The sequence below is a fragment of the Larimichthys crocea genome, chromosome IX (assembly GCF_000972845.2).
Source record: "Larimichthys crocea isolate SSNF chromosome IX, L_crocea_2.0, whole genome shotgun sequence".
NCBI lineage: Eukaryota > Metazoa > Chordata > Actinopteri > Sciaenidae > Larimichthys > Larimichthys crocea.
This window is the reverse complement of record NC_040019.1, coordinates 3,370,448-3,492,343: the sequence shown is the minus strand read 5'-3', so window position 1 is coordinate 3,492,343 and position 121,896 is coordinate 3,370,448. Positions and strand designations below refer to the sequence as shown.

The 121,896-nt window shown below is 41.1% G+C and overlaps 1 protein-coding gene across 1 annotated transcript; it reads left to right on the top strand.

Annotated features, from left to right (window-relative positions):
- Positions 1-254: 254 nt before the first annotated feature.
- On the top strand, positions 255-105,472 carry lamc3 (laminin, gamma 3). Its single transcript, XM_019269141.2, has 28 exons — positions 255-864; positions 8,539-8,843; positions 25,990-26,120; positions 28,156-28,322; positions 41,822-42,010; positions 43,034-43,151; positions 47,790-47,888; positions 48,734-48,870; positions 49,688-49,807; positions 58,910-59,108; positions 69,794-69,903; positions 72,242-72,469; positions 84,510-84,698; positions 85,017-85,262; positions 86,303-86,456; positions 86,543-86,685; positions 86,843-87,021; positions 89,479-89,659; positions 91,227-91,471; positions 92,511-92,587; positions 92,912-93,046; positions 96,569-96,788; positions 97,274-97,420; positions 98,563-98,665; positions 99,525-99,727; positions 100,021-100,161; positions 100,277-100,376; positions 100,907-105,472. Exons 1-28 carry the CDS (start codon positions 492-494, stop codon positions 101,167-101,169), a joined length of 4,902 nt encoding a protein of 1,633 aa, XP_019124686.1. The 5' UTR covers positions 255-491; the 3' UTR covers positions 101,170-105,472.
- The last annotated feature ends 16,424 nt before the right edge of the window (positions 105,473-121,896 follow it).

The window sequence follows — 121,896 nt, the reverse complement described above, 5'->3', positions numbered from 1 at the left end:
TTGTGTGTTCCCGTAAGTGGTGAATGCAGGTGCTTGGGTACTCACTATCTCAATGCCCAGAGGTGTAACAACCTCACTGCTGCATTATTTAAAGATGTTATAGAAAGTGTTTTTTTTCTGTCAAATGAGAATATTTTGCCCAAGTTTACATCTGTAGCTAAAGGTGCTGCTGTTTTCTTGTTGGCCAGCAGGTGGAGAAGTTTTCATGGACTTCTTCTTCTACCCTCCTGCTCACACCCCTGCCCCTCCTCTGCCTCTCTCATGCTGCCCCTGATTAGAGGAATTTCTGCACAAACTTCCTTCCACTCCACAGAGGGTGAACATATGTTGCAGACTTAACAGAGAGAGTCATACAAAGCTGGACTACTTTTTTTGTTCTTGGATTGCTTCTCTCAAGTCAGGGTCTTCATGCATTTGGGTCTTTGCATCAGGTTATATGAATGTGGAAGTTTGTTTGTGAACTTTGAAGATAATTGTAACCACTTGTAGACATGGATACTTCCTTTGCTGTGACCATCCTACTCTCTCTTCATCTGCACTGCCACCTCCTTGTCTGGGCAGCAATGGACTCCTGCTATGATGATGAGGGCACCCCAAGCACATGCATGCCCAGGTTTGAGAACCTGGCTTTCAATCGTACTGCGGTGGCATCAAATGTGTGCGGCTCCCCACCTGAGGACTACTGCATGCAGACTGGCTCAACACGCTCGTGCCACTACTGTGACGCATCAGACCCAGACCTACACCACAATGCTAGCCTCCTGACAGACTTCCACAGGAGCGAGGAGAACACATGGTGGCAGAGCCAGTCCATGTATTATGGTATCCAGCACCCCAATTCTGTCAACCTCACCCTCCACCTGGGTAAGAGCACAGCAGCACATCCTCAGTTCAGTCTGACCCCTAGAATTCTTTGGTTTGACCCTCAGAATTCTTTGGTTTGACTTTCCTCAACTTGTAGTAGTGTGGAGAGGGCGGTTGAGGGATTTAGGTCAAGTAGGTACTATATGTGCTCAGGTCTTCTATCTTCCTATAATGTTTTGTAAAGTATCTATCCAAGAGTTTGAAAGATTTTCGTGTGCACTGCATTTCCTGTATCCTGGAGCAGAATATCAGCAATAGATTAAATGCAGATGTTTCTTGTGTGTTAAGAGTCATTTCATAGTTAGTTTTCCTCACACCAGTCGAGTCTGAGGAGTTTTTCACATAGCTTTTTTTGTGCAACACAATTTTTATGTTGTGTACAGGCAGTTGAATGATGGGGAAACATGTAATACAAAACAGCTGTGCTTAACAACACATGATTTGTGTTATTCAGTCGTGGCTCTGAACTGTCTTAATAAAAAACACTTTGGCTCAGACAAGGCTTAGACTTGGAGTGTTTGTGAGCATGTAGCCACAAGGGTATGTCTGAGAATTTGGTGGGATTTAAAGTGGATGAGAAGGGCACGTCGTTGCATCTGACATGCCTAGATAGCAAATGAGTGATGGCCCAGTGTTGGCCCACATTTGCTTTTATTCAGCCCACATACGGCGGTGGAGTTTTTACGTGATGAACCCATCCAAACCTGACTGCACTGTGACAGTACAGTCACAATTCAATGTGATGAGGCTTCTTTTTAGCGTATGATTCAGGCCAGAGTGACTAGACTGCAACCATGACATATCATAGAAACATGTCTTCAGCATGATTTGGGACTACTACAGGTTACAAATCAACCTTTTGTATAAGCAATTTAGCAGAAAATCCACATTTCAAATTATATCACATTATAAATTCAACATTTGCTAAAGGCTCAACCCAATGCTAATTTCAGCAAGCATTAAATATACTGTACAGCTGACTGTAAAGGTAATAAGCAGCTGATAACCTGCAGAAAAGCCCCAAGTTTGGCAGGAATGAGACTTTGATAAGAAAAGGAGGGCCAACTGAAGTTAGCCAGGCATTTACATAAAATGCATTTGAAATTCAAAAGATATACTTACTTTTCAGGAAGGTAACTTCCATTAACCCCCCAGCCAGTCATTTTTGCATAGTCAAGGACTTGGTCAGCAGGTCTACTGTCACTTGAAACTATGCTAATTTTCTATTGATGAAGTGTTCACAAAGCTTTTGGAGAGAAATTTCTCATAAACGCATTTAAGCTTTTAATTAAGCTTTAACTGGACTTTTTTTTTTTTTTTAATGTGGTCAGACGCCTTTAATTAACATAGTTCCTGTCAAAACCAAATTGTAACCAGAAAATTACATCTAAAGAACAATTAACTTGTGTTGGCTGGATTGTTTAAACCAGCAATATATTCCAGGGAACTCTGCAACTACTAGAGTAGTGGAAAGAAATGGGCGAGAACTATTATTGCAATGGATTAATAGATACAATGTATACGATGGAAAGCACAATTGCACTGTCGAGTGAAATTAAGATTTGAATAATGATGCAAGTGAGTGAGTAAGGAGAGTATAATGATTTGGGGAAAAAGAAGTGGCTTCTTAATTGGAATATATTATGGCATTTCGTTAAATGAGCCAAACTCTTAAAGACACTTGTTCGCACAAATTGCGTGAACATAATGTTTCTCCGGCATGAAGTGGATTCTCTGACAGTAGTTCAATTTGAACACTTGAAAATCTTGACTAACAATTACTTACATACAAGTAAAACATCTGGCTCAGCTATCATATGGTTGGGATGAGGATGATTCAGCCTGGGTGAAAGCTTGGTTGAAGATAAGATCATCTGATCTGTGTTGGACTTGGCGTTGAACGTGGGTTTAAACAGTTTAACAGCCATCCACCACTTTCACCATGCTGCATTATTTCTATGTCGGTAATACAAGTCTTTAGGATTACCTCCTTCACGCAGTCTTTTCCTTTGAGGAAATACACTTAACTCACATTTTGCACACTCTGTACATATTTGCATTTGCATTCATTTCACAAAACTTTATGAGACCAACTTGAGCCATTAGCATCATTATCCCATTACCATGCTGCGGAAAACTGCTGAAATAAGTAACAGAGCACATTTGTCACTTTAACTGAATTAAATTGTGGCGATTAATGTTACAATGCATTAATACAATTCTGTCTATGAAATTACCTTTCCCACTTCCATTTATTTGCTGAGCTGCGTTTGTGTGTCTGGTACAGAAGGTCTTAAAATAGGGCTTCCACAGGAATTTGAGAATTTGAAGAATATTGCTCAGGGCCTCCTTTTATTATTAAGCTCCATAATTCAAAATAAATACTAATGAAAATTAATATTTTTTTTGGGCAGAGGACATTTAATAAATTGAATTTAGTCTCAGTTTAAACCCGGGGGTTGGAAACAACATTTCCTATGTTATTTAATCAGTCCTCTCCTTGGTTGTGCTCTCCTCTGGCTCTACAAATAACAAACAGCATGTCCACATAGTGAATATATTACCAAATCAGGAGAAGTCACCAGTGCCTTTCCCATAATGTGCAATGTCAGGTTACAAACAAAGAGTCAGCAAACCTAAAACAAATTGACCTACGCAGACAGAAATTACTCTTTAATTCTAAAGGACAAGTTGGACATTTTGAGAATGATACTTTTTGGCCTTTCTGTTACATTAGAGGAACAATACCACTCTCATATTCGGCTTATGAAGCTGGAGCCAAGAGATTGTTATTTTAGCTTAGAATAAAAGCACATACATAACAATTAACATAACATCTCATTTGTTTAATATGTTAGAGTGTTTAGAATCTTGCCGTCAACATACGGTTAACCGTCTAAGATTCCAGGAAATCACTGCCTTCGCCTATGAAGTAGCCTTTTTCCGTCCAGATTCAACAAACGTAATCAATCTTCTGATCTACATCTTGACAAGCGAACACTGAAAAATGAATTGAACTCTGCAAAAAAGCATCGCAGTAGTGAAAATAAACTTCCAGAGAGTTGATGCTTGCTAAATACTGCAGGTGATCCATCACAGTGAGGATGGGATTGTGTGGTAACAAATGTTGGTTGATAACAAACTGCTGACACGACGCGTTCAAGTTCTGGATGAAAAGGAAACCAAAGGAAAACACAAAGTTCTTTAATTGACGACTCAAAATCTCCCCATAAGCCTGAATGTTTCCCTAGGGTACAATTGTGATCTATCCAGATCACCATTAGAGTAGACTCCACCCTTCGTTGCTCTGTACAGGATAAGTGGATAAAATTGTGTGCATGGACGGATATTCATAAACTCTGTGGACTCTCTGGAGCTACGACTGGTAGTGAATTTTCCCTGTGTGGGATCAATAGTCTATCTTATCTCTCTTTATCTTATCTAACAAGACAAAGTTCATGGGAAATTTCAGGCTTGAGTGATAAATTAGTTTGATTGACAGCTTGTCTTATTGGGAGCAAAGATCTGTTTTGTCAATGAAATGCAAGCTGAACGGATTTCGAAGTTGCCACTAGGGATATAGATACGATTAAAGATACCCTTAAACATCCAATAACTGTTTTATTGGCTGCTATACTGACATAGCACTTCATCAGTTCTATGAAAAGCTGCTTTGCACATCAAGTCAAAGTCACCTCCTCCAGATCCTGCTATTCTTTGGTATGTTCAAACAGTCAAAGCCGAGAGATGTTGAAAACAAGTCTGGGTGTGAAGCTGAGCCAATTATGGAAGAAACCAATTGATCAGAAATAACTTGCAGGGCTAGTAGGCATGGAGGTTGCCAAACCCTGTTTTCTGTTGAGTATGAGGGTGTTTCCTCTCTAGATCTTCTCTTGGCTTCTTATTTTCACCACCACATTATGATAAACTTGTTACTTAACACTTCCAGTAGACACAGACAATTAATATAATACATGCATTTGGAGTTTGTTGTATCTGTATTTCTATCTCTGGTCACCTGGTGAATGTAGATCAGAGATTCACTCTATTTTGAGCTCTAATTTTGGTCTCCACCATCTCCTTTATGAAACATCTGGTTCTTTAGCAGCTAAATGCTACTACATCATGTTAACCAGCCAGTTACTAACTATGGAAAGTGGTGAGGGTGAACCAAAACATTAAAGTTTAAAGGGAAAATATGAACAATGAGGTTAAAAATGCTATAAAGATCAGTAGCTTTGGATAATTTAGAGTTAGGTGATTCTTTGTGTGTTTGCCACTATGAGGATTTTGATCCACTGGTATTAAATAATAAATATTGATTACAGTCACTATAACCAAGACTATACTTTTTGAACTTCCAGCAGTCAGTCAGTGAAGATTAGAAGCCTTCTTGAGAGTTTTCCTCCTCCTTCTCTGTGGGTGGAGAGTGGGTGCCCCCCATCAAAAAGCTCTTCTTCAAAGGAACTAGAGACGGGGACAAAATGATGACAGAAGTTGAAAATGTCAGAGCTTTGACCGTACAGGAACTGTTATATCACGTGCACTGACGGCAAGAAGTGCCTCTGTCAAATGGAGACTATTGATTTCCAATAGCAAGTAGATGTCTGGCTGTGTTTTGAGGCTTTGTTGTTTTTAATCTCTGGCTATTTCTTTTCCTTGGGAATTGTGCCAATGCTGCTGCTGCTGCTGCTGCAAAGGTATGTTGTGTTGTCTGGAGGGTTTGTTATTCTTCAAACAAACCCAACACCCACAAGTCTGTCTCCATCACTGAATTGACCTTTGCCCTCTTTCTGCACATCTCCATAACATGTGTTTTCTATATCGGATACCTTTGGATAATTCTAGAAGTTTTAAAAAAGAAGAATAATTGTGTTTTCATAAGACAGAATTTTATGTAACTCAATATCTAAATTTTGTATGTGTGGCATGCCTTTGTTCCATATGAAAGCTCTGTGATCCATCTGGGTTACCAGTGGGAGGTGTCCTCGACATTACTGTTTTCTTTTGCCTCTCCAAACAAAACAAGCTCTCTCTGAAGGGAATACAGGCAAATGCTGGGATGATAAACACAGCAGTAGGACGTAGGGACACATACTGCAGCCAGGTCAGAGTGGGTCTGTGGAAGAGTAGAAAGAAACGGGGAAGTCGGGCTGCTTTGTGGGGAGTAAACAAAACATAATGAGGAAGACGAAGGGGGGGAAGAAGAAAAAGAAAATGCTGGGTGGTTTGCTGGTTAAGGAATTGGGGTCAGGTTTTTCCCACAAAGACTCGAGAAACACACACGTACACGTTCTAAGAGCGCACATTGATGTCTGCAGCTGGTTCTCATTCAGTGCAAGACAAACAACATCCTGTCTCAGATGTAAAACAATTCTAAAAGTCTGCAACAGTTGGCATGACGCTCTCACAGCCAGATTGTTGCCACAATTCTCTCCCCTCGATTCTGTTTTATTTGTGAACTTTGAGACGCAGCACGATTAGAAAATAAATCCACTCAGCCGTGTGTTTGCTCATCACAAAAATCTCAGCTTGGAGTAAACAGATTGCAAATATTGAGTCTACAGTACTTGCTGGTGAGTTTAGTCTCAGTCTGTCTCGGTCTGGGGCAGCTGTGTTAAGTTGACACTAATGATTCAGAACAGGTCAGACTGGAATTTCTGCAGCACCAAGCGTTTCCTCTTGAAGTAGTACAAATAGTTTTGTTGTGTTTGTGTACAACATGAGCAGCTGTGGTTTGACTTGTGATGCCACTGGATCAGTAAAGCCACCCCAGGCTTTTTAACTGGGTTAATTTTATAGTGCTAAAAAAACCTGTGTTTCAGCAAACAAACTGAGCTGTGAAAATAAATGTGCGAATCCCATCAGAGGGTGGATTTTCTGTATAGATAGATGCTTCTGTGCTCGGTTAAAATCTTAATAGCTAAAATACAAGCTCTTTCCTGAAAGAGGATGCATCACGTATCATTACACATTATACATAAAAACATACAAATACCCTTTGCAATTAGTCTGCGTTTCATCACAGGGGATATCCAGCTAATGTTTCATCTTCTGCCTCTTTTTATGTTTTTGCCTCAGTCCCCACAGGGCTGAGCTCACCTCATGCAGCGACTAAATGAAAGCTAAATGATCTTGGTTCTCCTAAAGGAAAGATACCATTAGAGATTGCCGCAGAGACAAGAGACTGAGATGCCGAGTTCTGACTTGGCAGAGAAAAGCAACAGATGTCATTATGGCTGTACCAGTGGATGGCATCCCTCTATGAGTGTGCAGAGCGGCTGAGACTTTAGTATCTAATGATGTAGAAAAAAATCCCCACGAGTGCAATGAAGAAGCCTGTTAAGAGAGTTTCTCCATATTACTTCGCACTCTCGGTCTCAATATGACTTCATTTTTGTGTCTGTCCAGTTAATCCCCAGTAAAGCTGCACCAACGTTTGGCAGATTCTCAAAGTGCGTTCATATTCAGGAAATATAAGTCTCTAAGATTATTGCTTGAAGTGTCCACGCTGGGTAAACAATGGGAGGAAATGACACCACTCGAGCAGAATGAAACGCATTGATTATCTGTTTGCTTTGAGATCAACAATATCAGCTTTCCCGTAAAAACAGCTATGTCGCAAATTAATAACTTCCCCCGGTATAATAACTTCCAGTTTTTCACTCGGGAAGCACTGTGAAGAAAAACACTTATAATTTAAGCCATCTGAGCCGAAAAAGATGCCAAAACGCATTCTTTTCTAAGTTTTTCCTATCATTTAATTAAACATGTACCTGGGAGACTCATTCCTCCTCTTATTATGCACTTCCAAAAATTACTTTTCAGACATTTCTTCTGTTTCAACGCAACACCAATTACAATGAAACCCAGTCGGATCTGTTAAATCCCCCAACACCAACTCAAATGGAAATCTGGGTATATCTCCTCGTTTGTTTCGGCTCTTCCAGGCGCAGACACTGTGCTCTGAAACACGTTTTTTTTCCTTTTTCTTTTTCACAGATTGAAGTCAAATCACTGCTTTAGGGGAGATATAAACCTATGAAAAGTCTTACATCTCTTTCCATCTGTTTCGCTCCATGACCCCCAAAATGGTTGATGCGCCACTAAAACGTCGCATCAATACAGTCAATGATATGTTTAATTATATGCCGTACTCATATCCCATGATACTCATTAGTGCATTGCGTGTTTGATCAATCACTTTTCTATTGATCTGTTGCTTTCCTGTCGCACCTCAAATGTTGCATCAGAATATATTTTAACCAGACAGTTCAGCAATGCTGCCACTTTCCTCCCTTCTGTGAGTTGGCTTATTCTGTCCTACAGTTAATATAATATGTCTCTTTCCCTTTGACCTATGTTTCACTTCTGGGGCCTATTATGATCTGGATAATGAGAAAATAATCCTGGGTATTCTTCTGCTCCTGCAGGAATGACATTCATTTACCCTGCTTGGGAAATTAAGCTGATCCCCCATTGTTTTCCTTCTTTCTATAATGCAATTATGTCAGAGTTTTTTTCTCTTTGCTCCTGGGCTCTAAACTATAACCCCACAGTATTTGTCTCTTACATAACCAGTCCTGATCTATCTGTGTTGCTACAATAGATCTAGTTCTAACAGTAATTCTTTCAATTATTCCATTTAAAGCTAATCATATCTATTTTCCACAGGGAAGGCTTTCGAGATAACCTATATACGATTGAAATTCTACACCAGCCGGCCGGAGAGCTTCGCCATCTACAAGCGCACAGAACAGGATGGGCCCTGGTTGCCTTACCAATATTACAGCGCCTCTTGTAAGAAGACCTACGGGAAGGATTCTAAGGGTTACATTCGCCCAGGAGATGATGAGAGGACTGCTCTGTGTACAGATGAGTTCAGTGATATCTCCCCCCTTACTGGCGGAAACGTGGCTTTTTCCACCCTGGAGGGACGACCCAGTGCATACAACTTTGACCAAAGCGTGGTGTTGCAGGTGAGGCCACATTTTATTGTGTATTTTCTATATATTATGGCACTATTTCCATCTGTCACATCATGTGTAAGCCTACTGTGACCTCACCCAGTGTTTTGTGGACAACTATTAGATCAAGAGAGTGTGTGGAGCTGGTGGGTGATGTACTGCGAGTTGAGCCGTGCTTGGCTTTGACCATAGACAGTAGAAAACATGGAAGTAATATCCATGACATCACCCATAGGTTGAAGAAGAGGCGTTGTGAGGCTCACAGTGGCATGGCTCTCTGCTGCCTCCTGGCTCTACCAAATAATGACATGGAGCGTGGGTGGAGTTAAGGCGGACTGAATGAAAGCTGTCAAAAAAGCGGCCACACTCTTAATTATGCATAATTTTAAACCTTAGTATAATTTGCACAGGTGAGTTTTTATAAAAATTCACCCTCAGTACAGTCGTCATGAACGGGGAAATTAGCTATAAACTATTAATTAACATGTTCATTTCTGCTGTGAAGTTGGGCATTTTAATATGTTAACTTTAATTTGTTCTGTAGCCAGCCTCAAGTGGCCAATTTTGGGCTTTTTGTCACTTTGGCATTGGCTTCATTTCACAGCCACGGAGGCTGCCACTTGGTTTTGACAGGAAAATATGGCAACCTGCCTGGTCCCAAACGTTCTCAGATTAAAGACATTTCCACTTTGGCTTCACCTGGAAGCTCTAACTATATACTGCCAACAGTTAGATTTTACAGGTTGACTGTAAAAAATAAAAAAAAATCTGTTACCAACCTATTAAACCTTGAGGACCTATTAAAAATTGAAGATGCAGATGTTTTTTGTTGATTAAATAAACCATATACTTTACTTATGTTTTAATACTTTTTAAATACACTAGTTTGACCTTCAGAAAAAAAAAAGATTATTGCTTTCCTTTATTGCTTAACAGCTGCTGGCCAACGGTGCCACCTCAAGCTCACCTCATCGACCACTTTTCAGTCAACAAACAAACGCACCATAGCTATACATGTGTACACGCATGCCTTCAAGCCTTGTTGAAAGCATGCTGAAGGGATCCTAATGTTATGTTTAGCTCTGATTAACACTGATGAAGCTATGAGAGGGCTGAGCTGAATTAATGGCAGCCTCTCGAGGAGGAGTCTGGGAGGGATGGGCACAGTAAAAACAAAGCACTTAATGCAGCTTTTTCCTTTTCTTTTACAGAGTATGCATCTATCCATGCATGTGCTCTACATCACTACTTTAGTGTATTACTTCTCTTATTATTTATTACTGGGGAGCTGTGTGTGTGTGTGTGTGTGTGTGTGTGTGTGTGTGTGTGTGTGTGTGTGTGTGTCTAGATCAATGGCTGTATCTGCCATAAGGGGAAACTGTATGCAGCAGTATTTCCAGGTCTCAGCATTGCTTATTCTAACTTGTAATGGACCAAAGTATACAGTAAAAATAACCTTGTCACAACAAATTTGGCTAGTTAATTAGAGCAGAGGTCCTACAGGACCATCTGCTGAAGGAAGATATATCATAGTGATACATACAGTAACAATACCTCCATTTCTAAGCCGAAGAAACACATGTATGCGTGGGTAGAAATAGATCAGGATATGAAATTAAGATTGCCCAACTTTGAAGAGAAGTTGTATCGGAAGCAGGAAAAAATCGCTATCCAGATCGGTAATATAACTCAATCAGTCGCAGAAATTTACATCTGAGACAGTCGCTGATATTTGATTTTCTTTGGCTCAACCCTAAACATGAAGTGAATTTTCAGAGCCAGCATACGAAATCAATGGAAAATTTGCCTGGGGCAGCACAAAATGTTTCGAATACATCTCTTCAGTAACATACGTAGACGAGAGAAGCAGACAGAAAGAAGTGGAGTTGATGGGGAGTTTTGAGAGCGGAGGCTGAACATAAACACATGGGCACAGGCCCACAAACACAGTTGGTGTGTCCCTTGTTAGCTAGTTCATAGTTAAGATGGTGCATTACCCATTTGGGTTGAATAAACCCAAATGATCCAGTGGTGTGTAAATGATGCCAGTTGCTTTCTGTTTAAAGACACATTGGCATCATCGACGTCATCCAAGCAAGTATCCTAGAAATGAAGTGTACAGACATACTGCTGTGTAATACCATTTGAAGGAGAGGTCATCACTACCTGGATTATGTTGTTGTTGGAAACTGTAACCTTCTTGTGCCTCAATAACAACCCATAGGGATGTGGTTAGGGTGGATGTTGAGCATATGTGCTGGGCTTTGACACCAGAAACTGGGGTTTGCATCCCAAATCGTCCATGTGATTAGATTTAGACAACAAAGGCACCTTAGTAAGATCGTGGTTTAAGTTAAATACTAAAGAGTTAAAGAGGAGAAGTTTAATAAAGTGCTTTACGTGCTTAAACATAACCATAGAACACAGCTACGAGTGGACATTGTATTGTCATTATATTCTGGTAATATGATCTGTGTTACCATTTTCATACATTAATCTAAAACATTTCCTCACTATGTTTATAAAATATGCAATTCACTTCATTATGTTTCTGCAAATGTATTTGCCTTTGCAAATAAGTATAACTGCATAACAATGTAAATGAGCCCGGCAGGAGAGATATGAGTCTAATTTATTGTTTCTTAGTAAAAGTCACACCGCCACCACCTCCAGGATGTGATTCACAGGATGTGGCTAACTTATACAAGGCTCCCACTAGTGTTTTCATTTTACTTATTTCCACTGTCCCTGCCACTATGTGCATCTTCCTGTTTTTATTCCTACTCTACAACAATAATAGCACAAAAAAAATAAAAATCCTGTCATTGTGGTGGACATACATGTTCAACAATAAACTCCAGGGACTATATGCTGCAAAGATCCAAGTCCACAGTCAGTGCCCTTCCTGCCATGAGCAAAATGCTCCTCAAGACAACGATAATGATAACATGTTCTTCTGTCTGACCTTTCTCCTGAAATGTGAAGAAAAAGTGCAGAAATAGGTCTGACAATGCAAACCTACCACCTCTGTAAAGGAAGCTGTCCTCCTCCACATCATTAAATAAGAAGAGTAAGGGTGTCTTTATGTGCAGGATATGCAGTGTAACCCTAGATAACCATAACCAACTCCAAAAGAGGAGCCATCTTCCAAAATTTAATAAAGTAACAATGAAGGAATTTTTGAAGGATGTGTGTTGCTCAGCCTGTCAGCATATTTGCAGTTTATTGTATAGAACTGTTATGAATCAATTTAAATGTGATTTAGCTATAGCACGGCCAAATCCCAGTATATCCCTCAGCACGCTCTTGATGTTTTTTGAAATTCATCTGTGAAATATTTTGTGTTTCAAATCTCTGAATGCAACCGGCAAAAGCGCCGAAGCAAACTGGAGCTCTGGACTCTGAATAGAGAAATTGCCTTTTGTCTTCTAACAATGGTTGTATTTGAATAATTCCTGTATTCATGCCCTTAAACAAATTATATTTGCTTTGTGAATAAAAGCTGTTATATATAGAGAGAGATTAGGTTTAAACAGAATTGTGGCACGCACAGAGTACCTCAGCTGAGTCTGATAGATTATGACTGATGAGGATGATTAATTGGTGCTCTTAACCCCCCTTGAGATGCATGATTTTAAAAGCAAAACAGTGTGATAGAAGACACCCTTAGGGCTACATATGGTATCTCTGCCCGCACCCCCTACCCACCCTAATGTACACATGCTTTCTGTGCCGGATACTGTCTCCCCATAAAACTTCCCCTCTCATCAAACACGCCGCTTTGAAAGCGTGACATCTCTGCAACCTCCCACCGAGTAGAAAGAAGCTTGCTTTTCCTCAAGAGCAATCCCATTTTTAAACTGGGGAAAAGATGGAGGACAGACAGAAAAGCGGTGACGCTACATCAGCTCTCAAGTGTACGCTTAGCTGCACGCAAGCAGCGCGATAAGGATGATTTCCCTTCATCTCTGCTATGTGAGGTCCCCTTTGCGTCTTATAACAGGTCAGAATAGAAGTGTGCATTTCATTTTTTATTGGATTAGCATTAGTGTTGGCTATGGATTGGGCAAAATTGTGTGGCAGTAAGGCGACATATAGCTGCATGAAAGAAGAATCTTCACACAGGATTTGGCTCCTAAAATGAAAGTCCAGAAATTCTGCTCCTGTGGTGTGTCTTGCTAAGAACAAAGAAAGGAGAGTGGATAATAAAAACATACTTTTCTGTGCTGTAGCAATAGCCACTTAACCCACAGTAAAAAAAAATATCTCTCTGAAAGTTTCCCCAAGCACAAAGACCTGGTAGTTCTACTTTTTTATTATTTATTTTTTTACATGAGAGCAGTTTTAAAGTGCTTACAAGAAAAGGGAAAAGGTAGCTGCAGCCTGGTTTTCCAGTTCAGAGATTATTTAACTGTCCTTTTCTGATTAATCCCTTCATACTAGCCTTCTACCACTGTGCTATTTCAGCCTCTCTATCTATCTGTTATGTAATTCTGGACTCTGGCAGGCCCGGCACAATAGCAACTTGGAGTCTAGGTTTGTAGGACATACAGAGGGGTTGAGCTTGGTCTCCTAAAAAGTGAGCATTGTGTTTTCAGTTGGAAATACATGCATGAAGAGAGCAAGAACTACTCCTCACCACCAAAGGATTATGTGGGATTTAGGAATTAAGGAACTAAGGATTATATGAAGGAAGCATGAGTAGAAATAGGTAGCCTGACAGTGGTCAGGGTTGGTGGACACTTGCCTTAATCTCCAGTGACCAGGGTTCAGTTACAAGTCATGGAAGAAAAATGATTTTTAGCTTACTTTTTTCTCAATTTGAACATTTTATTTAGACATAAATCTTGCCTGAACCTCAACGAAATAGTCTAATAATCCCAACTTCAACTCGAGTTGTTCTAGTTGCTCCACTCTTTCTTTGTTTTTCTACCTTTCCATCAGCAAAATGTTGAATTTTTTGATTCTGTTACACCAATTCAGTAGAGTTGGCACTGAACTCTCAAGTTTCCACTGAATTCATCCATTCTGAACACTTGAAGGTTTAAAACAAGTGGATGGCATTTTGGTTTTAGGTATGTTGAGCTATAGTGACATGTTATTTATAGTAACATGCTAAACATACCTGCTAAACATCAGCATGTTGAGATTTTAATGGCGAGTATGTTGCACCCAGAACATTATTCAACAGGGATACTGTTCAGGTTGACCCCAACACTGAACTTTGACTGGAAGGTTGGATTAAATGTTGTGTTTGTGGGCCAACTCTTCTAGAAATCTACAATAACATACTCTATATTGTACCAAAACATTTTTATCCAGTTAAAATCATGTTTGTGTTCTGATTTGAGTCACACAAAAAGTTAACCATGAAGGTTAAATGATTTCTACAATATTTCTTTATCATCTTAACATCTGTTGAACCTTTGATATTCTTCAGATTGGAGTTTCCAGTTGATTGAAACACACCACTTGTTGTGTTCCAGCAAATAAGCAGAGTTCTTCTAATAAACACCCTTAAGTCTCAGTCTAGTGAACTGGCTTTGATTTTTACCCTTCAAAAGGACTCTTCTTCTGTCAGTTTGTTTATCTAGGAGAGTTTGATTCCCAGATGTGTCCGTCCACAGCTCCAGCTTGTCCCTGTCTCTCCTTGTCAGGTCAACGGATTCGCAGCTTTCACGCCGAACGGGGAATTGCAACAGGTGCTTTTGATTTTGGTTTCTGTTCCTCGGTAAACATCTCTGCGATCACTCCTGCTGTTCTGTGTATGTGGAACCACTGTGATCAGCTGGATGGAAAAATCAATCAATTAATGCGTTAGTCAGTGTGTGGGAAAAAGCTCAACAGTGCTCAGTCTTGTTAAAAAAAAAAAAACTAGTTTTGCATGTACGTGTCTGCAGCTAATTTGATCCTATCGTATAGGTGGTAGTTCTTGAAAAGACTTACTTTTGCATTAAACATCATACATTAGTATCTCTCCTGGGACTTGAAATCTTTCCTGAAGTGAAATATAAAATATTATTACGTAAATTACTACCATAAAGTGTTGAATAATTTATTCTCCGCGTATAGAGTAATTAAGATCACTATCAAAAGTCCCCTTCAGATTGCATATATTCAAATGTGAAAACTGCTGTTACACATAAAATAATTATGTAGAGAGAAAAAATTAATTTAATTTTTGAACATCAGAGACCGCATGAGTGCACGAGTCCTCGATGTGTCTACTGCATCAGATTTAATTACCACTGAAGTAGCCTAGAGAATAATATTAATATTTCTGTTTGTTATTGTTGATTGCACATTATTATTGCTCTACTGACTGTCGTTATGGAAACTTAAGGTAGCAATGCAAAAATGCATTTAACTCACAACATAATTAGACAAATGTTGCTTCAACTAAAACAAAAATTGTATCTTTATTTGATGAATGAATTGCTGTTGTGACTGGTGTGAGCAGGACGGGACCCGAGGGCTCAAATGCAGACGTTGGATGTAGATATGATGCAGATAAATGATTCATTGCGTTCCCCCACACTGAAATCCTTTTCTTCCCGGTGGTCTAAAACTGTGCAGTGTAGCATGAAATTATTTTAAAATCCGAAAGTGGCATTAAGGGTTCATTTCAACCCAACATGAGTCGGTAACTGTCGGAGCAGTGGAAAGATTAAACCAAGATGGTTTTGGTGAGTTTTATTTTGTTGTCCGTCGACTTTGAATGAAGTGTGTTTAACCAAACTAAATGAAGTGTTTATTGATTTTTCTTTTTTTTTATTCACATGGCACCACTCCTGCCAGTTTATTTTAAAAGCTCTAAGCTGTTTAATCGTTCCATATCGTCACACTTTTAACACAAACCACCGCACGCGAATGCATGAATGGGCCTCTGCTCTGAAGAACAGCCTTCACTACACAATATAGCCTACCACTGCATTCAGAATGAACCGCCGTGAACTTGAATTTGCTTTGATTAGCAGCTGTGAGACAATATTCCCCTCTTTCATTTTATCCTGACCTGTAACACTTCTACATATCTTGGTGAAGGTAACACAAAAGCAGTGTGATGAGTAACACACAGAGAACGTGGCATTGTAAAGTAGCTTATTACTTTGTATTACATTCTGCAGTATAAGTTAAGTATCTGTGGGGCTGATGAGGGAAATTGGACATAGGGAGCAGGAGAGGTACAGTAAGTGCAGAGGAGATGATATGAGGTGTTTAGTTGGGTGAGGTGGAAAGGAAGTGAAGTCCAATGACTCTGACTAATCTGTTGGATTAGTTTAGGGCCTGCAAAGTAGAAATGTGGCTGGATGAGAGAGAAGGAAAGCGGAAGTTGTTGTCTCTGCAGGTGTGCAACCTTTGTTTCAACAACTTAAGGCTTAAATTGCTCCTGTTGATTGCAATTAGTGTACAAAGACAAGCCGAGTCTTTTTTTTTTCTCCTTTACCTCACAAAGTGTTAAAGACAGCATGACAAGTCTCTCATAATAACAGGGAATATTGTAATTTCTCATTAACCTTTTAAGACATTTTGGTGTTTCTATTTTCATGCCGTGACAATGTAAAGAAAGACAGAGTGGGTGATCAGTATAGAACCTACATTAAAAACCTGACTACTAATGGTGTTGCTGGCTGTATTTCAGTATGCTTTGGATGACATCGACCCACTGATTATAAAGCTGTGGGGAATCAATATTAGCCAAGAATACATAGATTGGGTGGCAAATCTCTCAACAGACCTGCCAAGCACCCTCTCTCCTTCACTCCACCTCTCTCTCTCTCTCTCTCTGCCTTCCTCTTAAACAACAAGATGAGAAAGACCCGTAATTGACTGTGATCTGCGTCCCATTAGAATAAAAGGCGGATCAATTGCACCATTTCTTTCATTAAATCTCTCATTCCCCCTCCGTTTTAAAGGTTGATGGGACGGATGGGTGTAGTGAGCAAAGGCAAAAAAACACATCAGCTATCCTCTTTGATGCAAAAAAAAAGCCAGTGGAATGCAAGAGACTTCTTTTTTTCCACATAGTGAATCATCAAAATAAAAGATGGTGGGAGGCATACTCCGTCTTTGATGGTGACATAGCGGTTCCCGCTTGAGCTACAAATACTAGAAAAATAAGAATAGGCAACTCAATACGAGGGGCGTGGTTGAGGGCAGCACTCAAAATAAAATAATTCCCACAACAGCAGAGTTTATTGAATACATATGAGGGATGTAAAATGGAAGAGGAGAGGGCAAGAGGGAGGGAAAATCTAAAAAAGATACTTTTCTTAGTGTAAATGTGAATGTTTTATTTGACTATAATGAGAACTGTTTTGTGTATACAGATATTAGAAACAAACAATAAGATAATATCTGTAAATAACATTTAGCCTCAGCTGTACATTGCGTTTAGTGCAAATTAGCATAGTAAATTGGTAAATAGTGCTTGCTTGTCAGCATTGTCATTGTCGACATCAGCTCAAGTCGGACGTCGATAGTTACAAGTGGGTGATTTCCAACTTCTGATCTAAATCCCGTCACATCTGCTCACGAAAGCATGGATACCCCCAACAAACTGATGTTTGTATGGAAAGTCTCTGAACCGCAAAAGCATGCGCAAGTTCGCAAAAATGTCATTCAAGCACAAAATAACTGAATGAAAAAAAAAACTACAAAGTTGTTATGTTACGTATCACATCAAAAAATATATGTATAGCAAACATTTGGTGAAAAACGTATCGTTCGATGTTTGCGTTTGTCATATTTCTGATCTTCTATTGATCCGAGTTTCCTGATTTGTTTGAGGTTATTTCTTTTGTACAATGGTTTGAGGCATTAGCTTCACATAGCTATCATCACCGTGGTCTCTGTTGGATAGATATCCAAGAAAACATATCATGATACTTAAATTATGTTACGTTTTCAAAGTGTTTGCCCACAAAGTGCACATCTGTTGTCGTCTGTGACTCTGGCAATCCTGCATAATAGCACATTGGCAGCATTCACCCCTGAAGTCATCAGATCATTCATTCAGAAGCCTCTTCATTAAGTCAAACCTTGTATGAATATGATTACATGATTACATTACATACATATGCTGGCTGAATGGGAGGTTTTTGCACAGCTAATATGTGATATGGCTTTTCATTTGTTGCTGTTATTAGCTGACCTTTTCTCGTGTCATATTCAGGGTAAAAGAGCTGGAGAACACTCAGTAATACGCTGCAGTTAGGTGTCTTGGATTTAACTCTTTAATTAAATCAAATTCAAACCCTGAAGATTTCAGGAAGACAAGAGGGAAAAACTGTAATCACCGATTAGCCTCAATGACTACACAACCATTAAAGAAGCCCCAGCTTCTGAATTTGTGAATGCCAAAGCTCAGGCAGAATGTGTTTTTCATAAAGTTGATATAATCAGACTAAAATGCCCCAAGCACTTACTGCTCAGCTTTTTTTCAGCACTGTTTGTACTAATATTGCATTTCTATAGACATGAGCAGTGATCCAGCTAATGCAGTAAAATCAAACCCTGCGGGTACAAAAGAGGCCATAGTATAACATATTCTGTCCGTCTGACCGACACTGTGTTTTTACGCTAAACCATCACAACTGTGGTGTCTCGCTGGTAGTGGACCCAAAAATGCAGAGGAGCAGAGTTTGCCAAATAAGCAGCCGTTTATTAGACCACGGGAAAAAGGGGCAGGGGGGTGTCACGGGCGCCAGGAAGGCAGCAGGGGCAGGGGAGCTCACGGGGGGAGCTTGAGCCGGGGACGAGGTAGGGAGAGGCCGTCGAGGGGTTTAGGCTGGGGCGGACTGGTGCAGAAGCCTGGTGGTGAGGAGGGCGAAGAGCTGGAGACAGAAATAAAAGTCAATACTCAGATAAATCTCAGTTTACAAAGTCTTATGAGGAGCCTAGTTGATCTACCACGACGCGGTGACAATCTGGCAGCAGCATGCAGGAGGCCAGCCTCTAAATACTGCTCGAGATGATGATCAGCTTCAGGTGTGTGCAGACAGCTCCACAGCACCACACCCATCCCTGTAATGAGAGCACCTGGAGCCCAACCCCCAGCCTAGACACCACAACAACACTTCAATCAATCACAGTTGGAATCAGTCATTCCAGTACTACTAGTAGGGCTTGAATTGTCCACTAGTGCTATGAATAAGTTAAAATAAATAGTTCTAGTACAACTCAAAATGTGTCCTAGTAGCACTGCTAAAGCCTAAAACTGCCACTAGTACAACTAGTAGGTTCATATAAACCTTACAAGTAGTACAAGTAAGACCCAAAATGTCTACTACTACTATGAGTGGGCTCAAAAAGACCTTTCTAGTATTGCTAGGGCTCATAATGTCTACTGTAAGTGCTAGTAAGACCCCAAATGCCCACTAGTATTACTTATTATATGCTAATGAGGAGGTGGGGAAAGTGTGGATTGAGGCTTCCAATTGGATCTCCAGTTTGAAATGCAACATGTCAACCAATGAAAACTCAGGATTTTGGTTCCCCCCTCCCCTTACTAGTACTACTACTTAGACCCAAAGTGTTCAATAGTGCTTCTAGTAAGATCAAAATGATTTTACTAGTAGTAGAAGTGGGGTTTAAAATATCTACTAGTCTTCGTCTTCTCCCGCTCATCCGAAATCAGGTCGTGGTCAGCTTCAGCAAGGAAGCCACTTCGTCCAGCTCTTCTGGGAACCCTGAGGCGTTCCCAGAAGAGCTGAGAGACATAGTCCCTCCAGCGTGTCCTGGGTCCTCCCCGGGGCCGCCTCCGGGAGGGACGTGCCTGGAACACCTCACCAGGGAGGCGTCCAGGAGGCATCCTCACGAGATGCCCGAGCAACCTCAGCTGGTTCCTCTTGATGCGGAGTAGCAGCGGTTCTACTCTGAGCTTCCCGCGTATTCGTGATTCTTTCGGTCACTACCCATAATATCTACTAGTAAGACACTAAATGTCCACTAGGACCTTGTATTTCTACTTACCTTCCTACCATTAGTACAATAGGTTCATAAAACTTCCTAGTAGGGTCCACAATTTCCTGTACTGCACTGCCAAAGTGCATCCTAGTAGAAGAAATTAGTGTTTGACATTTAAGGATCTGCAAGAAATCCTCAAACGGCTTTCCATATTGATGTGTAGTTATACATACAATGCATTAAATCTGCATTGCATACAAAGCCAATTCTCTAAAAAATAATGCCTCAGCAGCAGATAAGAGTGTGGGCAGATCACTTAAGGACATTGTAATCATAGAAATCACGTTCAGAAATTGGCTTTTCATGTAGGGATGTGACGGTTGGACATTTGTGTCAGGGGTTAAAACCACACTCTCTCAGCAGAGCATAAAATCATCCCCGTTCGTCTCCGCGATGTGTCAGTGTGCCATTCTCTCTGCATATGGCTCATACAGGGGCCATGCATATTTCATGAGGCTTAAAACAGGAATTGCATCCTGCCTGTTTTATTAGCATTTTAATCCCTTTGCAGATTCGCCGCCCGTGCCTCAGTCTGAGCAGTGCGTAGTCTCAGTGTAGACGCTTCACACGCTTCATCTGCTGCTTTTAAAAGACGTCTCGCTGTCATATTGGGAGGTCAAAGATAAATTACATAAAAAAACAAACAAAAAAACAACAACTTGTGACACTTAAAGGTGTAGGTGTTTTTGTCATGTATATGTCACCTGCATAAATATAGTTTCCTGTGCGATACCAGCGATCTAACGTGTTTTGTTTTCATTGCCAAATGATTTTTATTCGCTATAAACAACACTCACCTTGTAACACACAAATTTAGATGTGTGTTTTTTTTCTCTAAAGTAATGGCTTACTTCAAAACGGGGGACTCTGTTGTCAAGTTTGTAAAGCTCTCTTTTTTTCAATAATCACGCAGAAGATGAAAGCTGCTGCGTGAATTCAAATTTAATTTGTTCAGTCATCCATTAAAACGGTTTGTCTGTCTCCCCGGCCACCAGTCCATCCTCTCTCTCTCTCTCTCTCTCTCTCTCTCCCCCTCTCTTATAAAGCTGTGTGGCAAATTGAAGCTCGAGCATTGAATGACAATGAGTAAAAGGGGGAAAATACATATTGAGGGCACAGTGAACTTAAGCAATTAAATTAAAAAGTTATTAAGTTTCGAATGAGGGACACCGCTCTCTCTTTCCCGTCACTGCCTATAGCCGGAGGCTTTCAGAAAGAGGGGAGAGGGGGTTGAAGGGAAGAAGACAGACGTGTAGAGGAAAAAAAAAAAAAGAGGTAGAGACAGACAGACAGACGTGGGGGGGTAAAGAGACAAGAGAGATTTTAGAGGTGAGGGTGAAGAAGGTTATAAGCCCCGAAGCTGTGATGTCCTCTGTTTGATATTGTCTAAAAAAAGTTGCTGTGCGCGGTCTGATACACGTCTGTGAGCATGTGCAGCTGCTCATTTGATCATTAGAGCGTTATTGTCTTAAGCAAAGGACTGGCTCATTGCCACTCTATAGCCTATCCCTAAGTCAGCATCATTGTAGCACCGTGAGCCCAAATTCCATGGGAGTGAGAATCAAAGTTAATTAAGCTTTTGCTGCGGTTTGCACAAATAATAAGTAATGGGCTGACTACTAATTAACCCTAAGAAACTGCTTCCTTTCAGTGCAGTAAGTGATATTTGGAACTATGTCTGCTTTTCCTTACACAATTAGCACTGTTCCACCAAGCATAACTAATAACTCTTCCATATGATAATGGTCTTGTACTCTATGATGAATGGAAGAGACTATTTTCTTTGCTTTGGTGGGTAAGGATTTCCAAATGCTAACAACGCATTTAAAACATTTTATTTTATTTTGTGTGTGTGTGTGTGTGTGTGTGTGTGTGTGTGAGTGAGCTGGGAGGAGGATGTTGGAAATAATAGTAATGCAGTACTAGTGTTCGGAATGGCCCCTTATTAGAGGAGGTGTGAATTATTTCAACATTAATGACCATCATTTTGTGCTAATCATATATTTAATAATTTAACAAAAGGGCAGGTCGTGTCTGCTCGACTTTTAATCACATAAAAAATGTCAAAATTATTCCCTGTAAAAAAAAAAAAAGAACGTGCAGAATCACACGTGGAATTGACTAAATGATGTGCATGTTCATGTTAAACATACTTTGCACATGTGGGACATGTGCATTTGAGACATTTTATGTGGTATCATGTGTTAAGGTCATGTCAATTCCCATGTGAAACTCATTACATATGAAATCCTTGAGATGAAATTTGAAACTCATGGGCTTATATAAGATGTAAGCACACCAAAATCCAGAACATATATGAATTAAACATGATAAACCCATGAACATGTAACTAATAATATATAAATTCCAAGCTGGTGTGTGTACGATACATAATGTCTTTATTAAATGCCCTGTGTTTATGTATGTATGTATGTACCCCGCCTCTCACCTGAAGTCAGCTGGGATAGGCTCCAGCATCACCATAACCTTGATGAGGATAAGCGGTTACAGATAATGGATGAATGGATGGATGGCATCCTCCATGAGAGAATAACTGATGATTAACTCCATCATGTGATCACGTTATCACACGTTGATGTGTGAAGAAAATATATGAAATTCCCATGGTGTTTTTTTTTCTCTGCTTCAAGAAAAACAGAGCGCACTTGCAACACATTCACAGAGTTTTATGTTATTCATATCCAGCTAATGCAAGGTTACACCTGTAATTTAATAAAAAATGAACCTGTGAAGAAATATTGACACAATTCTCTCAGTGTGCAATTATATACTTGTTTCTTGTTTTCAGAATGCTGCAGAGCACTCGTATATCTCAACAACATTCGGATGGATTGTCATGAAATATAAATATCTCCACATCTATCTAAACAGTTCTGCACATGCATGTTTCCCCCTAAGAATGAAATGTAACAGCTTTGGTGATTTGAGTTTGTGCAGTACGTCGGCTTATACTAAATACTGGAAAACTTTAAGAAGATATTTATTATGAGAATCTAAGCATGCTAATGTTGGAGTACAGCCTCACCGAGCAGGTAGTTTGTCTGTCGGCTCTAAGTCTTGTTTCTATAACTAAAAAGAAGTGACTCAAGCGTTTTAAGTCAGCTGGCATTAATATTTAAGATGCAAACTCATGATAAAGAAATCCATGACTCACACACAGAAGATGAACATGAAGACATTTTGGAAGCATGTTGCATATAGCATATAATATAAATTCTCCATCCCCTGTGTATTCTTTGCATTTGTTCTGAGTACCATCATTCATTTTGTCTATTTCCCTTTTCATTTTCTCAACCTTACTGCCCCTCATTTTACCTTAATTTGTTACCTTGCAGTTCCCAAATCTTAAACTCAGAGTTCTTCTCATAAACTGTGGATGAAAATCATGCCATGTCCAGATAGTGTAAAACAAAATGAAGAATGAGCATCCTCTTTTCCCTGGCAACTGCAGTGCATCAGGGTCATTCAGTGTTGTCCAAACCCCATTAGCCAGCAGAGCCATATAGGGGCAAAGTCGATAAGCAAGGGCCGGAACAATAGCATGGCAGCCAAATGCACTCAATTCTGTAACAGTGTAGTTACGTTTACTGCAAAATAACAGCTATATACCTTAGCAGCTCCTCAATAAGCTGCTAAGGCACAGAACTGTCTGGAAATCCTGAAGTGCACTCCAGCAGGCAGGAGAGTGCAGGAGAAAAAATAAAGAGACGAGGTACCGGGTAAAGTAAGAGGGCATTTTAGGTAAGAACACTGAGTAACAACTGCAGTCCAGATTTTATTGAAAGGAAACTACAAATTGGCCTAATTAGAATTAAAAGGGGTCTTTAGAAAGACCTGTTAATTAGAGATTTTTACACCCTGTGACACTGAGTGGACACGAAACTCCACTGTGAATAGTCTTCTTATTAGAATTTACTGATAAAGCTCACCCGCATGCGGCACCAAAGTCCAGTAGTCATGCTGACACCATCCACACAAGGGTTAAACCAATCAGGAACACATGTGTAACATATTCACACCAGATGTTCCAATAAAGGGCTGTGACCTCTTGACACTCCAGAAGTATGTCTCTTGAAACTGCAGGCGTAGACCACGCAGGTGGTCTGAATCCGAAGACTCTTTCCTTTGAAATGGTGGGGGCGGTGGGCATACTGACAGAACAAGAAAGCCCCTAAGAAGCAGCTCTTTTAAAGATTAGAACATAGTTCTCAACTTTTACTGCAGTGCTGCTCAGGCTATTTTAAGCCGAGAGAGAGAGAGATCACGTTTGGTACCAGTGAAGAGAGAGCCTCAGAGGATTCACTGGTGTCATTTCTTGCTACTAACCAATTACGCCTCTTTCTTCACATGCTGAACAAAGACTAATGCTTTTAAATGGTAACTATTATGAAGATGAAGAAATGAAAATGTTGCTCCCGCTTGAGATAGACAGCCTAATCCATGAAAGTAGACTGTCTTCGAAATGCTATCATTTCATGATGATGCAGTTGTCAGCGGGGACTGTTTGGAAAATGTTCTGTATTCTTGTGTTCTCTTATGCTCTGAGACGAGTTGTCAGAATAGGCTGCCAAAACTTTTTCATTGACAGGAACCATGAATTCCAGGTTTGTCTTCACTTATTTCTCATCCAGAACGGACATTTATGTTTATTTCAATGTTGAAGCATCACTCAGCGCCCAAATTATTTTCACAACGGTTCGGTTTGATGTTAACAACTCTAACTTTTAGGAAGGATTTGTTTGTCTGCTACTTGGAAGGTAAGTCTAAATCAATAGTCTACAGCCATGTTATGCAGCCCATCTAAATGCTAATGTCTACAGGTTAACATGCTCACAATGACAACACTAACATCCTGATGCTGTGGGTATTAGTATGTTAACAATTGCTAATTAGCAGTAAACACATAGTAGTAACGCTGAGGCTGATGAGAATGTCAACATAGTTTTTTTTTTTTTTACCTGGAGGTGGCGCTAGATGAAAAGTCAGGGGAGCACCAAAGTCATTTCAATTTATTCTGAAGGAGACATGCAATCCATCCGACCAACCACTATTGAGACATTTCACTCAAACCTGGTGGAAGAGGAAAAAGTCAGGAGATCACTAAAATCATTAGGATACATCCTGTGGGCTCTGGGGATGTGTGTACCAAATTTCATGGAAATTCATCCAACATATTTCACTAAAAGTCAAAAATGTCAACATGCTGGTGGCACTAGACAGCAAGTCTGGGGATGATCTTCTAGGTAGCATGAACGTCTATAGAAAATGGCATCTAGACCTGCGCCTGTAGCACGATAAAGATAAGGTATGGTGAGTTCAGTGCTATTTGATGGGCGTGCTATCTGTATCACTGTAGAAAAATATGTAAACTCGTGACATATGTTTTCAGTCTAGTCCCATCCGCTCTGATCTCCTTCTCTCCCATTGCCACACTTCAAAGACACCTCTTGGGAAAAGCTTCAAAACGTACAACATTACAGGCTTCTTCAGGACTGCCACAGAGTCCCAGCCAAGAAACAGACTGAAAGTTTCTCTGCAGCTATTTGTTTAAAAGTTGGTTGTGTTCACAGGTACAAGATTACTCATGTCATTTGTTCTCCCTTTACCTGGCCCCACTTTTATCTTCCAGCCCCACCATTGCACTTTCAGTTTGCTTTTCCTCTGTTCGTGTTCTCCCGCTTCTACTTTCTTCTTCCACGCTTCATCCTGTCTTTACTTTTGCAGTGGGCTCAAACAGAGGAGCTTAAATCATATCAAGGATGGGAGCTTTACCACATCACATCCATTATAGCGATGTAGTGCCGCGGTGTTGTCTCTTTTTTTCATGTTTTTTGTCTCCGTTAACCCCCTTCTTTCTTCACCCGTCTTTCTGCCATTAACTCAATTTCCTACACCATCCTCATTATCTCCCCATTACATCTTCTCTCCCCTTCCGTAACACCATCACCCCTGTCTCCTTCCCTTGATCCGCCAACTCTCCTTTCCAACATCTTTTCTTTGCTCTGTCTAACATATCCTCCTTTCTCATACCACCCTAAACTACTAAGGTTTGCTTCCTTGTTCCTCCAGTAGTGGCAGCAGCCAACCATACCACGCCCTTTCATTCTTTTTTGAAGTGGGTGACCTAGAAAGGTGTTTTTAAATTTTTTCTATCTTTCTTCTCTTCCAGGAATGGGTGACAGCCACTGACCTCCTCATCTCTCTGGACAGGCTTAACACCTTTGGAGACGAGTTCTTCAAGGACGCTAAAGTGTTGCGCTCGTACTTCTATGCCATCTCTGATTTCTCCGTGGGTGGCAGGTAAGAGACGCCATTCAGGACTACGTCAAACACTGGCGAATCCAAAAATACAAGTCACTTTAGAGGTTAACTTAGCTTTGTTCTGTGGAACCGTTAAACCAAAAGGAAACTCAAAAGCTTTGTGTATTTTCTTTGTCTGATGGTGTATTTGGATTTCCAGCTTCCAGATATCGCAAACATAATGCAACACAAACCCTGCCTCCCACAATATAAATCCTAATTGTCTCCATGTTTTGGAGGAAACACAATTGTTGCCTCAGGAGGTAGGGGTGGGTGGTTTGGCATACAAAGCATGGATTTTGCCACCAAAGCCTGAGGTTCCTGTCCTTTATCTCACATACTGGAAGCAATATGCTCATAAAATAAATGGTTAAGGTCAAGGAAAGGTCATTGTTTTGGTTAAATATTGAAAATTCAGCATGTGTTTCTTCCCACAACCTTTAACCAATGCCTCAGTGACCATTCGGTATAAACATTTTTGATTTGCAATGAACAGATCTGCAGATATTCTTTAAATATAACCTGTAAAGATAGAATTAACATAGTCTTAGCGGTGTAGCAACATTTTCCTTTAAAATGAAAGTGACTACACAAATGTGCACGTCAACATAACTGTTGGAAGTTCTGCATGGACATGGACATGGACATAGTGTGTGTGCAAAGCTATTAAAACCTTATCCTGGACATGTGTTTTGCAAAACTGCATTAAAAAAAAAAAAAACTCCTGTCAAGTTCCCATCGAATGAGAATGAACCAAGATAATCATCCATCCTCCTTCCAGTTCTTTTGGTTTATTACTCAAAGTAATGAGAGAGGACATAGCGCCAAGGACCAGGCTGCACCTTGGCGCCGCAGATAGAAGTGAACGATTAAGTAGTTGAGATGAAGCCTTCAGAAAGAATATAAATTTGATCTGACACCTGTCATAAACACTTAGGATCACTGCCGCGGCATAACAAATTACCCACCAATGCCACAACACTTGGGGAAGAGACCCACGTGACAACATGTTAGCCTTGTACCAGTGCTTTCTGTGCACATGGCTTTTACACTTCGGTGCTACACCACACCAAGTCACCCGGTCCCACTTACAGATGCTATAAACGTCTGCTCCGGAAATAAATGTGTCAGAATTTTGGTCACAACAATCCACATGTGTGAAAAAATGCAGTTTATGCACTTTTTCAATCTGAGGACTGAACATATTGCACATCACTTTTTGAGCTGCCCATATGCTGCCTGTACAGTTCAGGTGATCCTACTCATAACATATTCAGTTAGAATTATCACAGAGCGACTCAGGTCTAAGTCTAGCAGAGTGGATTGGAAGCACTTTGGAGTCACTAGGTTGTTGTTGTCTCAGCGACAACGGAAATAACTCGTTCCGAGCCTCAGGCAAGCATACGTCTGGATGCGGGACAGCTGGCTAAATTTGACAGAGCCTGCCACTCAGTGACAAGTCCCTGTCCCCTATCACAGCCACTCGACAAAACCCGACGACACTGCCAGGAAATATTACACACAGCAAGGCGTAGCTGCCACCGTGCTTTAGACGAACTGATATGCTTTCCAGACGCGAAGGGGAAAGAAAATTAGCAGATATTAACTGTCTTGTTGTGAAAATTGATTTAATAAATCATATTTATCTCATGCTTACTGACCTATCATTTGTAAAGGTTATACAGCATACACTAAATTGAAGATGGTGTGCACACAAAAAGATATAAAGTAAGATCGCTTGCATGTAGGTACACACAAACAGTGTGAGCGTATAAGCGCTGAGTGCACAGTTGAATAGTGCAGCTGCTGAAAAGGGATGAAAACCCTACCTCTTCTCCTGGCCATGTTTATGCCCGTGAAGGATAATGAGAAGTGACAACTCTTTAAAACACCTTCCTACTTTCAACTCTCCCCTGCCTTCTACTCCATTCACAGCGTGCATAAGTATGTCTGCACTTGAGTCAGCAAGGAACAGCAAAGTTTGTGTGTGTGTGTGTGTGTCTTTTACATAACTTTCTGTCTGTGTTCCCCTCAGATGTAAGTGTAACGGTCACGCCAGCGAGTGCTTTGAGGGCGAACACGGTGGCCTGGTCTGTGCCTGCGAGCATCACACAGTGGGAGATGACTGCCAGAGATGTCACCCCTTTTACCAGGATAGACCTTGGTCAAGGGCCTCTGGGGACTCTGCCAACGAGTGTTTAAGTGAGTACCTTGCTTCTGGTCCGCTGGGCACAGCCTGCTGAAAAATCCACAGGGCAGTATTAAATTCAAGTGACAAACTCAAGCTTGTCAAAGGTCCCCCCGTAAACTCCGTCAAATGAACCTTACATCAATCTCCAATAGCTCTTGAAATTTTGATTTCCTCACGTGCGGCTTTGGCTTTCGCTGTGCGACTGAGCAGATACAGTCCGTCACTTTGAGAAAAAAAAGATTACAGTGACAATCAGCATGGAAATCAAGTTCTTTGATTCTCATTATGCTGTAATTTGAATGGCATTTGTTATGTTGAACCCAGCTTCATACAGCATTTGATTATTCTTGCTTGAAACCTGATAACGGAGACATGGTGGCAGGAAGAGAAACAGTAATGACATTCCATGACTGCATTACAGCACATAATGATTTAAGTCTACTGTATGAGCATTGGCGTGGAAAGATGTATGTCTATTTAAATCGGCTTCTGTTTCATATGGATATTTGTATGTGTGAATATACACACATTGTTAGTATGCACATATGTTTGCCGGCATCCCCCGTAGCTTCAGAGCTTCTGCATTATGAATTAGTGCGAGTATTATCAGGTTTGGCTTATCGCACTGTTCACTTTTTTCTGAATGCTGTCGAGGATGAATTGTAATTGGCTGAGGGATAGAAACCATAAAGGAGAGAGGCTCACAAATTATATTTGTTTTTGTTTTTTTTGCTGAATTCTATTAAGCAGAAAGCTTGTTTTAATTACTCTTACTCATGCTACCAAGCAGATGGCGTCTTAAATAGAGTACTGCGCCCAACTTAATCAATGCAGTATATTAATAAATAAACACGCCATATAAAAGAGACGCTGGATGTGGAAGCATAATAATGAATGCTCGGTGTAATTGCACATCTCTATCTGGCAAAAAAAAAAAAAAAACATCATCTAGCCTCAGTTTGCGCCAACAACCTTTAATATTCCCTTGTCAGACCACTGTAATATTCTTCCCGTGTTTGGGCAAAACATTTTGACAAAGGACAGAGTTTCGTCTGCCGGTGATTATTATCAGCACATATTTGCATTGAATAAATTAAAAACGCTCACTATAGCAAGCGGTAAAGTGTAAACAAAATGAATACGTTATAAATAATTAATGTGCGGAGCTTAGAAATGAAGTTGTTTTTGTGTAAGATCATAATTATTGATTTATTATGATAAAACGTCGATCACAACATGAAGGGGGGAAATCTGTGTGATTTTTGCATTATTCATGTTTCTAAACAGTTCATGAAGAAGTCCATTCACATAAATGTTCAAACAAATAACCCTAAAAGAAACATGAATAATCATTGTATCCAGTGATGATTGGTTGAGAAAAATCAATTTGATTTGGCTTTTTATGTCGGGCAAAATAAAAAACTGCACACAGTGTGTACGTGATGTTATTCTATCCATGTTTGTTACTACCAAGAGGTGAAACAATGTCAGAATGATCCCGTCTCTCACCTTGCTAGTTACGGGAGAGATGTCTTCATGCTAACAATAACATGCTCAGATGTCAAAGGTCTGAGGTGTGCAACATTTGTGAGCTTGAGAAGGCCGAGACCCTTACAGTAGTTATACCTGATATCATGTTCGGGGGGAGCAGCAGCAGCAGATTTGCAGCGTGAGACTGGTTCGGCTGCATGTAATTTTAGACTACTCTGAAATAAGGTGGAAGGGATGAGGAACATTTTCAGAATATACCGTATAAAGCCGCCCTAATCGAATCGAGGGAACATGATCTTTGGCTTTGCAGGAACTGGGAGAAAAATGAAAGTCATGTATGGCATTATTTTCAGAGCGTGCCTTCTTTTGCTGAACTTCAATACATTTGATATGTGTGCTGTTAATTGTTGATGTATTTGCTTGTTTGCCTTTAGTGCATGTGACTACCACTGCTGGAGGAAGTGTGCGTACATGGAGTGATGTGCATGTTTTGTTAGGATTAGTTGTAGAATATTAGTGTTGTGGAGAAATTGCTGAAGTCAAAAGGTCAATGGTGAGGTCAGGAAAAAGGAAAATGTTCAGGAGCCTCTGATGTCTGACGCTGTATTATTTATTGACACTTGATCAAGGAGAATTAGAGACACTCTCAAAGTTCATCAGAAGTGCCTGAGTCGGTCTCACATTCTGCCAAACTTGTGCTGGTGGATCGCTTTAAACCCAAAGATCACGCCCCAGAATTAGTCAAAGAGAACGTCTTTACCCATGGAGGTGTTATTGTCAGCATATTCTAGTCTGGAGACACAGATGTCTGTTAACGCAGATTGGAACGTCAACGGGAAGCTATCTATCATGTCTAGGAGGCTAACATTCTTCGACCCTGATCACCAGGCTGGCACATGCACTCCTCCCGCACTCCAAACAGCGGCCTTGCATGCCAAAGAGTGAACGTCTTCTGTGATCTGGCTTAGTGCCGTCACTGTCTATGATCTCAAGGCCCATGCTCAGCCCTATGTACCCAAAGGATAGAAAATTCCATAACAATTAGAAAGAAATTGCTTTATTTTTGTTAGCTTACAATATATCTACAGATGGGTCCACTGCAATGGTGTCCACCATGTTGACCTGCCATGTTTCTAAAGTAGCCCATAAGGGACAAACTAAAAATGGCTCTAGATAGGGTGTTACATTTAGATGCCACTAAAACAAATGATCCCTCGTCCTGACCAAGTTCTTTAGTGCCTAAACCTCATCAACCCCTAACCATAGCTTTGTTATACAACACTGATTTCTTTTAAAAGTTTTAGTCATCCATCCATATTTTGTTGTTTCATTTAAAGGACTTATTGTAGATTTGTCATGTAAAAATTATATACATTTATTTAGCCATCGTCATGGCGCCCTCTTTATCCCAGTAGGATCAAAAGGTGAGAGATTAGTATTAGTGTAGCAAGACTGAAGAAATATGCCTTTTGCTTCTTTTATAGCGTGACCTTTTGTTATTTTATATTAGCTTAATTTAAATGCATTAAAGAGACTTGGCCCCAGCTGTGTAGAACACATCAGTAACACATCTTTAGAGGAAAAAATGTTTAACTGCAGTTTTATAGTCTTATTTATAGTGGACGTGGGAAGCATTTTGCAATTAGCTAATGAAAACTGTTCATGACTCTAAAACATCCATGAAGGGAGATAGAAGTGTTGATGTGAGTGATCCTGTGAGGTTTACAGACTCATTTAAATATTCTTGTCTTAATTTGGTAGCTTAGTGTGTGTGTATATGTGTGTATGTGTATATATATATATATATATATATATATATATATATAGAGAGAGAGAGAGAGAGAGAGAGAGAGAGATTGTCACTGTGGTTGTACACCTCCAACACATCTTTTGCACCAGTCACACCACGAGGAGAAAATTGTTTTTATAGACTGATGTGAGAGGATCAATCTCTCCTCCATCTCGCTCACTGTTTCCTACTTAATTAAAATGATTTTGTGCATAAGAAGCCGTGATTGTGACAACACATTTATTACAGTGAAGGTAGTACATAAGAAGTGCGCTCTCATTGTCTTTCTTTGCATGTTTCACCTTGTGCTGCTGTGGCCTTTACATCAATCTGACAGCATTCAGTTCAGACTCAGAGCTCTGTTGATAGCAACATGCAAATGTTACCGAAGAATGCAGCTGTGACTTTTACATGAAAGCGAGCAGACATGAGACTAACATGTTAAATTGCTGTCAGTAACGTAAAGATGTGAAAAGGGCTTTATCGCACTTTGCTGCTGTGTTTAATGGAGCTATTTTTATGTGAGCATGAACGCGTTTTAAATTGGGTGTTCCCCTTATTTTTCCCCCTCTTTCTTTCTTCTTTTCTCCCCATCTCACAAAGCTGATGTCTGCTGTAATTGCTATATATGGAATACATTCTGTCATCGTAATGTCAGTGTCCTAACGGGAACATGATCATAAGACAAACATATTGTAAAATATCTTCAACCCATAAGAAAATCAGCTTCGTAATTGCCTGTCAACCCCCTTTCTCCAGCTTAGAATGGATCTTCCCTATAAATATCTATATCTGTTGTGATTTCTCTGGAACCATTTCATGGGACTACATTACTGTACTTCATGGGGTTTCCACTGGTTGCAAGGTGGTCCATATTAAGGAATAACCCTTGTAAGATGGCAATTTATTGTTTTAGCAAGATTTAACATGTAAGTTTGTAAATTTAAAGGTGCTTATAGATGGATTTTGTTAGTCTCGGACAGAGCTAGGTTGGGTTTTTCCCGTGTTTCCAATCTTTAAATTAGTCAGCATACAGCCACAAGAGGTGTTTTTGATCTCTTCATCTAACTCTCATAAAGAAAGCCAATACACATATTTCCCAAAATATGAAGCTATAATATAATATTTCAAATGCCAAATGCAATACACACAAAATATGATGATTTATAATCATATAATATAACAGTTACTGTATCATAACAATTCCTTTAAACCTTTTTACTCAAGCACAGTGCAGCAACAACAACTGACAAGAAACAACAACAACAGAACCTGACAGAGATATAGCTATATATACAGTGCACTCATGCAAATAAGAGGCAGCACCCAATTCACAAACACTTTGCAAACATCGACTCCAATTATCGTGGCACAAAGAGGACATGATGAAAGGTGGGGGGGTAAGTCAAAACACGTGCAGTGCAATTATGTTGGCTATTTGCAATGAATGCTATCACTGCTGATAGAAGCCGGCAATTTCCAACAAATCTGGCAAAAATGTCAAGTGTCTCTTTCAGGCAATATTTTAGCAAATAATCTTTTAGCAGGGAGACTAAGCTATAACAGACGCGTGACCTTTTGTGAAAACTACGGCACCCAAGACTAAGACAATAATTAAGATAAAACCTGAACTTTACAAAATAAACATAAAGTGACATATGATTAATAATGTACTTATTTCCCGCATTGGTCTCTTTAAGTCTACAGCTATAAATCCTCTTTATCATGTGGCACTGCATGCCGCAAATCTAACTGCGAGGATTTAAAAAGCTACGACTGAAATTCTCTCCATTTCAAATAATTAACTTGCAGCCTCATATCACACACAGACATCCTGGAAAATCCAATTACAGTACACTGTTTATTAAATGTGTGTTTATCTCAGTCGGCTCAGTCTGTGTTTGCATGTATGCATATGATATAAATCAAGCATCGTGTTCTTCAAAAGGTTCTTCATGTCAGGACAAGACGCAGTCGTATTTATGACAGCTTACATCCACCAACATGCCTGAAATAGCAGTGAACAAGCAACCCCAATGGTGACCCTTAATAGAGCGTGTTGGGATAATATTCTTGGTCAATTAGGCAAATTTGAGTAATCCTCCTACATACAATGACACAGCCTGCTTTAAAAATACCGCACGGTTCCGTATTCATTTACTAAAGCCCGAGTGACAGCAACATTTTCTAACAATTCGTTAGCAATGTCACCTCACAGCAAGAAGTTCCCTGATTCGGACCCCTGGGTTCTCTCTGCGTGCTCCGGCTTCCTCCAAATTAATTGGTAACTCTGAATTGTGGCGTGAATATGTGTGAAATGGTCACTTGTCCAGTGTGTGAACAGGTAAAAAGGTGTCATATTTTAATAATATATACACTTTCTGCTAAACACAGCTGCACCAATGCCAATTATTGTAACTAAACATATGTATTAGACAGACTGCTGATTTAGAACTGATTTAAAAAAAGCAAAAGGCAGAAAATTATTGACAATCATGCGCGATTATTACAGTGATATTCGCCATTGTCACTGTGTGTGAATGGGAGCAGCAGGTGGTAAATGGAAGCTTTGGGGGAGCTTTTTTTTATGTTTCAGCGTTTGTGAACAGTCAGTCCAGGTTGTTTATTTTGATATTGGGTATTGGACTGCTGATTTTCTGCTTGCTTTTTGCTTTTGTGGTCTTAAAATAGGTGTGGATAAATATGCAAAGGGTTGTGCAAGAGTCGGTTGTGTATATGTGTGTCTGTGTGTGTGTATTGGAGGTGCAGTGAAATGTCATTCTCATCAAGATTCTCCCCCTCTGAGACTGAAATCATTTATAGCCCGAGCAGGTTGGTGCGGGTCTTCATAATTTCCGTTGTTTGTTTGATGTTGTCACCGGCTTAGCCTGAGGCTGTTCCAGTAGGCAGACTTTAAATCCTTTCTTGCCACTGATTTAAGGTTGAAGGCTGTGGATGGAGCTGGCTGACTGTGATCATTTTCTTGAATATCAATAGTATCGTTCATAATACTTGAGATAAATCAGATACTTATCGTGTAAGCTTCCTGGTCGTACTCCTACTGTGAGATGTGATGGGAAGTGGATTTAAAAGCCTAAAATCTGTTTTAATCTTCTGTTGTATTTTTTCTTGGTTTCTTGTGTTTGCTTGGTGAAATTATATTTCAGCTACTAATTTAGGACAATGCAAAAAGAAACATTCATGACTGACACTGACAGTGTTGTGTTGAATAGATCCCATTTGCAGACAAGGTCACGATAACTTCTGAATTGACTTGGAAATAAAGCAGCTTTCAGTGAACCTGTAGAATTAATTTCTCTAGGTGAGTTTGTGTCTACTACAGGCCACACTCTCAGTCAGCTCCATATACAGTATATATATATATATATATATGTATGTCATGTATTTTCAATCCTATGCAGTCATTCTCCTCTTCTGTCAGCTTGTTCTTATCACTTTCATTTCAAATGATGACGCATTTGAAATGTCAATTCAGCTACCTCACCCAACAGTCTGCTCTGTCCTATATCAAACATTTATTCCTCATAATTTTTGTGCAAAAACTAATCATTACTATATCTTATTTCTCATGAAATTAACTAATAATGCACTTAAAACTAGCAGAGAGGTTTTTGTCCTGCACCTCGTGACCTTTTCCTACCATTACTTTTCTTTTCAGCTCATCTTTAACAGATTTTTTTACCCTCGATACAATTTATTTTAAAATCAGAATGTTCGGTCTCATCCTTATCCAAAACCACATCCGGCAGTACTGATCATCCGTCTCGAACAGTGTGATAAATCTGAAATCAGCTGCTCCCCTCCCAAAATGTAAATTGGCACCTGTCAACATCCTTCCACTTAATTTCCCGCTGAGTCCTTTCCACCTCAACTATCACACGGTTACGTGACCATGGTGACATCACCGCATGATCTGCATTACAATTGCACTTCATGTGGTCTGAGTCTGTAAACTCAACTACCTGTGGGCTACCAGAAGTCAGGGCTGAGAGGGCACTGTGGGGGATCAGGGCTTTACTTATTGAGTATAATCAATGGACTGTACTTAAACCTTACCAGACAAAGTTCCTGCAATTTGCCTGTCAACGGGGTACCACCAATCCTATGATTAATGGACAACCCACGGTACCTAATTTTCCACAGCTGTCCTATTATATTTAGTAGCAATTAATATATATTTTGGGAGATAAAGTAGCTACTTGTGATTTGGAACTTTCTCTATTATATGAATGCAACTGCAGGAAAAACAAAATAAGAAAGTGGTCAATGAACATAATCAAACTCCACTTACATAGTTAATTTTACAAGATGGAGGCTTCTTGTTACGACATTTGACATTTGTGGAAATTACCTCGATAACAAAGAAATGAAAATAACTTTTTTTATGTAAGCATGCTGTGACTGTCACAACAACTGTTTTCTCGGGTGTAGTGAACTCGAGTTCTACACCTTTTCATTCTGTCAGCTCACAGACTCATAGCACTGTAACTTGTGCTTCTAGTTTGATAAATATATATATTCTTGTTCTGCGCAGTCTACAGAGCTGAAGCTTTTCATGAAATAATCGCCCCATAATTTTAATAATAGTATCAATCCTTTCATCTAAGGTAGACACAGGGATATTTTCAAAAATATTTCAAACTATTTGGATAATAAAGGAAGCGAGTCGCGATAAAATGTAACTAAAATGCACTTAGGATTATTATGTAGAAATGTCATGTCCCAATTTGTATGCATCACTCTCATTATGTCATTACACACTCCTTTGGCACAAGTGGAGAGGAGATCATAAAATTTTAGTATTTTACAGTTAAACGTCTTAGATCCCGGTAGAATTGTGTTGAGTGTCGAGTGTAATTCTCTGAGAACTCTCACTCAAAAGAGGATTTTTTTTGCCATCAACAAACAGCTCAATCTCGAATCCAGAAAGGGATTCAACAGTTTTCATTTAAAAAAACACATTTTACACTTTAATTTAATACCAAATATGTGGCATCTGTAGCTTGTTGGATTCAGCGCTAAAAAACATCAGAAATAAAAAATAAATAGCACCAAATTTGTTGCAAATAGCTGTTTATTTTTATGAGAACAACCATTTCATCTTCCCTGCTGATTCTTTTTGCAAACTGCCCCTTGGAAAACTCAATCTCCAGCCGTGAGAGCCGGGCACGTCCCGCTGTTTACTGATGGTTATTATCTCATGTGAGCCAAAAACTTACAACGTCTTCATCACTTTCCACCATGCGCATTGGGTCAGGGTCTCCACCATAACACAATCTTTCAGCCTTTATGAGATTGTAAACCTGGGCACGCTTTAGATATAGATATCAATGTAATGATATATATTTCCAGTTCCAACTTAAACTAGCCACAATACAAAGAACAGGACTTTCTTTTTCCGTGTTTTGATACACTAGGAATGATCATGCATGCTCCTGAAAAATAGGACGGGCACTCTGGGTGCTATGGGGTCTCGAGGGTTAAGAGACTTGAACACCCCTCTGGTGTGGTAAACAACGTTGATGTACAATGAACGGTTCTTATCAAAAATTGTCATCTCAACCTAAGCACAAAGGTAACAGGGAGAACAGTATGTGGGTTAGAGGTCTGATTTGTCTGTAACACTACACTAAAGGTCGTACAGATATGTATGCAGCGTGATCCCTCATAGGTTTCTTATCACTGCTGGTGTTCTACTCTCTTGGCTGGTCCGACATCTCATTCGTCCAGCAAATTAGATGTAAAAATGAGAAATTACTGTGCCTGCAGGGATTGTGGTCCCTCTCTGCAATGCATTCTACAACAGTGCTAACAAATTATTCATATAAAGGGCAGAAGACAATAAGATGGTGAATTGCATCACCTCTCGTGCAGGTAAGGTCAAGGTGGCAAACCTGTTTTAGACTCGCAAAACCATGCCCTGCTGCTCAGCGGGGGCTGAAATCCAATGACATCAGGGGAAATTAGCATTGTTTGTTGTTAATATGATATGGATGCCATTATATCATGTGGTGGGTAGTTTTCTCTGGGGATTTCAGTGTAGAACAAAGATCAAACATTCAATCAAAGGATGACCAGTTTGAAATCAACCTTGGTACTGGAACATAGCACTACTATTCTGCTTACTATACTTCAATGAGAGTTCATTCAGGGCTTGTAAGAGAGTGTGTGCTGTTAAAAAGCACTGAAGACAAAGAAGAACATGGCTGTCCCTATGTGTCCAGGCTAATCTTTATGAAACAATGCCCCAAGGAGCAATATGAGGGAAACGTCCATGCCTATATGGGCCCAGATATGCAAATTAAAGAGAGCAGGAGTCCGACGTGCTAAAGGTCCAGCCTCTCAGCAGAGGTTAGTGTCCGTGGCTTATGAAGGCACTCGGCCGTCTCTTTTTTCACAGTGGAGGCATCAACTTACAGTAAAGCTGGACAGCATCTGTATTAAAAAAGTAGTTTAGGGTGATTTCTGTTCTTGACTTTTGGTTTTCTGACTCACAGTTCGTTGTTATCGAACAAATCAAGTGTATGACACAGTACAATCAATTTGAGACTATTTGGAGGAGACTGCTGTCACAGGTTGTCACCATTAACACCAACACCATCTCCTACACTTACACCACTAATACTAAATATGATACAAGAGAAATATAAATGCTGTCAGGTTGGAGAAAGTGGCACTTTTAAGTCATAGGGAGCGGATCCGGGTGGATGGAGAGCATATACAAGGCAAAGAACTATCTATATTATATATCTCTGAACTATGAATATTATATTATCAAGACTACAATCTTTCTGTAACTTTGCCCAAGTGCTGTGAGTGCCTAAGCACAACCATATGAACCTTTAATCACGCTTTAGTCGCCACAAGCGAATATTGTACTGTAAGAACTGGAACAATTTCAACTGCAGTACCACGCAAAGCATCTTTAAATCATGTCAGACTTTGCATAAATCTGCGTGCCGAAGCCACATTTAAGTTTCTTTTCTTTACTTGTTCACCTTAACGTACCTACAAAAAACATGTTCCTGCATCTATGTGATAGAGAAAAATAGAATAAATGGCTGGGAAGGTTGCAGGTTCCCTTCGAGATACCCTGTAGTGATATATTTTATTGTAATCTTTCGGATTTTACATTCCGAAATGTGTGAGTCATAGTGTTTGAGGCAGTGGCAGGGAGGACTCCTTTGTGCATGTTCTTACTGAGTTGTAGTGCCTTCTTAACTTGTATGGAGGCTCCACACTGGCAGTACTGTAATGCACAGGCTGTATGAGAACTGAGGAAAACATGTGGAAGAAGCGCTTGTGGGCGAGCAGCCCTGAGTGTGGTCAAGATGGTCAAACTGTGGAGGTCTTTGTGTTAAACCTGCCGAAAAACAGCTTTAAGTGATTTGCTCTGTCTGTATATGTGCACTGCTTATAACAATCGTCATCCCACATACACCAACTTCAAACTGTTCTGCTTACAATTATTTTTCCACTCGTTTACATGCCGCAGCAATTCAGCATTCTTCATTTATTATTGTGTGTTTAATGGTATGATGACTTTACATTTAAGATAGGACATTAAAGGCTGATAATGCACAGTACATTACAGCATTAAATATATACAGAGAGACATATAAACTGCTATTGGGAATAATCCAAAAATAATTACAGTTACATACCTATTTTCCAGTGCAGATAACCAAATATCCAAAATAAAAACAGAGTAAAAACAAAAGCTTTATTTAAAAAAATAAATAAATACAAAATAGGACACAGGAGCGGCAACTAATTAAAACATTAACGAATATATTTTGGAACATGCTGAAAGGGGATGGGAAGCCAGATGTTCAGTTCGCCCTGAAGCTCACTTTCAGGATAGAGAACCATAATTAAACAAACTAATGTTTCTCGCTTGGGTTCACACATGAAGTAACTTTAGATATAACCCATTGATAGACCTGATAATCCTAAATCCCATAATGATAGAGTTATAATGTGCTTAATGTGGTCGAACCAAGATTAAAACAGGACTGCTATGCTGCAAATAAAGTACCAATATTTAAAAAGCCAAGATTGAAGACAATATTATTACAACAGACAAGATGTGTTGCAGAAAACTGTGCCAGCATTAATGGGAATTATTTTTTTTTTTAGCCTGGAGTACCAAACACATCATGGATTACATCACATTTTAAGAGATGATATCAGAGTCAACATAAATTTATACCACTAAAGGAAATGCAGCGGAGGCTCAGGCTGTTGTTGACAGTGCTGCCACCTGGCTATCTGCTAGTCTGACCAGCAGTGGCAGCACTGCTAGCCGGCACGATAAAGATAGAGTGGATGGGAGCTGACAAGTGGAGCCGGGCCTGGATGTATTTATGCTCTAGTTGCCCACCAGTGCCAATCAGAACCCTGCAGCAACTTTCTATGCGGAGTGTCAGTTTTTTGTCACAGTCTGTTGCACCATGAGCAGAGGGATTGCAGATGTGATAACAAGGGACTCAGCATTTGTCAAATGCGATGCATGTTGTGTTCAAAAAGGGGCCACTCCCAGCAGTGCAGAACAGCTGCTGTTGGTTGCTATGGCACCTTTTCATTCCATCAATTGCAGCTACAATTTCAGGACGCCAATCAATGACTTTATTGTAACAATGGGTCAAATTTCAATGAGCGACGTGAAGCGGACAGCTCATGGCGGAAAATCCACAGAGACTCTGCAGTTTCCCCACAGCACTACAGAGCTTATTAATATCATGCAGCTTGTTGAAACCACACAGAGGCAGGTTATGCACTGGCCGGGTTGTTTGTTTGCAGTGCATTGGGAGAAATGTCTGTGAATTACATGTGTTTTTTTAGTAACTAATTATCACAGTAGCTTTTTTATCATTTATCAGAGAAGTGTGCTTTGTTGGAAGAGGAGATATTCTACATGGATCTGCCTGCTATTGGTAATGCATTAAACATCAGCATTCAAAACATAACTAGCACCCTGAGTGGTCATTGAGAAGCATACTCTGTACTTTTGCTTAAGTATTTTTAACACCAGCAGTTCAACTACAGATTCTCACTGCTCTTTCCACCGCCGAGCTGCACTTCTGACGTTTTATTTTACTGATTCTGATAAATGTCACTTTTTTATTTTATGTTCCTGCTTGTCCTCTCCAAAATAAATGTCTAACTTAAAAATGCTACTGAGAGACACATTTCTTGTTTCCAGGAGGTATTTCTGCCAACTTCTTCATCCCACCTCCAGCCCCATCACCAAGCTAACGACATAAATAGTAACTGGTAACATGTTATATGACAAAATTATTGATTATTATTGAGAATTATTATTTGATAATTATTATTTTTTCAATTATATTCCTTTACATTAGTCTAACACTGCTGCCCTGTGGCTAACAACCAATCGGGGAGCCCCACAGTAGAGACTAAATATTAGACTGCTTCACGCCGGCTGGATGTGTTGAAGGCAACTGAAGAAAGACTTTCATCTCACCTTTGTGGTCAAAATTGTCATGTTTGTTACAAACAACAGGGGAGTCTTATATTTTCATTATTATCGTGGGTTTTTCTTAAGACTGTGTGAACCCTCGTTTAGCTCTAACAATTTCATGACATCAGTTAGACCCGGCTGTTTATTAAAATCTCTCTCAAGCTGTCATCCTCTTTTAGGTTTGAAATAAGGTAAACACCGCTGAGACTCCTTATTAACAGGAAGGAATAATCATATGGTTGTTGCCGGCACAACTGAGAGCTTGATTCATAATAAAATGGGCAATTTCACCTAAATCCCCTCTTAGGATAACTGGTAAACTAAGGAGGGATTTGATGTGAGGAGTATGAGAGCTGTGATGGTGCGTTATCACTTGGGTAATTTGCTCTTGTATAAACATGAATTACTGTTATCTAAGTGCCCCCTGACAGCCGATTGGCTCCTCATTAGGCCTGTGTGAAATAAGATTAGCAACGAGCCTCTAAATTATGATCCAATCCCAGAACGCATAATCTCTCACACATGTATCCCGCCCTCTGCGTCTTTCCTCTGTCTATTTCCGTCTCCTTCTCTTTTTACCTTCTCGCCCCCCCCCCCCCCCCCCCCCCCCCCCCCCCCCCCCCCCCCCCGTCTCCTTCTGGCTGCTCTCTCCTCATTCTTCACGTCTCCCCTCACTTGACCTCTTGCTCTTTTCTCTTTCTTGCTTCCTCTCCCTTGCTTCACAGAGTGTAACTGCAGTGGGAGGTCAGATGACTGTGCGTTTGACATGGAGCAGTACCGGAGCACCGGCAGTGGGGGGCGCTGTGTGAACTGCAGAGATAACACTGATGGGCCCCATTGTGAGCGCTGCAGAGATAACCACTACAGGAGATCTGCTGAGGAGCCCTGCCTGCCCTGCAACTGCAACATTAATGGTAAACTGCAGCTACAAAATCCTTAATTGTTTTTGGTAATAACTTAAAAATCCTAATTATAATCCATGCCAATATCATTACTCACTACTATTGTTTTCTCTGGCATCAGAAAATTTAATTATGGTTAAATTGGATTGCTGTATTGGCACAATAAGGGAACCATAAGCAAGATTTAGCTGCAGACAAAAAAAGGACTCATAGGATTAATTGTTGCAATTTTTATGGCGAAATGTTTTTAAATCATTAATCACACCGTATTAATATTTATTCTTACCCATCGACTCCTCAACTGCCAAACCTTGCCTTCGAGTAGAGTCTTCTCTGATTCATAATTCATACAATCTCGTTCGTCTCATGTCTTCTCTGCGCATCTCATCTGATGTATCCTCGCCTCATCTTCCCAAACGACCATTAAAGAAATCCATGACTTTACCCGGGCTGTCGTAAATTGATCCGGTCGACTCACTGAACGTTATCAATAAAGAGACTCTGTGGTCGTTAGGTTTTAATTTTAGGTGGAGATGGGATGTTAAATGTTTGGACTCTTAATTACACCATCATCAGGGTAAAGAGAGAGAGACGGAGAAAAAAAATGAACAAATACATCAGCTATCTTCTCCTCTGTGGTTCCTAAATAGAGTAAGGTGATTGCACAGACGTGTTAGAGTCCATTATATTGACAAAAGGTTATAGCTGACTCCATCAGGCTTTCTTTTCTCTCATGTCCACAATGCCTCTGCTGCTCTTTTTTCTCCATTAACTAAAGCTACAGTATGTCAGCGACGGTGTGGTTGCAAGGGTATATCACACTCTTCCAAGCTCATCACTGGAGCTTTTGGACCGGAATTCAATAACGGGTATTCAGTTATCCCCATCATGACAAATCTTTAATTTGATCCATTGCATTTGATTTAGCAATAACATTTATGGGTTCTAATGGTATTTTTTCCCACCATCCTCCTTCTCTCTGTGTACCCTTCACATTTTCCCCCTCCTGCATGATCCATCTGCTGTCCCTCCCAGGTTCAGTTAGTCTGCAGTGTGATGTAGATGGAAGGTGTGCGTGTCGAGCTGGCGTGACAGGGGAGAAGTGTGACACATGTCGGGCTGGCTTTCACTCGCTCGGCCCTGGTGGCTGCAGGTGAGCAACACGCATAGTCATAAACACAGATGCACAAACATATTGAGACAGAAGAAAAACAAATATTAGTTTCTTATGTATCTATCTTGATATAATCATGTTTAAGACGTCGCATGCAGTAACAAGTAAACTAATTGTTAGGGAGCTTAGCCTGGAGGGTGATTGAAATCTCTTCCTGTGTATGCGTGTTAATAATAAATGTTTAGCTGCACAACAAAGAAATATACATGTGGAGGAGTTTGAGGGGTGGGGTCATGTGACGGATGTTGTGACAATCAAAGGATAAGAGGAGGAACAATGCGTCTCAAGAGTAATGCAGGTGATTTGTGTTATCTTAAAGTGCTATAGGAACCGAGGGGAGACTACGTTTCATAATTCTGATGGCTCTTTCCTTTGCAAGCAATCATCTGCACTAGACAGAAAGTGATTTTTCAGTTTCCACGACTACGATAACTAAAGTAGTGATTACAAATATGGAGAAGCTGTTAAAAGAGAGCAGGTAACACAAACGCTGAATAAATCTCGCCCCGTTTTGCAGGTTACACCGTCTGCCGAGCTGCTGAATTTATCAAACTACAAAGCAGTCGTAAACAAGAGGATTCTCATTTCTCTATGTGACACTGCTGTAAATTAGTGACCTCCTTATCAGCGAGTACCACATTGTGCCAAATACAAGTATCAAACTGCTAACAACCGTTCTAACAAGCAAGCCAAACCCAGAGCGCTGTAATTTTCCACATGGAAACATGAACTGAGGGGGGGAAAGAAAAAAGAAATCAACATTCAATTTAGCTAAGCTTTCACTCAGAGCAGGGTATTTTAGGGTCATTTTCATCTCTAACAATCCCATGTGTCACTATCTTCTGCCTCTTTTCATCTGTTCGCACATATTCTCTGAATGGTTTGAAAAACAAAAACAATCTGCAATGTTATCGCGTTTTCAAATGCAGTTTGTTTGTTTGAGTTTTGAGTGGGGTTAATCCAAAAGTTAATAGTCATGTGGTTCATTTTATATTTTCTAACTACAGAGTAAGAGCTGCTGCTCTGATCTATATTTTTATATCGACAGGTGTTCGGTGACTATGGGTGAAATCCAATTGCCTTGTAGTTTCCAGCAAAGTGGGTATTCATCCATGTTAATTAAAGGTCCAAACCACAGGCAGCAAAGTGTGCTCATTTCAAAAAGGAGCTGTGAACTGTGTAGAGAAGACGTAAACAACAGTTTGCTGAAAGCTGACAAGCAAGATTACCCAACAGTCATTGCACCAAAAACAATGGAGCTGTTCGATGACATAGTATGAATATTATCTAATAATCTCTAAATATTTACATATAGTATTACTTAATAATCTGTAAATAATCTGCATAACATTTGCATTAATTTAGACATCATGCATCTTGTAAAATAAGATAATCAGATCACATTTATTTCCAAATTATATCCCAGCAGTGTAACATTCCCACACTAGTAGTAACAGGTGTCCGAGGTGTTTACATTAATGCAACAGGGAAGTTATGTCTGAATTAGGGATGTTGCAGATGTCCCGGAAGGAGGGACTTTATCATTTTGACATTCCCCAAACAGGAAGCAGGGAGTTGGGAGTGCTGTTTATGTACACTGTGGAATGGTGTACGACTTATGTGTGATATAAGAGGGGTCACATGTAGTGAAGAAACCAGTTTGAGTGTCTTTCAGCTCAGTTTTTTGGTTTTTATAGCCCACAAATTTACTGTTATGATTCATTCTCTCATATTTATTGTTTTTTAGACTATTCTTCAGGGGGCGAAAAAAAAAAGCTCCGATCAATATACCAAATGTCAGACAGATAAAGTGAGCCACTGCCTGATGAACATTTGGCCACTAAAGAGCCAGATACCTATCTCAACCGAGCTCAACGGAGAGTGAATATTGGACATTCATCAAAATACCTGAAATATTATTGTTGCATTGGTGTTTGCTACGTCTACTTTATAAGGAGATGTCAGTGTTTTGTTTACAGCTTGTTCTCATCGTACCCAGTGGCCAAAAAGTCACCTATTATAGGTTTAAGAAAAAAAAAAAAAGCAATATTTTTTCCCTCTCCAATCCAATGTTAAGAAATATTAGATGAAAACAAAAGGCAAATATCAAGTGTCATTTTGACCCAGGGCCTGAAAATAGAGACTGGAGTAATCACAACTTCTGCAAACTGTTGCCATGAATTTCCTCCTGCTGCACATGGTCGGCGTTCTGTTTGGTCAGTCATCCAGCCAGACCAGGAGAAAAAAAAAAAGACCTGGTGTTTGAACATCCCTCAGAACCGAGCCAGAGACCATGCGGTCTCTTCCATCTGTTACCATGGTGACAGCCTCGCTGCCTTCAGAAACTACAGAGAACAGATTTTTTTTTTTCCCTGCTTCCCTCCAAAGACAGTGCATGCATCATGCTTTACATCCAGTTAGGCAAGGTCGCTGTAGTTGTACACAACATTATCCCATGTTAACCCGGTTTCATTGATCCAAACATCCATAATCCCTTTTAACTGTCACCAGCTGTTTGTTAGAAGGTTATTTATAGATCATTCATAATTCAGCTTTTTACTCATTTTCTAATTTAAGTCAATAAATACTTTGATTTATTCATTGAAAGAGATCTTGTTTGGAGTTTTACTGCAGAAACAATCCAATGATTGTGAAAAGATCTTACAAGATTGATGGCTCAATATATATTATTTGTATTAATTGAGGCGGAGCCCTGAAAAAGAACAACATTAATATTTGAATCATATTGAATTCTATTAAAATGTTTTCTCTCTATGTTTATACTTTTGCTCTGAATTTGTTTGTTTCAGTATGCTCCGAAAATGCGCTCAGAGGGTTTATGATTTTATAAAAAGATTTGCTTTCATTCCTGTAGATATGAGACTGATTTACCTCAGAGCCTCTGCAAACTGTGTCCTTTTGTTGCAGCTTGAGGATGAACTGACCCGCTGCATACATTTTGATGATGAAAAGCACAGTCCAACTTTCTCTGACCCGAGGGCATACTAAGTATGCGTGCATATGAGCCAGCATGTAAATGTATACGATGGTGAATGTGTGTGTGTGTGTGCGCGCGCGTGTCTGAGAAGTATGTTGCAGTATTTATATTCATAAGAAGTCTACACTAGCTCTCCCTGACCCCTTCTACCTGCAGAGGGAATGCTAAGTCGTGATGGCGCTGAATCGCATATCAATGATTATTTGGTGTTCATATTAGTCTGCTGGCTGTCGGCACAGTATCCATAGTTAGGTGATAGGTATAACAGACAAACAGCAGCTTTATTAGCTGATGATAAAAAGCTAGTTATCTTTCTAAAGAGCTGGTGGAGACCAAACTCGAGCTACAATCAGAGTGATTATTGCACTTATATTAGCCAGTAAAAAAAAACACAACTCTAAATGAAAGCTAATGTTGTTCCGTACCTGGTGGATGTTTTTGACAATAGTTTGTTTTGTTTTTTTTAAGATTATTTTTTTGGCCTTTTATTGATAGGACAGCTGAAGATAGACAGGGGGAATACACGCAGTAAATTAGCCGTCCGATGCAGGACTTGAACCGGGGCCAGCTGCAGCGAGGACTATAACCTCCACACACGGGGCGGCCGCTTAACCCACTACGCTACCGACCACCACCGTTTTTGACAATAGTTAACATGTTCCCCACATTATCTCCATCAGTGATATGTTTACAGCTTGCCCACAAATGGACAAAAACACCAGTTGCTGCAGGTCTAAAGTGAGCCTCAAGCATCACTGTGTGGGATGTTACCTGAAACTAATTCCTTTTATTGAATATACGTTTTGGGCATAAACTATTATATAAATCAAAAGTGTACAATAATATTAGAGGTGGTTCTTAAAATGTCAACAATTGTTCTTCCAGCCAAAATTCTGTCAATACGAACATATATGCATGCACACATGCCAGCATGCATACACACACACAGACATAGCGTTCTCTCACTCATGCAGCTAAATCAGGCTGCTGGGCTGAGGTGTGAATTACGCAGACCACTGGAGCAGAAACAAGTAGAGATGGCTTGCCTTGGGATAATTAAATTATTTGTAATAGCACCTTATTAAAAAAAAAAAAATAGATTCTGTGCTACAGTTTCAAACAAAAGTAATCAATCAATGAAGGTGATCAAACACATTTTGACATAATCCAAGTCACTGTTGACCCCGTACACTTGCTTTTATCAAGGTTGTTTACACAGCCTTTTAATTTTTGTGATGTGCTAAAAACAAGCGACGCGCTGCGCATGATTTGTTCCAAGAGCACTTGTTGTGTTTTTGTCAGCGTGCTGATGAGAAAAACACCCTCGCATGGTCAACTAGTTATTAGGGAAGCTCAGGTTCGAGGCCCAAGACAAGTATCTGTGTTGTTGAAGTGTCCTTGAGCAAGACACCCCACTGTCTCCAGGGCTTCTGTTGTGTACCTGACCATCTGTGATCTAGAGGGGGGAGGCGAGTACATACAGAATACCCTTCTCAGTGAAGTTCTCACATTAAATTGCCCTTGTGTTCAAAATCCAATAACATGTTGTCTCCCACGTACACATGTTGAGTACCGTCTATTTACATATTTCATCCTCACGGCCACATGTCGTCTTGTAGGCCGTGCGAGTGTGACCCCGACGGAAGTGTGGACGACTGCTCTTCTCTGGACGGACGATGTTACTGCAAGCCAAACGTGGAGGGACAGAGCTGTGACAGGTGTGTTTATAAGGTTATCGCTTACGTCACGTATGTGCGCACATGACCTCCAGTTACCGAGGCAACTGTTGAAGTCTTCCACAACAGAACAACTGACGCCGTTACTTCATCAGTTCATGTGCAGGATGTAGTGTTTTTGATCATGTCACATCTTCATTTCAATGACAAAGTATTTATCACTGCTAGATTCAATGGTAAAGTATTTAATGCTTTGGTTCAGACAGGTCATCACACTAAAAAGAAAAGGTTTAAGAATAATTTGTCTAAAAATGTCTCTAACATCTGGGGCTATCCATCATTCCGACTTCTTGGACAGTGAACATGACTGTTACAACATGTCAATAACCAAGTCTTTGCTTCTTCCTGTCTGTTTCTATCTCGTTCCTCTAGGATACAAGATCAAACTGATAAACTCACTGTGACATTAGCAATACACACAGCCCCAGGTCTCAAACTATTGAATAATTCTGTGGTCCCGGTTTGTTGACTCTTTTTTTTTTTTCCTTCTGATTTCACAGCTCGTTGAGCAGGCTTCTCTCCTGTGTAATCTGACTAGTGTCGTGACTGATTTTTTTTTAGCCGTGTTCCTGTCCCATCCATATGTCTGCTAGTGTCTGTAGGTCAGGGCTCCGGGTCTTCGCAGCTGAGCTCCATTAGGTTCACCTTCTTCCTTAACGCTTTGGTCTACAGCGCCCAGCACCCTGAGAACAAATTAAAGAGATTAGTGAGAATAAGACTACAGCGAGGTTATGGTAAATAGCTGCAATGAGGCATCTGCGCAGCGTGTGCATCTTAATAAGCTTATATACAAGTGTGTGTATGTGTGTGTGTATGTGTTCCTACAGATGCAAGCCAGGGTTTTTCAACCTACAACAAGGAAACCCAGAAGGCTGTCAACCTTGTTTCTGCCATGGCCATTCCCTGGCTTGTTCCTCATCCAATCACTACGCTGCTGTCAACATCACTTCTGACTTCATTGAAGGTATTGTCTAAGGCTCACCAGCCATTAATGAGGCTCCCTTGTTACTCTAGGGTTGTTACAACCTCGCTGGAATTAACAACACGAATAATGGTTTTCTCTAAATTTGCACCCTCTTCGTTTTCCTTAACTACCATATTGTATTATGCTGTTATTTACTGGTGAGTGTGTATTGTGCTGGCTTGTGCATGTTGTTATGTTTATTTGTATATGTCAGCTTTATTGGATTTATTCTATTTTAGTCTTTTTTTTTTAAACATGGGACCAGGGAAAGCAGATGATTGCCTTTTTTTTTTAGGTACACTCAGTTCACAGTTACAGGCTCAATGCAACTTGAGACTAAAATATGCAAATTGACAACGCAAAAGCAAATTAGGTAATCGTTTTCATCAATTTGACAGAATTTAGGCTGCAAAGAAATGAACACATTCACACATATGCAATGCAACGGAATGAGCTGCAAACGCGGTGAAAAGCACCTAAAAAAAGATGTGAGCTGGTGTTGATTACCTGGAAATGATGGAAACTTCTTATTCCCCCCTAGAAACGTTGTTTTGTAATTTGCAGGTGTTTTCTCAGTTTGGTTGTGTTTATTATATTTTCAGCGTGTGTTCTGTATTTGCATCTCTTCTTTGGTCTTTATTGTCGAGTTCTCAGGGTTACTGTACTCTGGTTACTGCCTCTCTCTGTTGGTCACAGATGAAATGAAACCAAACAAAACATTAAATTCTTTGTGAACACTACAGTTTGCCGTATATACATCCCGACTGTCTCTGTGATGATAGCTGTGATTCATGTTTGGCTTTCTTTTTACCTCCAGATCAAGATGGCTGGTCGGGAGAGTTCTCTGGAGGGCAGGAGTACCCCCTGCTGTGGAAGGAGGGTGAAGTCTTCCTGCTGCCTCTCACTGAGGAAGACATCGGATTCTACAAAGCCCCTGGTGAGTCAGAACACAATATAATAGAGATTTGAGCTCAGCCATAAGGATAGATCTTTACCTCAGGTTGGGTCATATGGGCGCCTTACAATCCTCATAATGTTTTAGTAGTGTTGACAGTTCTGTTATTAGATAATAAATTCTCCACGGCGAATATGTAAATTATTTTAGTGCTATCTGTAATAGCCATAGCTTGTTCCTGTTGTTCCTTAGTGAGATTAATCAGGGGTCTTTGGCAGCGGGTCATACGGCAGTTATTCTGACACCCTTTCCTCCAATCCACGATCAGAGCCATTAGAAGATAAGGGAATAAGCTGGCCCAGCTACAGGACTTAGGGCCCATTTCTATCAGCCCGCCCCAGCAGCAAAAGGCCTGATGGAATTGGATTTCTTGGCCATGCTGGAGAAGCAACAAAGTGAAAATTGGCTTGGGTTTCTTCTTGTCTCCACTAAGTCGGTTCCAGCCATCAACTCACAGCCCCTCAAGCCACCGTGCGGTCCTCAGCTAGAAGCAAAAAAAAAAAAAAAAAGGAGCAATCCCATTAACTCCGCATCCTGGAGGTTTAATGCCCAATACGTGCAATCACAGAGAACGACTCCATTTGCAGACATCTTTTTTTAGAAAGATTGAACGCTTACAGCCGGATGTGAAAGCCCGGTGGTCAGGCATGATTTGTAGAATGACATTACGAATGCTTTGATAAGTCACGAGTGTGCGAATTCGACTGTGTGTGTGTGTGCGTTTGTACATGTGATTGCTTTTATATGTATAATTATAAGTGCATAGTTAATAGTGTTTTTTTTTTTATTTTTAGGTTGCTTACTTCTTCAAAGTCTATAGTAACGTCTCTGTAGGCCACAACACGCAGATTAGTGCCCAACTGGCCAAGAGCAGCTTTGCGGCAGCCTGTTTATCTACTTCGCGCAGTGCTTGTTTATGTTGTTTCTCCACATAATAAATGCACAAATCTATTGCCTTGCCATCCCTATTAATGATCTCATTTTCTCGTAGTGGTGCATGTGTACAGTTACTTTAAAGATTAGACCGGAGTGGCAGCCGCTTTGGAAGCAGCTCTGGATTTTTCTCTCTCACTGCTCTTCTTTTTTTTTTACTTTTTTAATTTGTATATGTGCTGAAATCCCTCCACTGTGCTAGCCACCAAAGTAAGAGATAATTCTGAGTGACAACTCCACATCAAGCGTCATGCAAAATGCATTTTCTGTGATTTTCCATGAATGTTTTTGTCACCGTAGGTTGTCTTGGGCTTCAAGCTGTCACATGAGGGACGGGATTCAATCATTGACTTTTTTTTTATTGAATTAGCAGACAGAGAGAGAGAGAGAGAGAGAGAGAGGGACATTTGAGATCTGTGTAGCTCACCCAGCTCCAGAAATACCAGCCAATACCACAGGGCAAAGTGTCACAGATATTCTCATACTCATACTCAATAGTGCCTGACAAAGAGTCAATGGACCAGACAGGGAAAGCTCGAGGTAGCGTTAAAGAAAAAGAGAGGAGAAAGAATTGCACTTGAGTTTCCTGAATTCCCCATGACAATCAGTACAGCAAGCACTATGCCCTCGCTCCTTTCACTTCTTCATGTCAAATGACCGACCCGATCAGGACTTCAGAATCGCACATTTCAATTTTTGAAATCATCCGTCCTGTTTTGCTTTCACTGGCAGTGTGTCATGTGCTTGACACACAAATCTAGGGGTGGTAGGCATGTGAATGCGTATAGATAAGTGCACTTGGGGACACGGTCTTCCTCTAAAGCACGTGCACTGTCCTTCTTCTGATCCTGGACATCTGCTTGACAGTTGACACAGGCTGAGTTCAAGTCCCTGTGGTGACTCAACACACTGAACACTTGAGCGCAGCTGCCAGGACCTATCATAGACAAACATGAAGTACCTCCCTAAACAGTTGCTTTGACCTGCCTCCAACAACCGTAGTCACCACTTGAATCTGCTGGACAGTAACTGTGGTTCTTTTGGCTGAGCGGCTTTCATGCTGAAGGGGACATCATCTAACATATAAGTCCTTGCAGCCATCTGTTGAGAAGCTTCCAATGTTGATCCTTTTTCATGTCTGCAGTGCAGGCCAACCTGCCTAAGCCTGAAGCAGCAAGGAGACTGAAAAAAACAAAAGGTAGAATTTTAATGAAATAACTCTCTACTAGATGGCAGGAGAGCAACATATGGTTGCTCTTGTGTTAGGTTGAGGAGTGGCAGAGAGAGTAAGAAGAGCAAAGATCCGTGAGAGCAGCTCGAGGCTTACCTGTCACTGTCATTCAAGCTGCAATTGTGGCTAAGAGCCTCACACAACCTGAGTGCTACCTGCACCCGGGTCTGCATGTAATCTGCAGTGTGGTGGCCCCGTCATCTGGAAGCACAAGCAAAACAGAAAGAAGGTGTAGCAAAGGGAAATGAGTGAACTGACTGGAGGCACAGAAGGAGGAATATAGGGCACGGGGAAAAAAAGAAAAGGAGAGGGAGAAGTAGTGCCTGAGTGAGAGAATAAAAAAGTTCAGTGTAGTTGGAACAAACTCAGTTGTGTGAAGTTTTGTTCTGACCATCAACTAAAGGTAAAAGGTGTTGACACCCGTTCCAAATGGCAACACTCAAAGTCGGCCGTCGTAGCCTCCATGGATGCACCCGCCTGCCTCCACAATGCCTCTGCGAGAGCTTTGTGTCCTTTGCTCGTTCCGTTGTCTTGTGTTTGCACATGCAAAAAAGTGAAAGACGGAAAAAAAAAAGAGAGAGGGAGCTTCAGAGAGAATTTCAAACCCTGTCTACTTTCCACTCATCTCCTCACACCTGAAAAACTGCAAGAAAAATTGTCAGACTCACCAATTTCAGCGTCGGGGAAATAAGTGAGGAAAGAAGGGGGGATACCAGACACAGTTAAACAATCTGACAATCACTTTGTTTGAACCATACCGAGACCTGGAGACTGTTCAGACTCAAAACAACACTTGGTCACAAGCCGTGTCGGATGCTGACTTATTTAAGGCCACGGCGTTGGCAGCATGGTGCAGCTGGTAAAGGCTTAGACCAACCACACTAGCCATTTATCTACTCGGTCAAACGAGTTTCATCATGATAGCTTTCTAAAGTCAAAAGAAGTTAGGTAGCCAGCTTCCTGGACTGGTGCTCTTTAGAGACACAAGAAAACACCAAGGCACAAGGGTGTTCAATAACCTTTAATTTGTAAATCTAAAAGGCGTCCTGTGTAAGGCCCGGACTCAAAGGAGGACTCAGATGCAGAGATTTCACCAGCTGGGTGGAACTTTACTAGAAATACTCCAACACTGAGAGACTCAAAGAAAAGACTATGAAAATTATCCTAGAGTCAAAATAAAGATACTATTCAAGAATTAACTCTACAAAGCAAAACCACTCCGAAGAGGGAAAAAAAACATAAAAAGCAAAGAGGAAAAGGTAACAGAAAATCACTCCACAAGGGGAGGACAAAAGCCAAATCCGCTATAAGGCTGAACAGAAAACAATAACCACAAACTATGAAATTTACAACAAAAAAAAATCACTCACGTGGAGGCAAAAACAACAAAAATAAAACAGGAAATGACAAGACATGACAAAAACCCAGTTTGACCTCACCGCGTGACATCCTGTTGGTTGAGTTTCCTTTGTCACCTTTTCATTTTCATGTGCTGTGATCAATGCTTGTAACTTGGATTGGTTATTGGAAGTCCATATAGTGTCGGGACAAAGGAGAGTTAACATTCCGGCTTCCTCTTTTCCAAACTCGTGAAATCCTCCCTCATAAACTTAGCATAGCAACACACCTCCTCACGTACAAAGCCTCTGCATTTATTTTTAGTCTGAACACCACCCACTAATTAAAAGAACAGTATGACTCCTTCATTGGCCATGTGTGTCAAATTTATTAGACAACCTTTGTGTGGGTTAGACAAGAACCCTCAGAGCTGAGACCAGCCCTCTTCACTCCACTTCGTCCCCTGTTCCTCCTCTGAAGAACACCACGTAGATTTCCATCTTCAAGCAGTGCATTGCACTTCAGCTCTATTAGTTGAATAGGCGTATTCAGTGTGTATGTGTATCGGTCTGCATATGCATATGCGGTGTAGGCTGTATTGCTTTAAGAGCCTTGTATATGAATGAAACTTTCCTTTCATGCCCTTAACTTTCAGCTCACGTATATGCCACCTGCAGCAAGTGCAGTTTAGTGTCAGACTCGGTGTCCTGACAGTGTTGGACCCGTTTAAAAGTTTAAAGTTTGTCCACCCAGCCTTTGCCCTCGGACTGTCTGCACGCCGGTCGATGTTTGAGCCTCAGTAGAACCGATGCTTGCGCGAGGCGGCTGTGATTTAATTGAAATTGAGTTGATTTAATTTGGTTGGAGCAAAGAGCTAAACCCGCTGATTGATTGTGAGCTCCGCCACCGTTCCCCAAAAGTTATATGGGCATCTATCACTTGTTGTGAATGGTGGCTTTATGTGCTCCTGGCTGAGCATCAGTGGCAGCACAGTCAGTGGACTTCAGATCACTCTGACAGACTCATAGAAACAAGAGCGGTGCAGTGAAAGTTGAAGGCATTGTTTTTTTTATTCTTTAAAGCTGTGGATAGAAATACATGCATCCTTTATTTGGACTGATCCACTGTGGCAACTATTATTTATATTAGCAATTGATCTTTTTCTCTATTACTAGGTTTTTATTAGTTCTGAGAGCAATTTGACACCATGAAATAGCTTGTTTTGTTTAACCAACAGTCCAAATCCCAGTTATATAGTTAGTCAATATTCAGTGTACAATGGTACAAAGAGAAAAACAAATAGCATTTCATATGGGAGAAGCTCAAGCCAGGCAATGTTTCTGCTTAAAGAAATCCTTTGAAAATTTGAGAAGTACATTTATTTGCTTGCTTTTGCTTTACTGTGTTTGTGTATTGAATATGAAGCTGCAGTCAGGTCAGGAGACAGTTAGCAAAGTTGATGACAGGTGCAAAGGGATCGCACTTTTGTCTGCTCTGAGCTTGTCAAAATTAGATTTGTTCATCATGTAAACTAAAATCGTAATAATAATACTTGACAGTAATACTTTGAAAAATGTTCAAATTATTTATTTTGTCCAACCAACAGTGCATTCAATTATTAAAAAGAGATAAAAGCTGCAAATTGTCACATTTTGCAGGTGTGGTGAACAGAATTTACTTGTTAATTTGTTAAGAGTCCAGTGAGTATAATTAAGGGGGCGCTAATTATATAAAAAGACATGAAATGGAATATAATATGCATAACTATGTCATCATAATGAGGGGGTTGCAATCCACAACTACACCACTAGGTGACACTAAATCCTACACTCTGCTCCTATAAAGGCCGGCACACTTTGGTATTTAAAGATTGCTAAGCTTTTTTTTTTTTTCTTCAATTTGTCATGTGAGATAAAATAATGAATATAAATTCATGGCAGTACACAGGCAGCAGATCACACTTAAACATGAATAATCCTTTCATTGTTTTTTTATGGTGATTCATTGCTCTGGAGAGGGACTCGGGAGTGGGGCCATTCCTCGATGGTCTATTAGGGTTGTGAGTAATTCTGCTTTGGTACCTCTGTTCTCATTGACAAAGAAAGAACACCCAGGAACCACGCTGACACAAATCAGACACCTGCAGAATAATGGCCAGCATGCAACATCTGAAACATAACTACTCACAACCATAAGGGAGCACTTTAGGAAAGAATATTAGCTTGGTCACACAGTAATATTACTGGGCTCATTACACACTCTTATGTAAGGAATGTGCAGTATATATTTCTTATTAATCATTTCAAAAGTAATATCTGTTGACTTTTATTTTCTGCGAACACGGGTCTCTTACATTACTCATTATTATGGCGCGTCACTCCCTAAATATAGATAATTGCATCTCCTCTGTTGCTCAAAAATAATGGCTCTGCTGAGACTGATCTCATTTTTAACCTTAATGCAACAATGAGCCTCTGCGTGGTGGATTATATTCTGTTGAGTGCAGCTTGAGCATGGCCAAAATTTTATTGTGGGAAATACACATGCTTCTATTCTCTCTTTCGCTTGCTCGTTTCACTTATAGTTTCAAATTTCGCCCCACTTCTCTTTCAGATATTCGCTCGGTACCTCACCATGAGATGTGCTCCTCTTTGTAGTTCTCAGAAGTCCAGCCCCATTGGAGTGAGGCGGCGTCACCAGCAAACTCAAAAACCTCCTCTCGCTCCTCTCGGAACGCTTAATCTCTCGACGTGACTGCTGACACGTTTTCAAAACATGTTGGAAATTAGCCAGCTGGCACATTTACAGAATTGGTGATTAATGTGCGCTGTCCTTATGAATAAATAAATTAAAAGGAAAATTAAATTAGCTTGACTGTCCACAGATTTAACATGGCACAAATTTTTCCACGTCGTATAGGGAATTCCGATTTCTTTACAAGAGTTTCAGGGGAAAATAACCTAATGTTAGGCAGTGTTACGACTGGGTCGTCATTATGTCTTGTCGGTAGTTTCACTGTGATGACATACAGCAGAGAACAATGCAGGCTATGATCTCCTCAGTTGCACACACTGGTTCACAGGCAGATTTCATAAAGCCGTGTGCACCTCCTGTCACCTAAAACCCTCAAGTCCTGAGTGAGGCGGAGGTCACGTGGTCTCTCTCTCCTTTTCTGTACTTAGTTTCCTTCACTCTTTTTGGCTCGCCCAGCTCCAGTTCCACTCCCTATCTGCATTCCCCCGTGTCCAAAGTCTGAAAACTTCCTCTGTCCGGTGATACTAACACTAATACTTCCCGAGTGCTTTGAGCAAACAGCAGCTAACAGCTATAGTTTGTAATTTACTTCACTGTCCATCAGGAAACTCTGTAAATCTCACAGAGTTGATACACAGCAGCAGCAGGAGGAAAAACCAGAGAACATTTTCTCCATGAAATATCATCCAGTTTCACTAAAATCAAAGTCAAATATAGTTGGTGGTGCCACAAAACGTTACATACTTCTTGTTGGAGATCGTACCGGGAGCACAAAGTTACATAGTTACCACTTTGAATGTTATAATAAGTTAGAAAATATAGTTTCTGTGCATTTGAGCGATTAAAAACACGCAGTATTCCACGCTATACTCGAGTTGTTTACGTGTTTGGGTCTAAATTTGCCCTGGTATGAGTGGTGGCTTGTCAGACTCAGCAGTGAGTATTGATCGGTTATTTCATTTAGACCTCTCACCCATACTGGTTGTTTTTCCACTGGTTAAGATGTTTAGATGTGAGAGGGCTCATTGAAGGCATTTCTGTCTAATTGCAGATGGATTTAATCTAAGCCTCTTTTCTTTCCGGACTCGCTGATTTTTCTTTTATTTCCTGTCATCAATATGTATTGATTCTTAAGCTACACCGAGATCTGTGGCAGCTCATTTCACTTGAGAAAGTGTTTTGTCTTTACTGCCGGTGACTGGTGGTTGTTAAGCCGCTCCCCTTGCTCCTGATTGGCTGTAATTATCTATTTCTATTGATTCTAAAGTCACATTGACATGAATTATGCCTTATTGGACTCGGAACAGAAAGTGCTATTGATTAGTCATGTAATTGAAGCCTTTCCCCTTTTCATCACAGCCTGTTTTTCATTTGCTACAAATACTTCAGGATTTGAATGATAAACATAAATAACACAGCGCTTCATTTATTCACGTATCCTCATGCTGAAATTGAATTGTTTAAAAACAAAACGGGTCTAATGTAACAAGCCGCAACACCTCGACCCTTTGTGTTTGGTTTATTTTTCGTGAAAGCTTGCAGGTTATTAGAAAGGAAAGAGACGCTGTCACTCGAGCAAACAAAAAAAAACTAAATTTAAATCTCTTACACTGGAGCTGAACAAAAGCAAACAAGTGCCAATGCAGCCTGAATAGTAGCTGGGAAGCTACAGCAAGAATACTAATATAACAATATAATTTATAACAAACCGAATTAAGTCATTGGTAAAGCAAATAACATTATTCATTGAAGCATGAAATACATGAAATGATGAAAAGGGAAGAAAAAAAAACACACTTTAGACTTAATTGAAATAATAATTACATTACTTTTTAATTAAAAAGAAGCAAATAACTTCAACTAATTCCTTTAACACATCACTAAGTAATACATCACCAACAGCAACAGCAATAAACTCAATTCAAGGTGTCATAAAGTGGGGGCCTCGCAAAAGTGCTGCAGGTCACATGAACACACTGATTAATTTCAGCGCAGATGTCGCAGTGAGAGTGGGCTGCACCTGTGCGCTCAAGGGTCCGGCGGAGACGATAAAAAGGGGGAACTGTCGGTTGAGCAGATATTAGACGATCAGACAGTTGAATTGCTCCGAGAGGCCACCTCGCAAGCAAAATCACCCACTCAGGTCCTTAGCCCTCCTAACCCCCCCCACCAGACGAGCTCAGGATGTACTTCACACACGATTACGCTCAAAAACAAGGTGGCAACGAAGCGTGCAACCTGTCAGTTTTGCCCACTCATTCACCCCGAGCTTGTAGAGAATAGCAGGCTTGGTTGTTTTTTGTTTTTATGATATTTTTATTTTTCATTTTTAGACCATAACGGGGGCAAGACATTCTACAATAACATGTGTTGTTTACATGTTTTCATATGATGAAGGACAGTTTCTGCCGGTTATAGATATATTTTTATCAAAAGTACAACTCGGGTGTATGGTAGCTGAGCAGAGGGGGGGGATGTCTACTGATGGCTAAGATCTTTGAAGTCCTGTTAATGTGCTGTAATGAGCCAGAGATGAGAGGGTGGGTAATTACACATCAACTGTTGCAGTGCTTCATGTGGGCTCGAGAAGCCTGTACCCCACTGGCCTCATGTACACACACATGCACACACACAAGCTTAAAAGAAAAAGAACTGGCAGGATATTTCTGAACGTACACAAAAAATACTAATTCAGCTTCAACCACAACACACTTGGCATGCACACTGTGTTTACAACATTGACGGCAGAGTGCTGGATGAGACTTCAATAATAAAGCTGACTCCATTCACCTTTCTAACATCCAACCTCTGCCCCCCCCCCCCACTAGAGAAATTCCTGGGTCACCAAGTCTACAGCTACAACCAGCTCCTCTCCATCACCTTCACCTCGGAGACTGTCGACCTGCTTCCCAACAACGTCACCTTGCTTCTCCAAGGCTCTGGAATCACCCTGTCTGCTGACCTTTCACCCCAACCAGTGCTTGACCATGACCCCAGCCTCTCACCGCGGCACTCCTTTATTGTCAGGTACAAGGATGTAGGCATGGTGCTGTCAGTTTGTGAGTCTGTGCACACCCTCTTTATTTATTTTTTTTTCCAATGTTGAACTTGAGTCTCTCTGGAAAATACCAAAGTGTTTGCTTGAATGTGTGCATAGGAATAGATGTCAGGATGTTTGTTTTTCTCTGCATCTATGCGTCTCCCTGTTGCCTGACTTGTTACAATATATAGAGTCCGCAGAGTACACGCACAGACTATCCAGGACACCCATGTACAGATTACAGCTCTCCCACATTGACTGCGCTGTCACGGTCCCAGCAGAATGTCGGGATATGAATGTAGCGATGAGCCGGCTCCCCCATGCGCAGGCTGTCATGTAGATCTGGCAGGTACAGAGCAGCGGCATTACATTTCCATTTTTACATTTTTATACATTTAGCAGATGGTTTCACCCGGAGTGACTTGAAATGTGTGCAGCATGTGGAATGTCACAGAAATCACCAAAAAGTAGAAGAAAAAAAAAAAGTTGTATTAAGGGGGAAGAAACAGTCAAACTTACACTTACCTGACAAATTCAATAATTATGGAATAGAGGAGAACAAGAAGCCATTAAAACGGGACTGAGGGCCCTGTTCGAGCAGTCTACCCAGCAATAAAATAGCTGCATTCATGGCGTCTATGATGTGCTTGGTGGGTGAGATAATTGTACATCCTGATAATGCCAATCTGTGTGTGTGAATGTGCGGCACAATTACGGTTCCTGGTTTGGGGGGTTTGGAAATATGGTCAACCTAGTCTGACATAACCTAATTTTAGAGGTCCAGTGTGTCAAATTTCTGGGACTTTATTTACAGAATATGGCAGAAATGGAATATAAGATGTATAAACTATGTTTCCACCAGTGTATTATCACCTGAAAATGAGAAATGTCATGTTTTTGTTTCGAGGCATTTCACAATTCTCATTCCAAAACCATACATGTCATCCTTCGTCTGGATGGAAGGACAACCAGGTCATAGCAGGGGAAGGAGCTAAGGGGAATATAGTGACAGCATGGAGGCACAGTTTGCTAGCAGATGTCTCTTTGCAGCCTGATATATCAACACCAGGTCTTAAAATTTGATACAAGCAGTCACAGACGGACCGAATGAAACATTATTGATCTCAGTGACGAAAACTGGAGCATTATAAGCGCCAACGAATATGAAGAAATGTTCAGATATAAATGAATAATGACATCTGAAAAGAGACAAACAGCATCCAAATGTTTGTGGTAATAATTAATAATAATAATTTTCATCTTATCAAATCAAATTCAATTTTTTTTTTTTTTGGCCTTTTATGCCTTTATTGGTAGTACAACTGAAGACAGACAGGAAGCAGGGGGCAGAGAGAGGGGGAGACGCAGTAAATTAGCCGTCCGATGCGGGATTCGAACCGGGGCCAGCTGCAGCGAGGACTATAGCCTCCACACATGGGGCGGCCGCTTAACCCACTACGCTATCGACCTCCCCATCAAATTCAAATTTGTATAGCCCAAAGCCACAAAGTACATTTTGGGGGGGCTTTACAATCTGTACAGGGAGTGACACCCTCTGTCCTTAGACCCTCGGTTCGAGTGAGGAAAAACTTGCCCACAAAAACCCTTTAACAGGGAAAAAAGGTGGAAGAAACCTCAGGAAGAGCCACAGAGGAGGGATCCCTCTCCCAGGACGGACAGATGTGCGATAGATGTCACGGGTACAGAACAAATCAACACAAACATATTGTACAGTTACAGTCAATGATAAAATTATTATAATAGCAGTGGAACCTGTGATAGAGATAGAGAGACACAGATGCACAGCAGCAGCAAGTCATTAACTAACTATAAACTGTAATGGAGATATGGTAGCAATAATGACAGTAGTAATATGTGTAGTGGACGTCATGCAGGACCACAGCAGCAGCCATGATCCACGAGAACCTGCTGGACAAGAGAGCACAGAAACTCTGGGGGAGAAGTTTAGTTAGTAACATGCATTAATGAGACATGTATGTTTACAGATGGTGGTAATGGTGATGGAGGGAGAGAGAGAGAGACAGAGAGAGAGAGAGAGAGAGAGAGAGAGAGAGAGAGAGATGTTGCACAGGTTGCATATGATCTGATATTGAAGCCTGCCACCTCGGTGACTTGACAGTCGACAGCAAACTGACAAGCTGACTTACTCAGCTCAGACTTTATTTTTTCGTTTTTTTTAAGGTGAGGTTAAAAAACTGTTTTTTTTTCTCTATTATGCTTCATGGTTATGATGTTATTTTGTATATTTTGATTTATTAAATCATTTGTATCCATCACCCTTTAGGGTTAAATATCTCTGACCTCCCACAGCACTTTGCTGTAAACAATTGCAGTTTTAAATGTCTGAGTAGTTTCAGCCACTCGGATGAGATGCATACTGTCGCCTCCCACACCAGCATTTGTTCACACACATAAACCTCCGGTGACACACAAAAATATACAGATTAATATAAAAACCCACAGAGCAATTTCATATGAATGTGGATTGCTGATTTTTCTCACCATGCAGATAGGTGCAGTCTTTATTATAATGTGAGTGCAATAGAACCTCTTTGAATACCGAAGCAATCAGAGGTTGGATATTGTGATAAAGATAGCAGCAATCAAAATCAAGCTGCGACACAGTTCCTGTCACGCAGAGCTGATGGTGTTTGCATTCGTTGTAGCTCACAGTCTGTTGTTTCTGTTTTCTGTGTCTACTGTTAGATTATATTAAGTTGCGCGTGTGTCAGTTGTAATTGTTTGTTTGGGTTGCAGACAGTTGATTAGTATCTCTATTTGCCAAGAGCTGCTTGATTGAGCTGTCTTTTTCCCAGCCTGCATTTCTTTTTCTCATGCAAGTTTATTTGTATAAAGAAACGTTCTGAATGAAAACAATTTTTTTATTTTTGCTTGCGAACAGCGAAGGAAAGGAGGGAATTGTCACTTATCACTTTAATTGGAGTCTTTTTTTACAACATTTTTTTAGATGCAGTCTCTTCATGACCAGTGGAGATGGGAGGAACAGTTACAGTACAGTAGTACAGTGTGTTGGGATGTGAGGAGTGTTTTAAGACCATGGAGCTCAGCAACAAACTCAACCTTTTCCTTCAAGATGTTTTCATAGTGTGCACCTCACCAGCATACCAAATCACAGATCTCAAACATCTCCTATGATCTTCTGTGTTTCTTTTCTGATGGAAATCCTCCACTGGCTCTTTCATCCCAAATTAGACTTCCGGGTTGGTCCTGCTTGCCCCAATTTGCTCTCTACCAAGACTCCTGCAGGCGTTTTTTTTTTTCCTTCTTGCCCTTCACGGTAAAGTGGTCAATCCGGAGGCGGTAGTGACTGGAGGAGGCTGTCTTGGGTTGAAGAGGTGAAACCCTGGTGTGATTGTCTGTGGGGAAGTGGCAGTGTAATCAGTCACATTGTGGTGTGGTGAGCTCTCATCAGGCCTATCAACCTTGGGGAGTGGGTGCAGCTGGCCTGGTCTTCATATTGAACCTGTTAAAAAATAGGCTTAAGTCATTCACTCTATTTTTGTTCTCTTCCCCCCACTTGGCCTGGCATCTTGTAGCCAGTAATCCTTCTCTTCCCACTCAGCACCTCCTTCACACTGTTTTGTTGCAATTTGTCTTCAATTCTGCCCCCTGTGTTTCTATCTTTAATTCTCCTCCTCAGCACTCGCAGGCCAACTTAACTTCCCAGCCCTGGAAGCACTCTGCCTCCCAAAGAAGGGATTTAATTTTCTTTGTTTTTTGTTGAGGGTTTGTTTAAGATAAAGCACAGAAAAAAACAGCAAGCTGTTTAAAGGGTCCACATGGAAATTGACATGTTACGCAGCCGGGGAGCCGTGCATTGTCTTCTCTGAAGAGCCCCCACGTACCTCTGGGATCACTGTCCTAAAGTCTTGATAACAATAGGCAACTCGGTGTTGGTTACTGCTGAAAGGAATCTAAAAAAGTAGTAATATGTTACATTTTTAAGAAGCTGAAGGAAAGGCGCAGCAAGTTACACCATTCTGAGTAAGTTTTACTTTGCTATGAGGGGAGCTGCAGTAGTTCAGATGGGAGATAATTAAAGCATGAGCAAAGCTGGCCGAAATCCTCTGTGTGGAAAAGTCTGACTTGATGGATGTTGTAAAGTGTATACCTGCAGGACCTGCGCATTGTGGTTGCGATGATGGGCTCACACCGCAGGTGGTTGTCTAGAATCACACTACAATTGTTGGCAGTTTGGGCAGGAGTCAATATACTTATACTATTGTCGGTGGTGGTGGAAAACTTTGACAAAGAACAGGTCGGTCTTGACAAAACTGGTTATTGTGTGGTGGGTAAAACAAAGAGATGCCCACTTCAACTGGAGCATCAAGTGATGGGAAAGAGAGGCAGGATGTGTTTCTAGCAATGTGATGATAGTTTGATGGAACAAACCTGTCTCTGCCATATTAGACGAATGCAAGCATTCATGGTCCCCAGAAGATGACCCATCCCTCTGAGTTCATGTTAAACATGAAACTGTCCATGTCAACATTCATTGCCAAATTTCCTCAGTTTTCACCACAATTAAATATCATTTCATAGATGTTAGTCATGTTATGCCCCACTCTTATTATCTAACCAACTATAAAAGATATAAACAATGCACCATGCGTCTGGCCAAGGAGAAAGTAAGTCTTAAAAGAACTCCAGGAGGCCTACTTTACTTTCCTCCATAAAATTATCCACCAACATAAATGCTTCATGGCATTTACAGTGGTCAAAGTCGTGCCCAGCAGGTGCGCTAAGCACTGAAATAAATCTTGTCTATGACTTCTCAGCATGCATGAGCGTGTGGTACATTTTAAAATATGATGCTAAACTAATGGCCATTCCATCAGCCTCGGCTGTAATTTGTGTTTACAGCTAATTAGGTAACATGTTAAGGTCAATGATAAACATGGTTAACCTTATGGGCCTGTGGGCCATGCTCTCCTAAACTGCTGACATTAGTATTTACTCCAAAGCATCAGGAGAGATCAAAACCAGAGCTAAATAAGAGTGAATATTGGACTTGCATTGACCAGGTGGCCAGAAATATAACTCCAACTCAATGTTGGAATATATAAACAACTGTTTGCTAACAAGTTGGCCATATCAACTCAAAATGTTGTGTCCACAACTTGTTAGCTGCTACCAATTCTCCCCCCAAAAAAGTGAAGTCTTGTTGTCATAGTTGCAGAAAGACGAAAATCAGCTGTATCTGACTGTCAGGGTTGACACTATTTTCATTAACAAATGGACACGGACTCAAGGAACTCAAATCACTTTGCAAAGGGGAACCAACTCGCTGTCAGACCTCAAGAGTCTCCCAGCAGTCTTCCAACGTTCTGGTTCCTACTATGCATTTTTTATTTACATCCAAAAAGGGGTGTGATTATTTCTCATTGGTTAGTTGCACATTATACGTCTTAGTGAGGTTAGTGATGGGGGCAAAAGTAAATCAGTTACATGTGACAATTGGGGCAAGAATAAATCATTTACATGTGACCGTCTGGCAGTGAAGACAGTCGAACATCTTAGCTGTCAAACCAACAACTTCCTCTGAGAAAATCTACAAAACCATAACTTCCTGTTTTCTTAAAAAGGGTACATGTCATGTAAAGTTCAGAAAGGGCGTTCAAAAAGGCACTAGGCTTAAAGGTTAACATAGAAATAGAAGCACAATACAATTACTGCTTCATGATTACAAAATGATAATACTTGTATATAAGATAATTCCATCACTGACAACCCATGCCCCACGGAAATACAGGACAGATGGATATATATGTCAACTGTTCTTGACATCTCCAACAAGTAAATCCCTATAGAATCACAAATCATATCATTTGCTCTCAGGTTTTAGCTTTAATGATCATTGTAGATTTTGGAAGCTGTCCAGCTCCCCTTACTGGGCTCACAAGGACTGTTTGATTTCAACAGCTTCTCAAAATGTTGCATAAAATTGCAATTTGAATTCAGAGGACACCCTTTGCAGCACTTAATAGCCCACAATATAATCTATGTTGTGCCGGCCTGCAGTTTAATGGAGTTCAGAAAAACTGAACGGGTAGCTGCCTTCTTTAAAAAGGAAACATACTGATCATGAAATCTCACAGTTTTACTTCTGATTTTTATACTTTGTTCACCACTTTAGTGTCAAATTTGAGTTGTAAATATTTACAAGTGGACCAGGAGCTCTTGGATGCACCATTAGTTTTGTTACTGTGAGTAATCTTCTTACAGTATGTAGCAGAAGCACAAGTTTTTGCTCAGTCAGAGGATCCAGTCCCTGAACAGGGACACAGTTTCTGTCCCCTCCAATACCTCCATGTTTCTCTCTGGTGTCTGCACACTAGTAATGAGCTCCCCCTTAGCACCAAGAGCCCTGGCTAAAGAAGCTCTTTGGTTCTCCTTTCTGAAATGCACTGGAGCTTGGGGGGGGGGGGACAGAGGCTGTCATTAAGTCTTCCTCTCTGGAGAAGTTCTCCACAGATCTCATTACACTTCTCAGGTGCACGCACAGATGCACTCCACCGCATTCTCTATATCATTCCCTCTCACACTCTCTCTGTCCCTTTATGCCTCTCTTTGTCACACACACACACATGCAAACATGTCAAGAACCCGAGCGAGTCTGAGCTTTGGCACAAACACATTAATCCACGCGGGCTATCTGGCAGCGTGATTTGCAGCGATCCGACGCAACATATAATGCATAAAAAAATAATAATGTTTTGAGAATGGGAATGTACGTGTCTCCGCGTTTCGCTAAAGGCATGTGAGAGCATAAATAAACATGAGCAGAAATACACACATCTCTCTCTCTCTCTCGACTGACAGCATCTGCAGTCATAGCTGGTAAATATGTTAACCCGTTAAGTGGCTGTGTGTTCCCACCTGGTGCAAAGATCATTTCAAAATCAGATGAAGGAGAAATATATGGAAGCACTGGGATGCGAGCGGAGGGGATTGATGAGAGGAGGAGGTGAATGGCTTATATAAGGCAGCATCCACTCTTCTCTATGATGTTTCCTCTATTCACTTTATGGTCCCTTGAAACCAGTAGGCGGGGAGCTTTTATTGCCTTGTTTGTAGCTGTATGTGTGCGTCTGCAGGATGTAAGCATAATATTTATGCCAAAAGGAAAGCCCTCAGATGCTCAGCTACATTTTTTTTACAATCGACTGATAAACGTTCTGCATACAGTCACCGTTGATCAGCTGTTGGCTGTTTTAACTGCCAAAAGTCCTGCTCATATGAATGCCGTTAAAAGGTGAGCCAATTTGCAGCAGTCAGCAGAGTGCTAATAGTAGTGCGGACATGTGGCATCTGGCACCGAGCTCATTTCTGCCATGTTTTGAAAATTCCCTGACTTTGATCATAGATCAGGGTCAGCTGAATATATTGAACAGAGAGGAGACTTTGCTGCCAAAACGAAAGAAGAAGAAAAAAAACAACTTTTGCTATAGGTGACTGAGCAAAGCAAGAAGAAATATGGGATTACTGCAGTATGTGCCTGGGTAAACTTATGAATTATTTGTGATTTATTAACTCGTACAGTCCCGGGCCAAAAACGCCAGGTCTTGTTCTGCTGCATTTTATCAGAATCCTTCATTCCAGAACAGAAATCCAACCAATCATTGAAATCTGTGAGGCTTTAGTATCACCAAAGATGTCAAATACTTAGTATACAAATCAACTTTCGATGTCAGGCTATCGTGTTTCACCTTGTGGACCTTCATCTGGGGGGCCGGCGGGTCGTCCAGTAATCAGATGATCGGCGGTTTGATCCCTTGCTCCTTTCAGTCTGCAAGAACCTCTCCTGAAAGCTGCACCATCGGTGTGTCAATGTGTATGATTGGGTGAATGAGCTATGTGCACTTTAAGTGGTCAGAAGACTAGAATGGCACTTATGGGTGCACTCCATTTACCATTTCATCAGGCTCAATGACAATAAAGTTAGTCGGCTAAATGTAAATTGAGACGTCAAAAATCCGTCTGGCTTTATAGGGATTAAAAGTCAAATATATGAACAGTTTAACCAGTAGGCATCTATTCAGTGAATCTCTACTGCCCTTACGATGAATGGAGTATAACCAAACGTTGATGCAAGCACATAAACTGACAATTGATTAATGTGAGATATACCATTTGCAAGCCCGAGTTTGATTTGATGCTGTATACAGTACATCTAATTTAAAATGATTTTTTTTTCAAAGGCAGATAAACACAATTAGGATATGCTAATATTGTGCAAGGAAGCACGTTTTACGTGTTCAATTAAGTCGTATTTTTCAACATCTCACTCTCTTACATGCTCAGTTATCCTCCATGTACCCATATCATGTCTCTGTTCCTCTCTCCCTCTTACACCGTTATGTCTTTGTCTAACCTTGTATTTCTATCTCTGTTCTCTCTCTCACACACACAGGGTATATCTGTGTGTGTGTGTGGTGTGTGTGTGTGTGTGTGTGTGTGTGTGTGTGTGTGTCCAGTATTCTTTTGGGTTTTTTCTCTCCTGATGATCTCCTCTCATCCTCAGCGGAGCAGGCTTAATTACAGCGTGGCTCTCCGCGCTCTGCTTGGTGCTGATTAAAAGGGACACTGACGCTCCATAGGGAAAGCTTGACTGGGAGTTTGTTCACTTTCATGCACACTCTGCTTATCGCTGTCTGACCAGCTCCATTACCATGGCTTTGAGGCCCAGTTTGTAATTGCCTCTCTTTATTACTGTGCCTACATGTCAGGCCAGGGAACAAGGACCCGCCGCATCAATAGAGAGTCTGTGTGGCAAGTCAGCGAGCACACACACAAACGCACACACACACACTCTTGTGTGCACAGTGTAAATGTGAACGCCAAGACAGAAGCCATGCACAAAATAAAGCGAGTTAGTATCGGGCTGAGGAGAGCTGACCTAATAAAATTGAGGCCAACGAACACTCACACTTAGACTGATATGGTCAACAAACTAAAGGTTTTGTACTTAAGTCTTTTATGGTTCTTGCCCATAATTACAAGGTTCATGTATTATAGTTGGCTGCTGCTTTCAATTAAGTTGCCCTTATTAAGTGCAGTTTATAAGTTGTAACAAATAACTTTATTGCTACAACCCCAGTTCCAAAAAAGTTTGGACGCTGCGTAAGACGGAAATCATTTTCTTCCTGTATTTAATCAATTTGAATACAAAGATCATGCAAAGTAAGAATAAATATGAGTTCTGAGTTTGTCAGACCAAAGCAGAAAGTGTTATTAACCACCCAGCCAAATCTGAATGATTAAAAATATCTACAAGTTTATGAAATTAGGTGTCAAAATCATGTAAAAATGAGCAGTATTCTCAGCTCCAGGACTGTGGGGGCATGTTGAAGCCATGCCCACTCTCGGGAGCAGTCAAGCAGCAATTTTGAAGCGACTGAAACGTGTCAGAGGAGTTCAGAAAATGACACGACTAACTTTGAAACACTCTGAGCGAGATAAATTCATCTCTATCTCTCTGTTAGGGGTGCAGGGGTATGCTCAGGGTGGCCTCAGCGTGTCATCGAGCCACCTTTTAAGGACCGCCCACAAAATCCTGGACTGAAAACTGTTTTAACCTCTAACTCCACATTTAAGGAATATGTTGTTCAAAAGTCTTTTCATGTTCAGCGACTATTTTCCAACATATTTAATGTAATATACTCAGATATTAATGTTCAAACACATTTTTGTTTCAAGTTTGGTATTCATGACGTATTTCACCTTCCAGAATTCAGTGCAGTATTACATTGGATGTCAGTAGAGGGCAGTGTGACTGTGGCACTGTGTTTATCTAGGCGACTCTCGGCAGCACGTCTTCATTTTCTCATTTATGCTATTATAGGTATGTATTTACATGCACCAGCATATCGGTATCTCATGTATCAGGGTCATGAGAATGCATGATGATAATTTTTCACAGTAGTAAGATGTTAGGTTAAAGTTTGTGCTAGCTATCGGTAACACAGGTTAGGGTTAGGGTTAGTTTTCTGGTGCATCTTCTTCCTCTTCCTTGTTTTTAAATTACCACCTACATAATGCCACATTTTAGAAGGCGTTTGCTATATTTAAAATAATTCCTACACATGCACATGAAGATTGCAGTATACGAACGTGTCTCTTCGTGCTTCATGCCACTCCTCACCTCTGGGACCTTCACAGGATCCGGTGGGGGTGGCAGAGGGGAGATAACATGTGTAACGTAACATCACCTGTGTGGAGCTGACACAGCATCTCTCATGAAGATGGAAAGAGTGCATGATACCTGGAGTAAAAACAGGCAGATGTCAGCTGTGCAGGCCTGGCTTTGCGGAACATCCTTCAGCAGATGGCAAAGCTCAATGATCAAGACCCTGAATATGTGTTGGAGTCAGCACATTTAAATTTGTCTTCGCACTCTGTGTGTGTGTGTGTGTGTGTGTGTGCCGAAGATAGCCTACCATAAAAAGTCAAGCTGTGACTTGGCATCATCTTATCTTCTTGGCTGTATGAAGTGATTAAATTACTGTTAAACCACATAAACAAATTTAATCCACTTATGTTTCTGGACCTGTAAAATGTGACATGCACTGCTTAAACACTGTACTGCACGTAGTGTAAATGATGTGTTTTCTGTCTTCTCGTTTAACAGGCTTCATGAAAACGAGATGCGATTTAAACCTGCGCCGTCTGCCTTTGATTTTCAACGTCTCCTGTACAACCTGACAGCCCTCAGCATCAGCAACGCCGGAGGACACAACTGTAAGTGTGTGCTGGTGTGGTATATTGATGTGTGCAAAGATTCTACCTTGCCATCGATGTCAGATGAGGAGAATGTACTTCAGGATCACGTATAACTGTGAAAGAATGGCACTGACAGTTTAAAGGTAACACCGGAAAACTCTGCATTTTTATTAATAAAAAATACATTTTCATTACACAGTAGTACAAATTATTAAAGCTGCGCCAAAGATAGTCGCTAAAACAATGTCAGTGTTTGTATTAAGGGAATAGTTCCAACTGTTCCATATCTGGCTCAGCAAAAAAAATCGGGACATTTATTCCCAGATGTTAGGAACTAGTTCCTGAAATCCTCCTGTTATTTTTATCTTGTCCTCCCCTCCCTTTCTATCTGATGGTCTGTAATGCAGTAGTACAGGCGGGATCTAAGAGGCATTACGGCGGATTAGAGCACCAAGAAGACAGAACAGCTGGCCAAAAAAATCACCAGCTCTCTCACACTTACTTACACCATTTTAATTAGTTGTTCGGCGCAGGCGTTGTGACACACACACACACACACTCTTGTTTGGTACCCACGTTCATTCGTGCATGCAAAAAGACTGGGTCTGTGCACACAGACACAGGAGCGCAGTCATGCATATTCCATCAAACTGTTTTGTGTAACCACCCATCCACCCACATGAACATGCAAACAAAGTCAAGCACACAGTTTACACTGCATCCATTGCACATCACAGGGGAGAAAGTCTGTTAATGATTTGTGTTGGGTCTCCAACTCATTCTCAAACACTGTTAGAAGTACGTTATCACAGCAGGCTGCGCGGCAAACCTTCATTTCCAAATCCCATAAAGCTGCCCTCACATCTCTTTCCCCTCTCTCTCGCATTGTCCTTAACTTTCTCTCTGAGTCTCTTATGCCAGAACTGTATTATTTTAATGACAGTATTGTCTTCTGACTATAAAGGCAGCCTTTAACAGCAGTCACTGTAAAGGCCTTTCATTTTCTCCACCACAAAAATTAAGTTTTTGAACAGAGAGCACAGGCATATTGGATTTTATGAGAAGTCAATGGCTTAATGGCTTCTTGTCCAGGTACCTAAGGAGAGCTAAATTGTCACACTCCGCAGGGCTGCAGTGAGCAAAGGGAATAAAAATCTTGGCTGCTCTGACAAGGTTTTTTTTTTTTTTTTGGGTGGTTGGGTGGGAGAAAGCATTGATGGAGAGAACCCGGCTTCAAATTAAATGTTTTTCATTATCTGAAATATAGGGTAAAGTCTCTGAAACTGGTTTTAATTGCACCCCCCACCACCCCCGATGAATGAGCTGAGGTAGAGGAGTGTAAAGGGGAGAGGCGAAGCCAAGTCATGGAGAAGGAGGGGGGACAGGGTTGCCTACTAATTACTCCTCAGAGGTGGCAAATGGGCTTCAACACTGCTGAAGAAATGGCTGGATCATGGCTTGTTAGAAGTCAAGGTCCATCCTCTCCTCTCAGGTTCTTCCACGTTCTCCCCCCTCAGTTTTCTTCTTCCAATTATATTTCCTTCGGTATGCACAGGAATTATCTATTTATCTATCTATTTATCTATCTATCTATCTATCTATCTATCTATCTATCTATCTATCTATCTATCTATCTATCTATCTATCTAGCTGTCTAGCTTTCTATCTGTCTTGTGTGTCTTCAGTGAAAGTAGACTCAGCAATGGACCAGGAACAAAAGTAATTTCGTGTTCAGCGGCTGAGGTTTAGAGAGCAGAGGGTGAAAGGGATTTGGTTCGAGATGGTCTACCCCCATCACTATTCATGAGAGGGGGAGAGGGATCTCGAAAAAAAACCCACAGGAACTGTGCACGTCTGACATACCTCCACCGAGTCTCCTGTCTCCTTTTCTTCTCGTCTTGCTCTGCTGCGGTGATTTATTCATTTGCCATATCAAAGATTCCCCGGGTGATGAGCGCACACGTGTGTGGGCGCACGCGTGCGCACGTGCGTGTGCGGGTGAGCATTAAGTGTGGCATTTACGGGCGCGTGGGTGGATGAATCTGTTATCGTGTGTGTGTGTGTGTGTGTGTGTGTGTGTCAGATTGTAAACCGTAAACACAGGCCAGAACCTGTAATGAGACAGGGAGGGAGGGACGGCACGGCAACAAATGCTAATAACCCACTGCTTAACGAGATAGAAACCCACACTCACACACACATACACACACACACAACTAATTCCAGAGAAAAGCAGGTGCCCCAAACACTTCAACAGGCCTCTGAGGCAACAATTATCAGTTTACCACTGACCTTTGTAAGCATCAGTTTTATGACAAAGTGCTCTTCCTGTCTTTTCTCTTCCGTTCCTCTCCAGACACATCCCAGCTCGCGAGGGTGACCCTGACCTCAGCTTTAATCTCTTCTGCTCCAGCGAGCCCTCCCGCCCCGTGGGTGGAATCCTGTTCCTGTCCCCCGGGTTTTGCAGGCCAGTTTTGCGAACGCTGTGCCCCAGGATTCACCCGCGAAGACCCCGGCAGAGGGACTTTCTCGACGTGCGTGCCGTGCAACTGCCATCGGCATGGAACCTGTCACCCAGAGACAGGTAATAAGTGCAACATTTACAGTATATCTGGCATGTGCGCAACTGTACCTGATTGATGGATTTGAAAAACGTCAGGAAGGCCTGATGATTTCTGTGCCGCTTCGTTGACATCCAATCCACAGTGTTTCTGATTCAGTGATTTCTGCACTTGGAGAGAAGCCTAAAGAAGCCTGAAAAGTAAAATCATAAATCAAGCGCAGATCATTTTATATTTACAGGAGAACTCAGTTTTACCTGCCAAAGTCAATTTTCTGGTCACGGGGTGAGCACCACAGCCTTTGAAAGCTGCTGTTCGACGTCTTCCATAGATTTCTGTGGCATTGGAGGAGCTTTATAGATCGATTTAAGTTGCTTGAGTTTGTGACTACAAATAAAAGGCTTGTTTGAAAGACATGCACTCGTCTTATATACTTTATGCACTATATCCTTGTGTGTACATTTATCCACAATAAATAATGCTCTCAGAAACTGCACAAAGGAAGAACAAAGTGCAGTACTCAGCATTTTATCAATGATGAGATCAGTGTTGTACTGTATAGCTGTCAGCAAGGACACAAAATGATGACAATAAGTAAGTGTCGGAAATCTCAAGAGAGCTGATGGATAGAAGGCTGGACCAAGGCCGAGCAGGAGACCTCAGGCGGGTGGCCCTGGGGGCAAGGCTGATCTGGTGAAGCAGATCTGGGAGGCTGACCAGCAGACTGGAGACGTAGGTGGGACCGGTCTGGAGGCCGACAAAGGAAGGACCATTCAGGATGGCTGGCAGCAAAGAAGGCAGGATCGATCTGGAGGTTGGCCGCGTAGGCGGGACCTCTCTGTAGGATGGCGGTCAGATCAATGGGCTGCAGACTGGGTAACAACTGGGCCGTCGATGGAAGATCAGGAACAGGTGTCAGCCGGACCGCCGACTGGGAAACAATAACAGATGTCGGCTGGACTGCAAACTGGGAATCAGGAACAGGGCGAGAGTCTCAGTCTGCTGGGACCGCAGACAGGACGTCAGCCCGAATGGCCAACACGGGATCTGGATATGGGGGCTGGCATTAGTCTGGGATTATTAAAGTTCAACTTTATTTATTTATATAGCACCTTTTATGCAAACATGCAGAGCAAAATGAAAGCAGAAATAGACAACAATGAATATAATTGTCCAAATCAAATCCAAAGCATTAAAACCAACGGCTAGACCTAAAACCTGCAGCTAAAAGTGTATGAACACAGAGGTGGTGGTGAGAAGAATCAGGATGGACAGGGCTTAAATGACAAAGCACCTTAAATAAAAGCCAGGCTAAAAAGATATGTCTGCAGAGGTGGAGTCCCGTGGATCTTGTTACGGAGACGTGGGCCACAGTGACTGAAGGCGGACTCCCTACCTATTTTTGTAGGTACAACTAGGAGCCAAGCTGCAGAGGACGTACATATCTAAGTAGCATGTCCTCTACTTACTGGATTAAATCATGATCATCATTATGTTTGATTATCTTTATTGCATTTAAAGTCATTGCATCAAATAGGTTGTAAAGAAAGTTCAATCATACTTGAAACAAGTCAGAGACCATTAGCAGTATCGGTCATGGCAACAAGCTTTCCTTAATGTTAAACACAGCGCTATGTCGCCGTGTTATTATAGAATATTTAAATGATCCAAGTTAGGCAATGAAGACGTCGCTCTGAAGCTTCCAGCCCGCGTTACGCGAGATGAAGGATCATCAGAGGTTGCTGAGACAATATTTTCTGTCGCCGTGCCTCCGAGAGAGCAGAGGGAACAGAAAGAGATGCAGGCTGTTCCACTGAAGCGTTTTTTTCTGTGTCTTTCCAGAACTGACATTCAGTCATCATCGCTTCAAGGGAATGTAACTCAGTCATCCCTGCGGAGCATTGGCAAGCTATCAGTCAATCTGAGAAGTGGATGGCTTGCACTAATACAGCAGCATTCTCATTTCACCCAACTAATCTTTATAATACCAACTAAACTAGAAGTGTGTGTTTTAATGCACCTGTCATTTTATGGGAGATAATAACAGCAAGCTGCTGTATTCTTTCAGATTCATATCCTAAACGCGACGTCCCGTAAATGACAGAAGTAAAACAGCAGCTGTTGGGTGTGTAAACAAGTCAACCTCTTTGCAGTTATTTATACGTGTGTGTGCGTATACTCTCTATGAGTGTTTCCCCCCTCCCCTTCTATCACACCCTCGCAGCTTTGAACGAGTCTCTCCATCTCACCGAGAGCAGACGACTCTCCCATCTAAGGTCCCACCCTCCATCTTTTATCTTTCCTCAATCTCTTTCTTCCTCTCTATCTCTATCTCCCTCCTACCCTCAGCCTTAAAGTATCAGAGATCTGACCTAGTTAGGAGATGCCTGAAGCTTTTGGCTGTAAGAGTGTGTTAAGCTTGTGACTGTGTGTGTATTTGTATGACTGTATGTGTGTGTGTGTGTGTGTGTGTGTGTCTGAGGTCCGGAAGCAGGTCTAGTATCACTGCCTGCCTGTCTGCCTCCCCCTCTAATTAGACTTGTTAACCGCCTCTTGGCTAATGATGTCTAATTTGCTTGCAGATTTTCGGTGTCTCTTATGTGTCTTCTCAATCTGGATGTCTCTCTTTCACCCACACACACACACACACACACACACACACACTTGTTCCCTACGCCTCATCTTGTTCCCCAGACTCCCTAAGTCAGCTTCTTGCTGTCTTCTCCTTCCTTCTTCATCTCAGATAGGATTGCACCTGCTCTCCTCAGCCACCTTGACTTTGTTTTTTAGTGTCCTTGACTCCCTTCTCAAGTTTTCCACTCCGCGTGTCTCTTCCCTGCTCCTTATATTAATGCTGTGATATTGAACTACTTTCATGTGATTTGTAACGTGTGCATGCTTTTATGTAGAACAGCATTTAGTGCCAACAATGAAATTTAAGAGCAGATGTGAGAAAAACTGAGAAGTCGGTTTTAGGGATGGGAATTGATACGATTTTTACTATTCCGATTCCATTATCGATTCTTTTTAACGATTCGATTCTTCTTAACGATTCGATTCTTCTTAACGATTCTCATTTGGGAAAAAAAGGAGAACAAACTGTTTGATCAGCATCAACTTTGTTTAGTTAGAAGTATCACGACCTTACAAAACCAACAGCGAGGTCAAAAGAGGCCCACGGCCTAGTAACGATGTGTAACTGTGGCAAATACATGTTTAATGTTAACTGTTATAGCATGTTTTACAAAGGAGCATGTGGCACTAACATGGTAGGCAGCGTGTTACTTAGCAGAGTTACCTTCTGTAGTAACCGCAGAGGTGGTCATAGCCTGGCTGCTGCCGCTGCTGCTGGGTTGAGATTCATCTCCAGTCCGAAGCGTGTCAAAAACACAACATTCATTTAAAAATATCGCATGTTGTGTGCGCAAATGTTTCTGCATGTTCGTCGTGTTCCCTCCCGACGCTGTTATCTCCACTTTGCAATGATTGCAAGTCGCCCTGTTGCCGTCTTTTTTGGTGAAATGCAGCCAAACTTTGGAGCGTTTGAACCGAGCGGGTGCCATTGTTTACTACTGATCGCACTGCACGTGCCAAACTTGCATGAGTTACTTGGTGTGATAAGCGTGCGTAACTTCTTGCGGAAGTTACGTGTCGTAATTCTCAACAAGAACCGGTTCTCGATTTTCTCGAATTCCCATCCCTGGTCGGTTTATTGTTCTATGTTCTTGAGAAAGATTGAAGTGTCAGAAGATAGTAGGCGGTCTGAACACACATGTGCGTGTGATCTGAGTTGCTTGAAGGAAGCCCCAATTACTATATATCATAAATATATATATAAATAAATGTGTTTAACTCGACAGCATCAAAGTAGATTCTGCTTTACTCCAGACGGTAGATCTTAGCAGCATTTAGCATCTTAATAGAGTTCACCCCTTTCAAGTTGTTATACATGCACACACACACACACACACACACATATGCACACATGCTTCTCGGGGTGCTTTAAAAATATTTACATGGCACAAGTGCCACACAAATGATGAATGAGTGTTAAATATGGAACACGATGTGTCCTTTGAGTCACGGATCAAAAATCCCCCGTGTTGTGTCCTTTGGCACGAAGCTCTTGGGCTGAATAGCATTAGCTGACTATCAGGAAAAAGGACGCTCTTTTTAAAATTAGCCTTTCTTTTTCGAAATAGATGATGATGGCACATCATCTTCTGAAGGCCTCCTGGCTTCTCTTTTTTTTTAAAAAGCAAACAAACAGCAGAAGCTCTCCATAAATCTATAAGTTCAGGTCAAGGGGAACTATCAAAGTAAGCCGATTAGAGACACCCTGTTCATCATTTGTCACCACGAGGGCGGACCAACCTGCTGTTCTCTCCTATCAGAATCTTAATTGCTGTATAATTACCTAACGACTTGTATCATCATGCAGGGTGTGCCCACAGACAGGATCGGGATGGAGTTTATTCACTGGCTGCCGAGGGAAGCTGCAGCCAATGGTGCATCATAATCATGATTTATTAACACTCTCTAAGTCGTGTCGTTTCTATTTGCTGTAGCGCAACACAACAGATTGGAAGTGTTAATATTTGTGGTGGAACGGAGCAAACTGCAATTTCTGCTGAGCGCTGGGCGCTGCGGGGCTGATGAAGTCAAACATATGTCCTTCCGATGCACATGTGTTTGCACAGTTTAGGACGTACTTTAATTTCATTGTACCACTGCAGTGGACACGCTTCTATACTAAATTAGGCAACGGACATAATTTCTAAGCTCGTGGGAGAGGAAGGAGAGAGATGATCATAATGTATAGATACAATGGAGACACTCAATTTTCTGCACAGCCCACACTGTAGGAGAGCGCTCATTAATCACCTAAACAAATGAAACACATGATGCTCTCGACGCTGTAGTCGCTGCTGGGTATTGAGCATTAAGGTGCTGTATTAAAGCTCCTCTGTTAGCCCTGCTCACTAATAGACCTGTGTTAGTCCTCCATGGTGAACTACACGTGTACTTACATCTTTAGAAAACAATGAGGATCTGTCTGAACAAAAAGGAACGCGAAGAGGCAAGGTCAAAAACGGCTAAATAATTGTGGGATAAAGTGGAATTACTAGTCCTGGAGAGCGGCAGTAAATCTGTGGAAACAGTTGTATAATGCCTTGTGTGGATTGAGATACAGCTTCTTATTTTTTTTACTCGAGCATTTACAAACTAGAGGCATGGAGTGTGGAGGTAAAACCCTGAACTGAACCAGATCTGTCTGTTATTTGAAAGCCAGGCCTCCTGACCCACGGAGAACTGAGAAATGCTGGAGCTGAATCTGAAGAGGTTATTGGAAAGCTTGGAACCAAACCCATGCAAAAAATGTAAGAGCTGAACCCGGCCATAGGTTAACAGACAAGCAACAGACAATGCAAGATGTTAATGTTTTGCTCAGATTTTATGGAGGAAATGGTTCAGTTACCCTCTGATTTCCTCATCAGCTCTCGGTAAATTCTGCAAACTATAGTCGCTGTTAGCTCAGTTTGTTAGCTGGGCTGCCCGACCTGTGAGCTCAGCGCATTTTGGACCACTGGAAAGACGAAGTTTCTTTCGGCATGGTTGCGTGGACGAAAATCTGACACGGTGCAAAGCCGGTGTGCGGCGTCATGGCGGAACTGGAGTTGGGAAAGCGGGCAATGTAAACCGGCTCAGCAGCCTCTTTAGACATGATGACAAAAGTGAAAAGACCAAAGGAGATGTCGAGGGAGGTCGAAGAGTAAATCTGGGACTGACTTCATTCGTTGGCAAGACCTGAAGTCCTGAAGGCTGAAAGACAGAGACAGACAGAGCAGGGTGATTGGGTAAAGTTGTCGACTCACTATTTTTAGATCATAAGTATTATAATCAGAACAAATACACGTGTACATTGTGCATATTTAATATCATGCACATTTCATTAATGCCGTTTATTCATGAATTCTAACAACTCTGGTGATCCCTTAATTATTCATCCAGCACACACCATCAGGTCAAGATTTAAATGTGTCCAGTACATTGGTTTATGAATATATTAACACTTGCAAAATTAATGATTATTCCCATTAGCTTCAGCTATAATTTGTGTTCTAATTAACAAATGGTAGCATGCTTGTGTATAATCTGTTCAAAGCAGTGTAAATACGAAAAGTCAAGTCAAAAGAAACAAAATTTGGCTTAATGTGCCGCAGATATAAAAAATCTATTCTACCGAGAGGTTTCGTCATTTGGATCCTCGGTCCCATCTCCCTCAACACCTTACCCCACTGTCCTCAGCCATAAGCATATTGCTCTACTTGCCAGCCCTCCTGATTTTCCCGGGAGACTCTCGTATTTCATTGCCCACTCCCTTTTCACATTTGTCCCGTATTTCTCCCAATTTATGACAAATATTCACACACCTGTTTTTCTTTTTTTTTACTACCTCATTATGTTCCTGCCACTGTTCAGCAGCACCTGCAATACATGGGACACAGCCACATCACTGATGTGTGTTTAATATAAAAATACCGTCGCAGTGTACATATTATTTTTGTTATTTTTATTTTTTTTCGAGCAGACGATCATCAATCCTCCTGCTTTGTTTTGAAATCTTCTGTTTTCATAACTTCTAAAGGTTGCTGAAACTGAAATTAAAGATTTTTTTGTGCATAAATACAGTTTTTATAAAAGTTTTTCAGTTCAAATCGACACACAATCAAAGGTGACATTGGTGCTTTCTGTCGTAGTGCACAAACCGGGGGAATCATTTAATGAATTTTCCCTTCTCCTTATCAGTGACACAGTATTAATGAGAAACCACTTATTAATTAGGTTAATAGCCCATTAACGGTACAGCCCATTTTTTCAATATATCCCATGCATCTCCCATTATAATGGGATATGCACGAATGCATTAAAGATTTGAACGTGTGGGTCGATGTGGATCTAACAGATTTTTGTCCGTGCATCCATAAAGTGCATCCGCAGACCGTGAGATCATTCGTCCGACGCGTAGCCTTCAGGTTAGACCACATGTTTGCATCACTTACATTCGATCCTGGCTGTAACCTCACCTCCGTTAGGAAGGTCGACTATAGTTAGCTGCGTTCTGCTGAGCACGAATACCTGGATGCAGAATGTGCGTCAGCTCTGCGAAACCCCAGAACAAATAAGGTCTTTCTGTTCCTTGTTCTTTTTCATAAGAGCATATGCTTGTTTCTCACTTTGACATTTGTGCGGGGCCAAAAAATTTTTTTTGAATAATGCACAGTGGGTTTTGCATAGCTAAATGTCACGCCCACTGCAGTCTGAAGGAGGAGGTCAGGAAACTTTTTTTTTTTTTTGTTGGACCTTGGTCTGTGAAGGGGAACAGATCACCAGGGGCTCCTGCAGCAAATTATACTGAAGTCGGCCTAATAAAGGCCATCACCCAGAGTACCTGTCTCATTGCATTAAATTAGGGTACACATGAAGAAATTACAAACACGCCGCTCGTTGCAGTTCTCATTAGAATGCCAGGTTAAAATGGAGGATACTGTGAGTCAGTGTTTACTAACTAAGAGCTGCTTTACAATGAGACAGAGGAAGCCAGAGCGTGCATCTCCCAAATGCCTGCTTAAATGCCATCTTCTGCTCCCTAAGGTCATTAGTTAGAAAAATCTATGGGAGAAAGTTGAGGCAGACAAACTGATAGAGAAAGAAGCTGGCTGTAGCTCTGGCTTATTCAGCCCCCTAATCTCTCTGGTGGGCTGTATTTGTTGCAGACTAAGCCCTGAGATGCCTGGCCTGCATCAGCGGTGATGGAATATGAGGAGCGACAGTGAGGGGAAGAGGAACTGAAAATGAGCAAAAAAAAAAAAAAAAAAGATAGATGTAGTCAGTTAGAATGAATCTTACCATGTAATTTCTCCTGCTGATCCTATTCAGCACGCTTTGCTTATCTCCACACAAACACCGCATTTATTTTACACAGAAATAAACAGGAAGATAAACAATGCGCACGCTCGCGTCTGTCTGCCTGCCTCGGTTTGCCGGTCGCACTGTCAGAGATCTGTGGTTTGAAACTGCTTCGACATTTTCCCTTTGATGAAATTAGTTAAGACAGGGAAGGCGGCACGGCCTTCCCGGTGCATCGCTGAAACGAAGGAAATTGAGGAAGCGTCACCTGCCTTACGACGGCGGATTTGAAAATAGGCAAGAACCGAGGAGAGGACTGAACTACACACTGTAGAGATACAAAAAAAACAAAGAAATTTTCCTTGTTATGGTTAAAATTAATATTAAACAGGGCTAAGAGCCACGCTAGTGTCTCTGTGAGGCCTTTCAACAGGTATAATGTTTCCCATGTTCATTATTTCAGAGCGCTAACATTTGTTCTTCTTTAATTTGCAGATTAAAAAAAATCTATTCAATGTGTGAATCCCATAAACATCTGTACCAGTGGTACAGTGCTAGAGGAAAAGTCATGGGAATACCAAAGTCATAAAGATGCGTCATCCGGGCACCATGAATGTGCACAATACATGCAGTAAATTATAATTTATTCTAATTTTATTTCACAGGATAAGTCACAACGTTGTTCTGCTACAGGAAAAGTAAGAGGATCACCGAGGGGGTTCATCATCTGGAGACCATGAATGTCTGCAGGTGGACCGACAGACATCATAATGGCTTGTTTAAGTCCTAGAGAACGTCTGACCCTTGTCGTTAAATCATCTGAATAAAGTAGCAGCTGATTGTTTCAGTTTTTATGAATGACCTGACGTTCGATCAGAGTAAAATACACAGTAAATCATTTGTCCAGCTCTTCTATAACAACTAGATGACCGACAACATGAGTTACAACCTCTGCCGTTCGAGTTCCCCATCCCTGATACCCCGGAGTCTTGGCCACAGCAATTTGGCTGACAGCCTCCGTACACAAAACAGGAATTGATGCATTTATTTTCCACAGTCACAGTGTGACAAAACATATTTCCCCAGTCATCCGTATTGTGCGCATTATGTATGGGGGTGGACAGAATATACAGCCCCCTCCTCCCTTTCCTTTCCTTTCCCTTCGACATCCTCTCTCTCTCCTCTCCTCTATCTGCAGCGGTCCACTCATTCAGACCCCATGCAGTGACAAGCCACATCTGCAGCATGCGCTGGCAGCATATCTGTGTTGAATTAGAGAGCAACATCCACCATCAAACAGCACCGCAGCAGATTTACCCAAACTTCTACCCTCAAGGCCTCCGAGCTGCAGACCAAATTTTCTCTCTCTCTCTCTCTCTCTCTGTTTTGTTTCCTCCTCTCCTTCATTAAAACAGGGTGTTCACATGCATTAGTGAATAGGTTTTCCTTGGCCCGAAGCTTCTTCGTGTTCCACTGGGGCTAAGTAGACAAGGCTCCTGGAAAATGAGGAGGTCTTGAAAAGCTCATGTCCCCACGCTTTTTTGTTTCCAATTTGCTTTTTTCACGATCACTTGAAAGACGGAAGAAGAAAATAGCCTAAACAGACACGTAGCTCACACGGCCGCGTGTTTCTTTGAACTCGTGCGACTTGTTTAAGACCCCACACGTTGCCCTTCAGAAAGACCTCCCAAGATGGTGCAGGATGACGTTGACATTGATCTTTTTGGTCAGTAGAAATAAATGAAATGTAATGATGTAATAACAAAAGAGAGCCACGCTCCGATCTTGGCCTAAACAAAAACATACTTGGATTCTCACACTTTTCTATCTCACTCCATTAAAGCCATTACAAGCTACTGCAGAAAGAGCCACTCGCCGCACTTTGTTTGAAGAACACTGAATGATGCACAAGTATAAACACACCGAGAGATGTAGACGGCGGAGCTGCCTGTCTCTCTTCCTGTAGTGCCTGTCTGTGTACCTGTGATGTGTTCCAATACATTCCTATTCTCCACAAGTGGCTTCCTTAATGAAGTGCATTAGTCCTGAATATGTGTGTATATCTGTAGAGGGCAGTAGAGTGGAGGGATGAGGTGCAGGTAGAATGAGCAGTGGCAGAAAGGAGCTCTTTGGAGTATGATGTGTATTTGATGGAGGGCAGCTCTTAAAAAATAAAAAATTGCTTGTTTCCCGTGTAGAAAAATATTGCTTTGCCATCACAGAACAGACGAGCAGAGTTCAGCTGAAGCTTCGTAGCTGAAAGGGGGGAGGAGTACGAGAGGGTCGAGAGCAGAATAGCGGGATTGTTGCAGATTTGTCAAAGGAAGTGTGCAGCATCACAGAAATCATCGACGCGTCGGGTGCAATCATTGATTCATTGACAAAAAAAAAAAGATCCGATTAGCATGCCGTTGGAAGGAGCATCATGTGATGAGCGGTCTCGCCGTTCAGTCCCAGTTTGTGATGCATGGCGTTAGCTTTTCCAAGGAGCCGCTGGAATGATAATAGCGCCCGAGGAGGCCCCCTCGGTGGCTCCGCCGCCTCATATCACGCTCAGTCATCTTCACACTCAGTAAAGTCAGCACATTTCTGCTGCCATTAAATTTACTATGGCTCATTGGGGATTGACACCGCGCGCCATCAGTGTCATTGCAATGCCTTGCGAAATTCAAGAAAGATTCACTTCTTTATGCTGGGAACAATCATTATTACTAAATACTCTAGTTTAAATGACTGGCGTTACGGCTTGGAAGTCATGTATTATTCACCTCACCTCACTGAAGCACTAATGATTTTTTTACCCAGAAGTCTGCACTTCATCAAACAACGGGATAATTGTTACCCTTAATGGTTATGTGATCAATTTAGCTTTGCAGATTGTCATCTCATATCTTTGACTTACAGGTCCGAAGCTAACAGAGCTTCATTTAGTGATGGGAGACACACCGGTTGCAGTGACCCCATACAGCTAGAGGCAAGAATTACTTTACTCCAATATTCAGTGGTGTGAGCTGATTTAAAAATGCACAGCGAAGAGCTTCTCACTGAATCACACCGTAGGCTATGGAGGGAGTGATGGGAAATTTTAATGAGGACTCGGTAAAAACCGCACGGCCCCGTGGATTATTTACTATGCATCGAGATGTTATTGGTGTTTTCTAGAAAATCAGCGCAATTATTGTTATCAACCGACGCTTAAGTCGTTTGAGAAACTTTGAAATAAAAAAAAAAAAAATGATTGTAACTTCTCCTGATATCCAGAACGCTCAGTGAATACTAACAGGCAAACAAATCTGGCAGTGCAGCAGGAATGTTGAACATCTTTCCTGCAGCTGCACACGGCAGAATAAGAGCAGCTATTATATTGTCACATTTATGTAATGAACATCTACCCATTATGATCTTGTGATAAAATTCAACTTTGTAATCGCCGCAACGGTTTCTTCAAGATTGTTAACGCTTATTGCTTTCTCGTCTTCTTTAAGCTTTAGTCAGTCAGTTATTAAATTAGAGTGCCACGTCGTGTAGTTTTAACATTTTAATTTCACGAGTTGCAAGTTTGGAAAGCTCAAGAAGTAGAAGAACAGGAAGAAGCAGGGTTGTTTTGCTGTTTCCTCTGCTTAGCATGTTATATCATTATCATATCTGTTGTATATACGTGCATATGAACATGTGTTGCACGTGAACAAATCCTTTAAAGTGGTTTAAGGCTTTTCCTGAGGACTTTCTAACCAACAGTTTGTTTTTCCAGACATCATAGAATTGGTAATCTCTCCCACTTGGTGTGGGAATTGCTTTATTTCTTGAAGGTCTTTCGGACTTGCATTTGGCTCTTATATTTCCCAAAGCAATTATAGTCGGGGTGAATTTAGCTGTCTTCTGCTCTCCACGCTGGGCTGTGGGGAATGTTTTCTTACCAGTTGGAAGCTGTGGAGTGGAGGGTTTGTATTGAAGTGGTGGCTGCAATTATGGTCAGAGACACAGCGCTCTCTGCTGGCGATGGAGGGGGAGAGGAAACATCACCATCTGTGGTCTATTTGTGTCAGAGCCAAAAGAGCCTGAAAAACACTGACGGATACAAGCAGGTGTGTGTGTGTGTGTGTGTGTGTGTAGAAGAAGTGCGTAATTGTTGCACTCCTCTCTCTGTTTCAGGCGTCTGTGAGTGCTCAGACTTCACCGCTGGGATGACCTGTGAGCGCTGCCTGGATGGTTACTATGGCATCGCTTTGACTGGCACGCCTGGTGATTGTCAGCCTTGCCCTTGCCCAGACTATACCAGCTGTGCCCAAATTGCAGAGACAGGACAGGTGGTCTGTACCAACTGCCCTGCAGGACAGACAGGTGAGATGAACCACCGACAATGTAAAATCATTTCTGTGGCACCACACACCAAATAATGGGCTTTATGTCAAGGGAAAAAATGATGAGAGACATTTCCGTCAGACAGCTTGATACCCAAAAGACTGCTGGCTTTAAAGCAGCTCATTTGCAGGCACTCATTTTTACAATGCCACCTGTGATTCAGACACATCTGATATGAGGTTTAATTTAATTACAACAGACTCCGAGGTGACACCGGGATGACCTCAGACAGTGTTCTAGCTCAGTCATCCATCTAATTCCTGCCTACTCCTATAACCTCCCCTCTCCCTTGTGTAGGGATGCGCTGTCAGATGTGTGAAGACGGTTACTATGGTGACCCCCTGGGACAATATGGGTCGGCTCGACCGTGCGTGAGATGCGACTGCAATGGCAACGTGGACTTCAACGCGGTGGGAATATGTGACCGGGCCACTGGCCGATGTTTGAAATGCGTGGGACACACAGAGGGGGAACACTGCCAACGCTGCCGGCGGGGTTTCTACGGCGATGCCCTGCAACAGACAGCTGGCCAGAAGTGCAAGCGTAAGTAACCGAGAAGGGACCGTGATGAAACACTGGTTAATTAATTTATGATGTATTATGTATAATTTATTGAGAGAAATGGAGAAAGACAGAGATTTTAAGTCCCCACTCCACTCCACTCCAAAAAATGTGTTTTGCTGATTGTTCTCCAGCTGGATGGTTGACATCCAGTTGACATATTGTTTTTAGTTTCGTGTTAAACTTTGGAAATGAGCATATTTGCATATTCATAGCTTGAGGAAGCAACAAGGGAAAAGGAGAACACAACACAAAAAATGGTGGCTCAACTAGTGTGGGAGAAAAACCCCATTTCAGACAAACTAGAGTGTTTCATGTACCCTAAAACATGTTTTTCTAGTAGTTCGAGGTCTTTATAAATACTGACTTCCACGCTCCAGACATACTTTCCATCAGTATGACTTTTAGGATTCAGATAGTTCTGCTTACCGCAGGATAGGTAGACTGAAGTAATGAGTCTGAGCACTATTCAGAACAAATTCCATTAAGGACCACATGGCCTTGGGTTCAGCTTTTAAAGGTACGCAGAAAATGGTGCATTCAAATGGACCTGACTAATCATCTCAGGAGTTTCAATTCGACAGGTGTAGCACTCAGCTTCAGACATGAAAGTTGAAAGCTGCAAATGGGGTGAACAAATGGGTGTGAGTCACAAAGATAACCTCAAAAAAAAAAAAAAGAAAGAAAGAAAGAAAGAGAGTCTTTGGGTTGGGAGAATTAAAAAAAAAAAAAGTCTAAGTGAATAAAACTGTGGAATGAGGCAGACAGAGATCCAAAGAGTAAGAGCTGTGATGTGTTCATCCTATTTAAACCCCGAGTCGAACTTTTGTGCAGAACAATGTCTGAAAGAAATCCACGAGTCTCCTCCCTTGCTTTCATTTTTCCCCCTCAAGCGCTCTGGGATCAAATCAATAAAAAAAAAGTGCTCCATGCTAAAGTGATGCATTGCCATAATTCGAGCTGCTAACAATGGATTATTATCATTGTTTTAATAATGAAACGGTTCTACTTGTTTCATCTAGCGTGCAGCTGTAATCCTGCCGGAACCTCTGGGCATGTAAATGAATGCCACCCTCAGACAGGAAATTGTCAGTGCCTCAGTCACGTGACAGGACGGGATTGCAGTTATTGTGAAGTTGGCTTCTTCGACCTCCAACCAGGTTTAGGATGTGAGAGGTACAGAAATCACCTGCGAAATTCTGATTAATACTGAGCACCCAAACTGAATCTATTACTATAAGATATTTCCCTGCCTTCCTCAGGTGCAAGTGTAATCCAATTGGCTCGTCGTCCGTCGGATGTCATCCGGCCACAGGGCAGTGTGTGTGTCGTGCAGGAGTGGAGGGGAGACTGTGTGATACTTGCCGTGTGGGCTTCTTTGGATTCTCGTCACGAGGTTGCAGAGGTATAGCAGGATCTTACTTCAGTGCATCGCATCTGCACTATGTACCATCGTCTATTCCTCCAATACATCTTCTAATACACATTTCTAACTGTGCAAATGTTTACCTCTGCTCCCTCGCCCGTCTTCTTGTCATCCCGTCCTGCATGTCCTCTCCCAGCCTGTAACTGCGACACAATGGGCTCGGTTTCCATGCAGTGTCACAGCAACGGCACCTGCCACTGTCGCGAGGGCTTCGTGGGTTATAAGTGCGACAAATGCGAAATGAACTACTTCTACGACAAAGCCACGCACCAGTGTGAGGAGTGTCCAGTTTGCTATGGCCTTGTTAAGAAACAGGTGAGTTCATGTGCGTGTTTGTGTGAGAAACAGCATTCAATGTTGGCCACGTGTTGTGGCTTTAGAACGGCTAGAACTGGTGATTGATACAACAATGTATGAATACAACAGCTTTGGAGTTACCATCAATTGCATTTCTTGTTTTCTTGCTGTAACTTCTGAGAAAAACATCTGGCTATTCAGCTGCTAAATGCCTCATTATTTTCAGTGGCTAATCACTAACTGAGTCCTCGGTTTGAAATTGGGATTTATAAGACGGACTTCCTGACGGAAACTCTTGTGTTTAACCCATTTATCCACCACAACTCCTTCCCTGAAACGTGGACTTTGTCGCTCTTTGTACAACATCACCTGACTTCTTAAAGCCTGTCTGTCAGAAAGCACTCTGTACATCACCTGACAAGCACTGAGAGCTGGGTCAATCATAGAGCTTGAACGCTACGCCGGCTGTGCCTTGTCAAGAACAGCAGGAAGCTTACAGTTAGGTTTTTTAAACCACCTGAAGGGCCCAACAACTGTAAGTGTGGTGAGAATGAACCAAAACAATAAAATCGTGGGCCAGAAAACCAAAACAATAAGCTGAAAGAGGCTAAAAAGCACTCGTTAAATAGTTGAATAATATAGTATAATAGTAGTTAACTATTAAAATATAGTAAAGCATCACATTTTAAGCATATTTTAGGTCTTCAACTATTATTTTCATCACTATGAAGCAGCAAATCCTCGTATCTGAGGAGATCGAACCAGTTAATGTTTTACGTTTTTTTTCTCTTGACGGATGACTCAAACGATTTTGAAGTTGTCTTTTCATTTTCTGTTGATAAACTAATCAATTAATTAAGTCTGGCACTAATGTTTTTACTTGCCTTGATATGCAAAGGCACAATTAACCACAGCTGTCAGATAAATGTAGTGTAAAAGCACAGTAATTCCCCCTGAGATGGGACCATGTGGCGGCGGGGGTGGAGTGCAGCATTCGATTTAGGCGTCGGTAAGTAACAATACCTGAAACATATTTATGCCCCTGCTTTGAATCTTCATTTATTTTATTTTCATGTTTATTAATGTGTGTTTCCACACACATAGCCATAAAAAAAAAAAGTATTTGCACACCAAAAGTGGCTCTTGCTATTATGAGGTGCAATTTGTTTTCGAAATAGCGCAGCCCCCCCCCCCGTCGGCACATCTCGCCTTTGTAGACCCTCATGACAGCCATATGGCTCCTTTGTATTTGTAGATTGCAAGTAAACAGTAGATGTGCAGTGAAACAGAAAGAGACATTTGCCCTAATGATCTCCTGTGCCGCTTCTTTCTGTCCCTTTAGATTTGTTGCAACCCACGTCTGTATGCTAAGGTGCTGCGTCCCTGGATTCTGGCTTCTGAGGCCAATCGAATACCGCCGACATGTTCTGTCTTCCTCTGTACATATTCTTGTTCCAGCTAAAGTGGCTCTATGTTCTCTCCGGACCGGCTTGTACCTGTGTGAATGCAACGCTGTGATTTCCACTGTGTTAGCAATTCAGTGAACACCCCAAGCCTTGTCTGCTCTGAACACCTGCAATTACTCTCTCACTATCCTCCCCCAGCTCATCTCCCCCAGCTCTCCTTTCCTGCCTCTCCCACTCCCCTATCTTTCTGCTCACATTTTCCTCTGGCTTGCACACAGGAAGGAAAAAGGACTAACAAGCACAAAGAGGAGGAAGGTTGGGGAAGACAGAGATGCAAGATCAGTGATCAAGAAAGATATTTAAAAAAGAAAGTGGGAAAGAGCTAGAAGTAGAGAATGGAATATAATAATGAGAAATATATATATGGTACTCGTGATAAAGCGTTTTTTATTTTTTTTTTTTTATGAAGCATACGCTACTTGATACTGATGAGACTCACAAAGGGAGCTCATTAACACCTCGGGGTGCTAAGTAATACAATCAGCCCCGCCTAACAATCACATGTGCAACATGTGTTACATGTTTCCTGGAGAGATTACAGCCTCTTTTTTTTTTTAACTATCAGGGTCAGCAAATTGGTGCCACACACAGCATCATTATTCCATTTTCAGGCTTGTTGGACTTCCATCTCCTAAGAAGTCTAATCTAGTTATCCCCCGAGATGCTTTCTTCGGCCACATGCTATGCAGAGAAAAGTGTGCGCGGATGGGGGATGTGAAGAAAAAAAAAACGTATTTTATCCTTAGCCCGTTGTTGATATTCATTTATTCATTGCTTTTGTTGAAATACTACATTTTGATGTTATGGTGTACCAAGAATCAGAGTCCTATCTCAATCCCCACGTCGGAATAAATAAATACAGATCTGGATGGATAGATATTTTTGCTGTGGTATTTGTTGTCACAGCCCTGTGTGTTTGTTATGTTTTGTTTTGTTTTGTTTAGTTTTTTTGGGTCTGTATCTGTATTCTCATTGACACCGTCAATGATAAATCTCTGCGCTATTACAGGCAGAAAAGCTGAGGACTCGCCTGCAGGATTTGGAGAAGCTCTTGGCTCACTTTGATTGTCGAGGTAGATTTGGGAAGCAGCACCACCTGCTGAAGTATCACATGGCCAGGCTTTATGAGCATGAGCACCAGAGGGAGGATACTCTACCCAATGCTCTGGAGGATTTTCTGGCCTTCCAAGGTAACAGCAGCCAGAAGCCAAGATAATTCCACTTGAACTGTCAGTCTTTTTAATGCTTCCTACGTGGTCACGTAAGAGAGAGACACTCGGCAGCCTTTCGCTTTGAGATCTATGAAGCTCGCTTATGTGCCTTTTGTGACTATTGTGTCACATTTTGGCTGCGAGATGATAACATGACATATCAGTACGCGCAAGACCAGCAAGCATGGCTAAGAAATTTGACATGAAACCGCCTCCGGCACTTCTGCGAGTGGGCTGTTGCTCTGTCTGTGACTCCTCGGTGTGACACTGTTACGGATCCAACACAACAAAGCGATTAAATCAGGAAGCAGGCAACAATACAAACCTCTCCCAATTACTTTAACACAATGCTGATATATCCTCATTATCTTTGCGGGGGGAAAGGGCTTACAGGCTCAGCTGCACAGGCCAAATGGAGACAAATCATAACAATATAGAACAAGGCGCTGTGTGACCAACTTAATCCCTATTTATATGACAGGCGGTGCATCTCTAATCCCTGGTTTATTATGATTATAGTTGCAATCACGATAACGGTTGTCTAACAATCCCACCCAACACCCACATACTTATACGCACATACACACACATAGTCACCGACCATGCACTTTAAGACACACTAGGTGTCCCAATATTAATATAATGAGTATGTGGGAGTGACAGGCTCACGGTGCGGGCGAAATCACAGCACAGAGTGCAACACACCTGCTCGTTATCTCTCGTTTAATAAGACAGAAAGACAAAGTATGTCACATAATGCAGCAGTAAACACGCGGACATGTTGTACTAATTGTACTCGAATGCAGATAGACGTAGACTAGAAACAGCATATGGTAGAATACGATGTTACGGGAATTTTAAAGAACAACCCTTAAATAAGGAGCATCGGATTCAAAGCATCAAAGTTTAAGTTGAATTTATTGTTCTTGTACAAGAGGAGCGTTTTACAGTGCAACCCCCTAAAGGGGTTACAGAGAAAAAGGCTACCTGAGGAGCGTTAACAGTTGGTTCTTATACATTTTCCTGAAGATGGGCTGTCTCAACCTCTGTAAATTGTTAACAGTCAATTTGCATATAATGTATTTAAACAGCTTTTTTCAACATATCACCTAATGAGTAGCCAGTATGTCCCCAATCTTGATGTCACCTCTCTGACCTGTCCCTAGGCCCCATTCTGTTCTCAAATCCCTCTATTTATACATTAACCTGAACTTTACCTTACCCTGCCAGTCTCAGGAAAACAGCAATAAAGGGAAATGCCCTAAGGACATGTAATGTAACATGTAAACAGGAACAAACATTGTATAAGTTAAAACATCTAACTAGCTGTGTAACCCTAATTTTTATAACATACGACATGCATTTTTCTGAATACAAACAGATAAGCAGGCAGAATGAGACTCTGACTTCACACCGTATATGAGGGTAATATGTTAAAAAGCGAGTTCTAGCCGCCAAAAGTTGGAATAATATTGTATGTGAAATAATCCGTGAAGGGCTTAACTGTGGGTTTTTTATTTGCTTTGTGCTTTCTTTGTTCTTCCAGAAGCTCGGGAGGCCTTCATAAAACAGTTTTCCTTGCTGGAAGCTTCTACAGGCACACTCTTAGCCCAGCTGCATGGCATTACATCTACTTTGAACTGCAGCATCAGCATGACAGAGGGAGAAAGGAACGAGAGCGGGAAGGATGAAGGGAGCAAGGGTGTGTGTCAAACCTTCACGGAGACGATTTCCATGATCAGAGCGTCTGAGAAACAGCTAAAGCAGGCAACACTGGACCTGGACAACATGGTAGGCGAATCAAACACGTCCTGTCTTCAACGTTTTGTCGGTTAAAGCATGTTGCAGGTATTCTTTTTGTTGCATAGGAAAGGAGGCGTTCACCACCAGTCCTCAAGCATGCTGATATTGTATGTAACGCAATTGATTTCTTGTCTTTCCTCTGGGATGCTGCAGTTTTTTACTCTCGGTGGAACTCCTCTGTATAGATCCACAAAGATACCCCAAAGCAAAACAATATTTCATTCCCAACCCTGCCTCACACCTCCACCACCCTCCTCCTCCTCCTCCTCCTCCCTCCTCTCTCTGAGCAGCAACAAATTCATGCCTCCTAAAGAAAATCCAAAGAATGTTTGACGGACGCTAAAATTAACAACTTGTTCTTCACCCACCGCGAGGCTTTTCACTGACGTGCCACGACGCTCGCAGGAATCTATTATGGATACCGACGTCTTGTTATTTAGGTTCGGGGGGAAGATGAGAGCTGACTTTTGCCAATATATGACTCTCTATTTCTGTTTGTGTGTGCGCGTGCAGACACACTGTCGCCCTTATCACTTGGGTGAGCTTGAAGCAGCAGCAATTTAATTTCATATTAATAAGCAGAGCAGCCTCCCCAAATAAAGGAGAAAAAATGCTAGAGTGTCAATTGTTGATTCAGTTTTCCCATTTTTTATTTGCATTTTCTCAAATTAAATGTCACTCGGGGAAGTGTTCTGCATTCGGCGCTATGCACATTACATTTATCAGGGCAAAACTTCTGGGGATATATATTGTGGGATGTTTTTTTTCCACATGCCCCTGCTTTGAACCTGTTTGAATACATATACTTAAGTCTATAGGTTCATTAGATGAGTTTTATTATTTGAAAAATTGCAGCAAACACCGTTTGCATCCAGATTTTTGGACCGGCTTATAACACAGATCCAAAAATCTCTGCGCAAACAGTGGCGTGAAAGATATAAAGCAATTATTAGATGGAGAGTTTGGGTCACGTGATTTAATTGAACATGTCAGAACAACTTCTTATTCTTCTCTGTCTTTTCTGTAGATCATTCCTTTTGAGGCGGCGTCAGGACCGAACAAATGGAACATTATGGTCAATGACTCACAGGCTCTGATGAAAAGGTAAGACAGGTCAATTAGAAGAACTGGCAGCTGTATTAATCTTTCAACCTTCATCTTCATCGTGGCTTCCTTCTTTCAGCCTGTCACTTACATTGTTGTTAGGCCACTTTGAATCGATGCCCTCGGCTGCTCAGAGCATGCAACACTATTATGTGGTAGTTACAGAAATCTGGACTGAGAGAGCCGGCGAGGGGAGGTCGTCGATGCTGAAATCCATTTCGTCTCTCCTCAGGCGGTTGTAATGGTCTGTTATTCTATGTTACTCACTTTCTCCTTTTTCCTCCCCCTTTCACTTTGTCTTCCCTTTTTTTTTTTCTCTCACAGTCACAGAGAAACGGCAGATCTCATCGAGGCCGTAGCCAGCAGGGCGGTAAAAGCCTCAAAGCAGACCTTCGGGTTCCTGATGGATCTACTGCAGGACAACTCCACAGAGGAGTACATCAGGAACCTAACGGAGCAGTGAGCACAACAACAAATCCAAACACACACTCCCACACAGACAAGCACGGGCTGGGAAAAAAAAAAAAAGTCCCCCATTCACATAAAGTATCTTGTATTGCAAAATTTCAACAAGCTGCATGACTCCCTGGATTATTGCAGTTTTGCAGTATATTCCTAACAAGTGTACCTATCCCTGTATTACAGCTCGAGGTCTTTATAGCAGCCTTTTAAAGCATGCTGTAGTTTAGGAGTAAGACATTTAGCCACAGGGGGACAGCTTCTCTCCACTGTAAGCCTATTGCTTTCTTGGATTTGCCGCACGCTCGCTGCATCTCCTGGCGTGTGATTGCTCTGAGGATTATCCCGAATGCTAGACAGAATGATGCAAAAAGCCCTCCAGTGGCTGTGATGAGAGCAAGAAGCGAGCAACTCAAAATTGATTACCCCCTTCTAACAGTAGTCAGCTCGGTTCAGGAGTGTTCTGTTAATCTTTCGCGGCGCCGCTGCACGACTGTGTGTGTGTGTGTGTGCGCGCCCCATGCACGCGTGCGTCACTTTATATAGGCTGCGAATTGAGCGGTTTATGCACAGATGGGTAGCATGAAAAATGCATTTTCCACACATATTTCCTCATGTGTTGGTAACTTAAAGGGAAACTTATGTATTTTTCCAACCTGGATAAACGTTTAGATTAAAAAAGTAAGGTCCTATTTGGTTCTTCATTGATAAAAATTGTCATTTTACCTCAGAGCTGTTTAATCTTCCACTGCCTCAGTCACTCGCGTTATTGGGTGACTTTGTTTTTCCATGTTTTTGTGTTAAAGTGACTAATGGAGTCAACCAGCAGCCACAAAACAAAGTAATCCTTGTGGACGATTGTGCACCATCACATTCTTTGTTTTTTTTGCCACTGACTTGCACTGTTTGCTATTATAAGTGTCTCACAATATCGTGGAGAGAATCCTGCAGAGAAATGAAATGTTTTTTGTACCTTTCACTCAAGGAGAAGCTTCGTTTCTGAACGAATCAATGTGGGCGTATAAGGTCAAAGCACCCACAGAAACACCACCAGTGTCCCAAGCTTTGCTTTACCCGGTTCACCCTCCCCTGCCTGTTGACCCTCTTGTCTGCTCTTCAGTTTGTAGGAGCTCTTCATCTCTATAGTCTAAGCTCAAATGAATACACTTTATTGAAATGGGCTAAGGCATGACATTGAAAATCTTTTACAAAGCAGGAATCTACTCCAACACCACAAACTCTTACTACAGTCGCGTTTCCACTGTTGGCTTTCCTTCATCAAATCACCTCACCGCTCCCGAGATTTCATAACGGGACGTCTTCTTGAGCAAGACTCTGTTAGACTAATTAAAATGAATTGTTAAGAATTGATTAGACGTGTAATACTGTAGCTCGTAGTGCATTTATTCTCTTACAGTCCGAGCACAGTCGAAAACTCTCTCTGCGCCTTTCCCATTAGCAGCATCTGTAATTACTGACAAGAAATTTCCTGTGGCCAGCCTCAACCTTTTCCACGCGTGCCCCTGTGCTCAGAGGGATGTCACACAAATCAAATACATGGCTCATACAGTCACATGTGTCACAAGGCCCATTTTAGTACTTACTTTTGATACTTAAGCGCTAATAAGACTTTTGTTGCAGTATTTGTACACTGTTCTACTGAGGGGGAGAGGGGAGTGACACACAGTAAATTAGCCGTCCAATGCGGGATTCGAACCGGGGACAGCTGCAGCGAGGACTATAGCCTCCACACACGGGGCGGCCGCTTAACCCACTACGCTACCGACTGCCCCTGTTCTGCTGATATTTAACTTAAACAAAGCATGCGAGTGCTTCTTCTACTGCTGACACTTCACAACCCATCTCCCACATACAGTCATCTTGGATGTTTTTTTATCCCTGCGGGCACTCTTTCCCGAAGCTCAAGCTCAAAAACAAAAAACAGGGCCTGAAAGAGCAAATGTGTCGTGACCTGTGAAAACAAACTTGACAAGTGAGCGAGCACACCTAAAAGTTAACAAGATATAAGTCAGCTTGTATCGGATCTGTAGAAATCCAAATGATATTGAATCGTGTGAAAGGATTGCAGAACACGGGCAGTCAGTCATGTTTAACATCTTTTAATACCGCGCATGTATCACCAAAAACACCTCATCCAGGACGTCGTCACCACCTTGCACATATAGATCGTGTAAATTAGAGATGTGTAACTAAAGTGAGGCTTATACTTCATGTGCTCATTATCACTCCTAAACATAACGCACAAGTTCACCATAACAAAAACCGACCTGAAGAAACGCGCTCATCAATCAAACTTCAATCTTGAAATGATATCCCCGGGTGGGGGATACCACTGATTGACTGATTTGAAATAATCAGTATGATTGATAACATAAAAATGCTACGTGACACTCGTGCGTAATGCCTGCATGATGGATGTATTGGCACCGCTAGAGGACTACGTGGATGGGAGGGTTAGGATGAAACGAGTGTTCAGGGACCACAAAGATTTCCTGGCTCATGATACGCCGATTTAGATTCCCTGGATACATATTTTTGGATATAAATGCTGAACTGGTTCCAGCAGAACGGTCCCTGTACAAATACATTTCTGGCAACTGGCTGATACAAGCAGGAATAAACCAACAGATATGTCTTTGATATCAACAGTATAATATATACAATATAATATGTTTATCTTCTGCCTAAAGCACCTTTTGGGAATAATAAAACTCGCTGCTTTTTTCTTTTTGTTTGCGACCCCCCTCCTCCTCCTGCTGCTGTGGGCCTCAAACAATATGCGCTTTCTAACCTTCACCTCACAAGCACTTCAATTTCTGTATCAGAAAAAGTTTTTTTTTTTTTTCCTCCTCTTGGTTGTTGTTGCCATGACTCACCGTAAGCACACTCATTTATATGCATCGAAATTCATGCGGCGCTTTGCATTGATCATTTATGGTTGGATGTGTGGAGGCCGATCCACGTGCGAACATTATGCAGCGCAGTGCGCACGTACATGCTGCACTCTACCCCAGACCTTTACTTTAATTTTTAAAAAAGGAACTCGCACTTTAAAAAATGTTTCCGGCAAACACGTGAAGTTAATTGTTGTGAATTATTCTTGGAGGGAACAAAGAGGTGACGCACGCGCTGGGATTTTTATTTTTTTTTGTGTTTCTGCTCTGTTGAGGCAAAACAGATTGGATGTCATTACAGCTGTAGAGGTGATGAAAATGGCGCTTTAACATCCTCTCGTTAATTCATCATGCTTTCTTTGCACAGTGTCACCTTACTCACTCATAACAAGCTGCATTGTCTTGTTCGCGGATTTATATGTTTATACACTTTTTGAATAACCTAACCGAAGATGTGAAGTTGAACGTGCTGAATGATTTGAATTATACATGAGGCCCCCGACTCTGCACCTTATTATCTTAATGCTAATAAATCAAAACATCATGAAATGACACAAAGCATTCATTTTTTTTTTAAAGTGTCTATTCTCTTCTTCTTTCATTCCAGAATCACACAAATGCAACAGCAGAAAGAGAACCTGACAGCACAGGTGAACGCTACTGTAGCCAAACACTTGGCCCTGGAGGAGGAAGCTTCTGGTTTAAAGTTTGCCCTTGGTAACATCACATCATCCTTACATCAGCTGGCTCTGTCGGATGCCAGCGTATCATCAGAGCCTGACCAAACACTGCTCAACCAAATGCGTCCAAACAACTACACAACAGAGGTCAGTTTGGACAGCACCCGCAGGGTACAATTTAAAGCGTTATTGCGTTGTCCATTATAGACCCATGAGCGAATCATTTAGTCTAGTTAAAGCTGGTTTGATAGCAGCACGTATAAGAAACCATCCCGGCTCATTTAATTCGGCTCATATAGGAGTACAAGTAGCTTTTAGTTTTTTTTTTTTTTTGAAGAGTGGGCAGTTAACTCCGCTAACATTTGGCAAGCAGAAGGGGACAGTGAGTAGGCACAGGAGAGAAGATTCTTGCCAGTGTTTGCTGCTCGTGTGCATGTTGTTCCAGAGGATGGTGATTAACCACCGCAGCATCTCTGAGCAGACACTGTAACATGGCATGGAGACGGGCTTATGTGCCCTCCTTTAAAATGGCTCAATAAAGGCCTGAATCTTTAGCAAAAAGCGATAGAGAAAGCAAAACGGGACTGTTCTAATGAAAGCATCGAATTTGTGTATTTCTGCTCTTTGTTTAGTGGGCCGAGGACCTGATGAAACAGACAGAAGAGCTGGACCGGCAAATTCAGACCAAAGACAATCTCATCAGTAAGATGGGAGAGGAGATGGAGCCTCTAAAACAGACTGCCAATAAGAAACTGGAAATGGTGGATGATGTCAGTGAGGTAAGTACATTTACTGCAACGTGTGGCTTCATGTCTAGATGTTTGGAATGATCACTGAATTCAATGTAATGCTTAATGTAGAGGTTCTTATTAGCCATGCTCGCAGTCTGTTTGTTAACTACTTTCATACAGTCTGAAATACTATGATGTTGACATTTATGGTTGTGAATGAACTCGTGTTCCCCTTTCCATATAGCGGCGCCATGAGGTCAAAACTTCAGTTTATCCACTACTTGATTTATGACTTAAGTCTAAACCTCATCAGCGTCATCTCTTAGTTTGTGGACAACTATTTTGAATAGTGTGTCTTGTTTTTTGGGAGCTTTGGATGAGAGAATGAGCAGAATACTGCGAGTTGTGGCCTACCTGGTCACAAACTTTCTCATATTACTGTTGAACGGTACACTAAATATGTTTCTGAAGACATTTGAGGCGATATGTGGTCAATGCAGTAACAGAATCCTGATTTATGTTTTGGACTTCAAACTAGTGATTGATACCATAGGGGGCCATTTGGTGCGCCAGTAGCTCAGTCCATAGAGACTTGGCCTGGGAACTGGAGGGTGGCCGGGTCAAGAATAGGTGGACTGGTAGCTGGAGAGGTGCCAGCTCACCTCCTGGGCACTGCAGAGGTGCTCTTGAGCAAGGCACCAAACCCGACCAACTGCTCGCAGGGCGCTGGTCTGGCTGGCTGCCCATCACTCCACCATCTCGCTCCACATTTGCATGTCTATGAGCCTTGTACTTGTACTGTGTGTGTGTTTGGGGTTAAAAAAATGCATGTAAATAAAAACTTCTTCATAAACTTGTCAGAAAACTGTTTACCAAGATCATAAATCAGGTCATTTGTAGGGTCATTTTTCCATTAGAGCCTGACTGGTTTTGCAACCAGTGGAGTCGCCCCCTGCTGGCCATTAGATATAACATAGGTTTTAAGGCACTTCCACAGGAGCTTCACATTCCCATCAGCATCAGTGGTGCAAATTAACAAACAAAACGAAAACAGTGAACATGATAAAGATTATGACTTCTCAACATTAGCATGCTGATGTCATTTAGTTCATAATACTGCTGCGAGTTTATAACTGCTAACACGGCACTGCATTAAACCATCTGATGCCTGTTCATGTCTCTTTCTCAAGCTGCAAGCTCGTGTTCAAGGAGCGAAGGTCACGGCTTTGACGTCCGTGGTGAAAGGGAAGGAGGTGGAATCGGACGTCATCACACTGTACAGAGAACTAGAGAGTGAGTTTCTTTTCTATCTCTGGGTCCAAACTATTCATTTTCTTCACTGTCTTTCATTATTTTGTTGAATGGCCTGTATTATTTTACTCAAATTGAAGTGTCAAGCGCTGACAGTGACAACAAACATAAGAGCTACAGACTCGAGTGTCACTATAATAAAAAATGTCATCAAGCTTGTAATGTTTCTACCTATTTGGCATGTATTGAACGCAGCACTGGCTTATGCGAGAGATGTAATAAAGTAGAATGTTTGGAGAATTTGAACGCCATCGACTTCATGATACTTGAAGAGAAAGTGATTTTGTCTTCTCAGACCGCCGTAGAAACAGTGAAGCAGCGCAGAATAAGCAGAGGATGAATAATGAAGATAAAACTCCAGCAGACAATGATCCGTTCGAGTCAAACTTTTTTTTATAATTCAATACAACCTTGAATCTGTCTTTAAAGGCCCTGAAAACCTGTTTTCTCACTCGGCTTTTTACCGTGAATGATGGCCTCCTACGTAAACAGAACGGTATTGGATGTTGCGTATGAAAGATTTCTGCGTTTGTGTTTGCGTCTGAGCTCCTCTCACTGCTTTGAAGTGGGCAGATCTCTCTGGAAATATGCAATGTCATAAATCCATGCACCGATAACGATTTAGCAACATTTGAGCCGGTATCTGACGACAGTCGGTGGGTTGTTTGGTCTCTGGAAGTCAAATCTGTTCAAACCACGCCAGCAACGTCCTGATAAATGAGTTTAGTTTAGTACTAAACTCTCAATAAATCAAACTTTTAATGTATTTTTCTTAACTTTACATTGAAATGCCAGCATATTTATTCATAGCTTACAACCTGATATACTTACTTACATTTAGATATGGCGATGGAGTGGCCCCGTCGGCAGGTCCAGACCAAGGCTGTGATGAAGAAGGAAAAGCCCCTGGGGGACAAGGTTCTAGCTGATGTCAGGAAAAAGGTCTCACAGATTGAGAAGACACTAAAGCCAGCTCTGGAAAACTCCAGCCTCTCCAACAACATCACCAAAGAGGCAGAACAAACGGCACATGCTGTGGCAAAGGTGTGTGGAAGCAGCCGGTGTGCCATTTTTAGTATGGATTGGTGCAGGTTTTGTTTCTTGGACAGGTTGCCATGAAATCAGGTACATATATTCATGTCAACCCTAAGGATGAATTGTAATAACATTGCTGATCTTTAATCTAACTTTTAATCTAGTGCCATCATCCGCAACCATGTGCCAAAGTACATTCACAAAAAGCCCTAACCTGGCTGTAAACTCTTCTTTTTCTCTAAATAATCTTAGATAGTTGGTTTTATTTTGTATTTCCTCGCTTCTGTTTCCCTTCTGTGCAGGAATCCAAAGCCATTCTGACACAGGCCAAGCACACCAGAACTGCATCAGCTCACCTCAGCTCCCATATAGACTCTGCATTACAGCAGCTGGACAAGCAGGAGAGGCTAACTCGCACAAAAAACTCCCAGATGACCTCAGAGGTATACCTGACACAGACGTATACGGGTTTGAACGGCAGAATCTATGCGCATTGATCTGTACTTTCTGTACGCAGCTTAAAAGACTTGAATCTAGAGTATTTCTTTCTGTTTCCAGCCTGAGGTGTCCCTGGTCAAAGTAAAGGAAGACATGGAAGCAGCCAAGCTCCAGTTAAAGGCCTATTCTCTTACACTAACTGAGCTAATCAGCAAGATTGGTAAGTCATTTGCTTATAGATGATTTTCAGTGTGGCTACTTTTTAGTCTTCCGTATGTATAAAACTCATAAATCTTCATTACACCTTAAATGTCAGATCGCTAAAGAGCTCTGTGCCTTTTAATGCCTCATTTAACGTGGAAATATTTCCCAGATTTTTATCCCCATGGTAAAGCAGGAATAACTGCTGTTCATTGGGCCCGGTCGTATTTTCTTTGTGGGTATATATTTCAGCGTGTTAAAATTAATTCAGCTGTGTGTTTCTGACTTATTCGTTCAAACCCATTTCCTGTATAAGGTAGAGTAGACAGAGATTTAGAAATAACCAGATTCTGGCACTTAGTGGTCAACATGTTAACATGCTTGAGAAGATAATGACCAAATGGCTGTAATTAGGTCATCATGCAGACTGATCCACCATTCGAATCACCGATGTATAAAGCTGCCATTTACAAAGCGCGTGACGAACTAAAACTTCTGTCGCTTTCCCCTTCCTCCATCTGTGTCCTCTCTCTTGCATGTCCGCACCAGATGGGAATGTACCGCTGGAGAGATTCGACCGAATCTTGAGCGAGACGGCGCGTCGCCTGAGCATGCTCCGCGGCAGCGTCGAGAGCCCGGCGCTGGGCTCCAAAATCCAGAAGCTGCATTCAGCCGCGAAGGAACAACAGAGCCGGATGTCCCTCATTGAACAGGACTTACAGGAGATCAGGGAGGAGAGAGACAGTCTCAGGGACATTGCCTTAAACCTGCCTGAGTCCTGTCCCCAGGCCACAGGAGCAGGCAAAGGCTAGACACTGTACATGGCAGTGATTAAGTCATTGATTAGACAGCTGAAGGTCTGAACTGTGCTCGTGTTTTTATTCAGCTTCAAAAAAAAAAAAGTCAGCATTTAATATTCTTTCCCCGAGGTACAATTTATTCCACCGCCTCGATACAGTGACACACATTTCCACCAAAAAGCCGCAGACTTAGTCACTGTCTCTCATGATTTATACCTAATCTTCCTTTTTTCCTTTTTGTTTTTTTATTTCACACACAACATCAGAACTTTAATTTCACCGTGAATAATAACCAGCCGCTCTGAAACTGCTGGAGTGCACTGTCAAGTTTAAAATAATGCTGATTTTCCTTTTTGCGGGGGTAAAAGGTGTGTCTGAGTGCTCCTCCAGACTGACACATTCATTTACACTCGAGCTCCTTTTCATCAGCCCGGCTTAATTAACAATTAGTCCTCGTGGCCTCGGCGGAGTTCAGGTCAGGCTTCAACAGCACACACAACCTGTGTTCGGGATCCTTACCGTTGCCTACCTCTTTTTTTTTTGTTTTCGTGGTTTCTCCCATTTTTCTTTCCCTCTAGTGTCGCTATCAAAATGGTACCTTGTCTTGTGGGGGGGATCATGGTTGATCACACTGTCTGACTCCTGGTGACCAAAATGGAAAAGTTAATTATCTTATTATTGATCAGGACTCATGAAGTGATAGTAAAATGATGTAAGAGACACGCATTTCTGTTTTTATGAATGCTGAATAACTGATCAGGGTTCGGAATTAGTCATCTACATCTGTAACCATATACCGAGTATGTAAGGGCCTCACATAGAAAGCATTACACGTTAAAGTATACTTGAAAGGGTCATTTTTCATACTGAAATGTCTCTAACTTGTAGTCGATGTTGGTTCAAGGAATTCTCAGATAACAAGAACAATAAAATAAGTATTCAATCCTTGACATTCATCTTTCCTTCCTTCCTTCTTTTCTGTCTCATCTCTCTGTGTGTGTCTCGCTGGGCGTGGCCTCCAATTTCCCTCTCACCTGCCTGATTGCCTCACCACCTGTTCCCTCATTCACGTCCAACTGCTGCATAAGATTCAACTTTCCGCACTCCAGGTCGCTCCTTCTCCCCAGCGGTAACAAGCACTACACTGCAACTCTTTACCGATTGTCACGTCCAGCTTTTTATTGCTCCCACAACTGCACTCTCCTGGATTCCTGTCACCGCCACACCGGACACTCCGTCACTGGCTAACCTCGCCTGCACTGCACATTCCCTTTGTGTCGTAAATAAACTTTAATTTAAAGAGATTCTGGTGTTCTCCTTAACACCTTGTAACTTTGTACATGAAAGGGAATGTAGTTTGTAATTCATTCGACATTGTAGCTGTGCGGACAGTTTCTTAAAGGACTAATTTAATATTTTGGGACATTTATTTGCATTTCTTCACCTGAATAAGGAGAGTCTGTGTCTGTGTGCACTAAATGTGATGCTACAGTACCAAAACTCTCAACGAGAATTTCCTTAGATGTCAAAATATTTCTAATTCTGAAATTAAATTAAAAACACAACGCTTATATTCAGGTGATTAAAGTCCAAATCAAAATTCCACAGTCACGTCCTGTCAGTTATATGATGTTTATTCACTAAAAAGTAACCGCAAACTTCAACAAAAAATATCAGAGACTATGTCACCCTCTTTGTCCAACTGCACAGGTAAAAATAAGGTGAAACCACAACCACACCCCCCTTTGCCACTTACCGGAAGTCAAGATGATCTTAACAAACACGTTTTGGCTCCTGCACATAGTTTTACATAAGAAATCGGACACATTGGACGTTTAACTCCACTGTGCAGTGAAATCCAGATTCTCTTTTTGTAATGTGATAATGTGAAGTAGTGCAAAGTTAAAACGCAACAACACGCTGCAATTCACACATTGATTGTCGAGCTTGAATATTTTATCACGTTTGCAGTCAGACACACCACCGATAAAATATGCACATCCTGTATATGTGATTTCTTCTTTTTCTCTTTCATTGACACGTCTAATGCCGCCGTATCGTATACGCCGTACGATCAAAGAAACAAACAAAGAGTCTTGGACGAACTCTCTAGCAAGACAATCAATTCGACAACTTTGATATCAGCAAAGCTCTGGTAAAACATCACACATAAAACCTTCCAAATTTTGTTATGTGGATAAACTTTTTTTACCCAGTTTATAGCAGCTAAGTATAGAACGTCATTAGCATATGAAAATGTAATCCAGATTCAGAACCGAGTCCTTAAAGTCATCAGGTGCTTTATTACAATATTCATGCTTCATATTGTAGTGAATATTGCAGCATTCTTTATGATGGCGTCTACCTTTAAAGCCAAGACAATATAAGTGTATCCGTGCATGTTACCTAGGATTGCTCAGAGTTTTGGTAATTTCACGCCCGCAGGCATCAGTCCAACGGAGGTGGCCTCAAAAACACTTCACATAGGAGCTCGTATGCACATTAATAGCAGCAGGCGACACATCTTTACAATGTTTTCTGCGTGTAGTAATGTGCATCGACGGTTTTTACGTTGGGAGACGATGGCATTTACGCAGGAGGGGTGTCATTTCACAGTTCTTTCCTTCACTCGACGCCAATGTTCCTTTTTATAACGGAGTGGACGCTCTATCCGCTGGACTGGACGGCTGTAATTCAATTCAGTTCAAAGAGGCTTTATTGGCATAATTATACTGAAGTACATTATATAAGATAAAACACTTAAAAGATATGAAGAAATGATGAAACAACAATCACATTGGGATCCCTCAAAGTCTGCTAAAGACTATATAAGACTGTACTCTGCTGCTAGACTCTGGATGTTCTTTCCAAACAGGATCGGTGTTTTGTTTATGTTGGTTATGTTGTCACATTCAGAGTGTTTGGTGAGATATTTTGTCCGGACAGGCTGAGAGTTATGTTCATTCTGTTAGAAAGTGCAGCTCTGTCTCGAAGAACTCCTCTTCAGGGAGCCATGATGGTCAGGCTGTACTCACTGAGTCTGTTTTTAGTCACGGTAGTTCTTTGTTTAGTGTCAGGTACTGTCCGGTGGAGGCTCCTCACCTTCTTTCCTTTCTAGTGTACCGACCTCCACGTGTTTCCGTCTTACCACCTGCATCTCATCAACCGGTTGACCCTTGCTGCGTAAAAACCACCCTGGGCACAACACCACTGGCTCCCCTCACCTTAGAAGACCATTAAATCTATGACAGATTTAAACAATTTGAGCCAGATTTGAATCCAAAGTCAGGAACACTTTCACTATCTCGTCCTCCCAGACAGCTTAAATGTAAAGAAATAGCAAATACACATTAAGGACAGGCTTTTAGCATAACCATTGTATTGTTGCCAGTGGTGGAGTATTCTGAACTTGTGAAAGTGTTATCATCAAAATGTACTCCAAAGTAAAAGTACTTATTATGCAAAATAATGGTCCCTGTCTGTGTTGAACTATTAGATATGATGTTTTCAGCTGAATATTACTGATGCATTAATATGTATGTTGCATTTTACTGCTCCGGTTGAAAGGTTGTCCTCATTTGAACTACTTTATATACTGCTGGATGGTTTAATCTGCAACATCTAATGCATCATGTTCCATAAGAACATTATATATTTTTAGCTTTGCTGTTGACAAAGACGCACCTATAAAAAGTCAACTTTTCATGAGTTCAGAACAGCTGTGAAAAATGTGTTTTCCAGCTAAACCAAGAGGGTTTTTTAAACAGTTTAGAGCTTAGGAAGTTGGAGAGAAACATTTAATCCTTCGGTTTATCAGTAAAATCATTATTTAAAATCACTATATTTGGTGAAACATGAATTGACTGGACTGGAATTGAATTCTAAAAAGTAACTAAACCCTTCAGACAAAAAAAAAGAAGAAGTATAGGACCAAATGTAGCAGTAGTAGAAGTTAAATTCCACCTCTGATTGTTGTGGTACAAGAAAAAGGTTTGAGCAAATTTCTTTGAAGATAAGAGGAACTCGAATCATTTGTTAGAAACACTTACACTGGAAGAGAAAGACGCTTTTGTCTCTCGTGATAAAAAACAATCAAAGAGCTCCCCGGTGTTTTTCATTTCTCACAGAGAATGGCGCAAATTTGACAAGAGAATTTGTTGCAGTTAAAAGTTAAAAGTTCAAGAAGAGAAATGAGAGCGTCAGGGGAACACTCGCTTTAGTATGCTCCCACTTTTTTTCAACAGTTACTTGACAACTTGTCAAACTTGACACCCTCAAGTCTTCTTCCATCTGGCATGTGTGTTTTTTATTGTTGTTTGCTGCCAATTTTAAACTGTCTTGTTCTTTTTTCCCTTTCTTCTTCGTCTTCTTTTAATTAGGTCTGCGCCATAATTCTGCTGTAAACATGGGCACATATTTACACATGCAGTGCTGAGGATGAGGAATTCCTCAAATCTAAAAATGATTTTTGCATGACACCGAATGTTTACAGAAATCTATCTATCTATCTATCTATCTATCTATCTATCTATCTATCTATCTATCTATCTATCTATCTATCTATCTATCTATCTATCTATCTATCTATCTAGGCTGTTTTCAAAAGGAAGGTTACATGTGGCTTTGTTTAATAAAAATGTGTGGAAATTCACAATCACAATATACATGTAAATGTAGTATTTCATTTATTCTTTCTGTAATGCATATTTTTAATGTCGTATCTGAAAAACAGTCTTTCAACAGATACCTGCAGGTGTCTGTGCATGCACTTACCGGCTTTTTTACAAGTTTACTAGTTTTTCAGCTAGAGCTTCAAAAAAATCCTATTTTAAAAAAAGGAGATTGGTGGGCGCATTAATCGTCTGATCAATCAGCATCTTGGAACTAATACACCTATTGCACATTGTTCAGTCAAGCATGTGTCTGTCAACATTTAGTCCAGGCCACAGCCTTCACACTCAAATGGTTGCCCCCAACATTTGACATATTAATTTGCACAAATCTACGAACAGATTGGATCAAAGTACGAGTTTAACTCTGCAATGTTAACCATTCGCTTGCTATAACAGTATGGCGATGAGGAGAAAAACAACGTTTCTGAACAGCGCTCCATCCCCGATCATTTGGACTTTCAAAGTTTTCAGAAATATAACTCTTGTCCCTCTCTCGGCCAAAGAAGTTTCTATATACTGCGTTACGTTAAGAAATTGTTCTAATCCAAGAAGAACTGTTGCCCGATGTTGGAGTGGGTTCAGTGATAATAAGCCAAGAACCAAACAGAGACTGGCAGTGAACCATCTATGCTGTTTGGATAGTGGTGAGGAGGTAATTACCAGCCGCTCTCTGACATCTATAGGATGCATCTAACTTCACAACTCCCTCCTTGTGTCATGATGCACACTGGCAGTCATACGCAGGACGTCTTTCACACACCAACAGTGTTTAGTCTTTAGGGTAGATTACTAGAATTTTTCCTTCCTGAAAAAAAAAAACACATCAATGTCAAATTAATGGTTTTAAAATCCACAAAAAAATAGCACAGAACGCATGTGCCTGACATGATCTGCGCAGGCAACACAAGTTCAAATCCTTAACATCAAAGATAGTTGCTGACACACTCCCTACTGTGCCTCTTGTCCCACTTCACAGCAAGTCATCAAATGAGTTCACGAAAGGAAACTAAAAATGTTGGTGCCCCACCAAAATATCTTCATATTTCCACCCAGAAATCATGTCATTCCCCACGTACTGTCAGAAAATCTGAAACCAAGAACCGCTCTCTTCCTCATCCCTTTTTATTTGCTCTTGTATCAAGCCATCCCACTGTGAATACGAATGCAAATTTGCTTCGAGAATGGCGTAAAGATTAGACGGGCTCATAACCAGGGAAAAGATAAATGTCAAATGGCTCTCAGACCAGAGGTTCAAAAAGCCCTGCACAAATAACAGCAGAGGGATTTGTCTTGTGTCTGTGACTCACCTTTTTGAAATCACGTAAACATATGCAAATAGATGTTTTTCACTTGTCATCAGTACATTGTGATTTGTACATAAATACAGAAACGTGTTTCAAACGCGATGTGATACTCGCAGCACTTTATCTGCCGCACAACACTGTTTTATTGCCGTGATGCTGAAAAAAAAAATCATAAAAAATACTGCTTTTATACAGCAAAGCATCTGTTCCCAACACATGATTCAGTAAATCACCCACTGCACACAATATGCATCAAAAGGTTTCAATCATCGTATCAATACGTGTGCTCATCAAACGGAAACAGACTGTCAAAACGACGAGTATAATTCCTTTAAATATGATTCGGGTTGATGCATTAATGATCGTGTTAATGGAGTCAGACTGTTGTGACGTGACACGACTGAAAACAGATCTGCTTCCTGCGTTGCAACGCGTGGAATCACTCGTGTTAAAACTATAAAAAAGGTTTTTTTTTTGCATGATGAAACAACAGTAACCTCATTTACAGTCACACCTCGTGCCTGAAGTCCTCTTGCATCTCCTATTAAAAAAAGAACATACTGTGGGTCCTGTTGGGAATTGTTAAGCTTTAACAGAGCCCAAATGAACTATGAAAGCTACGGTGATGTTGCAAGCTGATATGTGTATGTGTGTCTTCAAATTATTAAAAAAAAGAATTGGCAGATGAAAGAGGATATAGTTTAGCATATTAAAAACAAAATCTTGTCTAGTAAACAAGTTGCATATGGTGCCAGAATTAAGTCTGAAAAAAAAATGAAGTTACCCAAAGTAAACATGGCTGATGGATGTGAAAGCTGACGAGTAATTTTCCCTGTTTGACACTGAAGACGTGTTCTTGGCTCTGCATATACACTTAAACCTGCTTAAATTGATTTAATGGCCACATCAGGGCAGCAAAACAAGCTGTATTTGTTGGCATACAGTTTCCTTGCACATCCAATAGACAGACACATGATCATTTATTTGTGGATATTGGTGCTTTGTTTTAGCTCTGTTTTGGTCTCCACCAATTCCTGATGGAAATATCTGGCTGTTAAACACTCCAATATGTTCCCACGAAAGTCACGAATCGCAGAATCCAATCAGGTGTAGTCTGGTGACTTTTCAGGGCATAGGATGTAGCCAATGGATATCCAGATAACAGATGTTTACTTCTTCTATACACCAAACATTGGCCAATGTGTTCCACCTCCTGTTTACCTGCATTCATCCAAAGCCTGCTCAAACACGATTGTTCAGGACTAGTCTAACTAGAAATGGACAACAAATAGTCAGTAAACCAGAACTTTTTTTTACACTAAAACCGTTGCCAACAGATTCTGCATTTATATCCAAACGTCTGCTTCTAGAAATTCTAGAGATCACTAACTTGAGGTGCAGCTTTAAGATTAGCTCTTTAAAATCTAAATCAAGACGAAATAAAACGAAAAAGTTCTTTGAAGTCATTAGCGGTGCAGGCATTAACAGTTTCTAAGAACATAAAAGTCTTTATAGAATTATTACATATTATTATTATAAAGTGTTGCTTTGAATAAATTTTTTTAAGTGTCTATCAAACAGTAGATTTGGATTTTTTCTTTAATGATTTAATGATGCACTTATAAAGCAATTACATGAAATTTTCTCCACCTGTTCTGGCCTGAGACCATTTCTAGGTCCCAGAATTCTCTCAGAGTCAAGCTGTCAAGTTGTCATGTGAATGGTATCCTGGCATGCCTTTGTGCTATTCTTGGCTAGAGCTCAGCTGGAAAATAGATCTGCTTTTAAATCAAAGTTTAAAGAAAAGAAAAAGGCCCAGGTTGACTGGTGCGTACTAATTATCTCCTATAATTTACACATGATAAAGCAAAAGTATAGACACTTTGTTTACATCTGTATTACAGATACATTTATTTTATTTTTAGCTCTGTAGGCTCTGTAGGCTTCGCTGAATGCACAGGATATCACGGCTGTCACGAGAAAAGAAAACAAAAAACGGCGATTTCTTTTTCCCTCTTTTGTAAAAGCAGTCATGCAAATATATTAATGCACTTGGGAGAGACTCGCTTTTGTGATCGTGACTTTGGGAAGTTTGGGAAATCTCAGAGGTTTGCACAGCTGTTTTAAAAAGTCATGGTTCGGCCTTCTCTGCTGGATTGTCTTCGCTCTGAAATAAGTTTAAAGTTGCCTTAGAAACACAGTAGTTACCTGCTGGAGAAAGATTACACCTTTCATTATATTTTATATGTATGGATATGTTCATTCGTTAAGTAAGGCACTTTTTAGGTTGAAAGGTACCTTAGGAGTCCAAAGCAAATTATACATGTTGGCTACAGATATGAATACCCTGATATTACACATTATAATTGCTGTGAAAGAGCTGCTTTATTCTCTTTCCAGCATTCGTATGTTTTATGTCCAATTATGACTTTTGGTGCTTACCTTAAAAGTGAATATATTTGTGTGATTTGTTCGAAGGGTCACAATCACGGGTGAGCACATTGTATTCTACTCAAGTTTGTGCACTTGGATCTATCTAGTGTGTGTTCATAGCTAAATTCAGATGCTATCAGTGACTTAACTACCTTAAATTATTGTTTTGTGGTATTGTATATTCTGCCAAAGCTGTTTAGCTCACCTTATGTTTACCTGAGCAAACGATACGAGTTTAAATGAGGCTGTTAGGGTAAAATGCCAGTCATTAGTCTGTACTTTAAGAGAAAAGCGCATGATTGATTTTGTTTTATTCAACTTTTAAGTTGTTTTTGTTAAACTTCCCGAGGTTGGTTTTAGGCATCATGTGTTTTTCATCATTCCCCATTTCAGTTTTCCAGTGGCAAAACTTACAACCTTTGACAACAAGCGCTGCAAAACAAAGAAAAGCTCCACGGTCTCTTTCTGAATCCATGCAACATGCAGAGAGAACACAGAAACTTTAAAATGAAATGAACCAAAGAATAGAGGAATATGGACAGATGAGGTCAGGAAGGAAACCATGAAGTGATCTGAAAAAACAAACTAAAAAAAGAAAATCTTAAAAAAGTTAATGTATGTACTTCACATAGCCAGTGAAGAGAGACCAGTATCAGAGATTTACTCCTTCTTCTTAGTGCCAGTCATGAGCCTGGGGGTTATTAAATTGGACGGCGGGAGAGACAGGTCTGATTGCCCGACTCCTGCGTAAAGAGATTTGCAAGAACTAAGAAGAGGAGACATGAATGTTTTTAGAACTGTCTCCAGATCTCTATCCAATTATTTTAATTTAACAATAGACGTGAGATAAAAAAAATAAAAAAACTGCTACTTCCAATAATGTTCATAGTTTGTCAAATGCTAAGATTAGATCAAACATGACAGGACGAGGATTCAGGCGATTGGTAACTACATTTGAGGACAGAGGCCCAGCAGTAAAGTGGAGTCTAAAAAGAGCCACAAACAGTGGGATCTCTTTATCTTAGCCACAGGAACTTTTTACCATTCAAAGTTGCATAGCTTGGAAGTCTTTCTACAGCAGTAATGCCAGTGAAACATTGCTGAGGATATGTGAGGTACATACTCTGTCCTCAAATAGAACATCATGCTGACATAGAGCAGCGGTCTCAAACATATGGGCCATGGGCCGAAACCAGCACACCAATGGGTCCAATCCAGTCCACTGGATGAGTCATTCATTCGTTGACACAACACGTTCAAGAGTCAGCCACTGTTCGTGAAAGAGCCAACTCTTTTGGTGCTCAAAGAATATAATATTCAGCGTCACTATCAGACTGATCATGGCGAAAAAATACAACAACTCAACGCAAAGGGCAACTGAGGACAGAGAAGTTTGAAGAAACGTCTGTTTTTTTAGTCACAGCCGATAGATCGGCGATGCAGCTCTGGAAGCTAACGAAGTTTGTGGAAACACGCATGCTGAAGCCTGCAGAAATGTCACGTCTGATGGGCCCGACAAAAAACTCTGTGGCAGATTTTCATACCTTTCTGGAGATTTGGCGGCCAATAAAAAGTCACAGTTAAAGGACGAGTGTGTAGGATTTAGTGGTGCATCTAGTGGTGACGTTGTAGAATGCAACCCCCTCCACTCACGCAACCGTTTTACTCGCCTGGCCCGAGTGTATGCTGTAGCTCGTGGCCTTTGAACTAAAATGAGGTCAAAATTACCAGAATCTACAGACATCAGCAGGTCATTAGACACCCCGAGGAGAGCTGATTCAATGCTGTACTGAAGGCTGAACCATGATGACCGTGATATTATTCTTTGTTTAAGGCTCATACACCCAAATATTTTTCTCAGTTGCACCAATTTTGTTTTGAGAAAAGAATGATGAAGACAAAAGAAATGGTATTGAGATATGGACAGTTTGCTCTGGGGGAAAAAAAAAAGATATATATGTATATCAAACTCAGTGTGTTTTTCTGGGCTGTAAGACACCATTAGAAAAGGTTCAGAAAACCATTCCAAGGACAGGCGTGTAATGCAAAATATGATGGAACAGTATTCGGTTTTGAGTCCCCAAACATCTCCAGTACGTCTTGCAAATTGGCAATGATTGAGTCAGGTCATAAACAATACAATACACTTTGGAAGAAGGAGAGAAACCTGAGAGAGACAGAAGCAATGAAAACTGAAGCCAAGCTGTTTTTCACCTAGACAGGTGAGTGCAGTTTGCGTTATCTAGTGTTTATTAGCTAGACTATTGCTGTCAAGGGAACTTGTATAGCCTCAATAACTCCACCTCTCAGGAAAAAACAGCCCATGCAGAGCTGTGAGAGTCTGAGCCTTAAAAAGACAAAAGCCCAACGGGTTCATTATGTGCTTTATGCAACTAATAGGTATATTTGCAGCGGTGTTTCATTGTGATTGAGGATTTTGTGCGTCTTTGTCTTTATTTTCGAGTACTTATCATTCAGTGCATGGGAGAGACAGAAATGATCTTCCATCAGCTCTATATATGACGAGCATGAGGCCGCAATAAACTTTAGTCATTCAAATATATAAGAACATATTTTATTATTCTGATATTCTGACAGATAGGTGAATTAAAAAAAGAACAGTTAAATCTGCTATAAACAATCATTTGATATTAGCAGATCAAATGATTTTGTGTGGGTCGCTCATGGTGACAAACAGACAGGTAATTAATATAATACCCAAATCAGCAGTTTGCATCAGCTCCATGAAGCGTGTCAGACACTTTTAGCTCGTCGTCGTGGTTTTAAGGCCCCCGCCGCTGAGCTGTTTTGGTTCAGTCTCACCACTCTCAACAGTGTCAAAGCAAACAGGATCATGAATATTGTATTTGACCCGACTGCAAATGAATGTTGCTGTGTCTCTGGTGGATGTTAGCAACTGTGAAAATGTGTGAAAAGTGGGAATATGTCTGTGTTTACTGCTTACAACTTGTTTGTGCTGCCCCCAAGTGGTAGCTCCAAGTTAAGGCCGGGTTTATAAATAAGCAACTAAATCGATTTAATCTCCAAATAAGCGTACATTTTAAAGAAGCAAAGCATACACCTGCACTGGAAAAGACCTTTTCTTTTAGTGCTAAAGGGATTTTATTGTGATGTCAAAGTTTACAATGTCTACAACCCTCTTGTACAGTGCATATAAAATGCAACAAATGTGTAAACAATACAGGAATTGAACTGTTTGTATATTTCATTATACGGTTGAAACAGGAGATTGAAAAGCTTTGACCTGGCCTTCCCTCGCTCTCTCTCCCCTCTCTGCTGAGCCCCGACATGTGCCACTCTCTCCAGCTGCTTGGGCATGCCAGGCAAATAAAGAAAAGATACACATGAGGTGAATAAAAAGGGTAATACCCACTTCAAACACCACTTCCCACTAATCCCTACATGCACTCAACCTTCACACAGCGAAAGTGTACTGCTGACACTTGGACACTGACACTACCCACTCAGCCAGGCTTTCCGGAACAGACTTCACTACTGAGGAGTATCAAGAGACTTGTAGGGGAGATTATTCGGTGAGAAAAAAGGTACAAGACCCCTCATCCGTCTGCACTTTTGCCTAGCATATGTACTTAACACACACAGATACAAAAAGCAGTTTCCCATCTAATCAGGTAGCATTGTTGCCTGATGGATATGATACAACAAAGACCTCACTCGTTCCTTCGTGCGTGGTCTACATAGATGCACAATCGCTTGAGAGATTACATGACTGTAACTGTCATCTGTTCTCAGGTAAAAACTCTTGAAACAATTTTTAAAAAGCAGCATTTTAAACATGATGAGAACATATTCTTGGATCTTAGAGGGTTTTATGAGCCTAAGATCTTAGAGCTTCTAAAACGCCATGGGTACCCAATACCTCTATGAATCCCTAATGTGATGCCCTATGTGGCATCCTAAGTGTGTACCTTACCTCCTCTCCTGGGTGTGGTCTATTTTTTTTCTCCTCCTCTTCTCTGGGTGTGGTTTCTCTTTGCAGGTGTTTTCCATTAATTACTTTGGGTATTTATACCACTGCAGGCTGGTACTCGTTCTCTTCTATCGCTCTCTGGCTGGGTCCTGTTCTGGGCTCTTCTGTCCCTATTCAGGTTTGGTTTGGTTTGGTTTGGTTTAGTTCAGTTTGATATTTTTGGTCATCCTTTGCTTTTGTTTCACACTACCAACACATGCACACTCGTAATTGTCACTCATGCACACCCTACACCACTGATACCACTGCTTCTACACACTCCGTAACTTTAAATCCTTTATGATTGTTTAATTTGGTTTAATTTGATTTAATAAATTAATGTTTAAACAAACTTACATGATGTGAACTCCCTTTTTGCCATGACTCTCAGAGCCAGATCATGACACTAAAAAAAGATACTTCCTTGCAAATGAACAGAATATTGTGTCTCCTCAATCCTGCTGGACCCACCGCTGGATCCGTTATGACAACCTCATGGATCACAGTTCACTCACAGAGACCTGAAAAGGATCCTTGCTATTGTAAACCAGTGTCTCTTTGGAAGAAAGCACAATCAGCTGACCATACCAGCAGAACCCAGCCTCCTTACTGCTGCTGCACCTGTCAAACTCTGTTTTTTTTTTTGTACATATGGAGGTTACAATGATAATGGCGGCAGATTTACCACTCACATTCTTTGTCTTGTTTTTTTTTTTAAACAATGGGTCCACGATTGCAGACAAGAAGTGGAAAAGAATCAAGCTTCTCTTTTGTAGCCATCAACCTTCAGTCTTGCTGACTGAATTGATGCCTTTCACTGGCAGATGTATCTAGCTGCAGTACTACTAGTACACATTATGAGCCTCACTACATGTAGTACTGCTACTACTGCTCTGACTGCCTCTCCTAGTGCATTTTGGATCTTAGTTGCAGAGAGTAGGCCTAAGCATTCGAGCTCTTGAGTACCCAAGGTCTTTCTAGTATATCAAAATGCCGTACTTGTACTTGTAAAGTGTGTACTAGTAAGAGAAACTGGCATTTTATATCAAGGATGGAGGCATGCGTGGAGCTTTGCACTGACACCAGAGCTAAGCTGTCTCCAGCTGACTTTTTAACATCCTGAACATCCTCACCTGTTGACGATTTATTTAGACTACAGAATTTTCCTAAATGTGTCTTTTCACTTTTTAATGCTACGAGAGAAAAGGCTTTCAGTAAACGAGGAGGAACTGATCTGTTTGGCAAACATGTCTCTACCTCAGGTAATGTAGGCCGGGGGTTTGCTGGAGTGTTTATCCAATTCCAAAAGCAGAGACGGAGCTTCTGTTTCCCTATAGGCTTACTCTAATAGCTTCTCCACAGAAATACTACACTCTGAATGCGGTAGCCGTGAACGGGGCTGTTTTCTTTCGTAAAAACCCGACAAAATAATGTAGTTTATGATGTGCTCCCTGGCCTCGGAAGTCATATGGCCATGATGTTTACACATTATACACTGAAAATGCTAACAAAAAAAAAACATGCTCTTAAAATTATAAATTGCAAGGAGCATTCTTACTACAGCTTCAACTTTGGAGGGCCTTGTCTTGTCTAGAAACAGTTTTCTATCTTTTATGGAAACTTGTTTGTTTATTAGTTATTTTGATATTTGTAGGACAGGACAAGGACAGGGCTCAGTTTATTTATTTGGATTTCATTTAGTTCCCATTGAGGTACAAGATCTCCTCTTCCAAGGAGTCCTGGTTAAGACAGAAACATAAGCAGTGTCACATTAAAAGAAGAGAGGCACATGTCCATACAGATGACCTCAAGTCAGGGATTTGTGAGAAAAAGTTTAAACGTTTGCAAAGAGCAAAATAAATTTTAAACTAATAAATAGAGAGAAAAGCAAACGCTCCTATTCTGCCTCTTTCCTAATTATGTTGATCTTGATACAATGAGATCTCAAAGTGTACTATTCTAACAGAGCATACACATTCACACAGACGAAATCTTCCAAAGGACGGCATTAAAAACAAGCTTTACATCTTTTAGTTTTAATTCACTGGACAGTCGTATTCTGTGCTTTACATGCTGTACTTTCCAAGAGAACTACTGAATACATTTGTACGAGCACACACACAAGGTCAACTTTGCCATTGTACTAGTGTCGATTATGCAGCCCACTCTTGGATAGCACATTATAAAAGGTAACATTAGTGAAGAGTGTATAATGAAGGTCACAAATGCTTGAATGTGATCATGACTCACATTTAGGGACAAAGGGAAATAAAGAAAAATGTGTTTGGTTTTTGGGTTTCATTGGCTACAGTGGTTCAGATTTACCCCATCTGTCTTATCAAGTTACATGGTTCACTAGCCTCAAACCTTAGGCCCTGACTCCAAAAATTGGTCCTGGTGTGTTTATTCTGGGCACGATTCTCTTTACTGACTCCTCATCTGATACCAGTTCGCCTCAGGTGTCCCTAACAGGAGCTCATGTTCCCGAAAGCATTGCTCCCTGGGTCACCGAGGCACAAACACCCGGCTCCACCGTGATAAGGTTGCAATTCAAGAAGTGAGTGAACAAAAAGGCGGTTTATTCACAAGCGACGGTAAGAATCAGGATCACAGAACTGACCTCAGTTTAAGGGTATCGGCTGCAGTAATACAGGCTTTGTATGGGAGTGTGTTGGTGCACGGGGAGGTGAGACACAAAGTAAAACTCAATTTTATGGGTCAATCTCAAGTCTGACGCTCACCGAGAGACACAATCTTTTGAGAAGTCACCGAAAGATTGCGCATGCAACCAGACAAAATGAGATTCTTCCAGACTTCCAGGCTGATTTTTACGCAGCTTGATAGGGTGAAGGGTTCAGTCATACAAGAAGACCTCGGGGTCCAGCTGCAGCTTCTTCAAATTGGTCCTCATTAATCTTTTTTGTTTCATAAGTGTGCAAGTATAATCTGATACTGGTAACAATTGCCTTGTATTTATCAAATATTTGGTGGCATTTCCATCGAACCCATGTGTTTAAAACACCAACAAAGACATTTCCTGTCAAGGAGGCAGAAAAATGAGTTCTCCGAGGCAGAGATGGAGACATAATAAATGATGCTGCACCGGAATAAACAATTATTATTTAGTAGCTGACATAATGGGGTTTTCAGGGCTGCTCTGCTGTTGCTATTGTTGCCTTTACCTGGACAAGCGGCGAATGGATGAACAGATGGATTGATATTTTGGAAATAAATAAGTAAAAGTCAGTGAGGCTAGTGCTAGTGTGCCAATGTTTTATCAGATATAATTTTAACCATTTGATTTGATTTTAATTGCATCCTAACATCAGTTATTCAATAGTAAACACAAAAACAAAGCTGCATGGGGGTGATTGATGACGGCGCTCCATGAAAATGACGGGACCACCAATGTTATTACAATTCATCCTGAGGGCGACATGAAAGTGTGCGCCAAATGTCATGGCAATCTACCCAATAGTTATTACAGCATTTCACACAAAACCAAACAAATGTCAACTTCACGGTGGAGGATCACCAACTAACTCAGAACTGCCCACCACTGAGCCGGGTTCAAGGTTTCTGCCTTCTTCCTTCTTCCATCATCGCCAAGTTCTTGCTAATAGTTGGAAATGTTGAGTCTCTGACTAATATTATAACTGACTTTGGGTGAGAGGCAGGGTGATTAATCAATTAATCTATTAAGTCTTTGGACTGTGTGGGGAAGCCGGAGTACCCGGTTAACCCACGCCAGGGAGAACACGCCTGGTTCTGGAACCTTCTTGCACCACCGTGCCGCCACGGCATAACCTCTGGCACCTGAGTGGACGTGAAGACACGTCGTCCATCTTTATATACTGTATGTCAACGAGTGGTATCATTATTAAGTTAATCATCATTCCATGCTGTAAATTGATTCGCCAATCTATTCAAAGATAGAGTTAATGAGTGTTGGTAACAGTAATAATCACTTTAAAGTAGTGCATTAGTCATTGTTTAGCTAAATTGGTTAGTTAGTTAATTAAACGGCACGACATAAGTGTTCATTTCTGTTTGCTGATAATGAACAATTTAATGGAGATTATAAAGTTAATCATCAATGACGTGATAGTGAGAAAATTTGCCTTGTTATCTGTTTTGTATACTACATGAGAAAAGAGCCTTTTCAACCTGGACCCTGTTGTTTGCGTCTGAATCACCACAGAGGAAACTATTTCTGAAATTGTTCAGTAGTGAGCGAGAGAGCACTGCAGCCGTGAAATAGACTGCAATGTGTAATCCATTTGGGGGGGATTGCAGGACCATCGCTTTATAGTTCGTCCACTACAAAACAATTCACATGTCCTGTGATGGAAAACGTCTCCCTCTGTAGAGATCCTTTCCATACGTTGACACTCTGGGCTGTCTGTGGCAAAAAACAAGCACTTTCACTGATGGTGCGCATTTCCCCCAGAAGGATTACACATTGCAGTTCATTTTGTGACTGCTGGCTGCAGCATTTTTGTTCAGTACTGGACCAATTTAAAAAAAACTGCTGTCCCTATTGGTCAGAAACAAGACACATGGGGTGAAGGGTCCAGGATGAAAAATACAGAAGTTACTCTTTAACAATTTGGCGAGAGAAGAAGGTCAAAAGATGTTTAGATGTGAATGAAGTAAAGTTGAAACTAATCTGTTCAGCAGGTAGTTTTGTCCCACTCCTTTCAGTCTTTTTATTATGAAATTATGATAGACTTGATGTGGAATTTCAGTTGTGATTTTGGAAAGAATTCAACAGTAATGTTTCTGAAATTCAGCTTTCTGAGCTCAGCATCAAACTTCATAAACTCACTGTCTTACTCCAGGTGCTTAACACACTCTAACCTCACTACTGCAGCACTAGCTGGCCTTCGTACTTCTTATGATTAGCACAAATATAAGAAGATGTTTAGGTGATTGCATGTTCATGCCATTATTATGTCAGTGTCTATGTTCTTTCCTCTTGTTCTATGTTCTTATATTATGACTTAACTGACTGTTTGTTTTTTGGAAATGTATTTTAATGCATTTTCTCTATCAGTTCTTTGACTTCCTTGACCTTCTGTTCATGAAATGGACTGATGGACTGAATATGAATGCTGTTAGAAAGCTAACAGCAGTGTGAATCAATGCTGCCCTCGTGTGGCATGTTTGTTTCCATTTGAAAAGCTTGGTTGTGGTGTTTATACACACACACACACACACACACACACACACACACTCAATAAACTCAACATACTATAGCAACAAACACAAAGTTCTGTTCTGTTTTCTCTTATCTAAATTGTCTCGATCTTCGTGAGATATTCTCTATAGCCTCTGTTGTCCTGTCCTCATTCCACTCTTTGCTCTCCTGCCTCATGATAACTCAGCTAAACACAACCTCCCTTTCCATTTAATACTCATTTTCCCCACCGCGTTCCTCCCTCTCATTTTCTACATCCCCGATAACACCTTTTTTCCAACCCCAGCTCCCCACCATCATTCATCCTTGTTCTCCGTCCGCCGAGGACTGTCTCTCCACTTTGAGGAGAAGTTTGACACCCTCCGAGGATGCAATTACCCTCTGACTCTTGACCTAATTCACTCTCAGCCTCCCTTTTTTCATCCAGTGATTCTGCATTAACATCTTCTTCTCTAAAAAAAGAGGCCTCATTTCCACCATCACACCTGCCGTCTGCCCTCCCTAACCCTTGTCCCATCCAGCCTCTGTCAGATCATTAAGTCTGATTGTGCGTAACCCGTGTGACACTAAACTGCAGAGAAGTCTTTCACCTCTCCTTTCTTTGCAAGGAGTTGTATGCAGCAAGAGACTCAAAATGTCTAACATTGAAACAGACTCTTGCACTCAAACGGCAGTATCTCGTTGCCTCATCACACTGCTCTTTTATTCTCCATGGACCCTCACTCTCTGTCACCTTTGACACTTTGAACCAGCAGATGTGCATTGCTGACCTGTAGATCTCAGGGGGGGTTTTCAAAAGAACAACAACAAAGAGCATGTGAACCTCACTAGCTGTGGAACTTTTCTCACACTAGTCCTAGATATAGATAAATTAAAGTTGACTGGAACAAGCTGCAAAAGATGTTAAGTAGTGTAGATAAATATGATTTATGTAGCAAGTTGCTTTATGCACATGAGGTAGATAGATATGACAGTATGATTGTATATCAGTGAAGATATTTAAAGAACAAAAACAGATTTTAAACCAGGGATAAATAATTTACAGGTAGAGTGAATGAGACACAGGGTTATTGCACGGACGAATTGTTCTTGAATGGTGTTAACTGTTCAGAGTGATGACCAGTGGGAAGAAACTGTTCTTGTGTCTTTCAGCGTACAGTGTTCTGTAGCGCCTCCCAGAGGGGACAAGGTGGAACAGGTTGTGAAAAAGGGTGTGATGGATCTGCGGTGATGTTTCCTGCCCATGCTGTCCTGAGTGGCTTTCCCTGCAGTCCTGACTGTCCGTAGTCAAGTTCCTATCCTGGTCGGAGGCAGAACCAAACCAGACAGTGATGGATGAGTATATGTGATGTTTTAATTGTGTCTTTTGGTTTATTATATTAAGATTACAACATTAAATATGATACCGGATGTACATCTTGATCATATTGTCCTCAAGATAAACAAAACACTATAACACCCTTGACTTTTCAGATGATAAACTCATGGAAACATGGATCAATTCTCTGTTTTAAGACTTTCATTTCGAGTCTGAAGTTTGAACTGTATGGCTATTCTCTATTATTTTAATTACCAGTTCAATATTGATATTTTGTCATTACAAACACAATTATCTTTCCTGACACCGTTACAGGTGTTGTAGCAAATTACTTTGTCCCGATACGTCACTTCTGATTTGATGTTGATGTGAAAATGCAAAAATGAACTAGGCAGCACATTAATTCCATATTTGCTCATTGTATAAATTATGTGTTTAATGACCCACATGGTGGACTGGTGGTTAGTGCCGTTGCCTCGAGGTGAGACAGACTTGGGTTTGAACCTTACTGACTTTTACAAAACTGCTCTGGTGAATCCTTAACTTGGAACATACCTTTGAATTTATATTACTTTGAATTTTGTCTGGCTGAAGTCGATGTGATCTGTTTTTTCATCCAAGCTAGAATGAAAAGATCGAATGTTCAGTTTTTAAAATTTTGCAACCTCACCGTTTCAATTTCAGGTTGTTATTTCTAAATGAGCAAATCTTCCTCATCTTTCCAACACCAGAGAAAGTTCAAACTTTACATAATTATATACTGACCGTTGGACAACATGGACTAGAACTTTATTACATTACGGACAAAGCTTTAGACTAATCATCAAGTAGTCTCATTTACATGAATCTTTGTTTTTTAATAGATAAAAACATGAATATGCATCAATTTATCCAAACAATAGCAGGTGGCCAAAATTGCAAATGATGTCAGTAGCCGATGTTTATCTGTTGCATCAATTTTATGCTGGCTGAATGTTGTCTTGTTATCTCCAACTTGGATACTGGAGAAATAATTGCCTCCGTTTTTCCCACCACTGGTACAAATTGCTTTCAAATACCTGTGTGCTGCATTCAACAGCACCGAGCGGCTGAGAAGAGAAGATTAGACTTAGAGCTGCAAACAATGTAAAGATGCTTAAACTTTGTAGATTGTATAACATCACAGTGACTATTTTTCAAACTGTAAGCAACATGAACTACAGAAGATTCGGGGAGAAAACAAGTGCTGGATACCAATTTGTGAACATCAACAAAAATATGAGACAGCTTGAAAATCACTGGGAGGGCAACATATTATAATTTGAAAGTGCTTTGCAGTCTGTTCAATTTAGTAGCGGACTGTGGTCTTGCCAAGGTCATAATTTATTTAAAGCCAAGCAGCTCTTTCTGTTAAAAAAAAAAAAAAAAAACAGCTCCCAGAGTAAGTTCAGCTGACTCTCATGGATATATGAAGCAGTGTAGTCTCTCTAGTTCTTATAAAGATAGACCAGCAGACTTTTTCATGTAAATCATGTGATAAAACTAAAAGGCTCTGTGGTAAACTGAATAAACCGGCTTTTCAAGTGCACTCTCATAAAACACTCAAAACACGTTTTGTCGTTTATGTAAATTTCCCCGTTTGTTGTGCAGCCGCGGTGACAGAAAGATATGACTCTTTGCCCGTTTTCTGTCAGAGTAGAAAATGTAGCATGTGTGTTGTCTTCAGGAGAAATGTCTTCATAATCACGTACGGACATGACTTCTGATTGTGCAATATTTCCCTTGCTTTCTAATGACAGGTCTGTCGTGCTTCTGCATGGTCTTATTTCAGACTGAAGGAA

What these genes read in the sequence shown, in the direction of transcription:
- lamc3 (XM_019269141.2), top strand. Translation starts at nt 492, where the DNA reads ATGGATACTTCCTTTGCTGTGACCATCCTACTCTCTCTTCATCTGCAC. An exon ending in CACTGGACCTGGACAACATG is followed by an intron (nt 91,472 to 92,510) that starts GTAGGCGAATCA and finishes TCTTTTCTGTAG; the next exon opens with ATCATTCCTTTTGAGGCGGC. An exon ending in TGAGCTAATCAGCAAGATTG is followed by an intron (nt 100,377 to 100,906) that starts GTAAGTCATTTG and finishes TGTCCGCACCAG; the next exon opens with ATGGGAATGTACCGCTGGAG.